The sequence below is a fragment of the Acomys minous genome, assembly GCF_964271855.1.
Source record: "Acomys minous genome assembly, chromosome: 16".
NCBI lineage: Eukaryota > Metazoa > Chordata > Mammalia > Rodentia > Muridae > Acomys > Acomys minous.
The window spans coordinates 88582600-88724652 of NC_140498.1; the positions used below are offsets into that span (position 1 = coordinate 88582600).

The window sequence follows — 142053 nt, forward strand, 5'->3', positions numbered from 1 at the left end:
GGCTGCTTCTTAGTCAAGGTCATTTCTAGTGAGGCCTGCATGGGGGTGGGGTGGGGTGGGGGGGGCATCAGCGTTGGGAGTATTTGCTAACTGCTGCTGTTCCCTGAATGGGCTCCTCTTTCTTTTCATCTTCTTGACACACACCTCTCCTGTGGGGTGGATGTAATTCCCTCATGTCCTATGGACCTCAAGGTCCACTCAAAGCTCCTTCAAGCACAGGTTCCATACCTCTGCCCCTCTGTTCAAAAGCCTTGGGTAAGCTGCCTTGCAGGGTGCCTGCTCACTCCTGCCCTGTGGACCTGGAGTGTGACCACCTGCTGCTCTTGGTAAGGGAGGTGAGAAAGCATCTGGGAGGCAGGTCCGGCTCCCAACTCCACAAGCCTTGTGCTTTATAACTCCAGTCTATAGTATCCTGGTTTGGAGCCATGAGAGAAGTGAGTGTGCAGAGACAGGAGTGAGGCCAAGCATCCTTGCTCTCCTGCATCTTCCTTCTCCATGGACCACCTTGGGCCCTGAGCCTTGTGTGGCGACCCCACTGTGTCCATAGCCATGACTGCTTCTGCGTAGCCTGCTTGGCTTTTGGGGCACAGGGAAGGCAACTCAGATCTATAGAAGCACAGGTCCCAACTCTGAAGGACTCCCCAGGGAAGCCCACGGAGGGGGCCAGAACAGATCTGAATAGCATCTCCCGCTAGGCACAAGAGGGGACCCTCCAGCCCCATGGAGCCTGCAGAGGAAGGCAAGGCCTTCCCTCTCCAGCAATCCCTGTTATCAAAGAGGGAATTTGAATAAGGAGTAGCAGCCCCCCACCCCCACCTCACGGTTTCCAGGCGACATAGTGTCTGTTGTGGTTCGCTGTCATACAAACCCTTTCCCCGTAAGACAGCGGGTCCCACGGGGACAAGGGGCGAGGTGGAATATTTTATCAGCCGTGTACACGTGTAAGAAAAAACAGCCCTGAAAAGCCAAGCCTCGTGTTCCTGAAAAGGGTGAAGGTGGGAGGGGGTGGCGAGGATGGTAGGGATTTATCTCCACACTAGGTACCGGCTCCCACACTGCAAAGTGTCACCAGGGAGGACGGCCACTTGGAGGCTGTGTGGGAATAAGGCTTAAAAGGCATTTGTGTGTGTGTGTGTGTGTGTGTGTGTGTGTGTGTGTGTGTGTGTGTGTGCGAGCGCTCGCGCACCCGCACACACCATATAATACAGGTGAAAAGGGAAAATGAACATTTCAAAGCTGAGGCTGTGTACATTTCTCCAGCCCCAGCTCTTGGTAGGCATTTACAGGAGAATTGCCGTAAGTTGAAGGCTAGCCTGAGCTACATAGAGAGTTCCAGGCTAGTCAGGAATATAAAGTGAGAACTGGGAGAAAGAGAGGGGGTGGATTTAAAAGAAAAGAAAAAGCGGGAGGAAGGGAGGGAGGAGAAAGATTTAAAAGTCACACAGTATTGGGAGAGAGACCTTTCTGAGACTGAGGCCATTGTCTCCCAGGCCGTTTATAGCATTATGTGTGTTTGTCTGGTTTGGATGGACCCTGACCATGTAGCCCAGGCTGTCTTTGAACTGGCAATCCTCTTGCCTCAGCCTCCCAAAGTTGGGGCGAAGAGTGTGTGTGCGCTACTGTACCTCAACTTCACTTGAGGGCCTCCAGGTCTTAGGGCTCCTGGGTGACGAAGTCTAAGTGGGGGCGGCCTGGCTTTCCACTGGGTGGCAGACTTGAGTCCGTCCTGCAACCCAGGTTCTGGCGATACTTGCTGTGAGAAATGTGGCCTTCCTTGGGCTCAGAGGAAACAGGGGTCAAGCCAGGGCCACCGCAGGAGAACAAGTCAGTCGGGAGGCCCAGCTTCTGTTCTGTGCCACCTGCCTGGCTGGGCACAGGAACTAACGGAGGTAGTCACCTTGAGAAACGCTTGCCTTGGCCAGGGTGTCCCGTGAAGGTGACCACCCTGCAGGTCGCCACCTGCCGAGTGGCCACTCACACACTCACACTGTGTGTCCCCAAGGAGCCTGGTTCATCGTCACCCTGCTCATTAGGCTAGCCGGGCTGGGTAAGAGGAGACAGCCGTCCACAGCATGGTTACAGATCAGATCTGGGAAGCAGGAGCGACAGCACACACCCCTCGCTGTTCTGTGCATTCTCGGGGTGAGCCCCCTGCTCATCTAGAAGTTGGTGAGATTTAAAGAAAAATAAGTGAAGCCAAGAGGAAGGGAGGAGGGGAGAGAGGAGGAGGGCGGAACCCATCTGGGCCAGGCTGCACGTTGAAATTGCCCCGCATTAAAAATTCAGCGGCCGGAGAAGTTTCCAGGGATTTGTAGTAATTAGATGACAGAATGCTGGCGAACCTCAGGCTTGCCAAAGATGTTACACAGGGGTCAAAGACTCCACACTTTCGGCGGGGTAATTTGTAAGTGTCAATCACTCGCAGCCATCAGAGAGAAGCCGATCTGAGGGCTGCATTCTAACGAAGCTACTGCCGCCAGACCGAGGCCTGTGACACAAGCTCGGGCGGTGGCCGGGCCCTGCAGTGGCTGGCACTCTGCTGGAACTCAGCCCCCAGGCCTCCAACTTCTGTCTTGAGTTTCCCTCCTTTGTGGACAGATTCCTGTCAAGCTGGTACCACCCGAGAGTGTGACACAGGATCTCTGCCTCTGTAACAGGGCGGACACTTGGTGTCAAGGATGTATGGCTCTGAGCCCGTGAACTGTGTGACAGTAGTCTTCAGGCGCCTGTTCCCATCTTTGAAGTGGTGACAAGTATGAAGAATATGAAGAAGAAATAGCCTCTGCTACGCACACCCCTTCTGCCCCCATCTGTGCACCTGGCCTGGGCACCAAAGTGTTAATAGTGGCCAAGAAAGCAGAGTCTGTCCTTAAGGAATGTGAGAGATGAGGAAGATGGGACAGTAAAGTATTGTATGTGTGTAATTGGTAGCTGCTAGGAGATGGGTGACCCAGCTAGGGTGATGGGACATGGGGACTTTGCTTCCTATTCATGCAGGGTAGACTCCCTTGGAGGCGTATTGGAGTGGAGGGCCTTTGACAGAAGGGAGGTGGGGCTAAGTCCATGCTGAGTGGGGGACATCGACATGACCCAATGGCTAGAGCAGAGTGGAGAATCGGGCTTGGGTGGGGCCTGGTGGCAAAGCATAGGTCTGACAGCCATGAGGTCCCTGGGGGCTCCACCCTCAGCATGACGGCTCTCACGAGGCTGGCGGCTGAGGGGCAGTGGTGGCAGAGACACTGCAGGCTTAGCATCGTTTGAGACCGTGAGACTCCGAAAAGCAGGATCTGGTGAAGTCTAGCTTGGATGCTGGGGCCAAAGCTACGAGCCCTGAGCAGGGTGGAGTAGGGGGTGGGGCAACACCTGAAGAGCCCCCAGTGTCATGTGACTGGTCAGCAGATGTGAGCCAGCGGAAGCACCAATGCTCTCAGACTGCACCAGCCCACAGGGAGCTACAAAGGGGTCTGGGAGAGTCTGAATGGAAGTCCACACGGTCACAGCCTCTCCCTTCCCTTCCTCCCTGCCTCCTCGCATTGGACATAGTTATCTTCAAGAATGGCACTGGGTGTGGAGGAGTCCAGCAGACCCAGGACCCGAAGCCAGACTCTGCCATTGCTAAGCTGTGTGACTCTGGGCAAGACTATATAGCTCTCTGAGCCTATAGCCCCCAACTAATGAGTCACAGGCAGGCATCAAGCCCCCTAGTGTCACAGGGTCACAGGCTTTACAAATAATAGAAGGGTCAGCCTCAGTGGGTTACCTGAGTGTCCCAAACAGTGAAGTTGTCCCCAACAGTGTCCTCCCCCCAAAAAAGAATTTGGAGGCCCAACTTGAGTTTAGGGAAATGATACAAAATACTTTGAAAGATAAAGGGACCAGAGCCCGTCTTTTCAGCCTGTGTCTCACTGTGCAGCGTGGCTGTTTCCCAGCAGGCTCCATGTTCTGCTGTGTTGAGGGGGGGTTTAGTGGCTTCATCCTGTCGCTGGAGATGAGTCAAGGTGAACCTCTGTAAAGTCTTCTCCCAGAACCTTCTCTGGCTGTTCAGCCATTTGTCCTGGGGGAGGAGCAGGGCAGAGAGAGGTGGCTTGATCATCCCCATCCCCAGGCTTGGGTCTCCATCCCAGCCTCTGCTTCGAGTCCAGCCAGGCCGAGAAACCACTCAAGGGGAAAATGAGAAACTCTGGGGTTTCACGGGTGGCAGCGGCTGGGGGCCTGCCGAGCAAGGACTCTGCAGCTGTTAGCCTCCGTAGATGGACAGACGGACACGGCAGTGGGGGAGGGGGGAGGACACCAGAGGCTTCCAAATAGGGGCAGGTGCTTGCTGTCCCCACCATATTCCCAAGCCAGTGAGGACACAGGAACATTGCAGGTTCAGATAAGAGCAAGCTGTGGCAGACAGCTGAGCCCTGTGGTTGCATTTATTGAGCACCTGCTGTATTCCTGTGGACCCCTAATAAACTTCACCTTTGTACTCAGAGCCCACCAGTATTGCCACCATCTCATGGCGGTGAGGCCATCATGCATGGCCCTGTGGGAAGAAGCCCTGCACTGTAATGCCTTTCCCTAGCTCTAGCCTCCAGTGTGACTCCCACCCCGATGCGATAGTTTCAGTTTTAGAAAGTCCATGTCCCCACCCCACCCCCGGAACACGGCAGGGGCCTTGTGCTCTGTTTCCCTTTATACTGCGTCTCAGAGCTGGGTGGCTTTCAGTACCTGTGAGTCACATCAGTAAATCCTCCCACCCCTTTTTGAAGCTTGCTTTGGTTTCCCCATCTTTTGTGAGGGACACAGGTGGAACACATGTGCTGTTTTTGGAGATAGCTCTGATCCCAGCAATGAGGACATAGACCACATCCGATAGATGAAGGATTTGTTCATTCGTTTCTGCCTAGCATCGCCCTGTCTGTGCAGGGAAGTAAAGTTCCAGCGCCCACAGCCTTGCCACCGCTTTCTCAAACAGGCAGGGCAGCATTCCTGTCTGAGGAATGCCAGACAGAGGCTGTCCATCGTGGGTGGGGAAGGGAGTACACGGTGGAAAATACAATCACTCAACCTGCTTCAAACCTGGGCTTATGTGTGAGCTGTGTGGTCTTGGACAAGTCTCCTAGCCTTTCTGTTTGTTTGTTTGCTTGTTTTTCCTGAATTCCTCACTGGAGCTGAGGATAAAGCAATGTGTGGTGCCTGCCTTGTGGGGTTTTGCTTATGAAATGGGTTGACCTGTTTGTAGTCAGTGGTGACGTCACTTAAGAACGTGCAGAAGCCTTGTTTATGGTGGGAGCGGTTGGAGGGAGGTGATGTCATCCAGTGCCTATGATGTGCTGGGTGCTTTCGATGGCTCATCTTAGTAGCTCATAGAGGTTCGGCAACTTGCATGAGACACACAACTTGGTGGTTTTACCTTCTTCAGGCTTATTGCGTGGGTCTCAGGGGAGGTGACCCCCATTTACAGCAGAAGAAACAGAAGCATGAGCAGACCCAGTGACTTCCCTGGTGTCAGAGCTCTGTAAGCGACAGGGCTAAACCCGCGCTGGAGCAGCCTACCCAGGCAACCCACCTCTTTCTCAGGCACACTGTGACCAGGGGCCTTGGAGAAAGTGGTCCTGGCTTTCAGTTAGGGCAGAGGTGACCTGAGGGGGTCTCTCCGAGACTGATGTTAGCTGGGTGCTACGGGTGTATTGGGTCCTATGCATCCTGAAAGACCACACACAGCCCACCCCCCACCCCCACCCCTGCCATTGCACAGACTGAGTTCTTTGCATCTCTAGCTATGAATGCTTTAGGCTGGGGCTCCAAGCCTGCTGCCTGTAAGGGATGCTCCCCCCTCTCCCCCTGCCAATTCCTCAAGCTGCTTGGTGAGCCCCTACCTCACTGCCTACAGCTCTGCTATCTGGCTTTCCAATTCCGGTCACATCATGCCCACACCTGCCCGCTGCTGTAGCTTTGCTTCCCCAGGCCCGGTTCGGGGTGAAAGCATTGCTTATTAGCCAATCTGGACTCCTCTTTCTGTGAATTACCCGGCCTGATTGATATTCATGAGCCTACACATCTGAGGCCTCAGCCAGCTGCCACGTGACTGCTCCCGGCCTCCAGGATGACAGGGGATGTGTACAGCCCTGAAACACTGCCACGGTCCTCAGATGGGGACGGTGGTATCTTGGGAGCAGCCCTTGGCTGAAGGCGTGCTGTCTCTGCAGTGGCAAGGACCTGGTGGCAGCAGCAGGGCTTCCAGCAGAATGACCAAGAGGGTTGGACAGCCACCACCTCCTGTCACTGGCCTCTCTTTCTCTGCTTTAGAGGTGTCTCGTCTCCTTCACCCTATACAGGCCGTCTGCCATTCTTCCTTTACTGGAGATCTGGGCTGGCATTCGAATCACGATCTACCCATTGAGCTGTCCTACCTTGATATTCATGTATGCCACACTGTCCTGGCACATGTCACATAGGTATCATTTGTCACTTAGTCCTTTAGTCTCTAGGGATGAGGGCATGGGGACCTGGACTTCTTCCTTTGGCTTACTGTCCACTGCCTCAATAGTGGGCAGTGAGCAACAAAACTCTGCAGAATGGATGGCTGCCACATTTCCTTTGGATCTGATACTTGGTTCTGGCTTGATGAACATCCTCTGGGTCCTTGGAACCATCTGGAAGGAGTGGCCTTCTCCCAGTTTTCAAGTGAGGAAGCAGAGGCAGATCTGGAGCAGAATCTAGGTTGTGTGGGGTTTCCAGCCTGTGCTTCTGGGTCAAACGGTGTCACTTAAGCCCCTAACCCTGAGGGGATGCGGATTCTTGAGTGTGGTCTCATCCTGGAAGAGAGGATGGTTTTTGCTGCAGAAGCTGAGTTGCTCAGGTCAGAATCAAAGAAAACACTGGACAGAGTGGGGGGAAAATCCATGCCAACTGCCTCTGCCATAGCATCCGCTACCCTGCAAATGTTGCGGGGGGGGGGGGCCAGCAAGTACAGGGCATAGTGTGGCAGATGGCTCACCTAGCAGGACAGGAGACAGCCGAGTTGAGACTGCTTTCCCTGTGTGCTGGGAGCACGAGAGAGATGCTGACTCCTCCAAGGGTCCCTGAGAAACGAGGCCACAGCATCGGGGAGACAGGCTAAGTGGGGCCTATGTCTCTGATTCAGGCTCCAGAGTGAGGGCGGCCAGGCCTGGGGAATTGCAAAGAAACCAGAACGCAGAGAAATGAGGCCACATCCCAGACGAAACTTTCTAAATTCGAAGCTTTCCCTGGGGGGGGGATTCAGGTCTGAAAGGACAAGTCTGGGGGGATAAGATGAACTGGATCTGGCTCATGGGGTCCCAGAGTGCCCTCTCAACCAGGGACAGGGGCCATTTGCAACCTGCAGCTGCCCCAGGGAAGCAAGAGCAAGGGGGCCACCTGCTTTTGCTGGTCACCCTGGCAGGGATGGTGGCTCCCCTGCCCAACTTCTGAGGGAAGACAGGACAAAGGCCCTCTCAGGGGGGAGAATTAGCTGGACAGTCCACCCTAGGGGCTTGAAGAACACCACTGGGCCCCCTAACAGTGCTCCTCCTCCTAAAGTTGAAAGACAAGCCACTTGCCTGGCCAACACCTTCCTGGGGACCAGCAGGATGAAGTGAGGCCCTCCTGACACAGCAGGGGCAAGAAGACACCACCTTTGTCCTAAAAAAAAAAAAAAAAAAAGGGCTCACAGCCAGGTGATGGAATTCCCAGACTAGGGTGCGGTGAGGGGGTCCGGTGGGGTCGTAGGGGCCAAGTCTTAGGTGGCCAATGAAGATTGCTCTGAGGAAGTGGTGTCTAGCTGTGAAAGGCAGACAGGTTGCAGCTGCAGAAGGGGGAGGGGGAGGGAGAATAGGAGAGCCACAGAGTGGGTCTGGCTCTAGGGCAGTGCCCAGAAAGGGACATGGGTGGAAACACATTAAAAATGTGTGGGAGACTGAATGGACTCACGACCCCAGTTTCCACATTTTTCCTCCCCCATATCTACATGTGTAGACACAGCCTTTCCTGCTGACTCTGAACTCTGAGGGTTTCCCCCTTCATCTTTCCTTTTTAAAGTAACACTGGGGATTGAACCCAGGACCTTGTGTATTGGAGGCAAGCACTCCGTCACTGTGTTCCGTCCCAGTCCCCTCCTGCTGACTCTGGGCCTTCTCATGGGATTTATGAGCAACAGTAAACTTAACCCGAGGCTTTAAAGCAAGCTCTTCTGCTCTGCCTTCCCCATGAGGAGATGCCCTGGCTGGCCTGCTGGAGGGACAAGGTCACAAGGAGTCAGCTCAGACAGGCAATGAGCCCTGACACGGGGAAGAAACCAGCCAAGATATGGAGAGCCAGCCAAAACAGAGTTGCAGCTGGAGGCAGAAACACAGAAGACCATGCTGAGATAAGAACAGGCCACCCACAGCACTTGGCTAAATGCAGTGTCTTGAGCCACCGGGCTTGGCGATCTCTATGCAATTTCGTGGCAGTGGATAAGTGGTACAGGAACAGATTTAGAGCCGATGTCAAAGACTCTTCTGGGACTAGAATTCTCTAGACAAAGCCTTTGCTATTCCTCTTCAATGTCAACTTGCAGGACTTGGACTCTCACAGGAGTTGGGTGTGTCTTAGAGGGTGTTTCCACCAATGTTTAACTGAGATGCCCCCTGAACATGGAGGGCACCATCCTATGGGCTGGGGGCCTGGATCGAATAAAAAGGTAAAATGGAGAAGGGAGCTGAGGACCAACGTCCATCTTGCTCTGCTTCCGACTCTGGATGCCGTGTGACCCGCCACTTCTTCCTGCCACCATACCTTCTCCCCTCCAAACTGTGAGCACCAAATGAACGAACAAATAAACAAACAAAAAAAACATGCCCCCAAACAGTAATGAAAAATACCCTTCCCTTCCTTTAGTTGCTTCTGTCTCAGGCATTTTGTTACAGTAACGAGAAAAGCAGCCAATCAGCTAGAGACTTCCTCTCAACCTTGTTAATATACATTCATCAGGTCCAGTTAACATTATAATCAGAATTTAGAGTGATGTCCCCTTGCCAGATTCCCATGGGGATCCTGACAGCTCTTTGAATAACAGCACTCTAAATTCTGTTCCTGCTCGCCTGTGGGCAGAGAAACGGAAACTGACGTCTCCTGTGCCCTCCTGCTAACAGCTTCTGATTCTGGCCAAGCCTTGCTACCCTTCTGAACCTCGGGTTCCTAATCCATCAGGTGAGGGCCACAGCCTCATCTTTTCAGGTTGCTGTGAAGGCCACTTAGTTTGTAAGGGTTGGGCCAGAAATGGCGACTCGAAGGCGATCTTGCCATTAGCTGAACAGCTCCATGCCCACGGGGCACCTACCTTCCTCCCACTGGGACACGGCAATGGTTTGATGGGAAAGGCCTTCCACAGACTCATGCTCTTGAACATCTGGTCCCCGGTAAGTGGTCCTTTTGGGATATGGGAACTAGCTGAAGGAAGTAGGCCTTGCTTGGATGTGACAGCCTGGTCACATCACATGACATGATGGCCAGGCTGGGCTAAAATCCCTTAAATTGTCATAAGGATGAGGAAAGTAATGAGTGCAGGACCGCAGGGGGCTTCCCAGGCCACCAGGGCTACATCAGAGGGCGGCTTTCCAGGCAGGTGGCGGGCACATTCTTTCTGAGAGATGGTTGAGCACTCCACAGGGCATGAAGAGGGAACCAAGAGAAGTGCCTTGTTGTCCCTCCGGGACTCTGTGGCGTGTGAGGCATGTCACTGGGTGTCGGATGTCAGAGCTGGGCTGAGACTGGCTCTGTAGGCAGATGGGCCTTCAGGGGCTCCCTTCTGTCCTTGAGGATCTGATGAGCTCATGTGTTTGAACACTTGCTCGCCAGCAGGTGGCGCTGTTTGGGGGAGGAGGAGGGAAGTAATAGAACTTTTCAGAAATGGAGCCTTGTGGGAGAGAGTGGATCTCTGGGGCTGGGAGGAACTTTTGGTCCATAGCCTGGCCCTATTTCTTGATCTGTCAAGATGTGAGCAAGCGGTATCATGGTCCCACATCTGTTGCCACACCCGCCAGCCATTTCCTAAAATGATGAACCGCACCCTAAACCAGGAACGGAAATGAAACCTTCTGCTAAGTAAGCTAGCTGCTTTTGTCAGGTGTTTGGTCATAGTAACGAGAAAAGTAACTAACTACCATAGACTGGTTCCCAAAATCTCTTGTTACTAGGTTACCAAAGGGATGTCCTGGCCAAAGGAATGTGGCGGGAGCCACATGAGGACTCAAGGCTGTGTGCCTGAGGGGCAGGGCAGGAGTTCTTCCTTCACCATGCTGGTAAAGAGGACATCCTCTGGACTGTATGAGGACCCAGAGTCCCCTATGGGCAGCACCTGTTAGACCAGGCAGGCTCACCTTCCCACAGTCACTCTGGAGACAAGCCTCCATTGTATTGAAAAGCCTCAAGGCCAGGGCTGGTCATGGTAGCCAGAATACACCTTCACCTGTGCACACTCTCTCAGAAACCAGTGCAGCTGGAGGCCCCTGACGCTGCAAGATTCTCTTTCAGTAAGCACCGAATCAGGAAGCTGGTTTGCACATGAGGTACGTCCTTCAAAAGTACCTCACGGTGAGCCATTACCGAAAGATGGCCAATACTGGGAGCAGAAGGGTTTTGGGGGGTGGGTCTGGACCCCATCTCTCTAGATCCATCTCCCAGCACTTCTGGGGAGTGCAGTTTAAGGCTTCATAACAGGAACAGGTGTTTTCTCTCTGCTATCTGTGATAGTCATGCGCTCACTAAGAGTTCTTTCCTCCCACAAGGCAAAAGGGAGAAGCCCCATCGTCTTTAGTCAGCCATGAGGTGGGATCTGAGAGGAGGGGACACCCACCTCCCCCTTGCACCTTGTTGGAATATTCGTCATGAATGGCCTGGCTCGTTTCTCCAGCCTCGGTTTCCTCTTGTGTGATAACCCCCGTTTTTGGTTCCAGTAAGTCACCCTGTGAAGCGCCCATGTCCAGGGTAATGGTGAAGGGAGGACTCTCAGCGGTTCCCGGGAGGAGGCAGGAGCTGCCGCTGGGTAGGTCTGCACAGATGGATGTGTTTGGTGCTGGCTCCTGCCCGGAGCAGGGGCGCCATGGCCCCAGTGGCTCACTGTCAGGAAGGCTGCAATTAAGGGGGAAGTGGGGTCTGTTACGGAAGCTGGAGGTGAAGGCATCCCGGGTGTCTGGCGATGTTAAAATAAACTTGAAGGTCCATTTTTGTTTTGTCACTTAGAGACAACCCCAGCCCAGGGCTTGTGCTGGAATACTCTGGCCTCTAGGGCAGCTGGGAAGTGTGCGTGTGTTTGTGTAGCCTGCCAGATACAAAGGATGAGAATGCTGCCTTTGTGCTGGGGGGGTGGGGGGTGGGATAAGGACAGAGGAGGGTTTACAGTGTGTGTGTTGGGGGCCTTTCCCAGCTCTTGCCATGTCGTGACTCAACCATCTGTGCTGGATAATTTTATGTTGTGGCAAAGCTAGAGTCATCTGAGGGGAGGGAACCTTAATCAAGAAAATACCTCTATAACACAGGGCTGTGCGAAGGCCTGTGAGGCATTTTCTTAATTAGTGATGGGTGGGGGAGGGCCCAGCCCATTATGGGTGGGGCCATCCCTGGGCTAGTGGTCTTGGGTTCCACAAGAAAGCAGGCCGAGCAAGCAGTGTGGAGCAAGCCAGTAAGCAGCATCCTCCATGGTCTCTGCATCAGCTCCTGCCTCCAGGTTCCTGTCTTGTTTTGAGTTCCTGTCCTGACTTCCTTCTGTGATGAACAATGATGTGGAAGTGTAAGCCAAGCAGGCCCTTTCCTCCTCAAGTTGACTTTGGTCCTGGGGTTTAACTGCAGCAATTGCAACCATCACTAAAATGGCTTCCCGCAAATCTGCGTGTCTGTCCTGTCATTGGCTTGAAGGTTGGGGAAGGCTGACAACCAGTGCTGTGCCATACTGTCCCTATGCAACAGAGCTGAGACTCAGTCCCAATTGTCTGTTCTGGTGACCAGGCAAGAGTGGCCATCAAATCCACTGTGATGAGTCAGCTCTGCCACCATAGCAATCCGTGTAGATAAAGCTCAGTGGGCACAATGGTGTTTGGATAAAACTTTATGGGAACACAGTGTCTGGATCTGGCCTTGGTTCTGTTGTTATTTTAATACATGTATTTAAAGATATTCACATTTATTATCATTAGTATATTATTTTGTGTGTGTATGGTCATGTGTGAACGCCACGGCATGTGTGTGAAGGTCAAAGGACGTGTCGGGGTTTTTTTTCTCTCCTTTTGCCATGTGGGTCTCAGGAGTTGCTAGTTTTCTCCGCAAGCTCCTTTAGCCAATGAGCGGTCTCGCTGACCCGCGTGAGTTTTCTGGAGAGCTTGGCAAAACCTGTGGATCTGTTTGTGGCAATCACCTGAGAATGACTTCATGAAGTAAGTGGACTTCTGATGCCTTCTGCTTGCCTTGGGGCCCCGCTTCCTGTTTCTGGGTTCTATCTGGATGGTGGCCCTGAAGCCCACTTGTCCCCACTGCCAGATGGGGTTGGTGCCAACCCTCTGTGCAACAGTGGTTCCTGGGGGGGGGGGGTGCCACCCACTTATCGGAGGCTGAGAGAGAAACTGTGTGTATGTATATATATATGTGTGTATTTGTGTGTGTGCTCTCCTTTTCAAATACTAAGTCCCCAGGGCCTGCCAGGCCAGAAGGACACTGTCCCTGCTGGGGCTCACAGTCAGGATTGGGGCTGACACCAAATAATCTGCTTTGACAGGAGGCTGGGGTCCCTTGAGCCCAGGAGTGCAGGACTAGCCTGGGCAGTGCAGCCAGATCTAGAATAAATGGAAGCCAGGAGGTACACAGTGTCTCAAGAAGCTCTGATGGGGGCTGATGTGTGCCCAGGGGGGTGGGGAGTATGGGGGCAGGTGGTGACGATTGCAGTGGACCCCCCCCCCCCCAGGCAGCAGGGGTAAGCATGTTACCAGGACACAAGAGCAGCCCACCAAGCTTTAAAAAGCGATTTTGCGGGGGTTGGTGGGGGGGAGGGGTGGGGGTGGGGGCGGGGGCGGGGGAGAAAGAGAAAATATGCCTAGCTATTCTTGGTGAGGCAGAGTGAGAGGGAACAGGCAGAGCGAGCCCTGGAGGCTTCCATTCCCAGGACCCTAGCGTGGGGCTCCATTTCCTCCAGGCCTTACCGAAGGGTTAAAGTCATTTTCATTAAAATTTAAATTCCAGCAGGCGCTCTCTCCCTCCTTCCCCCGTCCTTTGAACGTTTTGACTGGCAACCATTTCATATTTCAATCTCAGCAGAACAAATTGAATTAGATGTTGAGGCCGAGCTCGGCTCTGTTCGGCAAAGCCTGAGTGCGCAGCCCCAGCTGATCCTGCCCCAGCCATCCTGAGTGGCGGCTGAGGCTGCAGACTGTGGGGAGGGTAGAGCCCCTGCATCAGGATGGGGGTGGGGTGGGGAGGCGGGAGAGGTGAGGGGACCCGTGGGGGAAGGGGACTGTCTTGCACCCGACATGAATGTCTTTCTAAAATGCATTTTTAATTGATGTGTAGCCATCTCTTTGTGTGCCATGTGAGTGCAACTGCCTGTGGAAGCCAGAAGAGGGCGCCAGATCCTCTGGCGTGGGGATATACGCAATTATGAGTGTGTCTTGCCTCAAGTAGCTGCTGGGAACCAAACTAATGTCCTCTGGAAGAGCAGTACAGTCTTTAACTGCTGAACCATCTCTCCAGCACCCCACGTGCGCATCTCAAGGCCCAGGACAGCCCCGGGAGTCCATCCAGCAAGGAATGCCATTGTCTTAAGGAAGACACACAGAGGCACTTGGGTTCGTCTTCAGGTTGAGCACGGGTTTGATGGATGAATGCATGAATGAGGATAAGGTGTTGCTGACTCTATGCCCAACACCTGGCATTTCCTCCTTCTGCAATAGGATGGCTGTTCTGATGTGCCTCTCCCTGACAGTGTGACAAGATGCTGGAGCCCTTCCAACCAGGGTGCACGGCCTTCTAGGCCTTGCTTCAGGGCAGTGGCCTGTGTAGGACAAGGCATGCCCCATGTTCCATCTCGGACCGCCATGATGGCTCAGACTCCACTCTGCTCCCTGGATTTCCCTTCCTGGCTGGCCCAGGAGTCCTAACTGGACTCTCAGAAAAACTCAAAGCCTGGGGCCTGAGCAGCACGAGGGAACTCACTTCTCAACCACCACAGCCTGCTTGTGCGAGGAATCACAGGTGAGTGACATGTCCAGTCTCCTGCCCCTGGCTGCTGGACAGACATGAGCTCCTCTAGGCCATGTTGGACTTACAGGCTTCTGTCTGGGGAGACTCAGTGAGGCTCCAGGCCTGTTTCACCCACCTCTTCTAGGCTCCTCAGCTGTGCTGGGAACTGGCCACTCACAAGCTCCCATACACCCACCCACCCACCCACCCACCCACCCCCAGAGGCTCATGGTGTCCTCAGTTGCTCACTTTTTTTTAAAACTCAGGTCACTTACGCAACCTGGAGTTCACTGATTGGCTAGGTTGACTGCCCATCAAGTCCTGAGGCCCTGTCTGTCTTTACCCCATAAAATCTTGGAATACAGCAGTGGGCATGGTGGCAAACGCCTTTAATCCCAGCACTCAGGAGGCAGAGGCCGGTGGACCACTGTGAGTTTGAGGCCAGCCTGGCCTACAGAGTCCAGGACATCCAAGGCTAACACAGAGAGACCCTGTCTCAAAAAAAAAAAGCAGGGCGGTGGGGGCATACACCTTTAATCCCAGCAGAGGCAGGAGGATCGCTGTGAGTTCGAGGCCAGCCTGGTCTACAAAGCAAGTCCAGGACAGCCAAGGCTACACAGAGAAACCCTGTCTCAAAAAACAAAATAAAACAAAAACAAATCAACAACAAAAACCTAAAAAAAAAAAAAAAGTCTGGGACTACAGGTACATACGATCTTGCCTGGCTTTTGCATGGGTGCTGAGGACCTGACCTCAGGAGGCTGGAGGACTCAGAAAAAGCCACCTGCTGAGCTCTAGGGCTTAGAGGGTCACTGTCGCAGTGGCCAGGCTGGCTGAGCACAGGTGCCCAGCTCCCATGCAAGAGGATCCCACACAGACAGAGGTGTGGACCCTGCTCCCCAGAGCTTCTAGCTGCTCCTGGTCAACCTGGAGAGTTTACACTGGTGACAGACTGCAGCCTTCTGCCCTGTGCCAGCCTGGCTATGGTGCTGGGACATGTAGGTAGGTGCACCTTGAACGGGTGGGACAGGGAAGATTCCCAACCTCTTTCAGGACTCATAGCAACATGGGCGGTGGTTCCTGATGGTCCAGCCTGGGTGTGGCAAGCATCAATGTGACCCCTCTGTGCTGCACTATGGTGGAGACTGATGTGACATCTGAGACGTGTGTGGTGGAGAGAGGGAGCCATTCTAGGTTTATTGCTTAATTCTTGGCACCCAGTGCCTGCCCCACCTATGGGGTGTGGTGGTACAGCCCACTCTGAAAAGCAGTACCTCACCCCCCCCCCAAAAAAAAAAAAACTGTACAGGCCAAGATAGAGTCAGAGGCCTGGCACTCAGAGTCCGTCCAGTGCGCCTTCAGCTCTCGGCGGCAACAGCTAAGAAGTGGGGGTGGGTGTCTTCTCAGGTCTTCTCGGTTGGATAGTTGAAGTCGGTGTGGCTGGCTGAGGGAGCCAGGCCAGCCGCCTGCATGGTGGTGCTTCTGGGGCTGGACAGTGGCTGAAGGGCCGCTGCTCCCTGCTTGATCCGATGTCTTCCCCAGGCAGTCATGGAGAGGCTGTGCTAGGGTACCCAGCCAAAGATGAGCTTGCCAAGCCTCTGGCTGGGGCGAGGCTTTGGTGGGGCTCCCAGGGTTTCCACGTTGGGCTGCAGGCTCAGTGGTGCTGGCAAAGTTCAGCCTGTGAACCTGGCATCAGGGCTTGGAATGTGGCGCACCAGGAGGACCCGGAAGGGCCTGGGGTGATGAGGTAGAGTCCCCGCTCTGTCCTTTGGGCAGCAGCAGTCCTGTAGAGGGTGAGACAGGGCTGCAGGAGCCTGGCTGGGTGAGGCCTGGGCAGCTGGTGAACAGGGCTGAGCTGAGGGTCCCTGCCCACACAGCGGCTCATTCCTGCCGCGGGCTCTTCACTGGCTGTGCACCCTGCCACCCATCCCGAGTCTGAGCCCCCATAAGGAGCCACCTCACATGCATTATCCATTGCAGGTGCCAGGTCAGCAGCTGCTAGACACATCACTGGTGAGGAGTCTGCAGAAAAGATGTTCTCACATCCGGGTACTTGCCATAAGCACTTGACTCCTTTGACCCTGACCCACAGAGACCTCCTCCTATGACCCGCTAGCCCCAGGGCCCCAGAGCCACACACCTTGGTGGTGCCAGCTCACAGCTGAAGAACTTGTTCACTGTCATCGTTGTCCCCATCTTCCAGCTGCTCCAGGATCTCATCCAATACCACAGACCGCTTTTTCTTCGGGGGCTCTGCAGCAGATGGCGGAGAGGAGACAAGACCCAGAGAGGGTTAAACAGTGAGTAGGGGTTGGCAGAGGTGTGTGGGGCGGGCACAAGGAGAGAGCAAATGGGGGATGAGCCCGGGAGGGATGACAGAAGGACAAGAACATGGCCCTGGTTAGTCCCGCCTCAGCTGGGTGCCTCTCCTGCCTCCCACTGCTGCTGGCCACCCCTGAGCCCTCTCCCGCCTTTGCCACAGAGCAAAGGATCCACTTTAGGGAGCCAGTGGTCCGCCTGAGGGCTGCCTCCTCCCCACTGGCCAGAGGGCTAGCCAACCCAGGCAGACAAGGGCAAGCCAGCTCTGTTTCTGTGCCACTGCGGACTCGATGTGAAGTGCATAGCTGCAGTACTCAAGGAATCCAGAGAGGCATGGGGACCAGAGCAACGAGGGTGTTTTGAAGGAGAGGGGTTATTTGATTTGGGCTTTCATGAGTGCAGAGGAGTTTTCCAGGAGGAAAGGGCAAAGGCAAAGGACTGTTCCAAATGCCACTGACTGAGTACCTACTGCATGCTATGGCACCAGTGTCCTCAACAATCCCAAGGCCAAGGAACCAGGGTTGCTGGCTCTGGGCTGCCTGCCCCTCCAGTCCCTCTGCTAGTCTACCCATCCACTTACCAGCAAAGGCCTAATTTGTAAAGATGCTGCCCACCCAAATCCCTGCCTTTACGACTCTTAACTCCCTCTGGGAAGCCCTCTGGGTGCATAGTCACCCAACCCTTTACCTCACACCTCTATGTGGTAGATGTGGACACAGCACCTGGCTCAGGCATGAATGACCGTGGCTCCTTTCTGGGGTGGGTGTTGGGTAGGGGTGCATCCTCCCATCCTTTTCCTTCCCTCATTCCTCCATGGCTATGAGGATATAAGACATGCTCACCTCCTTCATGATGCTCCCAGACCCAGCCACCCTCAACGCCTACCAACTTTGCCCTTCCCTAGGGGCTCTCCTACACACAAACTGTTGCTGCCCCTTGAGACCCTAGTCCAGGGCAACCCTTTCTCTGTAGCTGCCATGCTACTGAGTCACCCCCAGACCTGCAGAGCCTGTGTCCTGGTCCCCTCTCCCAGCATGCAACAGGCCCTTCTGTTAGGGACACTGTCCCAAGCCAAGTGGGAGATGCATGAACCGAGCTGCAGGGCTGGCATCGAGGCTGTGGTGCCTGAGAGGACAAGGGTGGTTGGGGGGGAGGAGGAGGAGGAGGAGGAGGGGAGCACTGGCTGGGAGCCGAGGTCCGGTAGCTATGGCCATCATGCCCAGCTGTGCAAACGGGAGGAAGTGGCCTGGCTCCCTGCGGCGTCCTCGCCACACTCTGAGCCTCATGCCCGCTGCACAATGGCCTCAGGAAATTGGATCGTGGGCAGGTAATAGGGCTGGAAATAGACAACAACAAAGCGGGCTCCGGCCTGTGTCTGACGCTCCTCCCACTGCTACTTCTGTGGGATCTGGGCCGGGCTGGCTGGGGAGAAGCTGCAAGGGGCAGGTTTCCCGTGGGTATTCTTGCTGTTTCAGAGCAGACCCCACCCTCCAGCACAGCCCCACTTCTGCCACCACGATGGTCCTCTCAGCATCTCTACCTTGGAGGCAACCAGAGGGACCCCGTCAAACCAGTGCTAGAGCCCAGCTACCCCTCTGCCATCCCTGTCCCTGGGGGAAGCAGAGGCTGTCAAGACTGTTGGCCACTAGTCCACAGGAGCTGGCCATTTTCCGATCCTGGTAGCCGTTCCTCTCACCCCAGGGCCTTTGCACTGCGGTGGCCTGCCTGGAATGCTCTGCTGGGCCACTCGGGGCCTCGTGTCCGTCCGTGGTGAGGCTTCCCTGCTCTCCCCTACCCTAGCACTTCCATGACCTTTTGGCTTCACTGCTGTTTGTCTCTTTCACTGGAAGGCAGGTATGTCTGTCACGCCCACTGCCTCTGTCCCAATGCCGGGCACTGTCTTGGTACCTGGCACCTTGAGCAAATGGCCAGGGAATAACAGATGGGGTAGAGCGAAGAATGAGGGAGGCCATGAATGGTTTCCATGAATCTCTCTCCCACCAGAGACCTGAGCAATACTTGTTTGGAGTCCCAATCAGAGCCTCAATGACCGGGACCTCTGAATACTGCCCTGCTAACAGTCCTCAGGCAGGAGGCCTTGGGGACAGCTTCATGGTGTCCGTTGTCCTTAGCCTGGGCTCATGGCACCAGATGGGCTGAGTCTCTACTCAGAGCAGGATGCTCCTGAGCCCGAGCCCTTGTCCACTTTTCCAACAGCTGCCCTCTGGAGCACCCAGATACAGGGAACACCTTGCCTGTGGCATTCTCTTAGCCCAGCAGTGGATGTTTCACAATCTGCCTCTAGGGGGCGCGGTGCCGTCTTTTGTGACATGTGACACCTACTCCCACACCCTGGAGTCCATGGGTGTGGACTGTGCTCTAAGTGGGTGCTCCTCTCGCTCGCTGGCACTAAGCACACTTGGGGAACCCTTGTATATGTGCCACTCAGCTCACTCTTGGGTTATGGCTAGGTCCCATCTAGAGGCCCCTGAGGCCCCACAAGAAGGAACCATCCCCACGAAGGCCTGGGCTCCCCGAGGCTGTGACTGTGACTTCCACACTTCTGCTGACTCTCTTGCTTGGCCCAGTGTGAGTGACGGACCATCTGCCACCTGCAGAGCCAATAAGAGCAGCCCAGGGCTTGGAGACCAACCAGACACTCCTTCAATTGCAGGTTAGAAAACAAGAGGTTTTGTTCAGTGAGGTGCTGGGGGCCTGGGCCATAGGGTGCAACACCAGCTATAGCCTCTCCTACACTCTATCACTGTGAGGGACGGGGGAGTCAAAGGAGGGGGTGGGTGCACCTTGCTGGTGGGTCTGGCTCAAGTCCACGGCCAGGGATCGGCATCGGAACCCCCATTTCGCCGTCTTCACTGCTGCCACCCCGCCCCCCTCCCCATCCCCAGCTGGCCTGCCTCCACATGGAGTGCCGGCTCGCCTGGCAGGAACAGCTGTGGAAAGCCCGCTTCCCCATGTCGGAGGCCTCCGTGGGCCTTCACCAAACAAACACAAAGCAGAACCCGGGGAAGGTGTGAAATAAATAAACGGAACAAGCCGTGCATTTTCTTTCCACGGCGCAGCTGCTCCTGAAGATAAACAACAAGTGACTGTCACCAAACATCAATACCGAGAAATGAACTTGACAAAAAGCTCGGCCGGCCCCCAACAGCCCCCCAGTCCTGCCCCCTCCCCCCAACCTCCAAACACCACTTCTGCATTTCTCCAGTTCCCACCTAATGGTTTTATTTTTCAATTAATTCCTTGACAGAATGCCAGCCCGCATCTCTCCCCTTCCCTGGCTGGCAATGTCGCCTGCGTGGAAGGCGCGGGCGGGAGCCAGTGGGAGGACAAGAGAGAGCGCTTCATGGGAGGAGAGACAGGCTGGGGATGAGAGCATGGCTGACAGAGAAAAGATGCTGGAAGAGGCCTGTGAAGAGGCAGGCGAGACAGAGGAAGCCCAGGAGAGGAAGCCAGCAGGCTAGGATCAGACTGTCGCTCTGGCTGGAGCGGATGAAGCTGCCTGGGACCCCAGCACCAGAGAGGCTGGCACAGGAAGATGGCCCATGGCCCAAGACGATGGCCTGAGCCTGGTGGTGAGAGGTCAGCCTGGACAACAGAGAGATTCCATTTCAGACCACAAGAAGTGACTAGCTACCAGGCCTTTAAGACTTTGGCCAGCAAGGGTGAACCCTCAGTTGCCTGAAGGCATGGGCCAAGATGGACAAGAAGTGTTCAATGTACCATCAAGTGTCTATGACGGCCACCACCTGGCAATCGGGGGACTGTGCTGGTAAAGGTGGGACACAGGCGGGAATGGGTGTGTAGGCACCTGTGGGCTTGGCGCAGTAGGCACGGTGGATTTTTCTTCTAGGAATCCCACAAGCTGGGTCCATGGTCCCCAGGCTCTGGGGAAGTCATCTGGGGACAGACAGGCTCTCCAAATGGGGCCGAACTCACGCTGGGGTCCTTTCCCCATACCACAGCCAAGCTCAAGGTCCCATGGACCCCTGCCCTGCTGTGGAAAGTGCCAGCACCACCCTCTGAGGGTCTTGGGGGGAGAAGTGGGAGCAGAATGAGCCACAGGGCAGTATTCACACAGATACTGACCCAAAGACCCGTCTCGAGGGGCAGGACTGTGGGTCCATGTGGGCAAGGGGGCTCATGTCTCACAGCCACCCGCCCCACTGTTATTAGCCCACAGGGAGAGGCTGGGGTGCTGGGAGGTTGCTGTTTGGCCAGAAGCTAACTCCTCTGCAAAGTGCCCGCCGTGAGCTTCTTCCTGGGGATAGGTCCAGATAACTGGACTGGCCCTGTGTACAGGGAGCCCCGACCTGGACCAGGCTGGGCTTATCCCAAGGTAGGGAAGGGGTACCGGCTGGCCTAGGGTCTGTGTGAGTGTGGGCTACAGCGGCTGGGAAGGGCAGCAGGTGTTGAGGCAAAGGAGATGTGCTGCACAGAGAAAGCAAGCACAGGAGGAGGGGAGGCTGGCAGGAGGCTGGGTTTCCATTATCTTCCTCTCTTCTTCCTAGGCCCAAGCAGAGATGACATGGAGGAATGTGCCAGGGTAAGGGCCAGGTGGAGTCATCAAGAGTCACAGCGTAGGGGTGGGGGGACCATGTGCCGTGGACTGGGAAACAGGGAGCGCACGTGTCACAAATGCACAATGGCTCTGCAGGCCTCGCTGTGGGATGTGGGGCCAGGGTGGCCAGACCTGATTTCCTAAGAGTGGCTCGAAACTGATTTCCAGGTCAGGTCTATCCAGTGGCCAAACAATGATGAATCCAATAGTATTTTGTGTTCACATGTCACAAGCAAGGCACCGATGGCTCAGCTGGTGGCCTCTGGTCTACGTGCTTCTTGCTGCCTACCACTGGCACTCGAGGCAGCCTCTGAAGCTGTTTCCCTGGCTTCCTCTGGTTGGGCCAGGCTGTGTCAGGTACACTGGCCAGCCTGTACCCTCTGGTCTTGGGGCCTTTGGCCCCGCCCAGGATGGTGGCCAGGCCCTGCCCCTCCCACAGCGCCCTGCGGTACTCCTGTCAGCTTAATTCTGTGATCGATGGGAAGGAGCAGGCGAGATGGCCCGGCACAGCTGGCTTCCCCGTTAGCCCTAGCAGGGATTCGTGGGCTTGCCGGCGACGGCTGAGTGAAATGTTTGCAGAACGCACAGAACACAAGTCAATAACAATTTAGTGGGATTGGGAGCAGGTCCCTTCCTCGCACGGACAGCCGCTCCCAGGGGAGGGCGGCAGAGTGTGCAGGATATTGTCAAATCGCCTGGAGGAGGCGGCTCCGGGGTGTGGGGTGGGGTAAGAGGGAGGCTCAGGGTGTGGCTGGGCCACACCTGCCCCAGCTGGTCTCGAGGACTTGCAGGCTGGCTCCCAGTACACCTTCACTGGGAGACCCCCCCCCCACCTCCACCTGCACCCTGGCCAGGAGCTGCCTGGATCCACGTGGTTTCCCTTTGTGAGTCTTGGTCTTGATTCCCTTCACCAGCTATGGCAACCAGAGGTGGCTTCTACCTTCACCTGGCATGAGCCATCCATGCAACCAGGATGAAAGCCCTCTTGTACACCGCCCCCCTCCCCCTCCTGGAACCCAAAGAGACTGACTGCATTGTAGAGAGGAAAGCCTGACACAATCAGGTTTTGGGGAGAGTGAGGGGGGGCCCAGGTGAAGGGCTGAAATGTGAAGCTTACACAAAACCCCCATCTCCAGAGAGCTGGAAGGAAAAATGACCAGGGGATATTTTGAATAATAAATTCTGTGACTTCACATACTTGCTTGAACTTTCCGCCTATGATTTTGAAAGCCTGATGATTATGTCTTCATGGCTAAGATCAAGGAGGCCCATTTGCAGGGGCTGATGGGGGGATAACGGGCTCTCGTGGTCCCTGGTCTTTTGAAAGCGTGCCATCCTGCAGATGATGGAGGTGTGGAGTGGGGGTGTGTGGGAACGCTGGCAGGCTTTAAATATCATCTGTATGCTGATAACTTCAAATTTATATCACGGCTCAGCCTTCGCCCGTGAGCTCGGGACTCATCCATCTATCTACCGATATTCCCTTGGGGCATCTTGGCTGGTGTCTCAAACCCAGCTTGGTCAGACAAACCCCCTCCCGACTCTGCACCTGTTCTTAGTTTCCCAGGTTGGCTCAAGACCCGGGTGCCACCCTTGACTCCTTCCTTTTCCTTGCGAACCTGGCCAGCTCTCCCATCTCCACAACCAACCAGTCTCCCAGCTGATTTCCACCCTGCAGCCTCTGGCTGTGGCCCTGGCCCCCATCTTTGGATGCCCACAGTGTGATTCCCAGCCCTGGCTCTAGTGCTGCCCACTGACGCCCCCCCCCCACAGCGGCAGCGATGCCCACTGATGAGGGTCGTCTGACACTGCCCTTCCCCTCTAGTCTTCTGGGGCTTCCCATGGCAACGTGAGTGGATGCTGGGCTTCCTGCCACAGCTGTCCAGGTTCCAGCTGCCTTTCCCCATCTGTTTTCCACTCGAACACTTCTGCCCCAGGGCCTTTGCACCTGTGGGTCCCTGAGCTTGGAATGTCTCTCGCATAGATCTTTGGCTGGCTGGTCCCTTGCGATCACACAGAAACTGCCAACTCTGAAGGAAGGCTTTCTCTAGCTGCCACGTTAGACGCAACCCCTTCCTTTGAGGTATGTTGCAGTATCAATTCTAATTTTCTTCAGTAAACCTGTTAGAACTTCGATCCTCATATTTTCTGGTAATCAGCCCCCTCTCCTACACAAGTACCACCTCTGTAAGGGAATAAAGGAGTGGGAGACAAAGCCACGTGCCAACTCCCAGGAATGCTTATGCTCAGGCTGCTACTGGGATGTGTGTGCATGCCACCTGGAACTCAGGAACTGTGGGGAACACAAGGTGGGAGGAAACGGGGGTATCTGTTCTACAAGGGGCCAGAGCTGTGTGCTCTTAGGAAAGTCAACAGCCCTCTCTGGGCCTTTCTGGAACATGGGAACCGTCTCTCAGTGTGCTAGGCTAAGGTGCCACCACGGTTTTAAACTCTATGTAAAACTGCTGCTGCACAAAGGCCCTTGACAAAGCTCCCTCTGGCTTCCCTGAGGCCGATCTTGGCTTTATTAAGACTTCATCGGGCTGCGGAGGAACAGGGTGAGGCTATCAGGCTCCAAACAGAGCCTGTCTGCATGTTTCAAGTCTAAACAATTCTGGGCTGGGCTCACCCGGCTGGCTGTGCTGAGCCTTTGTGCCTATACCTAATGTGAAGGTGGCTGCAAGCAGCACCAGGCAGGGCCCAGGACAGGCCAGATGCTCAGCTGACATCGGCCACGGCCATGACTGGTTCTCATCTACTCATTCATCGACTCTGTGGCCAGTCACGAAGACAGCTTGACGCTTGATGCAAGGTAAGTTAGGGCACTGGGAGAGGGCTATGTCCCCTGGAGGCCTGAGCTATTAGGGAAAAGGGACTTTGGGTGTGTGTGTGCGCGCACATACACACATACACACACATGCGTGCATGTGGTCAAGGCACTGGGAGAAAAAGTAGCGTGGAGAGGAATGCTGCATGTCTGGGCTGAGGTCTTGAGGGGAGGTGGTAGGCTGATGGGGCAGGGGTCCGCTGGGGCTCTGTCCCTGCCCTGTGAGGCTAGGAGGGTGGCTCAGAGTGCTAGGCCAATGGCCAGCTGACCAGGACTACCCCCATGTGTCAGAGGGCTCTGACTACGGGTGCTTGCTAACTACACTCTGCTCTGGCCAGCGTCACCAGGCCCAGTGGGCAGGGGACAAGGGGGGGGCGGATGGAGGGACTGCGCCACGGCAGCCACTTGCCATGCAGCTCATGCCTGCACTCCTTCTCTGGAGGTGAAAGTTGCAGCCGCTAACCACAGCCCATCAGGCCTCCCCAGCTGGAATAAGACAACAGAAGGAAGCAGAGCCACGCTCCCCGGCTAAATAAAAGCCTGTGTGCAGGGCCTCCCTGGCTGTGAGCTCTTAAGATGGGGCTGGGCAGCGGCTTGCTTCCAGGCCATTTTATTCTGTCGCCTGTGCTTGTGGTGACTGTGGCCTGCCAGGCCCTGAAAGCTTTGCGATGCTGCGACCCTGCTGGTTTGTAACACGCTCAGGAAGAAAGGGACACAGCTAGAGACAGACTTTCTTCTTTCTTCCCCTCCTGCGCTCTCTTTTCACATCCCACACGCCAGGCGGAGAAGAATACCACTTCACCCACTACAGGGCCACGGGCTGGAGACCAAATATCTGATTCCTGACCACGGAGGGGGCGGGAGGCAGAGAGCAAAGGGAGGGCGGGAGTTGGAGGGATGGAAGTCAGGAGAGGCCAGACTGGGATAGTCCAGGAGTGTGTGTGGATTGGGGTTGCGGGGGGGGGGGGGGGGGGGGGGAAGAGGACAGAAACGGGGAGAAAGGAAGTAGGGAGTCTAAAGGGGGAAAATAGCAGCCTCTCTCCTTTCCTAGGGCACCGGCCTGGCATTGAGGTGTCTGCTGACTCAGGGTGACTTTTCCCAGAGGCCTGGCCTGTACTGTGAGCCAGCCAGGTGCCTCCCACGCACCAGCTAGCAAAGGACACTGTGGTGCCCTGCCATCACCCAGGGACTTCGGACAACATGAGGGATGGGCCACGGGACAGACAAGGGAGTGGGGCTTAAAGCAAAGCTCCTTTGGATACTATTAAGTGGAAAGCCTGCAGTGGGCTGAGCCTGGGGCCCTGTACCCTGGCTGGAGACTCAGGAACACCAGGCTCTCCCTCTTCTCTGGTCAATTACACCCGCCTCAGTCCACTAGCCTGAGCCTGGGAGGATGGCCAGGTGTTATCTCCTTGGAGCCCCAGGCACCCTAGGGCCACTGCACAGAGGGCAAAGCTGAGGCTGAGACTCACCAGGGCCACAGAGTGGATAGTAGGACAGACACACAGACATACACATACTGAATGAGACATAGGGTGCTGACCAGATCAGCCGATGCAAAGGCTTGCTCCAGAGAACGACTAAAGCTTAGGTCTGAGTTCCAGCTATGTCACAGGTGGCTGGGCACTCCCTCAATAAGTTACTTGCCCTCTCTGAGATCAGTTTTCTGATCTGCTAAATGGGCCAATGACAGTATGTATCTACCTCCCTAAATCCTGTAGGCTTAAGGACACAAAGGTCCGTGGCTCTGTCTAGGTCCTGGCACAGTGATGACAAGGTAAGCAAGCCGTGTCCGTTAGCCTGAGCTGCGGTTCAGCTGTCTACCTTGACCCAGGAATCGCGTGTCTCCACCATCCCTCCCATGTCAGCAGCAGGGCTGTGAGAGAGGCAGAACCCAGGCAGGGGCAGAGAGGTTCCCACTTGCTGCACTGACCATAGCAAGTGCTTGGCCAGTGCTAAACCTCTAGCAAGCTCGTGGCTAGGCCCTGCCGCCCTCAGGGAGCCTTTGTGCTTCCACCTGAGCTCTGAGTACCTTCCTGGCAGAATTCAGGGCCCAGGCTGGAGCTGGGCATGAGTCCCACTTGCCCCTGGGCTTTGCCAGGGCCCTGGAGGCTCAGAACAATGCACACTCCCGACACAAATGAGCCAGTGCTTTTCACGGCAGGGAAAAGGGCAGAGGAAAAAGGAGGCCTGGGCAGGCAGCGGGGGCCCATAGCCCTGTTCTGAGGAGTTCAGCTGCTGTGCACATGTGCAGGACAGGGTGGAGGGTGGGGCGCACACTGCTCCTGGGGCATCTGCACACCTGGAAACCTTGCACCTGGCCTGCGGCCTGCAGGGCAATGCCCGGCACACGTCACAGTCATGCCTGGCAGACACTGGCTATCTTTATCAGCTTTATCACTACACCTGCCTACAGGGCCCTGTGGCTGTGAGCGGCCATGGAGCTGGCCCATACACACCAGGGCCTGGCTCCTGCTGCATCCTTTCGTCTGGGAGGAGATGATGCAGCCCTTGGAGCTCAATTTATTGAAGGGGCCTCTGTCCACACACAGAAGAAGTGCTGAGCCCGTAGTCTTGCAGGCCTGGGCTGGGTGGCGGGGTGACCACAGGGGAGGCGGGCCTGACTCAGTCCCGGGAGAGCGCCTTCCACAAACATTTGCCGATGGGTGCATTTGGGCCTGTCGATGCCTGTCGATGCAGACAGGTTCTGCCTGCCCATCAGGACTTGGGATCTTATTGAGTTGTGAGTCCGCCACCGAGTGTGTGGAGTGTGCGCAATCCGCCTCCCCTCCCCCCCTCGCTTCTCCAGCTTTTCGCATTTGCTTGGGCTGGAAAGCTCCCAGCCTAGGATGAAAAGCCTGACGCTACTCAGAGTCTGAGCTACACAGGGGCACCAGATAGGAGTTGATCACGCCAGATATAAGCGCACAGCACAGCACAGCACAGCACAGTTGCCACGAGTGGGGGTGGGGCAGCTCGGCCTGGCAAGAATAACAAGCTATAAGAAGGCTAAAACCAAAAACCAAAAACCAACCAACCAACCACCACCAACAAAGCAAACAAAAAACCCAAACACCAACCAAACCACTAACCAAGAAAGTCCAGGGATAGCCGCACAGAGAAGACAAGTGATCCTAACGCCTGGAGGGCACGGCAGGGTGGGAATGGATGCACGGATGCAGCATCGGTCCTTTGAACGGCACACCCAAGGCACTCACAGCACAGGCAAACACAGAAGAGAAGGCGCCATATGGTTATGGAACATCATGTGCCGGGGCACAGGGCCCTGCCTTAGGCTCGGGTGGGGCATGAACTGTAGGAAGCAGGGTAGACAGGTGACGTGGCTCTGGGAAGACCAATGGAGGGCCAGGGTCTGTGTTCCAAAGCTTTGCTGCCTCTCTGTGAGGGACAGTCTTGCTGGACGGTTTATATCCCCCTTGGTTGTCCTACTCCTGATCGCAGCTCTGTACACAGAGCTCATAGCAAACACCTTCGAGGACAACAGCAATCCCTCCAAGCCCAGAGCTGGGAGGATATCCGACGGCTCCCATGCAAAGATGACCAGTTAGGAACAAACTGCCTGCCTCCTGAGATCACGGCATCAATGACTGCAGACGAGGCTGTCCCAGCCCAACCCAGAACCTGTTTGCCAGCAAATGGGAGGAGGTAACCTATTCCCAGCTCTTGACTCATGCAACCAGCGGACCTAAAGCCAACAGACAATGGTAGCTCCCGTACTCCACTTCCTGGGGACCACCATGAAGGTACTTAAAGGAAGGTGGGCTCCAAGATCAAGTCCTAGTGAGGGGTGCACACCCCATTAGAGATGATGCCCACTGACTCCAACCCCACAGACCTCTACAGCTCTCCCTAACCCTCAGTATCAGGCATAAGGCCCATAAACATGGGCCTCCTATTTCTCAAGTTTTGGGGACCCTTAGCCTGGGCTACTCACAAAGAGAAGAGGCTACCTTCTTCATCTGTGCCCACAGCCCTACTTTATCACTATAGTATCCCAAATATGAAGCCAGCAGGACTCAGGAGGAACTCAACAGTCTTTAAGGTCATATGTGTCACCTTGATGAGTCAGCTCTGTGAGCACAGAGCTCGGGCAGGAAACGGACAGCCCTCAAGAAGGGCATATTGGAACTTGGTGACCCTATGGTTCCTAAGGCCAGCCTCCAGGACCCATTGCCAGCGCCCCTGGGCTTGATGTAGCATTTTTTGGAACCTGAGTTGAAGACTACAATATAGACAGAGAAGACAACAGCCTTGCCCTTCTTGTTTGCCAGGCCCTGTTGCCCTACCTGCCTGCAAACTGACAAGGCTGAGACGCTGTGCCTGTCCTGATACAAGGTGCCTTAAGGTAAAGTAGCAAGAGGCTTGGGGGCTGTACCCGAGTGAGGGCAGCTATCCAGGCGGTCCCCATCCCGGCTCCCAGTCAGCCAGGCAAGTGCCAGGCTACTCCTACCTTGGAAGTGTCTGGCTGTCTTCCTCCGTAGGGCCTGCACCGTCACCTCCGAGTCCGCCCATTCCAGAACCAGCCTCCGGCCATACAAGTGGGTGCTATGACACAGCGCATTGAACGCTTTCTGGAAAAGAGAGCAAGAAAGGGCAGAGCATGAGCTGTGGGTGCTCCATGCTGCCTCCCTCGGCCCTGTGACTTTGGGTGTTTGGAGAGGCTTCGGGGTGCTGTTGGCATACCTACTTCATTAGTGAGTTATGCTTCAAGTGAAGGAGCAGCAAGCAACTGAGCCATTGATACATTGCCTGGGCCAGGCTGATCACCTGTTTCCCATGTGGCATCTTACGTTATCTGTGGAGGGCAACCCCACCGGCAGGCTTTCCTCTAACCCAGCTGCCTAGTCACCAGAGGACGCACGCGCAGTCCCTCATGGTTACTTGGTGCCACTCTCCGTTGCTAGCCCTGTGCCTGTGTCCCACCTGTCCCATTTCTGCTGCCTCCTTCCTGGTCTCTTTCTACTACGAGTTCCGGTGCCCAGTTCAGCAGCCCGGACCTGCAACACACTCTTCTTCCTCCTTGTTCTGCCTAGCTTCCTGCCTTCTGCCTTTTCAACACTAAACTGAGATATAATTTATACACAGTCAGTGCATAAATACGCAATCATCAACAGACAGACTCTAGAACATTCTATCACTACCTCAAAAGACAGACACACTTTGGCTGTCACCCCTCAAGTCCCCCCAATTCTTCCTCCAGCTTATAAAGACCATAAACCCACTTCCTGCTTTTATGGATGTGCCAGCCCTGGGCATTCATGTGATCATCAGACAACATGGACCAAAGCCCTCTGTAAACATGGCTGGCTTCGAGTCTGGTGGCCTTGTGCAGGGACAGCCTCCTCTAACTCTTCTGGAAACACCCCATATCACTAACACAGGGCTTCAGAGGCCAAGAAGTCTCTCAATTCTAAAGTCACTGTATCTGGGGCAAGGCAGACTCTGTGCTTCCGTTTTTCAAGGTCTTAGGAGGTGGGGTAGAGGGTGGGGGGTTAAGTGAATGTTCTGGGCCCAGTGTCTTGAAGTGGAAGGGTGAACACACCTATATCTGGGACCCTGAAGAGGATCCGAGGTGACACAGTGTGGGGTACATAGCATATCCACCTCCTGTGTTCTCAGACAAATTCCCTTTGCTGCTGTCCTTTCTCTGCAGACCCTATGGAAAAGGAGGATGCTCTGGGGGGGGGGGGGGGGCTCCTGAGCACCCAGGCTGACAGCTGGAGGACAGTGGTGACACAGGACCAGGAGAGGAGCTGGGAGCCTGTCCCCCTCATTGTGTTGACACCTGACCTTGGGCACTTTGGGAGGTGACTGTACTTGAAAGCAGTGGCTCAAAGTAACCAGGTCATACAGGAGGAGGTGGCCCTATGTCCAAAGGACTAGTGTCAGACATGGCAGCATTGGTGGAGATGAAGGCAGAGCCCTGGGGATGTGAGTCTGCCAACTGTGTACAACACCAAGCGTCACTGGCTGTGGCCGGCTTCTGCGAGGGAGGCACCGCTCACACTTTATCCCACACCCCATGCTAGCCTCATTTTGGGCCCTGGAACTGCCTGGTAGGGCACTTTTGTTGTGTGAGCTGCAGGACGAGTGTGGGGGATAAGGCCATGACCTTGGGCTAGTCACTGTCCCGGCTGGGCCGTGTCCCATTTCGGAAAGGCTTCAGGACTTAGGAGTTAAGCAATGAAGACGGCACCTAGTGTTGGTTGAAGACAACAGAATCTGGAGGGGCTTGGGGATGGAGGGGTGGGGTGGGAGGGCTTGGGGATGGAGGGGTGGGGTGGGAGGGGAAGCATTAAATGGCCTATGCAGGGTAAGTTTCCATGCTTTGTTCTCCTCTGTACTGCCTGAGAAGGGCCAGGTGCAGCTCCCCCCAACCCCCAATTTTTTTTTTTTAAAGTTTAATTTAAAAGCCTCTCCTGACTGCCGGCAGAGCCCCTACCATTTTTTTTTTTCCAGGCAGATATAAAAATGCATCTGGCCCCGGAGCCGAAATGGCTCATTCTGAGCTCCGTAGCGCAAGTGTTCAGCTGTCGAGGCAGGGAGACGGCGGCGGGACTCGGGGAGCCAGGCGCCTCGAGACTGAGAGGGGAACTGGTGGGGAGGCTGGTGAGGGTCCCGGAGGAGCTGCATCCTGGGGACATGGCAGTCTGGGACAGCCAAGGCTGCATCTGGTGGCTGCTCCACCCACACTTACAGAGCAGAGACAGAGCTTGGCAGGGAGACCCAGGCGAGCTGCCCCAACCCCAGCCTTCATTTCTTTCTCATTTTTTTTGCAATCTACTTTCTGCTGCCTCAGAAGGCCTGGTAGCATTTCTGCTCACTGTAGGAGTTACTAGGGGCCTCTCCCTGGCTCTGTACCCCCTGGCTCTTTATTAGCCCTTCATCAAAAGGGCTTTTTTCCATGCTTAGAGGTGTGGGGGCTGTGGCTCTGCAGCCAGGCTACCCCAGATCACTTCCCTGACCTGTTCTATCACTTCCAAGCTGTGTGACGCTGGCCAAGCTGCTCAACGTCTCTGAACCTAGGCTTCGTCACACACCTAAAAGTAGAAGCAAGGTTGGGGGGTGGGGAGACTCAGGGAGCCCTAAGTTGTAGCTTAGAGCACTGCCCTGTGGCAATGCTGTCTGGTCCATCCGGTGCCACTCCTCAGTCTGCAGGAGCCAGAGGGAAAACAGTGGCGGCGTCTGCACACAAATGCTCTTATTTTTCCTAGGACACAATATGGGATTCTCCAAAAATAGCAGAGCCCTTCCCCAGCTCTGATTGCCAAGGGCCGAGGTCGTGCTCTCTCTGCCTGCTTCCTGAGCCGGAGTGTGGCGTCCTCAAACATTCCCGCCCCCCACCCCCATAGTGCAGTACAGTGTCTGGAGGCTAAAGCCATCTTTGGAGAATGCAGAGCCCACTTCTGAGGGTCTTGGGGCTGGGGCAGGGGCACAGCCGAGATGCATGGAAGATTCTAGGCGCCTCAGTGGGGGGCTGCCTGCAGCTCCCTCTCTATGCCTGGCCCCACAGACAGCATTCTACCACCTTCCCAGAGAGGCTCAGTTCAGGGAACTTAGCTTTGCCAAAATAGCCCAGGGGCTCATCTCCTCTGGGATGGCCTGTTACTGCTCTGTCACCCCTGTGGCTAATAGTCTTTTTGGTGTGGCCCAGAGAGCCCCCAGGTTCTTCAGGTCTCCAACCTCATGACCGACCCTAGCCTGCTTATTCCATGGAAGGGTCGCCAGTGTCCACTCCAACAAGGGACCCGCTCTGTGTGTTCCATCTCCTTATGCACTGAAACTGTGGCCTAGTTCTAGAGGAGAGGCGCCCTATCCCTTCCTTAGCTGCTGCCAGTAACTACTCAGTAAAGTGGAGTCCCCTTTACCCAGGGTCCTGAGACCACGTCTCCACTCTGGGTGGATGGGCAGTGTGACTCTGCCTTAAGTATCCTGTCATAGTTTTTCAAGCTTGTGTTTCAGAACACAAAAACACAGTAAGCACAGCTGGGGCCACTGCACACCCTATGGCGACCTGGACTTGGTACGGCTATGCACTTGGCACCAAGGCTTTGGGTCCCTGCAGAATGGACATAGCAGCCCCACCTGCTGGCACAGGAGGGACAGAACAGGCTTCACCCTGGTCTGCTGAGAAGCCTATGGTCATAGTACAAGAATGCTGAAGAGCCACACCCCACCATCTCCTGGTAGCCATCAGCTCTATCCCCAGCACTGCAGAAGCCTCCTCCCAAGGCCACAACCAGCGCTGTCTCCCTGTCTCTATAGAGGAGTTGAAGACAGGAGGCTTGGTGGGGGATGAAGGGTGCAAGGTGGGAGCTCCCTCCCATCCCAACCTCAACAGTGTGGGCTTCACCTTTCTTCCTAAGACTCTATCCTGAGGGTGCTGACATTCCCCCACCATTTGATCCATCGCTGGTCATGGTGAGCCCCTAAGTTTCTGGGGTATAAATCTCTTTACCTGAAACACTGTGGGTAGACCTGTCCCTCCTGGACCCCAGTTCCCATTGTTGGGGGGTGTGTGTGTGTCTGTCTCAGGTGGCTCCTATCCCGGGGGGATCATCTACCCCAGGTCCAGGCTGCCACCCACTCATGCACCAGGCTCTCAGCTCTCAAGTCCAAGGTCATGGCCTGCAGCCTCTGTGTCCTGATCCCACCTGGAAACCAGACTCCTCAGAGTATGGAATTAATAGAGGGGGTGACGGTGCTGGCCCAAGGACGGTCTGGAGTGCGGTCAGTGCAGCACCGAGTCCAGCCTTCGTGCAGTTTCCCTGAAGACAACATTCCTCCCAGCAACCAAAACCATGTTGTGCCCTTGGCAGGACTCCAGTCCCATGTGGTTACAGGACTGGCAGAGCCACAGCTATGGGCAGAGCCAAGAGTGGACCTGATGTTAGAAGTCAGCAGCCTCCTGGCCCTGCCCTTCTGCTCTTTGAGTATCCCTGGCTGAGCCAGCAGGCTGCAGATAAAACACCGGCACCATCAACCTGCCCTGAACAGCTGTGCCCCAAGCCTGAAGGCGAAGGGGACGAGGAGGAGGCTAAGAATGACCATGTGCATGCAGGTACCCAGCCACTGAGCACAGGGGACAACGGGGCCAAAGTCCTGACAGGCTTGGAAGAAACACTGGGTGGTGAGTGACTCCCAGGGGCAGGTCTGTCAGGTCAGCACACTCTGCCAGTGGCTTCTGGTCTGCCTAGAAGCTGACTTTTAGGCAGGACTGTGTCCTAGCTCTTCATATAACAATGGAGTGACTTCCACAATGAATGGCTGGCATCAGCATCCATTCGGAGAAGTGACACTGTCTTAGTCACTGTCCTATTGTGGTGAAGGGACTGAATTGAGGGCTGGCTTACAGTTTCTGAGGAGCAGTAGCTGAGAGCTTCATATTGATCCACAGACACACATACATACACATGGCCTGGCAAGGCCTTCTAAAACCTCCAAGCCCACCCCCAGTGACACACTTCCTCTAACCAGGCCACACCTCCTAATCCTTCTAATCCTTTCAAACAGGTCCAGGTGACAATTCTTACTCAAATCACCACAGGCACTGAGGAACAGAAGTGACCTTTTGAGGCCAACAGCCACAGGCCTATTTGTAGCCTGCCCCCTGCCCCTCTGAGATGGACAGATGCACTCCAAGTCACTCCATCAGCTCACTCCAGTCAAACTCCAAGGACACTGCCCTGACCTAAACGCCAGGTGCTACATGCTACGGCAGAGCAGGTTGAAGTAGGGAGGGGTTTCACTCCTGCCTCTGCAGGTCTGAAGACCTCAGAGGGCAGGTGTCAGGTGAGCAGGGTAAGAGGTGAGAGGCAGCATGGCCTGAGGCAACTCAGGCTGACTGGGTTGAGAACCAGCACTTTCCAGTGACCCGTCAGAAGTTTCTCCAAGTTTTACTTTCTCAATTTCGTGTGAGGACCTGCCTGTCATCCAATCAAGGCAGTGGCTGCTCCTCGGCCCTGTGCACACCTCATGGCCAGGTTTCTATCTTTCTCTCATTCCCACTGTGTCTGACATAGCTGAAAGCCAAGTCTTTGCTCTGGTCTGCAAGGTGCCCTGGCACGTCTTGGTCCCCACAGTCTGGAGAGCTGCAACTGGCAGAGTGGCACAGTGTGATCCTGCTCGTGCCTTGGCGGTGAACTGGGCAGCACCTGATCCTAGGTTCTTAAGACCACATGTGCTGGCTAAGCCTGAGTCCCTGCCTTGAAATGCATGCTTGGCTACAATTTGTTACCTCTGGGCTGTGGTGACAGAAGCCTGGCAAAGTAGCGCCACTCAAATGCTGGTGTGAGCTTACACATGACATGAATGCACACCCAAACAGAAAAGTGGGGATGGACGCCCAACTCTAGAATGGGCAGCATTCTGGGAGACACACAACTGACCCATGCAGATTTCAATGCTGCAGGGAACCTTCAGGGCCAGGGAGGGTGTGTGTGTGTGTGTGGGGGGGGGACAACTCAGCTGCCTCCCTGTCCCCAGCACATGCACCAGCCATCTATCCTCTCATGCTCTGCCACTCCCCATGGGCAGTGTCACTTGCTGTGGGGCAGGGTCACTTGGGCTCAGGGACACATATGTGGAGAAGAGGGCAGCTCTGATGTCATGGGCCACTCTGATCCCAATTGGCATTGCCTGGTTGGAACAGGGGTATTTCCTTGCGGGGGGGGGGGGGGTCATCCCTTGCACACTCCACTATCCTCACACCTCACGCTTACCTCTTGCACACCACCATACAGATGTGTGTTAATCACACGCTACTACTGATCATCCGACAGATCACGTGCTGCAAGCCACCATTCAGCAATGAGCAGGAGTGCCAGGCACCAGCAAGGGAGGTAGGTGGCCAGAGCAGCTCTGTCCTGCCCCTCATCACCAAGTCCACAAGCCCAGACCTCACTGAAGCGCCCTCCGCGCCACACGGCATCTCTAGTCAGCATGAGCTCAGGCTATGCATCCTGTCGCTCGCTCCCTGCACGTGTCCACCCACCATGGTGGAGAAGTGGGAAAGAGGAAGATGCATACGACCCTACAATTAAAGCTGTGGTTGTTTATCACAGCCGAGCTCTGCCTGCCAACGCCAGCCGCCATCGTATCTCCGGCTGCCGGCTCCCCCCGAGTGTTTATTTAAGCCAACACATTGCTCTGCTAATTGGATAACATTCTATGTGAAAATAGGCCTTTTAAAACAACAGTGTCGGTGGCTAAAACAGCTGCAACCGCAAAGTACAAAGGAGTGTGGCTCGGGAGGGAGAATTAAAGGCGCCTCGTGTTGGGAACAATTAATATTTTGGTTTCCGGGCGTCTGTCTGCTCCTTCCCTCCTTCCCATTCCGGGTGGCCCTTTCCTTCTTCCTCCAGGGCCAGCCTGGGCTAGGTCGGGAGAGGAAGGCAGGGCTTCAATGGAAACCAGTGTCTATTGGTAGCTGTCTAGCCAATGGGGGGCCAGATCCACCTGCCCAGAAGTCCACACCCATGAGCTGGGGTGGGCTGGAGAGAGCTCCCCGAGCAGCTGTTCTTCTGGGGCTCAGGGGCTGTTCCTAAAAGATGTCCTCTTCACCTTTAATCCCAGCACTCGGGAGGCAGAGGCAGGCGGATCGCTGTGAGTTCCAGGCCAGCCTGATCTACAAAGAGTCTAGGACAGCCAAGGCTAACACAGAGAAACCCTGTCTTGAAAACCAAAAACAAACAACAACAACAACAACAACAACAAAAAGCTGTCCAGATGGGCCCTCTAGACCTCTCTGTCTCTACCTAGGGTGCCCTTTTCCAGGGTGAGGTGCTGAAGCTGTGTGGGAAGAGTGAGTGTGAAGGACAGGGTTAGGGTTTGGGAGCCTGGCTTTGTAGCACGTGCCAATTCTGGCCTTTGAGCCTTTCTCCACAACCTACCACCAACACCCATGGACACTCAAAACATGGGGCATCAGTAGTGTTCAGGCTTTATCAATTCAGAGATACCCCAGAAAAGGGTGATAAAACAGGGGGCCGGCACACAGACAGGCCAGCCCGGGGGAGACCTCCCTCCCCAGCTAGGCAGGATGTGTGCTAGCCTGACTTGCTGCCACACTACAGTCTCCAAGGTGACACAGGCTTCCCCCTCTTCCGTCTGGGGCAAGGTTCCCTGAGAACCGTGGGGGTTGAGACCAGGGGTATCTTCAGCAGCACTGGTAGTTACTGCCTAGAACACTAGGGGCTGATCAAATGTCCTACGCAGGGAGAACTCACCTGGGCAGGCAGGGCTCAGGTCACCAGTGCCTGTGACTGGGCAGGTAGCCCAGTCCCTCTTGCCATTTGCCTGAGCAAGCTGAGTGTCAGCCAGAAGTGGGGGGGGGGGGCGGGGGGGGCGGCGGCGGCGGCTTGGGCTGCGCAGATGTGCATGGTCAGGAGGGGCAGGGTTCTGTGCTAATCTCCATGGGCTGTGGTGTGCTGGGCTGGGGGGGGGGGGGGCAGGCGGTAAGCCTGCCACTCATGTGGTGGGCCCTCAGGAGCCCCTGCCTGTCATTGCTGGGTGCCTGGCTCCCCTAGGCTCTGCCATGAGACTTTCATGGAGCCTCTGGCTGGGTTTATCCTCCAGCATTGTTGTGTACTTGATTCAGAAGGGACTCTGATGTGTCAGAGTCCCTGAGACTGTGTGAGGTACGGGGTGAGGCCTGGCGAGAGAAGCAAGCCCCTCATTCCAAGCCGAGGAGCAGGCACTTGTTCAGCTTTCAGTGAGCTCGTGTGGGAGGAGGGTACAACGTGACTCTTCTGCTCAGGGCCAGGGCAAGAGCCCAATACCAGGAGCTGAGATGTGCTGGGGTAGGGTGAAGTTGGGGCTGGCTGCCCGCCCCTCTGGGCAGGCATGAGCCTCTCTGGGCTTCTGGCCTCACAGTCCTCTACTGAGCAATGCAACCCCGGTGGCTGCAGTCCCTCCTCTTCCATCCCCTTTCCATCTCTGCCTGAGGGTGGCTTGGGGAGGCCTCCCAGCATACAAGGCTGCTAGCTGCTGCTTTGCATGGAGAGGGAACAAGGTAAGGAGAAGGCATTCAAGAGAGCCAGAGACCAATGGGGGATGCGGGTGTTTCTAAAGGGGCCTCTGTTCTCTAAGACATTAGGTATGAAAAAAAAAAAAAGGCTCAGGAGAAGGTGTTGCAAGAGGCAGGGGTCTGAGGGCCCTGTGCAGCTTGGGTGGGTTCCACTCTTTGTTCACAGAGTAACCCCAGCCCCAAGCCACATCTAGTGAATGACTCCATGTTCAGAGTGTGTCCACACTGAGTGCAGGGTGCCTGGCTCTATGGCAGGCGAAAAGTTACCTATACTACTCAGCAGACAACCCGGTTCTGCAGACAGACCAAGGGGTTTGGAGGAGAGAGGTGCAGCTGCCCCCAAGAAACAAGAAGAGCAAGGGGCCATTGTGGGAGGCAGGTACACCTTGCTCTCACTTCCATTAAGATGAGCTTACTGGCACAGTAGGCAAAAGGGTTGTGAGTGTTGGCATGGAGGGCAGGGCAGGGCAGGGCAGGGCAGGGGGACCACTGCAGGAATGGAGAGGCCCGAAATAGCACCTGGTGAGAGGAGGGCACAGCCAGTCTCCAGGGCTGAGGGCTGAGACCTTGCTGTCCCCAGTTGCCCTTTCTCTTCCAGGAGCCAAGAATGGAAAGGGATGGAGGGGAGAAGCTGCCACCTCCATACATCACTACTGAAGGGACCGATGGCGATTAAGGGTAACATCGCATCTGGCTCCAGCAGCCCTGTCAGACCTGAGAGGTCCAGGGAGGGTAAGAAGCCACACTGGCTTCCCAGACAGTGAGCGCAAAGGGGGGGCTGGCTTTGCTGAAAAGACCTTTTCCGGAGGCGGAGAGTTAGGCCCTGCTCTACTCCTCCCCAGGACAGCCTTGTCTGGGAGTGCGGTTGGAAACTGTTAACGGTGGCTCAACCACTGCCACCCCACTGTCCTGTGTCAGGCAATCCCAGAGCTCAGGGGGCAGCACACACAGCCTCACATTGGTGCTTTGCTGACAGGATGTCACAGGCGTGCACAGACCTGAGAGCTGATGGCTCAGAGGGTCCCTGGGTTATGGCAATGAAGAGAACCAGGCTGCCATGTGCCAGGGAGCTGGCTGGCCTCATAGGTTCATCTGTCACAAACCTGGAAGGGGTGCACTACTGTCAGTCCATTTCACAGACAGGAAAACTGAGGCACAGGGCAAGGGTAGAGGAGGCCAAGCTGCCTTCAGAGACAGTGTCTCTCTGGTTGCTAAGGCCTAGTGCTTGCAGCGGGCTGCCCCTTTCATCACTAATGGAGGTGACAAGGGAAGGGCTGCCAGCTGAGGAGAGAGGACAAATGAAGCAGGCACTTGAAGTGGGATATAGGTGGCTGCCATGCCCCGGGCGCTGGTACCCTGTGCCTGTGGGATGCCCAGTCTAGGCAGTGGTGTGTCCCTAAGCTGTCCCTTCTGCTCCATGCTGCTCCCCACCCTTGGGGAGGCTTACAATATCACACTTGGCTCTCAGAGCCACTCTGCTTTTTAGTGAGCTGCGAGGAGCCCTAGCTATTTGGGAATCGTCCTGGCTGCTCTGTTTTCCAGGGAGAACATAGAGGCAATGGAGGGCCACAGCTGACTCGGGGAAGCTCTTGGCAGGGGTACGAGATGGCCCAGCAGCCCTGTCCTGTGGAGCTCAGGGCTGTGAGGGTGGTTCCCAGGCCCGGCTGGTGAGGATTCAACACTGGCAGGGGCGCAGCCTGGCCATGTTGTCCTGGGCCCGAAATCAGAACAGTGGCCTTGCTTCAAAACCCAAGGGGAGTGGGAGATGGTGTTATGGATATATGGCAAGATGGCTCAGTGGGTAAGGGTGCTTGCCTGGTGACCTGAGTTTAATCCCCACTACCTACAGGTGGGAGAGAATTTCCACATTTGCATGTTCATGCACACGTACCAAACCCACATCTACAATAAATAAGCAAAAATAACCACACACTCCAACAAAGGCTGCTCTGCCCTGTGCATAGCTTGAGAAATATCTGCATATGTTCGCGTGGGTGCGTGGGTGGTTCTTGGTGTCACTAGCAGAGAATGGAACTGGCCACTAGTGGAGGGATGAGGAGAGAGCCAGATCCCACCCCATGCACTGTTTTCTGGATACTCTTTCCATTCCTGCCCAAGCTGTTTCAAATAGCGCTGCCTACAACACACAGCCTCACAGCCACCTTGACTGAGGTCTTTTCCTTGCTCCAGAGCAGCCTGAGAAATTGGTCGACTTAGTCTCCTATACATGTATGATGGACACGTGCACACACCAACACATACTACTTGGCCCTCCAGACACCATACCCAGTGTTCTTCCTCCAAGGATATTGAGTAAATTAGCAGCGTCAGGGAAAAAGCCAATGACATGAGGGAGCAACACACGCCTCCCCGGCTCAGAGGCCCTGTGCTTCTCTGGGGGAAGCGCTCACCTTTGCATCCTGCTTGGTGACGAAGTCCACAAAGCCAAAGCCCCTGTGTGCTCCTGTCCCCGTCATCTTCTTTGGCAGGCGCACTGTCTTCAGTTCCCCGAAGGTGCTAGAGACAAAAGGCCGACATCAGAGATTAAGGGCTGAGGCCTGCGAGGGGTTGAGACGCTGCAGGGTACCAGAGATTGCTGTTTGCAGGAACACCCACCACCTAGGCTTCCCACTTCCCCACAGCCAGCCCTTGCTCCTCCGCAGGCGTGGCTTCCTTCTCCCTGCTGGCCACCGAGCGGGAGAGGGAGGGCACCATCAGGCTGGAGGTGCTGATGGGAAATTTGTGGTGCCTCTCCTGCCACCTGGGGGACACCTGGACACTTATCCTTTCCCCATGGGATGAATCTTGTACATGCCATGCAGGCCGGGGAGGCTCCAGCCAGGAGAAGGGACTACTGGTGAGAGTCAAGGCTCTGGATGGATGGTTGGTGGGGTCCCCTGATCTTTCCCAGAAAGCCTCCACATCTGGGGCCAGGCACACACCGAGCCTAAGCTGACTTACCCTAACTCATGAAATCCGTTCTGTCAACCTAGGACTTGGGGTCTGGAGGTGCCTGAGAGCTCAGGGCCCTGAAGACAGGCAGCTGCTTCCTCTGAGCCCCACACCCTCCACAAGCTTCCCTTTTGATAGCTGCTAAGCCAGTCAGCGTTCTGTACCAGGACACCTGATCAGGAAACTGTGGCCTAGACCACCCCTGGGGTCACCCCTCTGCTCTCGAGCAAGTTAACCTTTCAAAGACTTGAGGACAAAAGGAATGAGCTTCCTCGGAGTCCCCTAGCCTTATGCTCCAATCCCAATGCCTTTGTAATGTCCATTTATCAAATATGTACGCACACACTGCCACTGATAAATATTTAATGCGCTCAGCATCTGAAGAGAGGTGTTATTTTTATTTGAAAATCTACATTCTCTGGCGGCCGTGGGGTCTACACATCCGCACACTGTGGTCTGGGAAGCTTCGGGCCAAGGACCGATTGGGTAAAGAACACAGCGCAGGCCGTAAGCGCTCGCAAAATGATATAAGTTAAATCTGAGGCGTTAACCCGCAGCCCTGGCAGCATGAGCAGGCATCTGCTGGCCCCATTTTTGAAGGCAGGACAGTGTGTAAATGCAGCATTATGAAGCCTCAAAATGAATCGGCACGTCCAGCTCTCCTCAGCAGCCACCCCCACCCCCATGCCTGCGCAGGCCGCTGGGACTGGAGCTGGCAACAAGGTCTCAGGATGGGAAGGAGGCAGAGGCGAGCCTGGCCAGTTTCTCTGCTGAGAGGGAGCTCTTAGTTGATTTGGAGGGGCGGGCGGTCAGCTGAGAAGCCTGGAGAGCTGACAGTCATGCAGCCTGCAAACCCTGCTGTATTCTGCCACCTAAAGGCCCACACATCCCATGACACAGGGCCTCAGTCCCTCTAAGCAGTCCCCATGCCACGGGTCTGTGGCGCTGCCTGGGTGGGGATGCACAGGCTTGCTCCCAGGATGGTCCACAGAAGTGGCTCATTGGTCATCGGCTCTCTAGTGCTAGTGATGTTGCTAGTGATGACATCTGTGGGGACATTGAGAGCCCAGGTCCGAGGGCTTTACACCTAATGTAAGAAAGCTAGAAGGTGTCAGCAAACAGGCCGGTGGCCTCTGACAGAGTTGAGGCGGCCAATACCTGGCTCTCCAGGCCCACCCACCTCACCTGCAGCATACCTGTCAGCCACCTTCACAATGCCACCACCCACTGTGTCCCAACAGGTCCCTAGGTGTCTTGTGTGTTTCAGCAGTGGAAGGCACCACACTGATCTTGCTTGCACGTGCGCCTGCACCTGCACCTAGAAAGCAGTGCCAGCAGCCTGGGGCCCAGTGCCCACCTTGCACAGGTATTGCTAGAGCCACTTCCGGAATTAACAAGCAACAGGATCTATGGGCCGAAGAGGCAGAGGTGTCTATGAGAAAGGGCTATGGAGTTCATCACTTCAAGTCTTTTCCACCCTATTTTACAAACAAACACGCGTCTAGGGAAAGCAGCCCCGATCTGGGTGGGGAAGCAGCAAGGGGTGAGGTCCCTTGCTCCCGACAGGATAGTTCAAGCCTGTCCTGTCCCACATAGGGCCCTGGCCACTTCCAGAAGTTGGGCTTCTTTCTTCCCCAAACATGGCCAAATCCAGGGTGAAACAGGAGTGTGTGCGCGCTTATGGTGTTAACTGGCCCTAGACAGAATCCAGGGTCCTAGAGATGATCCACATAGGATCATGGGGCCAAAGGAAGGAGGGCCACCTCCTTTCTGCCTGGCTCTGTGTTGGGGTGGGGGGTGGGGAAAGGAGAGAGAGTAGGGCGTGGGGCAGGGGAGGCTGTTGAGGTTAATTCCTCCCCTCCAAAGCACGCTGCGAGCTGTGGATGCTCGGTGCATGGTAAGCAGCTGAGGGGCCGGACGAACCGAGGAAAATAATTAAAAGGTGGAGAAAGAAGCTGGTGAGGAGGCGGAAGAGGACGGCTGCTGTGGTCTGCGGACGTGCGTTTGAGATTGTGGTGAGGGAGCTGTGACAATTTGGAGCCACCACGAAACTGGGGTGGGGATGAGAGCTGGGGGCCTTTTTTTGGGGGGGGGTGTCACAATCCTGGCTTGTAGCTTGTAGACTGAACAGCCAAGGAAAAACATGCCTAAAGACTCCAGGAGCTTCCGGGAAATGGCCCCAGGGGAAAGTGGCTTCTAAGGACAGGGCAAAGGGCCAGGCTGAGGAGGAGCCAAGGGATGAGTGCTAGATCTTAGAAAGGACTTCCCAGGGTCTGAGGACGCTCCCAGAAATGTGGAGGCTTCAGAACACTGTCACCCCAGCTATAAAGAAGGGCCTGTCAGGTCCCCGAGACCTGCCACCCCCAGATGTAACAATGCTGGGGCCAACACTGTTACCACCTTGAGTTGACAGACTCAGGTCTGAGGCAAGCTCCGGCCCTGGGTGCTCAGGGACAAGGCTGGCAGGACACTGGTCCTGGGTGCTTGTGTAATGCGGGGATCATGGGAGGCCAATGGCAAGGATGGCAGAGAGATAGCTGAAGAGAAAGAGGAGAGAGAAGGTTGGAGGAGGCATAAAAAAAAATCAATGAAGTACCTTTCTTTCCAAGGAGATAAGTGACTTATAAACACCAGCCATTATGAAGGTTCTTATCTGCTGGCCTGGTCTGTGAGCCCAGGTTTTAAAAGAGGCCTTTGAAGGGAGTGCCACGTGAACCCTGCCTCCTGGGGGGGCCAAAGCCACGGGTCAGTGGGGAAAGGTTGGGCAGGGCCACCAGGGACCAGGGAGGGAGGGAGGGAGGCTGCAGCACCTAGGGATTCATCCCAGCCCAGCACACTGGGGGACGGAGCTGTGCGCGCTCCCCACTGTGTAGATAATAGAAACCACAAAATAGCAATTACTGTATCAGAAGCTGTGAATAAAGAGGCCAGAGCGGGCTTTTAAACACGGCCCTCCTACCCACCCCCACACGCTCACACTTCCCTAACAAACTCACACCTCACTTTTCCAATTATTTCATTCACCCTGGGTTCACCAATTACTCCTCCCGCACCACGGCCCCACCCCCTCTGCCATGCTGCCACCGCCAGGATTGGCGGCAGGTCTGTGGGTTTTCAGTGACAGCAGGAGTTTGTTGTGGGCGGGTCTGATTTGTTCAGGTGTGTTGGGTGGGAGGAGGCACCTATGGGCCAGTTACATCTGGTGTAAGGTGTGTATACATACATAGGCCAAGGCGTGGGTCCCCTCCCTATACAAGCTGTGTCCTCTCTGCCACCCCAGACTCAAGTTACACAACCCTGCCCAAGAGGGTGGGCTCGGGAAGGAAGAGAGGGGACCCTGTGTAGATGCCGAACTGAGTGACACAGAGGCTGTGGAGCCTGATCCTGAGCAGTGTGGGTAGGCTGGGAGGTGGGCCTCACTGCATGCACGCCACCACCACGGAGGTGGTTGGAGTGTGCCCCAATTCCAACTGTTCCTGGGGTCAAAGGTCTCACGGCTCCTTGGAGCTCAGATTCCCCAGGAGTGTGGAGTCACATGGGAATTCCCCGCCTGCTCAAGGCATTGTTGAGGAGTGTGCTACCACCCAAGGGATCCCAGAGAGCAGCACAGTGATGTGAGCAAGATGAAGGGCAGCTTTGTGACAGGGGCAAACTGAGGGTGTCTTCTTGCTGTGAAAAAGTCCTTACGGCACTGCAAGGAGTGACCAGTACACTCAGTCCTGTGTGCTTTGTGGCATGTGGGGCAGCCTGGGCTATGGACTCACAAGGCCCCTGAGAGCAAGGCACAGCTGTTTCTGCTTTACCGAGGGAGGAGACCCAGGCTGGTCCTCCTAGGTGACAAGGAACAGAGCTGGGTTTGTGATGGGTGTCTGGTCCCCAGGCCTGCAGCTTGGCTAACAGTGTCCATGGCTCAATCTGTCTACTAGGAAGCAGCCGGAAGCTGGTGAAACCATGCCCTGCTGGGAGAAGTGGCTATTCTTTCTCACTCAATAGACCAATGCCCAGCACCCAAGAGTCTGCTCTTTACGACTCCCTCCCTGATGTCACTGTAAGGGAGGGTGCTGAGTGACTCAGGATGTGCACAGCGTTCCCATCATGATGCATGCGAGGCTGGTAGCTGCCCTGTTAGGGTCCCTGTCCTGTCCCTTAGAGTCCTCATGTGGCTGAGAGTCCCACTGGGCAGCCAGAGAGGCAGGTCCACTGTCACCTAGCAGCAAGCCTAGCTTGCGGACCAGGGCGGGCATACCAACAGCCCACTTTTGCTGGGAGGCATGGAAACCCAGCCTCCGGGATGCTGTGTCCAGGCTACCTTGTCTGATCTCTAGCCTTGCCCACCCCACAGTTGATTCGGGGGATGCATCTGCCCTGGATCTCGTGTCTGTGTGCACACCCTCAATGCTGAGGGCCCTTCACCTCCCTTGTTGTGCAGTCAGCTCACACCCTGCCCCAGCTCTCTGTTAAGGACATACAGTGGCTTTCCCTGTATGTCCTGCACCAACCCCAGGGCCTCTGCGCCAGCTAGTCCCCTTACTTAACCCCGCCCCCCCCCCCCACTCCCGGATGTCTCCTCACTCAACTCTCCATCTCTATTATCTTCTCTGTTCAAATTCTGCCCCTGTCTCTAGTGCCCCCTTCTGCCCCGAGCCACCATGCAGACCAATACCATCTGAATAGCTTCCCTTCTTTAGCTAAAAACAGAGAGGACGCCTGTCACGGCAGGTTCATGTCACTCAGCTGAGCCCAGTGAGCTGTGCCCAGCACCGAGGACAATCTCCATCTCTCTCTAGGTGCTGAGTCAACAAGACCTGTCCTCTGAGTGTCGAGCACAAGGCACCCACTGTCCACTTGGGCAGTCACACGTGCGAACAGAAACACCCTGGATGTAAGGTGGCCCATGAGTTATTCCAAGGACCCACCTTTACTCTCTGAATCTGGTGACAAAGTCACAGCAGGAGCGGGGGGTGGGGGGGGGGCTGTCCGTTACTTGTTGGTAGAGCTGTCCCCAGACAATGACCTTCTCAACTATTTCCTCCTGCTTAGTGGGGGGGGGGGGGAGGGGGGCAGGTGGGGGGAGAGAGTCAGACCCTTGGAAGATGACCTGGACTGGGTGTGACACCTCAGTGGGATGTGTCCACTCCCGTATTACTATGGACGAGCAAGTGTGGACAAGCAAGTGTGCACATGAATGGCAGTGCTGGGCCTGCTCTGAAGAAGTGAAGACCCAGGGTTGGTTAATGGAGTCTCTTCCTCTTTGTCCTCACTGGCTCTTTAAAGAGTGCCTTTTACACTGAGCCCTTCCAATTACTCGGCGCTTCGGCCTGGTGAGAGCCGATGTAAAAGGTTACCCAGTCACCATCAGCCAACACTCCCTTTCATTTTTGTCTCTCGAAGGCTGAAAAATGGCTTGGTTTCTGAGCAAGCGAGAGGAGCGAGGGCAGCGTTTAGCGTCTCTCAATAGCCTTTCACGGAGCCCTTGCTGGGCAGGCGTGGCCTCTGTATTTTCTAGATGAGAGATTTAGGGCTGAGTGGTTAAACGGAGTCTCTGAATCTAAGCTGGGGTTGAGTTCCAGGTGAAGCTCGGGGTCTCTCCTGAGGAGCTCCACGGAGGGGAGGCGGCCCCTGGCCTGACTGCACCCCCAGAGGGAACTGTGGGCAAGTCACCGCCTGGCTGTGCTGGTGGGCAGAATTGGCGGGAGGCTGGCCACGCTCAAACTCATGACTCCCAGGCCAGGCAGATGGCAGAGTGGGACAAGTTTACTAGGAGCCCTGAGTGAGAGGCAGCTGGTGGCCAATGCTCCATCTCCACCAGGTCACTGAACAAGTAGCCCCCAAATCCCCTGAGACTGTCAGGGATGTGGGTCCTTCGCCACCTTTCTAACCAGCCACGAGGGGCGGCACACCAAGCTGCTGGCTGAATGGGAGCTTGCACATGTTAAAGGCTGTTCCACCAGACAGAAAGGGTCCACTCAGGCCAGCCTTGGCTCTGGGTGGAATGTGTTTCCCTTGTAGAAAAGGAAGCTGGTGACCCAGAGTCTGAGACTTCTTAAATGATATGTCAATATGCCAAATCCACCAGTAACAGAGCGTCAGTAGGTACCTTAGACGCCAGCGCTGCCTCCGACTTTGAGCACAAGTCTGATTTGGTGCAAATGATCCTTCTAGGCTGGCCCATCTCCTGAAGACAGTGGCTGCCCACTCCTCCCATTACCTGGGCCTCAAAGTAGTTTATGTTCATGCAAGAGGGATTCTTGGAGAACTCCATGTTGACACATGGGCTCTGTCCCAGCTACAGAGCCATCTGTAGACGATCAGTGAGTCACCCTCACCAGCCTTCAGGCTTTAGAGCTACTGGAGATTTCTATGGAGCCCTTGGGTCTCCATTCTGCGGGTCTCACATGCACCTAGCCAACACCTCCCTGCAACCCTCGAGCAGGCCGAGCTCTGCTTTGGTGCCCATCAAGTGCTGGTGATAAGTTTGTGGTTTGCAGTCTCTGCTCTCTTGGTCAAAGAGGACTTGAGGTGGGATCCCGGAACCCAAATAACATTTGGCACGGAGGCACGTGTCTGTGGGGAGGAGACCTGCAGGCCACTGGACTCACTGACAATCCTCCTCTGAGAGCCCTGTGTCAAAGTAAGAGACCATGTCTCAAAAAGTAAGGTGGAGAATGACTGAGGAAGGCTCCAGAGTTAAGCTCTGACCAACACACACATATGCGCATACACACAAACATATATAGAGACAGGACACACACACACACACACACACACACATACACACACACACACACACACACACGACATGTAAAGGGTGCTGTAACACCTAAACAGAAATGGACTCTCCTTCTTTGACTAGAGCAACAGGTATGTTTCGAGCCACAGAAGCCATGAGTGTACCCTGGGTACTGGCCCACACAATCCTTGGAGGCACGGAGAGGCAGGATGTGGGGCCTTCTAAGTGGTTTAGCAGATCTGCCAACACACACAAGGCTATTGGAGGGCAAGGCAGGGCTCACATGGAGGCCCTGCACGGACCCAGTTGCTGTGCACACATCAGAGAAAGAGGAGCAAAAGCGAGGCACGCCCTTTTAGAAGAGCACTGTTCAAAGCTACGCTGCAGGGACTGAGTCAGGATTCTGCATGAAAGCTTAAGTCAGGAGCTCTCTGTCTAAGCACAGTGTAGCCAGTGTCTCTGCTGCAGGCTTTGCTAGAGCCTTTAACACAGGGACATGGAGGGTGTGTCTGGAGGGGGAACAGATGTGGTGCTTCCCAAACTAAGACTACCAAGCCCTCTTTTGTTTTTGCCCCCTTCACCCAAAAGAAAAAAACTCAAGGGACATGGTAGCACAATCCTGTAATCCCAGCTACTCAATAAGCTGAAGCAGGAGGAGAATACCAAGTTTCAGGCTAGCCTGAGCTACAAGCCAGTCTAAGGCTAGCCTGGGCTACTGAGTGAACTTAAGGCCAGTTGGCATAAGGTGGTGGGACCACGTATGAGATGAAGTGGCAAGAAGGCTGGGCACCTGGTGTCTGAGGCACCTGCCTAGCACGTGTGAGGCCTTGGCTTCCAACCCCTGGTACCTCTGAGCAAAACACCGGGAGCATTTCTCAGGACGCAGGTGCCGCAGACACGGGATGCTGTGGGAGATGAGGGGGCCTCTGTGCCATCAGCTCAGGCACAGACGAGACTGGGGAAGGCCTGGTCCTGATACCCAGGTGACAACTCTGAAGCATCAGGGACTACAGAGTGGGTTACTCTGTGGAGCGCCCTGTTCTGATGTGGGAAACACTTACGCCTTTGGGAGAGATCTGGAATCAGGTCCCGGCCCTACACCTGCCCTCACTGTTTCTGAGGCTCAGTGTGTCAGTGGCCCTGGGTACTGAGCAAATGAGGGCTGTGGTTACCTCCGCCCACATCCAATACTGTGCTGGCACCAAGTAAGCGAGGCCTCCTTGGGGACCAGGCGTGCCCAGCAGAGCCGAGACAACAGACAGGGTTTACTCATTGCTGACACTATGACACAGGCAAGCCTCCATCTGGGCACATGTCCTACCAATGACTTACAAGTGTCACCACGATGGCGGTCCAGCACCTCTGCCTCCCATGGGCCATGTGAGCCCGTCTGGACCACAGGCCCCTCTTCTAGTGGGATGGAAAGGAACCCCCTCTTAGCCTGGGGTGCACAGTCGGCCAGTCCCACCCACTACCCGGTGCAGTAATGGCACACACGGGCCCTCTCCCCTCTGGTCTTCAACTGCCTGGAGAATGGCTAATCCCATTACGAGAAAATAAAGTGGATAATTTAGGTTAATGAAATCGTTACAAGCATGCAGCAGCCAGAGGTGGACACCCAGAGCCAGTTCAACACTCTCTGTTGTCATTATCCGCAAGACAGGAAGGGACAGAAAGGGAAGACAGACATTTAAAGGGACAGTGGCGATGGTGGGGGATGGGGGGACCAGGCCTTTCTTATTGCCTGAAACCAGCAGGGGTTTGTTTTTCTTTTCTTTTTTGTTTTTGTTGTTATTTCTACCCCAACTAGAGAAATCGAAGAGATCCAGGTATCCCAGATGTGTTGATAACGGTGGGGAACCTGCTCACACTGACTGCTATCTCCTGTCCTGCTCCTTTACAATGACCCCAGGCCGCACCACTGCTGTGCTTGGACTAAACTGTCCCAGGGTCTTCGTTAGGAAGGGTCTGGGAGCCATGGTGGGGAATGGGAAGAGGGGAAGATGGGATGAACAGGGGCTGGACCCACATGGCGAACCCAGGCCACTGAGCAGGAAGATAATGCAGCTCAGGCCTGCTTCCCCACAGCCTGGGTGTGGCCACCACACCTGCTGGCACCTGGCTATACCCAATCAAGACTGCTCACCTCCATCACCAACACCTGACAGTGGCACTGAGACATGGCAGAAGTGTGTGGCTACTTGGTACTGCCTTCTTTGCAGGGGTTTTAAAAAAAAGTGATGTACCCCACGACTCAGAAATGCCTTTAAGGAAACGGACTCTAGGAGGTGAAACTCTACCCTCATCATGTGATGCTGGAAAGCAGAACCTCTAGAGAACACAATGATTCTGAGGTAGGCCAGGAGACTGCAAAGGGCAGCGTGAAGACATCCCCGTGCTGTCACCGTGGCCTGACTCCCACAGTTGCACAGGGTGGCCAGCCTTCCTTTATCCAAAACCCAGAGACTCCAGGAGGGACAGATGCCCAGTTGGACCCTCCCTTCCCTCCTTCTTTTTCCCAGAGTGGCTGACAAGAGCACAGGCTTAACAGTGGCAGATTCCAAAAGGCTTTAGAAGTGACGGCTGGCAGCCACTGTTACAGTGGGGTGCACACACGTTTGGTATAAAGGTCAGATCGTAACTGGCTTTGGAGATGTGACTACTTGGCTCTCCCTGTACTTGGAAAGCAGCCAGTGGACAGACATGGCTGGCTGCTGATAAAACTTTATTAAAACACTGGAAAAACTGGCAGTGAGGGGCTCTGTGGTACAGAGGTGGGGGTTCCACGGTGCTGTACAACCTGGGTGTTCCAGGGACATGTGGGGAAGGGCAGAGGGTAGAATACAGGACAGTCTCCCCCAAAGGCTCAGATTTTCAGACTCTTCCACCCCATGTCACTGTGATGCTCTAGAATCCCTACCCCACGACACTGGAAGGCTCCCCTGGTTCAGGGTTGTGAGAAAGGCTTGGCAGGAAGTTCCAGGGATGCCGGGCTGGGAGGTAATAGCTGGGAGGTAGCCACTTTTCCAGACCACTGGTGTACAGCTTGTAGTGTGCTCCTTCAGCATCTGAGGAAAGCACCTAGCAAGCGCCAAGGCAGAGGCCAGGGCTGGAGATGCCCCTACAGACAGAGGCAGTGTCTAACGAGCAAGCCAGAGGAAGGCCTTGGAGGCCTCAGATGGCGGGCGGGCGAGGAAGCAACAGTGATTCATGCCAGCACGCCTGCCAGCACAGAGGGGAGGGCGACTCGCCTCGGCTGGGACAACTGTTATTTCTAAAAGTCTGGGAAAGAAAACAATAATAAACAACTGCGTACATGATGGCTAGTAAGTTTTGAGAGAAGGGGAGAGCGGGAGATGAATCTGCTAGCTGCATCATTTATTTGGGGCCAAACAAACCAACACAGAACTCCATTCAATTCCACAGGGGAAGTGCTGGGGCAACTGCGTGGTCCATCAGTGGCTGAGAGCCAAGGGATCTGGGGAGGAGACAGGACCACAGAGGACCAGCCAGGGAGCTAAAGGAGGCAATGAATTAAAAAAAAAAAAATCTAACTATGATCAGGTCGGATTTCAAGTGTGGGATACCCAGGAGAGTCAGCAGAGGGGGACGGCCCTGTGGCCATTAGTGTCACCTCACCAGTGGGTGAGCAGCACTTTTCTCAGAGGTGGCAAGGAGTAGAAGAGGCCATGGCTGTGGAGAAGCACAGAGTGGAGTTGTGCTTTGCTCCTAGCACAGGAGCAGCCTAGGCGAGGGGTGCCCCCTCCTATTTGGAAGAAAGGGAAGTGTGGTCACAGCTGTGGTGACATGCGCCTTGTGGTGGGAGTTGAGGGGTGTTGTTGGAGGGACATAAACAAAGCTTTCCGTACCCTCATGGGGCAAGATAGAAGATAATTAAAACCAGACTTGGTTTCTCGGGCTGGATTGGAGCCCCCGTGAAACAGAAGTTCTGTTTGGACCAGATGTGGTGTCGGTGACTCCTGTGGAGAGTGGGCCACTTCAAGAACAGCTCAGCGGGTCAGGCCAAACTGGGAGGGGGAGGGGCAGGGGACCCAGGTGGAGGGCAGGGCTCCTTGCCTCTACACAAGGGTCCCCACCCCCCAGGCACTCTGTTAACTATTAAATGCAATAATCTGTCTGATGTGTGTGGCGCACAATGAGCAGATGGTGAAGTAGATGTGTGTGAATGAATGAATGAATGGTTGAACCGACAGCACTGACTAGGCTGGGAATGGTGGCCTGTATCTATAATCCCAGTATGTGGGAGGCTGAGGCAATCCTGGGACACTCAGTGAGACCTTCTCAAAAGCCAAACCAAAACAACTCGCAAAAGCTATGTTCTGTGAACCAGGAACAGGCACTGAGGTAATGGGTGGAGACCAAAACCCACTCTGCAGGAGAAGGAAGAGGGAGGCATTTGCCCCACCTATCTACACAACGAAACTGGAACACAGACCACAGTGACAGCCCAGGCTCTCCCTGACCAACTGATGTCAACTCAAGGCATGTGGGCTGGGACTATGGGGCTGGGAAGAGGGTGAAAGGGCTTGCTGTGCAGCCGACAAGCCTATAACCATGGGTTCAAGTCCTAAAACCCATTGTGGAAGGAAAGAATCTACTCCCGAGGGTGGTCCTCTGACATCCACACTGTGGCATGTGTGCAGCTGCACATGCACACACATGTATGAATGTGTATCTGCATACAATGCACACGAATGAATGCATATATGTATGCACACACATACACACATGGATGAATTTGTACGTGCACACACATGAATCAATGCACATGCACACACATGTACACACAAGCACACATACACACGTGCGAGCACACTCACAATGTTCCATGGTACACTAAGGCTCAGACCTGTTCTTCCTGTGCCTCAAGTCCTCCCAACCCAAAGGGTAGAGGTCAAAGAGCCCCGAGACCAGGTCTGACCTATGATGCATGAGCACGAGTCTGACAAGGGACCAGGGTGCTCCTCTCATGCCTGCAGTGACACCCGAGGCTTGGAGTGTCGGTGCGGAGCCTACCAGTGACCTCACTGGACCTGAACACTGTGGCTGGAGCACAGAGGACATTAGGCCACACGGGCTGGCTGGGACAGTGGCACTGACAGCTGAAATCAGGGAGCCGCCATCCCAGGGAGGCGAGTGCCAGCGGTTGAGTTAGGAAGCAGTCACTGGGTGCCAGGCATATGGGCAGGGGCTTTGGGAGGCAGAGGACCGTTTTAAATGATCAGGAAAGAGGAAAAAGCCAGTTGGCTCTTTTATACACGGCTCTTAGGCCAGATCTTACCTTTGGGACATCGCTGTGTCATCTGCAGCTGCTTTGAGCTCCAGAGACTGAGTGCATACGGCAGGGATTATGTGATCCACAACACCAAAATTTGACTTGGGCTCCTCACAGAGATCCTGGCACCCCTGCTCTACCTGGAGGCATGGCTGGGACCCAGTCTCCCTGAAGCCCTGGTGTCCCTGTCTCCTTCCTGGTATCATTTGTTTTCCTTAATCAGGTACTTAGGAGGCCTGATGAGAGGCCAGGGAAGACCCAGTCAACCTGTAATTAGGGAGGTTTGCAGCAAGGCTCATTAGGCCTCCCAACCTTGCTTCGCAGCTTCACCTGTGGGGCCATAATGAGGATGTTTCCCGGTGTGCTGCTGAGAGGCCTGAACTAGCATGTCCTCGGCAGACCCAGCCCAGCTTTACTCTACAGTGACCAGGAAGAAGGGGAGGAGGCGTCCCTTCTCCCCGACATACGCAGAGCACAGGGATGCAAGGCAGGCGTGATGGTAGAGGGCCACTCCCCATGTAGACCATCAATGAATTATACAGCTATATGAAAAACAAACAAACAAAAAAACAAAAACAGCCAAGTGCCAGAGACTTAACCCCCGCCCAAAAACCCCAGAAGATTGAGGGGGAGCTGGAGGCATGGCTTAGAGATAGAGTCCTTGCCTAGAAACCCCAGGGAGGGGCTGGGGGTGTGGCTCAGCGGCAGTGTTTGCCTGGGTCCAGCCCCAGCACCACCGAAACCAAGAGTTATTTGTATTGAAGGAAGCAACATGGACACTGTCATAGCCGAGACTCTTAAGAGAAAGACTGATGGCTCAGTCATATTTAGGGCCATGGGGAACATCTTTCAAGTAGCTCTAGGTTCCCTGGGGTCACAGGATCAGGGACAGAGCCACCGTGCCAGGACACCTGGTCTTTGCAAGTATAAGGCCAAGGGTGCTCTCAGAAAGGCTTCATCTGTCCACTAAGCCCACATCCCACCTTCATGCCAGCTCTGTGACTGTAGGGTCTCACTGTCCCAACCAGCGCTAAGGTCCCCACAGCCTTGCCACAAGCTAGGTAGATCAAGAAACAAAGGCAAAAATCAGTAAAGACTAGGCCCTTCCTTCACCTTGTTCATATAAACATGGTAAATGTGAACATCACAAATGCCATTCAGTCTGTAGGCGCCAGTGAGCGGTTGGTGAATATATATACGCATTCATATACTCTGAAGGCCCCACTCCTTTGCCCAACTTGTTAGACACACACACACACACACACACACACACACACACACACACACACACACACACGTTTGTGGGCTGGGAGCTCTTGTCTTGTGCAGCCCCCAGCCTCCCCCAGATAATGACTTCTCTTCAGCAAGTTTCTTGCGGCTGTGGCCGCAGAGACAAGTGGCAGAAGCTGAGATGGGGACAGTTGCCATGATACGCGCTGTGGTAATTTAGCCTCAGAGCTTTGGCTCCTGTGGAATAATTTAACGATCTGGTGGGGAGGGAGGGAGGGAGGACGACAGGGGTCGTGTGGCTTCGTAGCCCCAGCTCCAAAAAAACAATTGAAGTGCCCACAGCCAGCGGAGGTGCACGGCTCGGGAAAGAAGATGAGACTGGTGCCACCAGGACCCTGAGGTGGGGGTGGGGGTGGGGTGCCCTGCACATCATTCCTGTGGGAGGGACACAACAGGTGAATTAGAGAACACTGTGCCCTGGGTCTGTCCCTTCCCATCGAGAGCCTGGAATGTCTTTTCCTAAAGGGACAGTTTGTGGGAGCCTTGGCCGTCCCCCTTTCCGCCTCTGTGAAGGTCAGCTTCTTTGTCAGATGGACAGGATTTAGGATCTCCTGGGAGACACTTCCATCCCACGGGCTAGGGCCCTGGGCTGAATGACAAGGGAAATGGGAAAGTGAGCTGGACCCTAGAATCTTCCCCAGGCTGTGAGCGCACAACCCTGTCCTCTTATCACCCCACTGACTGCAACTTCTCCTGGGCAAACTCTACAAAGATGACCTTTCCTCAGGTATTATTTGGTCTCAGCTCCAAGGAAAGTTGACTGATGCAATAGCAAAGACAGGCCATCGTCCCAGGAGGATGCTGGCCCCGAGGCCCCATGCTACCAAAGAGACCTCATAGTAGCAGAATGTGGCCAAGATGCAGGTGGAGTTCTGAGCACTATAGACCTAGGGGTAGGGATGAGTGGGATGGGTGTGAGGAAGAGGGAGGGGGGGTCAGGATCAGCCAGCTGAGGTGGATCAGTCCCCACCACCGAAGCAGGGAACAGAACAGTCCTCAGGCTGCCTTCCATCACCACCCTCCAGCCACAGAGCGTGCCACATCAGTGTTGCCTAGAGCCACGCTGGTTCCAGTTCACCATAATGCTCATTCCGAAGGGAAGAAACGAAGCTTGGAGGCGCACACCCACCCAAGGTCAAAGCTGGTGGGTGACAGAGCTAGGATCCACACATCCTGATCCTGTTCTCAGGCCTTCAGCCACACACACACACCTCAGATCTATACAAAATAGCAACTCTGCACTGGCCCAGGCTGCTGGAGGCTGCGGCGGGATTTGAACCCAGATCAAGGGAACATCCACAGAACAAGTGGCTGGTGCCTGTCATAACTGCCTGAGCTGTGGAAAACAAGGGGGAAGGTGGCTGTCTTCTGAATCTAAAGCCACCCCAGGATGAGAAGGAGAGGTGACATGGGTTCCGCTGGGTCAGGATATAACTCTCTCAGCGGGCAGCTTTTACATTAAGGTTAGAGAGAAGGCACAAAGTGGTGTCGGAATGGCCTGATTTTGATGACTGTACAAAATAAGGTCATTAAAAAATATCTTGTTGCTATAAGAGAAATCTGTTAAGTAGCTAGAGAAGCAAGGATGAAATTCACCCTCTTATATCAGAACTTTCTTTGGCCTTGGTCAGAAAAACTAGGATATATATGTACTAAGTAAGAGAGAATAGACCAAACACGAGACACACACACACACACACACACACACACACACACACACACACACACACACACACTCTCTCTCTCTCTCTCTCTCTCTCTCTCTCTCTCTCTCTCTCTCTCTCTCTCTCTGTAGCCTTGGCTGTCCTGGACTCACTTTGTAGACCAGGCTGGCCTTGAACTCACAGCGATCCGCCTTCCCAACTGCTAGGATTACGGGCGTGCACCACTGTGCCTGAAGTGAATTTTTATGACATTCTTTTAACTTTACTATTTCTGAACAACAACAACAACAACAACAACAACAACAACAACAACAACAGCATGCTTCCCCCCTCCTGCCCTGTCCCTGCCAGCCTTTCAAATCCACCTTCAGCTTTATCATTTGATCAAGTGATAGACCCAGGCTCTAAGATCAACTCTCCTTAAAAGATTATTAAAAAAAAAAAAGTAACGGCTCTTTGTGGCTGCAACTGGGTCTTTCTCCTGTGCTAGGCAGACAGGGATGGGCTGTGCATGGCTGTTGCTATTTGTAAATACTCAATAGTTTAAAGACTATGTGTGTCCCGTCTGTTTAATGAAGAAACACAATCCCCAAGAAGCTACAACCCATCAAAGAGTATTTGATTCTGCTTTGTTACATTTTGTATTCTTTCAGCCCAAATCTAGGCTGGCTTTTCAATCCTGACTTTGTGTTTCGGGGTGCCCGGGGTGGACCTGGAGCCTCACAGGAGTGATCTACACTGAACTACACCACAACCTTCTACATTCTGAGACAGTGTCTCCCTAGGCTCTGAAGGCAGGCCTTGAATTTGGGATCCTCCTGCCTCAGCCTTTCAAGGAGCTGGGATAATTGACTTGTGCCATTAGGGCTGGCTTCTTGTTTTTGTCTGAGATGAGATCTTGTGGCTATAGCCTGGTTTTAGGTCACACTGTCCCCATGGATTTAGGCTCCTCCCAGAACAGCTTCTCCCCCCCTCCCCCCATCTTCTGCCTTTCAGCTCTCCTCTCCATTCTCCCCTCCCTCTCTCCCACCCTGAGGACTGACTGACGCCAGGGCATCCGGGCCACCCCCCTACCCCCCCCCCCTCCCGCTTTGGCTATAGGCTTGGGATACCATGTTGTGCTCTTATCTTCCCATCTGTAAAGCTGAGGCAAGCTTGGGACTAGCAACAGAGAGGAAGCAACTGAAAGACAGAGGTTTCAATGGATGGCGTTTTCTCCAGAGGGCCTGTGGGCACCTGTGGGGCTGGTCACAAAGACTAGCAACACTACCAGCAAGTCTTGTGGGGTGGGCACAGGCCAAGTTGTCCCTCCACGTCGATGCCACCTCTATTAGTACAAGTGAGTACTTTCTGAGGCGTGACACCACCAATGGCTCTGGATGCTGCTAACTGTCACATTCTGAGACCATAGCTCTCAACTCTGTGGTATTGACAGACAAGGAGACGGACACCAGCACCAGGCCCAGCTGCAGAAGGTGAACCCCAGAGGAAAAGAGGCTTGGCTCCCATGGGGGAAGTCTGAGAGGAGCCGAGGATTTGGGGGGGAAGGAGAAAGGACGACACATGGTCCTATCGTCTGGCTGGCTGAGATTACATTCTTACAGTGCTCTGCCTGGAGCACGGCCCCCACGGGTCTCAATGCAAGGCGGAGAGCGCCTGCCTCCCCATCACCACACATCTGCCTTCTGGTACTGCTGACTTTTTTTTTTCTCCAAGCCTATAAACAAAACAAACCCAACGACCAAACAAACAGGGAATTTCCAACTGCTCGGGTAAAAGGCAGCAGAAGAGAAGCGTTATTTATTCCCCTGCCTGGGTGCACAGAGCTTGGAAAGAAACATGCACGCTGCAATTCCCTACCATGGAGGGAGAAAAGCCTGTGAGAGATGGGAAAGTGCACACAATTCTACCAAGCTTCAGTTACGCAGAGGGGGAAGATGAGCAGCAGGCTGTCTGGACCAGCAGACCTCCCTCACCATAGGCACCCTCTCACCACAGCACCCTCCCTTGGCACCTTCATCCCAGGCTTCCTGGAGGCTCCCAAACGCAGGGCGCTTCTGGTCACCTCCCCACACCCACCCTAGTTTGAGCGGCTTATAGCCCTGGCAGCTGGAAGCCAGGAGTGGAAACCTTGCTAATTCAATCAATGGGCTCTGACAAGCCTAAATGGTTGTTTGGAAGGAGCCTCTCTCATCCACCTCCCTCGTTGTCCCAAACCTCAAATACAATAAATTAAATAAAACATGAGATACAATCGGGGCCTTTTTGGCCGCTGTTTCTAGTGGGAGTCAGAAACATGTTAATGAAGCCTGCGTTTTCCCTCCTCCTCTGATGTTTGCTCTTCCTCCTCCCTGCCTCTCCTGGTGGTGGTGTGGTGGTGGGGGGAGCGAGGGGGCTGGGGCATTATTCAGCGCACTGCCATAGGTGTCTTCAGCCAATCGCAGGCGATGGCAGCCGCTTGCACCTTGCTGACAGCTGCTGTCAAAATACTCTCTCAACCAGCAGCTCGATAATAACTCGAAAATGAGATACAAATGAGTGATTCCTTGCGTGTGACTGCGCCGAGTCCCGCAGCCCACCAGTCCTTGCTGTGGCCAGGGGATACAACAGGGCAGCTCTGGCCTCTGAAGGGAGGCTGGCAGGGAAAAAAAAAAAAAAGCCAAATGGCCAGCTCCGGATGACCGGCTGGAGAGGATGCTCTGACCCCTAAAAGGGTCTTGAGAACTGGTTCAAGATCCCCAACCATGGGGTGATACTCGTTCGTTCCCCCGACCCAGATATACTTGATATGTGGCCAATATCTTCAATGAAGTACTTTCTGTCTGCATGTCGGGGACTGTCTGAAACCCCAGGAAGAAAGAGGACCCACAGCGGCTACCCAGGATGAGTGTCACCCACCTGCCTCCCATCACCCACAGCCAGGCTGGCTTGTTTCTCCCTCAATGATGCCAGCCCCTCATACCTTGGTAAGGAAGGCACAGATGAGGCCCTGGGAGGAAACAAGCGAGTATGTAGTCTTGGTGCTTTCTCGTGGTTTCCTGGGGTGGGCAGAGCTCCCAGCTATAGGCAGCAGGCCCCTGGGGCAGGACAGACAGCTCTTACCCCACAGCCGGTCCTGGCTGATGCTAGAGTCCCTCTGCTTGTCATGAAAAGGAACGGAGGGAGCTAACGAGGCACCTCTGAAAACGGTCTAGCACCATCTCAGGCCTTAAGAAAGACGCATCGAAGACGCCCCTCTCCTATTTAATACCCTGCTCTGCACTGATGTGGCTGTCTGGCTATGTTAAAAGGAGCTAGGTGCCTGAGAGGCTGGGCTGGGAAGAAAAGGTTGTTAGAGAGGACCTTGTTTAAATCTAAGATAACAGAGCGCCACGGCCGCAGGAGGGACACCTATGAGGCTTGCACTAAAATCTCTTCCCTCAGCTTGCTTTCTCCTCCCTCAACAAGCTTTTATTCCTGGCCTTGCTAGGAAAACATTTCGCTTCTTCCCCACGTGTATGACAGTGTGCGTTCCCCATCAGCTGCCTGTGTCACCCATCTACTTTAAACAGTAAACGCTGGCAAAGGCGGGATCAGCCTGTGTAGCCTGCCGAGCCAGCGGAGCAACTGTAGGCGGCTTTTAAACGTACACTCGGAAGGACAAGAGGCTCTCAGCACATATGAGCAGGGGAGAGGCGGGTTTGGGGGTTACGTCCATCAAACTCGCCTAGGGAGCCAGGGGAGGAGTGTAGACTGGAACCTGGGCCCCAGGGCCTTGGTTCTGCCACTTGACGGCTATGAGACCTCAGGCGAGTCACTTAACCTCTCTGCCTTGCCGTCCCCTCATCTGTGAAGCGAGGATATTAATGCCGACCCCGCCGCAGAGGCACGTGGGAAGAGGATGGGTGGTGCCATGATGCACTGCAGACGGTGGCATAGAGCTGCTTTTGTGGCTTTTGCTCACTTTCCCACGCTCTTTGGAATGAGATTCACTTAAGCGTGGGGAGAAAGCCTTTAAGAGCAAAGCTTCGATTTGTGCAGAGATAATGATCCTGAAGGTGTTTTAAGGCTTTGAAGTGGGGCAGAAACTGCAGTGGCCACTACTGTCCCGGCTACATTTACAACAAGGAAATTCAAACAATGGGCTGGACCAGGAGTTCAAAGGTGAAGATACACAAGGGCAGAGAGGACTGGCCATGGGTTGGACCAGAGCCATCTGTGTGATGCTCTCAAGTCCTCGCCAGCAGCTCCGCCACAGAGGTATGGACCGAGAAGTGCTCGTCCTCCGAACACAGCAGCAGCACAGGAAGGGAGTCCAGGCCGCCTTACATGGACCAGCGCTGGCTGCCAATGGGCGTGCTTTCTCCTGATCTTTACTCTGTGCACATGAGTGAGCACCTCGTGTGCCCTGTGTGCTTGCTTTCTCCCCCTTCAGCACTGGAGAAGCCTCTCCCTGCTCAGAGGACAGAGAGAGGGAAAGCCAGTGAGGCAGCTGTCTCCAGGAGAGGGAGGAAGCCGTGTGCACAGTGCGGCCCTACCCTGGCACCTGAGCACCCTTCTGGAATGTCCCACTCCACAGTCTGGGTAGATAAGCGTTGGGTGGAAGGCCAGTTCTCTGGAGGAGCCACACTCCACTTACATCTGAGGCTGATCCTTGCTGGGAACAGATAGGGAGAAGCATTCTTTCTGGGAGAAGTGCCTGCTGGTCCCTAAAACTAGGCTCAGGAAACAAGTGTTCTGACATTTATCTAAAAGTAAAGAGGTGAGTGGGGGTGGGGTGGGGGGCCACGGGGGTAGGCAGTAGACACCCTGACATGGAGGAAACTTACAAAGGCAGAAACGGGAAGGGATCTAGGAATCTGCATACCTTCTAGCTGCAGCCCAGCATCAGGCATTGCTGTGTACTCCAGGCACAGTTCCCAGACTCCTTTGCTACGCAACACCCCACACACCCTCAGAATGTCTGTAAGTTCTAATGAGATCCTTCAGACCCTAGTCTGCAGCAGCCCCCCCATCACAGCTGACCCAGGCTCACTGTGGCACTTAAGGTTCCTGGGTACAGTTTGAGAACCGTGGCATTAGTACCAGGCTCTGTGTTACTTGGGAGTGCTGGTGAAGACTGGCTGCAGTCCCCACAGGTGTGGACTCTGAGGGGCAGAGACCAACATGACTTCTCTGATGGAGACAGGTGGCAGAGCCAGGACTCAGCAGCCCTGCTCCAGCGCCCTCCATGGTAGGCCTGGATGGTTGTACTGGGTGAACACCACACAGTTCTTGAGATAGCCACTCCCACAGCACTGTGCTCGTGGCCCCACAGTGCCAGCTTTAACGGCTGCTGCCCTCTCTCTGAGCCACCTGTCCTGTGACCCTTGGAGCCCTCTGCCCATATTCCACTATCAGGCACACAGACTGATGATGACATGCCACAGAGCGCCAGAGGCGCCATCGGCCAGTGACCAACGTTAATTGGGAAACTGCACCAAAATTAAAGGCTGCACAACCACCAATGAGGCTTACAGAGAAAAAGATCTGCAGGCTTAAGTGGGCCCAGCAAGTCTGTGGTACTAAACACTGGCACTAAGGTTAAGAGCCAGTCTTCTGCAATGATTCTTTAATCAAAGTCTGCTGCCTGGAGAGACTATGGCTAACCAAAAGGCCAGCCAGGCCAGTCCTCATCCCTTTGGGAGCTGACCACCCTGAGATGGCGAGGTCAGCCCCTTACAGATGCCTGCATAGTCCTGCTCACTTGAAAGCTCTGTGACGTGGGAGGGACCATCTCCCAAGCCGGTTGGCTCTCTCTGCCTTCCATACCCAGGATGCTAGGAGACAGACAGGTGGAGCCCTGTACTGGCTCCGACAACTGAGGTATGGGCAAGACCAAACAGAGCGCGGGGCTGGACTAGCCATTGTGTGCAGTGAGAAAAGCCAGTGGGCCAAGTGTCCCCTATGGAGGGAGGAACCGTGGCCCAGGGTGCCCAACTTCAGTCTGAGTGCTTTGTCTTCTCTCAATATAGCGAAAGGCCATCTGCAGGAGGAAGATGTACACATGCCAGCGCTGGTTTCATAAGGAGGGAAAACAGGCTTCCCCACAAGCAAGGGACCGTGCTCTGTCAGCTAAACAAATGGAAACACCCTTGTAGCAGATGAACACCACATCGCTAGTACAATCTGTGGCTGCTCACGTGTCAATGCTGCTGCTCCTGCAGTCATAGCAGACATTACTAATCAATTGCAATGCCATTCTCTGCAAAGCCCAGGCAGCCTCCTCACCCCCCAGAACTGAATTCTAGGCAGGTACAACCAATGGGTTTTGCTGTCTTAGAGGGCATACAGGCTCTGCCATAGGTGAAACAACTGCATGGAGTCATTCAGCCAACACAGGCCAAGAGAGGTCAAGCAGCAGTTGAGATCAGGTTTCGACGTGGAAAATCACATTGGCTCCTTCCGAGCTCACAGCCAACTTCTGATGTCTGAGAAAGGAGACACCAGATAACCTCAAAACTCTCCTCTTAGCGAGGGGCTGGCCCTGGTGGAGCAGCAGAGGAACCATCATTTGGTGTTGCCCTGAGTTTGAGGCTTGGCAGAGGTGGGGGGTGGAGAGGGGGGTAGCTTACCAGCAGAGGCGCATTTAGAACTTTGGCTATGCACCCACACTGCAGACCCAATTCTGCCTCTGAGGAGGGTCGAGGTCCCCCTCCCCCATTGCAGCGCTTGTTCCTTCACACCACAGACAACAAGGCTTGGCACTGCCAGCTTCCCAGGGTGCCAGGTTTGTATCAACTAGCTTAGATTTCAAGTCCTAAAAGCTATGCAGCTTATGGAAGTCGGGGTGACTTCTCGCGTGCTGATTGTCGATCGAGGAGGCAGATTTACTCCTGATCAAAGACCAGAGTGGCTGTGACTGACCGGGGCCTGGACCTTCTAGGTCACAGATGGCTGCTGCATGACTCAGTAGCTTCCCAAGTCTTCCCAACAGCTGCCACAGGCTTACTCCTGCGATGGGCAGCTCACTACTGCCATCTGTCACGGTTTGGGGTATTGACTTCCTAGCTGAAATCTGAAGTCCTTTACAGATTTACAGGAGACTAGCCTTGGCTATTTTACACAAGGATGTTGCAGACAGTGTAGCCCTGCACCCTGCTCTGTTGTGGAGCCTGAAGGGAGCCCCAGGTACAGACTGCTTCAGGTACAGTAGGAGTTGTGGTCAGGAGATCCTGTCCATTGTGCCCTGTCCCATGGCAGTAAGAATTGGGAACCTAACTAATGTTAACGTCACAGCTAATGCCCACGGACCCACCAGGAGCCCAAACCTATGCCAATGCTGGACAGAAGAATTGAAAAGTACAACTCTGGACTGTGGCTCTGGCCGGGGTTCTCTTTGATGCTTATGGAAGGCAGGGAGTGCACGGAGAGTGAGGGCACTGCTAGCCACTTTGGCTCCACTCCAGGTGTGACAAGCCATCCTACGGCCACACAGAGCCTCAGTTATTGTCCTAGTTTCCCTCTGTCCTGACCCTCACTGAAGCCACATGTATGACCTAACATGGCTGGCAACCCACATCCAGAGCTGCTAGCGGGCTCAACCCACAGGAACCTGAAGTGCAGGGGACACAAAAGCCCCTGCTATACTCTCCCCAAAGGGCAGTAGACAGCCTTAGCCAATAAGATCCAGAGACCAGACGGAAGTGCAGAGAGCCACATAGTCCAGTGTGTGGTAACAGTCATTCAGACTGTTCTGGTAGTGTGGATGGGCCAGGCTGTAGGAGTGGCACCAGGTGGCAGAGCAGCACCTGGCAGGCAGGCTAACTCCACAGTGAGGACAGGGAGGAAGCCTCCACCTCAGCCAGGCACAACAATGGGTCCCAGCCAGGCACAACAATGTGCCTGACACAGAAAGTCTCACAGGAGAAAAGAGGGGAGGAGGCAGAGACCCCGGGGAAGGAGGCGACTGAGTGACAGCCATGCGTGAGTGGCCTCTGAGCTGCCACGGGACCACAGAGCTGTTGTGATCATGTAGCCTGGAACGTGGTTCCAGAGTATACAGAGTGACAGAGCCGATTAGAAAGTTAGTAAGAGAAGTTAGTTTAAAGATCAGACAACCGGGACTGTGGGGATGTTCAGCGGCTAAAAGAGCTTGCTTCTATTCCGGAAGATGGGGGTCAGTTTCCAGCACCCACATGGCAGCTCACAACCATCTGTAACTCCAGCTCCAGGAGATCTAACAGCTTTTCTGTCTTTGTGGGCAAATGCCCTCCCATAGACACATGTGCATGTATGTGTACATGCATATATATTATATACATGTACATGTGCGCATGTATATATACACATGTACATATATGCATGTACACACACACATATAAAATCAGACAACTACAAAAGAAAATCAGCAAGCAACTGAGCAAGAGTCCACAAATGATAGGGTAGAAAAGGTGGGCAAGTCATGGTGCACTGGCTAGATGTGGGGTATGCACGGGGTACAGATGCTTGCACACTGGTGCTGAGCACACACTGGACAAAGCTTCTCTGGAGCTTGCTCAGTGGTGGCACCCAGAGAGATCCAGGATGCATGTGCCCTATGAGCTGTATGCACAACAGCTGAGCCCTGCAGAAGGCTAGACTGGTCTGCAGTGAGACACACCGCAGCACTGCCCCCTGAAAAGCAAGACGCAGCAATAAGCGAGCAAGCCATGGCTCACCTAGCCAGCATGTGGATGTACCTTACAGCGGCCACGGATACACTTCCACAGGCGGGCATGGATGCCCAAGGTGGGGAGTGGTACCTCACTGGATGCACGCAGCATGTTGGCAAAGGCACAAAAGTTGGCAGCAGGCAGGACCGGGAGCTGTGTGGGGATAGCTAGGGATGGCTGTGTCTGGTGTGGGGCACTGGCTAAGGTGTGGTGTGTGAGCACTCAAGTTTTTTTTTTTATTAGTTATTTACTATTATGTATACAATGCTCTGCCTGCATGTACACATGCACCAGAAGAGGGCATCAGATCACATTATAGATGGTTGTGAGCCTCCATGTGGTTGCTGGGAATTGAACTCAGGACCTCTAGAAGAGCAACCAGTGCTCTTAACTACTGAGCCATCTCTCCAGCCCATACTCAAGCTTTGACCCACTTGCACCTCTGCATCTGGTCAACGCCATCAGAAACCTTTGCTGACCTTCCTGAGATGCAAACATGATCACTCAAAGCCCACAATCCTACTCTGATCTGGGATCTCCGCAGATCTAAGACAGAAAGATGGACGCACGGGGCCAGCGTGGGGCCCATGTCACGGGGAGCACATGGACATACACCATGAGGTGCCAATGGGCACGGGAGGGTCTGCCTGTGAGGCAGAGTACACCACTGGTCCAGGGTGTGGCTTCTTTCAGGAGAACCAGAGCAACCCGAGGTCCCCTCCCCTCATCACACCCACTCTGCAGAGTGGCTCAAAGAACTTGAAGCTTCTAGAAAATATGCCCAGGAACCAGGAGCTGATACAGCAGAGCCCTGAGTCCTCGGCAGGGGAGGGAGGCCACTGGCTGCCTCAGCCTTCCCTCTGCTGTCACGGTGACTGTGAGAAGAAATGAGCCGACAGGGACAGACTGAGCTGTCCACAAAGTCAGCACAACAGGTGTGCAGGGCACAGGAGACCCAGGTGTGTAATTAAGGGCTCCGGACACCTGTTGTGAATTGCCCATTCACACCCTAGCAGGTGGCTCACACCTCTGAGGAGGAAATATCAGGGAGAGAGAAAAAAGGAAAAAAACAAAACAAAACAAAAAGCTGTATTCTTGTTCTATCTGGAGCCAGAGCCTGGCCAATCTGAGAGGCAGTGGACATCGCTGCCCTCCAGGGACAGTCCCGGGAAGATCCTGGACTCTAGAGTGAGGGCTAACTACACCACCACAGAGCTGTGTGACCCTAGGCAAACTGCTAATCCTCTCTGTGCCTTCCAAGCTTCGACTTCATCAGCAGTCTAGAGTAAGGCTCTGCACAGTAGGGCTGTACACAGTAGGGCTACACACTCTGTGAGCATTTAATGTGTACCCACTGGGTACCAGGCTCCTGTGCACATTGTGTGACTGCAATGACATCTGGCCTTACAGTCTGGGGAGGGGGGTTGTTCGAGAAAGAGATAACTGCCTGGGCAGAGGTCAAAGGGGAGCTGGCAGACAGGTTGGGAGAAAAGTGGGAGATGCGAATAGACCAGGTGGAAGGGATTCAGCCAAGGGTGAGCTGAAGGCCTCCATCTACACAGCCATAACCACAGAGGCAGTGCCGAGTCCCATCTAGATGAGACTCAAACACATGTTACGTGGGTAACATGGCCCACATCACACAGCTAGGGATGGTGGGGCTGGGCTAGGAGCCCTGGCTGTGCCTCTTATCTTACTATCTCGAAGACTGTGGTTATGTCTGAGGATTCCAAGGTACAGGAACCCCAGTATGATAATCAGAAGCCTTGGCTATGTGTGGGGCCACTCAGAGGGGAAGCTGGGAGGGAGAAACAAAAGGAGGGAAGGGGGAGCCAGAGCGGCTACAGGGTCTCAGATCTGGCAAAGGGTGGGTGTGAAGTGAGAGCAAGGGGCTGGAGAGGGAGCTTCTCTGGTGAGTGCTGTGTAAACTGAGTGGCGGTTGGCAGAGCTGTGTGGGACCCAGGCTGATGGGTTTTCTTATCCTGAGAACTAGGGCTGTAGGCACCTCAGCTCAGGACACAGCCCACCATCCTAATGCCAGTGGCCCTATAGAAACCATATGGGCCATATATGGTCTATAGTTTATCAATGGTACCTCAAGCTGTGGTGAGCCAGGTGACAAGGACATTCTGCAACAGCCAAGTCTTAGGAGGGACCATAGGCCCCGCCTTTGTGGGGTAACTTCTGAATACCAAGGGTTCTGTGTCCTGGGAGGGTAGGCAGCTATAAGAACACTTTACAGAGAAACTGAGGCAGAAGGACTTGTCTGGGGGAGGGAACAGTGGGGGTTTCCTACAGAACAGCCATGCACCTGGGCTCCGCAGTGACTGGCTGGTGACTAGGGAAAGGCCTCAGGGCCCCTAGGCTTGAGCTCCGTTATCTATAGGCTGTCTCAGAAGTCATCCAGTCTGTAGCATCAGTGTGGTGTCTGGTCCTTTCAGGAGGGAGGTCATAGCTTGTAGGCCTGGGGACAGCTCCAGTGAACACGTCTCAGGGCACAAGCTTGGGGAGAAGCTAAGTGTGTCCTCACATAGATGACTGCTTGTGTCCTGAGACTAGGAAGGCTAGGAGTAGAGAGCGGAAGTGGAAGAAGCAAACCCTGAGTGGACAGGAAGAAGGCAGCTTTTTTTCTATACCTTGGAAGAGAGGACGGAAACTCTGAGCAGAAAGTGCCCAGGGGATATTGGAAGTCCAGTAGCCTGACGGAGGCTGCGGCTGCAGCTGCGCGATCTCCCTGCCCACTACCCAGGCTTTCTCTCCCACCTTGGGCTCCTGACACTAGTCTCCCTAAGTTTCAGGCCAAAGAGGGCTTTGTCTGTCTGTCCATCCTTCCCCCAGACTATGCCCTTTGCTGCTAGAGCAGGGAGGTATCGGAAGCCACATTATGGTTTCTCTCCTATGGATGAGGAAACTGAGGCTGGTTGACCATCAAAACTGCCCTGGCTCCAAACAACCTAGTCCCCTCCCGCCACACACCTGCAGGTCTCTGAGCCCTGTAGTTTCACAGTGGACACCAAACCAGGTGCGGAGCCTTGTGTGACTGCAGGCTGTGTGCCCACCAAGGCCAGCCCTGCAAAGCCTCCTTCCTGGAAGGGAGACTCTTGCTTTTCTGAAACCAGAGACTCAAGGCAAAGCCCACTCCAAGGAAGACAATGCGACGCTAGGAACTTGTGCCTATGGTTGCAGTTGTGAGGCCTGAGCGGCAGGTGCGCAGACAGTCCTGAGCATCCCTGCTGGACCTTCTACAGGGTAGAGGGGCCTGAGCAGTGGAGTCCTTTGGGTACCCTTGCAGGCTGATGGGGCAGAGATAATGGCAGTGTGGAAGGCACATAGCCAAGGAAAGGAGATGAGGAGAAAAGCTACAGTGAACCTTCAAGATTCTGCACTGCAGGTAAAGACAGACTGTGGCTTCAAATCTTGCCCCTATTGCTTTGGTGATGCTGCTGAACCACAGTTGCCACCCACTGTAGCCGCTGCCTCTGGGTAATCTCACAGAGCCCGGCAGGCCCTGGGGGATCTGGTTGGAGGAGGGCTGACAAGACCCCAGAGTGAAAGACAGCTGGAGGCACTGGACTAGTGAGGAGTGTGGATCTGGGATGGGGAGCAGTTTCTTCCCAGGAAACAGAAGCTGTTATAACAATTGCAGATGACCCAACAGGGGACCCTGAGAACGTGAGGTGCTCACCCCCAGCACGTATGCCCGACTACAGTAAGCATCATTACATGTCATGACACAGCACACTTATTAGATGCACATGACCGGCCTCAGCATAGTATGTGTCGGGACCCTGAAGCCCACAGCATGTACACCAGAGAGTGGTAGCACTGTCCCCACCTGCTGATGGCTCAGTCTGGAAGGTGATTCTCAAATCACTACTGACAAGGCACCCACAGGTGCAAGGCGCCATGGTGTCTCTTGGCCAGGAACTATGGAAACTCGTGAAAGGGACCAGTATATGATGTCCTGCCCCGGCCTGTGGTGGTAAGCCCTGCTGCACAGGGCCAGTGTTCTCATGTGCCTCTGGCCTGGCCTCTGAGGGCAGTGGCAGGAGACTCCTGACCAGCTGCATTCCCTGGTGTCTAGCACAGTGCCTCCCTCATGCCAACCACTCATTCACCACACAGTGTCCACACCAAGACAACCTGGGAGGACAACAGATTCACGAGACCGAGCTCTGGTCAGAGCCCTGAGAGCCACATGACCCTGAGACGCGCATTCCCATGGCCAGGCTGCAAGCTCCAAGCAGATCCATCTATAGGGCAGGCACCAGGCAGAGCGCCCAGCACAGGTTGGTCCCTGGAACGTGGGTTGTTATTTTGGTCGGATCTACCAGGAAAAGCCCCCCCCCCAATCCTGCCTGACATAGTAGGTCATCCAGTTCTCCCCAAACCCTGAAGCCTTCTCTCAGACAGTGACCTTTGGCTTGCCAGTGGGTGGCTTTGTCTAGAATCAGGCCTGAACCACCAGCCTCACATCCCCAGGAAGGCTCACAGTGACCCCTGCTGTCCACCACTGCAATCGGCCTCAGATCTATGTCCACTGGGAAGCTAACAAAAGGGAGGCAGTGCCTGCCTGCCTGTCGGGGAGGAGGGTTCCAGCTTCAGGGTTTATGACCGCTTAGTCAGAACAATGGCGGAGCGGAAGAGACACCCCGTGTAAGTGCACACAGCAGACACTAATTCCCTGTCTACTAAAAAGACACACAATACACAGATCAAACAAAGCACCTTCTCTTGCCTCGAAGCCTTTTGTTTCCCTGGATAAATGTCATCCCCAGTGCACTGTGGGACCAAGTGACACTGTCATCTCCGAGGGACGTGGTCCCTGATCAACACACACGGTTCTTAGCAACCCCTTTTGATGTGGCAGCTGTGAGATTGGACTCTTTAAAAAAAGCAGAGTCACAGTAGGCAGGCATGGAGGTGACACTCTCACTCTCCTTTTGGCTGATGTGTGCTGGTGGCGGGTGAGTGAAAAAAAAAAATACCCACCACGCCCCCAACTGGGACCCATCTTACCAGGCACCACAGCTCCGACATCAGAGGGGAAGGTGTGCTGGCCTCGGCTGTGCCCGCCCCCACCCCAGGGGATGGGGATGACAACGGGGCTAGAGGAAGCGTTTTGAAGCTGATTCCCCCAAGCAGCATCCCGTCTCTTAACCTCACAGCAAGAGTAAAGACACAAGTGTCACAAAGATAGTTCCCTCTACAACTTAGCACTTGTCATGTAGCCACTGTCTGTCTTGCAAGGCACCATGGGTCATTCTGCCAGAGACATCATCTGAGAAAGTGACAAGCAGGGGCCGTGTGCTGCTGACTTGGCTCTTCCCTGGGCCTCTGTAGGCAGTGGCAGAGGAGAGGAGGGGACACTCAAGGCCCCTAAGTACGCTAATGGAGAGGTGAACGCACCCACCCGATGTTCGGAGAGCACATGTCTTGGGGTGCCTCAGGACCAAGCACCCCCTTCTCATGGGATCACAGAAATGTCTCCTTCAACTGTGGCTTACTGCAGAGCCATCTAAGCAACTCTCCAGACGCTCTACTGTGCAAGTATGGGGTGGCCAGCCTGAGGCCTGCGTGGCTTGTTTTGAAAGAGTCCATCAGTCCTTTTGGGATCTCTCGTAAAGAGTTCAGACTGATGGAGGGCTGGAGAGATGGCGCAGCGGTCAGAGCACTGGCTGCTCTTCCAGAGGACCTGGGTTCATTCCCAGCGCCCACATGGCAGCTCACAACCACCTGTAACTCCACTTCCAGGGGATCTCATGCCCTCCTCTGACCTCTGGGGGCACTGTATGCACATGGCACACAAATGGAAGTAAAACTTGTATACACATAAAATAAAAATGTTGGAGGGAAAAAAAAAATCATCAGATTGATGGATCATCTTTCAAACCAGGAACAGAGTGAGCTGGATCAATCTAGGCTCCTGGCTGCCATCATGGCTGGGGAAGAGCCCTTCAGCTTTTCTACCTCTGACCCAGCCAGCCTGTTTTTGATCATCACCTGGCCCCTAGCCGGGCCTGCCTCCTGTGCTAACATACCACGATCTGTGCGTTGTATGTAGGACATTCACTGTCCTCCCCAAATGGCTTTTCCCAGAGCCAACTGAGATCGTAGTCTTGATCCCCTCAGGACATTAGGGTCCCCTGGGGAGCTGAGGTGAAGTCCCAGTGTCTGGGCCCCACCTTGAAGGAACTGATGGCCCTGGAGCAGAGCCCGCTCGCACAAAGGGACATCAGTAAATCCCACAGGGGGACCACAGGCTGCAGCCATCGGAACTGCTGACTCTCTTGATATCTAATGGCAGCCCTGGGGTGCAGGCACCCACCCGGTGATCCTCCTGCCTCTGAGACGGAGGCTAAGGCACTCCTCCACCACAATCCCTGAGATAAGTGGAGATGGATCAAGGGCAGAGTTTGGAAAGCCCCACTGTGGGCCACAGCACCCACAAGACCCGGGTGACCTCCCAACCTCCAGCGGGCACTGTGCCCACTGCCCAGTACGGAGTGCGGCAGGGACCCACCTGAAAAGCTCCCGGATCTCCCTCTGGTTGGCCTGGAAGGGGATATTCCGCACCAGGATCTTGGAAGTTGTCTGCTTCTTGGGGACCTGTTTCTTCCGAGTGGATGTCAAGGCAGGCCTGGGCGGGGTGGGGGAAACAATAGGTTACTTGGGGTGTCAATTGCTTGTACCTATGCTGATCCTGTCACCTTCCCATTTCAAGTGGCTTGCAGAAGTAGCCACGATGAAAGTAGAGGGTGTCAGCCCGTCTTCCACTGGGGGTGCCAGTGAGTACAGTTATCTTCTCCCCTGAACTGCCATGGCTGCTCCCTCATCAATGCAGCCCATTGCTGCTGTCCCATACCAAGGACCATGAGAAGAACCCCAGGAGGGGTGGCCTTGAGCATTCTGGACCAGCACCTTGCTCCTGAGTTGCACTCCCAGTCCCATCATCTGCTTCTTTTTCACACAAACACACACACACACACACACACACACACACACACACACACACACACACACACACACGTCAAAGCTCTGCAGCCAGGGGACAGACACTGGCCCGGTTGGCAAGTGAAACCTTAATTGGGAAGAACCCCAATGAGGTGAGGAATCAGCATTTAAGAACCAGAAGACCCCAGAACAATCAGCACCAGGCAGACAGAGAGAGCTGGCACCCATCCAAGGACAAAGGAGACACCTGGGGACTCACTTAGTGGCCCGCTCAGAGATCCGCACTTCCAGCTTGTGGTCGTCCACGATGTGACCCTAGAATACAACACAAAATGACCTCAAGTCCCTGAGGTTGGTGGGAACCAAGGACAGAGATGGCTCTGACACAAAAGTAGTTCCCTGAGCTGAGCGGCAGGTGGCCAGAGAGACCCAGTCCCCCATGTACTCCTGACCTCCTGGGCACCCAGGGAGCCATTTCTACTATCAGAGGCATTCTCAGGGAAAGGAGCCTGCAGGTCTAGTTTGCAGACAGCTCGCTCTAGCTCACAGGCTCTTTCTTCATGGACCGTTCGTTCTAAGCCACCCGAGGCACACGTAAGCTTGGCTTAAACTGCAGTCCCCAGCTGCAAAGCTGGTGCATTAGCAAAATGACCCCTGGAAACCCCTCAGCTGTCCCAGGAAGTGCAGCCCGTGGGGCTGGGCATGCATGATCCCTAGCAGTGATGTGTACACACGTTCCCACACAGGACAGCACAGGGTATGCATGCAAATGCCGGGCTGCCCATTCTTGAGAAAGATGAAGAAGAGAAAATAGGGATGACCACGTGCAGAGCTGAATTTGAGTCAAATGAAGACATGGGAGTCCAGGAACGAAGTGGGATTTCTAGGCAACGAAAGACAAAAACCTCACAGGGCACAGGCTGAGCTACATCCTTTGCCCTGCATGGCCTGAGAGGACTGCTGACGCACAGAGCTCTGGCTATCTTTATATTTTTGAGACAAGGTCTACTATATAACTCAGGCAAGCCTATGACCTGCTGGTCTGGACTGAGAGGTCCTCCTGAGAGCTAGGATTAAAGCTGCATGCCTCCACACCTGGCCTTGGGGCTGTCTTCTTAAGCAAGATTCAGATCCCTCTAGGGCAGCCACGGGCCCCAGGCCTGCTGTTGCTGTTGAGAATTGCAGCCTGCCTCTTTGCCTAGACTCTTCTCAGCCCCTCCCCCAACTTTCTCCTTGGTCCAAGCTAGGGTGTCGTCTTGTGAGGGGCACGAGGGTTCCCCCACTTACCTCCTGACTACCCATGCTCCTCACAGCAGCTGGGGAAATGGTGCTAAGACTCAAGTCAGAGTCCCATGCTGGCCCTAAGAAAGTCTTGGCTTCTACACTCCTCTCCTCACCCCCTCCCCCCGCCTTCCCAGAACATTGCCCCAGTGCTGCCCACCATACTGGCCCCTCTCTGCTTCTCAAATGTACAAAGCTCATCCCTGCCTCATCCCTGCCACAGGCCTCTGCACTTGCCATCCCCAGCTCCCAAAGCTCTGAGGAGATGATTTCTCTGTCGTGCCAAGTATTGGCTCACTTGCCATCTCCTGAAGGAGCCCTCTGTGTTTTCTGGAGTGTCCCCCCGGGGGAGGCGTTACTGTCACAGTGCACCTGTCACTGTGCTCCTTGCACGTTTGCTTAGGTCTGAAACCTGTCTCACCCCAGCAGAGAGAGGGACGGGTCTAGTTCACACTCATGGTCCAATAGAGTACCGGGTAGACAGACAGACGGGCCTGCGTGTGTGCACAGTCCCACATGCTGCACTTCCTGGGATAGCTGAGGGATTTCTGGGGGTCATTTTGCTGATGACCAGCTTTACAGCTGGGGACTACAGTTAGAGACTAGTTTACGTGTGGCTCGGGTGGGTCCATGAAGAAAGTCAGCGAGCTAGAGCGAGCATGTTCGGAATCATGATAAAAGAATGAATGAACAAAGCCACCACAGGAGAGAAAGGCCCTTCATCTGTGCTGGGCCAAGGTCTTATCACGATGGCCCAGAACCCCGGCTTACCTGGAGCTGCTTGAGGGCTTTCTGGGCCTGCTCTGGCTTCTTGTATTCCACAAACCCAAATCCCATTGAAAGTAGCACTCCTGAGGGAAAGAGGGAGAGAAGGGGGTGGGGGCGGAGCTCAGACCAGACCGCATGTGAAGACTCCATGGATGGACCCCACTTACTTTCCCTTCCCTTTTCACACCCCTCTTCCTTAAAAAAACAAAAAACAAACAAACAAACAAAAGCCTCAGCTCGGGCTAAGAGATGCAGGACCAGGCACTAAGGTGAACCACCAATGGGGCTTTCAGGACTACTACCTGGGGCCTCCTTGGCTATTAAATAGCAGATAACTGACAGTATAATTGACCCCTTGATCGGGTCCTGCTTTTCAGAGTGAGTGGGAAGTAACAGCGATGACCATGGTACAACAAGCAGCATCCTGGGACCTCTCTAAGAAACACCAAGTAGGCATCACGGCTCTCAGTAACCATTGAGGAGCATGCTGATCCAGTCCATGTGGTATCCTCGCCTACCCTGCCTAACCAGATGGGGATGGCCTGGTCCTGCCCATCCCTTATGAAGCCAGGAGGACAGACAGGACTCAGGAAAGTCCCTGGGCTCAAAGACAGACCTGGGGCATATGTGCCCACTGGCCAGGGAGGCACAAGATTAATGAGTCAGTAGAATGTTCTAGAGCTTGTTCCTCTGGGTATTTCCTTTGGGAAACAGAAGGGAAAACCCAAGGGCAGCCATTTCTTGGCACACCTGGGAAAGTTCCAGAACAGAGAGGTAAGAGGAGGAGCAAAGGTTTCTGCTCCCCACTGTTGCCCCCATGGAACTGTTTCAAAGCTGCTCACTATTAGGGAAAGTTCTAGAGAGAGAAGAGCCCCGTGTGTCACACCTGGGTCTTCCAAAGAGCAGGAGGCCTGAGGCAGGCCAGAGGGCGGTGACATGTGCCTTTGTGGGGTCCTGTCTCCCTCTCTCACACACTCCTGCTGAGTCAGGGGGATAAATACCTGATTTATTCTTTTTCTTGGAGACTGTGCAGCTCTTTACAGCTCCTACTCTGGAAAACACCTGCAAAAGACAAGTTCCTGTCACCGGGCAGTGGCCACTGCTCCCTTATGTGAGGACCTGCCTCTGAGGTGAATGAGGGGGCCCATGCTGTCATCAGGCCGTAGCCTGAGGGTGTCCTTCCCTGTCCCCCATCTCACTCACTTCCTTCAGTGTTTCCTCTGTGGTACTGAAGTTGAGGTTCTTAATAAACAAAGTGCATCCTGGGACACTTTCTTCCTCTTCCTCTTCCTCCTCTTCTTCCTCTTCCACCTTGCCTGTGAAGGCCTCTGCTCCTTCTGTGTCGAGTGCTGTTCCCATCAACAAACAAACCAGTGTGTTACATGGGGTCACTGCCAACACAGACATCTCAGAGCCTAGAGCTCGAAACCTACATTACAGGGCTCCTGTATGAGCTGCAGAGGGAGGTGGGGAGAGGGGGCGAGAGGAGAGGGAGGGAGAGAGGGAGAAAGGGAGAGAAGGAGAAAAGCAGAGAGTGAGGGAGAGATGGGGGAGGGGAAGAGAGAGAAAGAGAGGGAGGAAGGAGGGAGAGACGGGGGTGGGGGGGTGGTATAAGACAGGCAGGCAGACGCACAGATGATTTGCTGGTGGTCCCATTTAAATGGAGCCCAAAGCTGTGAGAGCTAAACAGGCCGAGGCTGCATTGGTCTTAACTTTAAATAAATTACTACATGTACTATGTCTTTGACCATGAACCTAAGCAAAATGTTATTTTTCCTCAAAAACCAACCAACCAACCGAACCTTGATGAACTTTCAAACTAAAGTCTAATTTGAATTTCTCCACATTGTAGAATGGGGCTGAGACAATTCACTGTCAGGAACCCTGGACCCGGAGTATTGAACCCAAAGCCCCCTGATGCACTGCTGTGAGAGCGAGCGAGCGAGGGAGATGCTCACCCTGGAGGTCAGAAACCAGAAAGGTCAGAACAGGCCCAAGTGACAAACTGCTGTTCTAGGCTCCCACTCTAGCTTCTACATGTGGGCGGGACTTCCCGGTGCTCAGCTCTGTCCATCAGAGGCTCCACCCTTCTGAAAGCCTCAAACTAGCTGTAACTGAGTGTCAACCCCACAAACCCACCCCTATAAGCCCAATGGAAATGGCACAGTGACATCAATGGCACGGTCACCTCTCAGACACAGTGGGAAATTCAGCTGTGCCCTCAACTCTCTGTGGGCCTAGCCCAGAGCCCAGACTCAGGCCTTAGCAAACAGGTTTGGTCTTCCTGTGGGGTTTTTAAGAAAAGGAAAATGTACCTGTTTTTAAAAGTCACTCTCAATTCTTACACCTAAAGTTGGTAGCACTTGGTTTTCAGCCTCAGTTGGGGCCAGCAAAGGAATCAGTTTGCTGGCTTCATGCACCACGCCCTGACCTGTGCAACACTGCTGACCCTGTCCGCTCCCATCCTCGGTTTGGACTCAGCTAGCTCTCAGCAGCATCCACTCACGGGGCAGGAGCCAGACAGCCCTGGAGTGTGTACCTGGGGCTCTGCCTGTGCCTCAGAGCGTGTTCAGATGCTCACAGGGAGGCGACTCTCAGCTTTAGCAAGGGACTGAGAAAGGTTGTGGTCAGTATCCAAGATGGGCAGGTCCCTCCCTAGCAGGCCAGCTGCAGCCTAGTCCCAGCCTCAGAAGGTAGGGGGCTTTTTGCTGGTACCTTATCCACGGTATGCAGCTGGCCTGCTCAGAACTGCCTCAATGGCCTGCCAATTTTCAATGAACCAACCACATCAGGAAGAACGCCCCACTGGGAATGCAAGACATGCTTTGGTGCAGCAGGCATTCTTCCCACAGCCCAGGCAGGGCTACCAGCCTCCCTCCACCCGTCCTGGTACTGGAAAAGAGGTGGGGAAACTACAGGTGGCATGGAGCTAGGACACATGGGCAGGCCACACTGGTTCTGCCATGAACTAGCTGTGGCACAGCCAGTGGCTGAATCCCTACCTTAGCACCCCATCTGCAGAATGGGCTATGGGGGATTGAAAGAAAATAGTCCCCATAGGCCACAGGGAGTGGCACCGTTAGGAGGTGTGGCCTTGCTGGGAAAAGTGTGTCACTGTTGGGGTGGGCTTTGAGGTCTCATATGCTCAAGCTAGGCCGTGTGGCAGTCTCCTGCTGCCTGTGGACCAAGATGTAGAACTCTCGGCTCCTTCTCCAGCACCATGCCTGCCTGTGTGCCACCATGTTTCCAGTCATGACGAGAGTGGACTAAACCTCTGAAACTGTAAGCGAGCCCCAATGAAAAGTTTTCCTTTATAAAAGCTGCCTTGGTCATGGTGTTTCTTTACAGCAAAAAACGCTAAGACAATAGCATTTAATGAGGCCAAGACAGTACACACACACGTGCACCCACTCTATCCACCTCTGGAACTCCATCAGGTCACAGTGCACGCATTCTCCCTGAGGGTCCTTCCTGCCTACTGTGTTACAAAGCATTCAACTAGTCCCTATTACTTTCCTCAGATTTCCTCTTTTTCTGAGCTCTGGTGCCATTGTGAAATCACCTTCCTCACTGGCTTAACTAAGAGCGGAGCTCACCAAGCGTGAGGCTGGGCCCGGGACAGTGAGCTGCACTCCAGAAGCACCTGTGGAAATGAGTCCCTCCTACTCAGCCTGTGCCTGGAGCACAGGGCCGGCAACCATGCTCGCTGTGCTCCTGAGTAGCTGGGGGGTCGCAGACACAAGTTCCGACCTTGGGCGGGTTACTCTGAGTCACATGCTGTCCATGCATGTGACCTAACTCGGGTCCCACAACATCTCAGGGGTTCCCTCTTTCTCACCAACTATAAAGGGTGTCAATAAAGGCTCCGCTTACAGAATGCGCTGAGAAAGAGCAAGGAGGGACCAGGGAACCTGCCTGCACAAGCATCCAAGAGGACCGTTTCCCATCCGAAACCTCAGCCCTGTCCTGTGCACACTGCACATTGCCTGGTGGGCCCTCCTGGAGCTGCTGAAGGAAAAACTGTGAGTCCCTGACTCTAGAGGTGAGACAGCTCCAAGCAGGGAGAACTGGCCCTGTCTCTTCTCCTTGGGATTTTCTAATGCTTATACTTCCCTTCCATCCCACTTACCCTAGATAGGAGAGAAAAGAGGTTAATGGGAACAGGAAAAGTAGACCTTTTTGAACTTAGTTCCTGGGAGCAATTTTTCTGGTGTAGTGTCGGCCGGATTTTAGCAGACCAGCAATTAAACCAAAGTTGCTGCTGGAACCTGGAAACAGCAGCTGGAACCCAGAGCCTGGAAGTGATCTCTCTAGGAGCATCTCGAAGTGGAGCAATGAACAGCCAAACAATACCAAGGCCCCAAAAGGTCTGTACTAAGATTTGTTTCTGCTGGCAAAACCCAAGACTCTGCACGAGGTGGTTTATCTTCTAGTGGATAAACACCACCTGATCTCTCACAAGTCTGTTCCCCATCCCATGCTTGGGATCAAAACAGAACATGTTTACATCCACTACACCTGCCTGCACCACACATCTGGGGGACCTCATCCCAGCCACCTTATACCTAACCACCAGCCCTGCTGGGACCTGCATCTGGGCCCAAGGAGGGCTTGAGGTGGCTAAATGCCAGGGTGACAAAGACAAGGTGTTTTGTTTTTTTTTTTAAACGTGTTTCTGCTTTAGCCCCAAGCGGGGAAGACAAAAGAGAGACAAAACAAAACAGAAAAACTGGGTACCATGAAGTCCAGATGGATGACAAGAGAATCAAGGAGAACCAAAGGAGGGGGTGGGGGAAGGAGTTAGAAAGGTGGAGGGTTGGGCAAGGGCCAGGGCTGAGGTGAGCTGGTGGGCTGCAGGGACCGGGAGGGGCAGGGAAAATCCACTTCTGCCTCAGTCAGTACAATGACAGCCAGTCACGGGCGGCCACAGGGGGCGTCATTATAATCAGGCTGTAGGATTCCCCAGCCCCTCCCCACTCCAGGCTCCTGTGAGGCCTACAGCGACAGGCTGTTATCAGCAGCAAGCAGCTTTGTGGGACCTCCCCTGACTCACAGCCCTTTATCTGGAGGTGAGGGTCTTGGTTGTGGGAAGATAAAACACGCTGTTCCTGTCCCTCGGGACTCATGCAGGGACCGGAAGCTCGCTGCAGAAAAGCCTGCCCACCCCTCCCCCTGCTTGCCTGTGAAATCCTCGGCTGGGTCCCTAGCGTTCCAGGTCCTCACCCTGCAGGGATGGGGGAGCTGGCCAGCCGTACCCTAGGAACAATATGCAGTGGGCAGGGGCAGGAGGAAACTCAAGAGGACTGGGGACTGTGTAGTCAGAGGAGTCACGGGGGTGGGGGGTGGGGAAGGGGAAGCGGGGAGGCGCAGACAGAGACAGCTCGGGGAACCAGAGCAGCTCCGGGCAGTTAAGGATGACATGAACGAGGTGTACCTGGGTAGGGGTATAGCCAGGGATGGATTCCTAGTCCAAATTTGGGAGGGTAGCTGGGCCCTCCTCCCAGCTGAGGTTGCCTTGGTGCAGTTAACAGGCTGTGGCCTTGGAAACTAGCCCCTCCCAGGGTCAGGACCTGGTTGGGTGGGGGTGGGGTGGGCGCAGACAAAGGGACAGAGTACCAACCCCAGACCCCAGACCCCGGTGTCAGGAAACCTCTATACCCAAGGCCACCAGTGATACTGCTCAGTCCAGCTCAGCTGCACTACCTGCCCCCCGCCACCCAGCCGGCAGCTCTGGGAAACAGACTCTGTGGGTACAGCCAGTCAGTCTGCACAGTGGCTGTCACGCAGCTCTAGGCAGCTATAAGAGCACTATCATGCCACATGGTTCTCAGCCTGTAGGTGACAACAGTAACCTTGGGTACCCTAATGGCCATCACCCACTCAGAGCTCAGAGAAGGGAGGCACTCCCCCGGCCATGGCAAGGAGCAGGCAGCTGCCCATGCACTGGACAGCAGGTGCATCTCCCCCAAGCGCAGCGCTGCTGCTGTTAGTCTAACTCAGGTTCCACTGACCACACAGGCTCGGGCCACAACCACCTAAAGTCACCCTCATGCGTCACAGTGTGCCAGCGGCTCAGGACACAAACACCACCATAACCAGCCCTCCCTGCACAGGGGTGGAGTGACAAGGCTCCCACTGTCTTCACAGCCTCGACATTTATCTGTGCAGCTGTCCTGCCCTATGTCTAATGGCTGAGTGGGGTGCCGGGCACCTGACCTCAGTGACAGCTTGGCCAAGACAGAGTGAAAAGGGAGAAACAGAGTATAAACTCCAGTGTTTACCGGGATCACTGGAGACCAGGGAGGGATGCATGAGGACAGGTGAGCAGAGCCCTATCGTCGTGGGTGGTCCAGTGCCTCACAACCCGACACTGCTGCCCAGTCAGGAGCCGGGCCTCCCAGGGTATATCATTAGGGACCCTGGCCCTGGCTAATTCTCATGTATTTGCTTTTATGTCAAATATACCTCACAGGCTCAAGTGTAGTAGAGAGCCGAGAAGCAAGGCAGCTGGAGGCCTGGGGTGACGTGGGGTAAGGACAAAGGCAGGTAGAGGCAGGCAGCTCAATGGATAGGCACCTGCTGAGCATCCACAGACTGAGGCTCCAACCCCAACCCCAGTGAAAAATCAAATGGGGAACCACAAGAAGAAATATCGCTTGATAAGATCACGAGGGATTGAGGGGACCTCTGGGGGGATGAGGGGGGAGGACAGACAACCGTGCTGCCTCCTAACAGACGCAGGAAGGGGTTTGCACGTCTCACCAGCTATCTGAATGTGACAAACAGAATGTGTCGGGGTCAAAGGGCAGAGACAGAGAGGTGATTACCCATCTGGAACTATGGCGCAGCCCTCAGTGGACAGTGAGCAGAGACCTCAACCTAGGCGAGGATCCGAACCCTCCATCTGCCAAACCTCGGTACCCCTTTGCTTTCCTTGCTGCAATATATCCTATGTCTACTAATAGGAACTCTAATAGAGAATAGGGTGCGGCCCACACACCTGTCACCCAGCCTCCTAGTACTCCGGGAGCGGAGGCAGGAGGACCTGAAGCTTGGACATCCTTAGCCACATGGGAAGCTTGAGACTGCCCTGGGCTACATGAGAAAGTCAAAACAAAACAAAGCCCAGTAAATTCCACACCACACCTTGACCCCCACAGTCCTCAGCTTGCTGATCCACTGCCCAGGGTGCACCAGGGATGTTACCTGGATGCTTCATGTTCTCAAAGGGACAGGTACTCCTTCCTGAGCATCAGTCTGGATGAGGGAGAGCTGTCCTGCACCTAATGGCAATGATGCATCTGCCCCTTCCCCCACAGTGAAGCACCAGCTAAGAGGACCACTTCCTTTCCTGACCACCAGGGGGCACTGTGACACCCAAGCTGCTTCAGAGGATCCATCTCTTCGACAAGGTTCTCAGAGTCTCTTTCAAATCCCTGTCAGCAGACTCAAATCCCAGGCAGCACACTCAAAGACTCCATCCCTATAACCTTCACCCGAGAAACTAAAAATTGGTTACCTTATGGGACAAGATCCCAACAGTCCCCTTTTAAAAGGGTGTTGGACACTCCTGCGCAATCTATCCACAGGAAGAGTAAGGGACATCTGGCCAATGGCCTAATGACAGCCTCAGCTGCCCCACCTCCCAACACTGCCCACTGCACGGTGACCCCAGACTCTGTGCTCTTACCAGTCTCCTGCTCTGCCTCTTCTTTCTTTGCAGGCCGCTCAGGTTGGGAATCTTTTTTCTGGGAGGCTACGCCGAAGACACCAATTGGAGCCCACTCCAGGTACAGGGGGACATGGTGGAACTGCAGAGACAGGGGTGCCAAGGCTGTGGGTCCACATCAGAGACCCGGCTCTCTCAGTACCACCTGACAGAAGAGCCAGAGACGATAGAGCCCTTCCTGAATCAGCTGGGTCCGGGGCCCCTCTCACAGCCAGGCACGTGGGTACAGCCTGCATGGACTAATGTGATGCTGAGGTCATGAAGTACAAAAGCCCCAGAAAGACAGACAGAAATTCCTTGTGCTGGCTGAATGGTGGCTCCCCAAGAGATGGTCAAGTCATGACCTCAAGCCCAAGCCTGTGACAGTGACCTTCTTGGCAATATGAGGTAGATTCTGGGGTGAGACTGTCGTGTGCCATCTGGGTGGGTTGTAAGCTTAATAAGGAAGTCCAGGGGGACTGGGTGAAACTGCAGTGACAATCACGCCTAGGGCCATTGGGACTATCAGCAGAAGAACGTCTGGGACAGACTCTGCCCTTCTGGCTGCCAGCTTTAGAGACCAGATGCCACTGCCTTATGCCACCAGGCTGGTGGTCACTTGTCACAGCCACCTAAACCAGGTGTGGTGGCGCACGCCTTTAATCCCAGCACTTGGAGGCAGAGGCAGGTGGATCTTTGGAGTTCCAGGACAGCCTGGTCTACAAAGCGTGTCCAGGACAGCCAAGGCTGCACAGAGAAACCCTGTCTCAAAAACAAAACAAAACAAAAACAGCAGCCTAGGAAGTTCACACCTGCTATTTTCTTTTCTTTAAGCAAAAGTCAGGAGGCAGCCCCGGGTACAGTAGTCACGGCCACCATAGGGCAGCAAGCTCCAAGAGAGAAGGTAGGTTTGGGCGGAGCCTGCACATGAGAGGCCCAAGCCAGCTCACGGCAGCTCTAGCTTTTGGTGTCTCTCTGGGGCCCCATCAAGATCAGTGGCCATACCTTGGAATAGGCCAGGTGCCTGAAGGCCTTGCGGGCCTCCTGGGGCTCCAGGAACTCTACAATGGCTGTGATGCCACCTTCAGGCAGAAGCACGCGGCCCAAGCTGCCAAAGCGGCCGAAGATCTCCTGTAGCTCCGCTGCCAGCGTACCTGCCGGGAGGTTCTTAGCCAGGATCACAGTCTTACTTCGCTCTGCTGCGGCCTGAGGGGAAGATGAATGTGTGTGAGGGCAACAGGAGGGTGGCTGAGCATAGCTTCAGACTGACCTTGGTGTGGTCAGGGCTGGAGAGCAGAGCTGGGGGTTTGGGGGGGGGGGTTGGGCGTTTGCTCACAGGGACTTTGCTCACTCCATGCCCCACAGACAGCTCTGCAGAGGGGCTGGGGCCCAGGACTCCAGACCACACCTTCCCCAATTCACCCTAAGCCTCAGAGTCCAGCAGACCCCACCTACAACCCACACTGAAACTCTAGGGTGGCCCCATGGGCTTATAAAAGACAAGAGCCACATCTCGGTGTCCAGGCTCCTTCCTGGCAGTGCAGACCTGCCGCCCAGGTGCAGAAGCAGAAAGAGCTGGGGACTTTTGTCCCTGGGTGCAGCCTTATTCTCTGCAGGGGATCCTCTGAGGGGCCAGTCCTGCTCTGCCCGACCACCACGGACTCACTGTGTACAGTAAGGACTCACCTGGCTGAAAGAGTCCAGGCTGACGCCGTTGTCAATGAGGAAGCTGCGGACCTCCTGGACCAGCTGGGTCTCCCCTAGAGCCACACGCACAGCCACGCTGCCCTTGGTCTCCTGTGGGAGGCAGGGAAGAGGCACAGGTGTCGTCAGGAGGTGGTTCAGACGGAAATGCATGTGGTCCACATGCATCATTCAGCCAGGAGGCTCCAGCCCCCATATGCCTCTGGATTTGCACAGTCCCCTGGGACTCCCTGGGCTCTTTCCAGTTTGTCCCATGGCTGCCACAATGCCCTCCCCTGGCTTTTTTTTCAGGCAGATGGTCCTGCTGTTCTTCCTGCAGCTCACTGCCTGCAGGGGCTTCAGCCTAGCCACCTCAGCCACCTCAGCCTCAGCCAGCTCCTAGCCCAGCCTCTCGTGTCACCTCTGTCACCTTGCTGAGTCGCCTAGTGTAACTGTGACCTCCCATTTGTGTCTCCCTTCACGAGAGGGCACCAGAAAAGCAGGTCCCCTTCAGCCCTGGGCATGGCTGACAGCTGAGCCACAGCAACTGTCTCCTTAGCTTAGATCAAGCTGTGGCTGCTCAAGACAGTGGCCAGTGTCACTAAAAGGTGGCCCGCTCCAGGTGTAAAATACACACCCGCAACAGATGAAGAAGGAAAAACGGCTCCTTTTTCATGTTGGTCACAGGTTCCAATCATGGTATTTTAGATATGCTGTTTAAATGCCGGGAAAATTAGCCCCGCCTGCTTCCCCCTGCCTCTCTGAAATACAATCACTATCTCATATGTGGTGCGCTCAGTGTCCAGGGACGATGCTGAGCCTGTGTCTGGGGGAGGGATAAATGATAAGGCAGGGGTGGAGCTATATGCACAATCAACATGCGTCGTCAGGCTGAGCAGGTAACAAACGTGCTCCTGCTCCAGGTGTGGCCTAAGAGAACTCAGCAGCTGACCCTTGGGAAAGAGTGGATATGAAATCAACCACAAGGCAGAGGCTCTCCACTCACATGGTCAAACACTTGGCTCTTGGTGGCATCATACTTCTGTGCGATGGCGTCAGCCACGGCGTTCGGCCCCATGAACAGTGTGTTCCAGTTGTGAGAGCTGACGGGTAGGGGGGTAAAACAGAGAGGGTCACACGGTGGCCGAGCAGGTCCAGTCCTTCTCAGAAGCCAGCCTGAGCCCCTCCCTCCAACTCCCTGCCTTGTGTGCTCGGCCCATGACCGCAGACCAGCGGACTGAGGAACCGTGTCTCAGCCCTAGCTCTGGCCAGGGACCCTGCGCTCTGCACACATGCTCTCCTATAACCCGCACGGCGCTGTAGGCAGTGGGGAGAGGCTGTTTCTGGTCTCCCCATACCACAAATGGGGAAACTGAGGCCCTGAAAAGTCATGGACTAGGCGCACCAGGAAGAGTGAAAGGTGGGGCCGAGGGCAGCAGACTGGGGCTTAGTGGCCATGGTGGGTTGACAAGAACCTGGAGCTGTTGGCTTTGTCCAGGGCCTCCTTCTTCTTCTTGTAAGAGGACCCCGGGGCGTCGGCTTCCTGGCTGGCTTCTTTCTTGATGGTGGATGGTAGCACGTGGAGCATCCTGCCCTGGAGGGGATGGAAGGAGGATGTAACACAGGCGGGCTCCACCCTCAAGTGTGCCACCTCAGGTCACAAGAGCTCTAGATCTATATCTGACTGCAAGGGGACAGCAGAAGGACCATGTAGTTTGTGGGTGTTTGAATGAGAGTGACCCCCTATAGGCTCATGTTTGAATGTTTGGTCCCCAGTTTGGGAACTACTTGGGAAGGATTAGGGGGTGTGGCTATGTGGGAGGGGGTAAGTCACTGGAGGTGGGCTTTGAGGTTTTGAAGCTGCATTCCATTTCCAGGTAGCTCTCTGCCTCATGTTTATGGATGGAGATGCAAGTTCTCAGCTACTGGTCTAACGCCATGCCCTGTTTGCCTGCTGTCATGCTCCTATCCTGATGGCCATGGACTCACCTTCTGAAACTGTAAGCCCACAAGGAATCTTTAAATTTTAAGACATGGTGACTTTCATCCGTGTGACATAGGGACCTGTCATTGTGGTGAGGCCAGCTGACACCACTACATGTTTTTAAAGATTTAATTTTACATACATGTGTATATGCCTGAGCCCAGGTGTGTGTGTGTGTGTGTGTGTGCGTCCAACGTGGCTTCTGGGAACTCAACTTTGGTCCTCTGGAAGAGCAATAAATGTTGAATTTTCTTTCTTTTCCTTTTTTTTTTTTTTTGTCCTTTGAGACAAGGTCTCACTATATAACCCTGGCTGTCCTGGAACTCCATACGTAGACCCAGCTGTCCTTGAACACACAGAGATCCCCCTGCTTCTGCCTCCTGAGTGCTGTGGGCCCAGGAAATACTCCTAACTGCTGAGCCATTATCGGTTGGCTCTGGAAACTTCTCTTTACAAAGCACAGCTGTGGCACTCACGGCCCCACAAGCTGCATCCCTACAGTGAGGGAACGTGAGGTCTACGCAGCGGGGCACAGGTCTGCCTGGTAACAATGACATCCACAAACCATGGACTAATAAACAGGCCAAACAGGCAGCTCCAGGCTCAGGCAGGTATGCTGTACACCTACCTACCTGCTGCCGCAAGCAAGCGGCCTGAGGTGCTTGGGGACACCATGGCTACCACGCTTTCCGCTGCCTGACAGCAAATGGCAGGGCCAGACTCCTGCCTTTAGAAATCACACCCTCTAAAAACTCATGTGAGGTGACAGCATTGCAGGCCACTATGGGCTCTCAGGCCTGAAACCTGTGTGCTCAATGCAGACGCGTATGCATGCCACGCATGCGCACCTGCTTCCTCCAGCCCAGCAGCCAGCCTGACCAGTCCCGAGCTAACTCACCTGGAATACCTGCCCATCCACCTCCGCATAGGCCTTCACTGCGTGCTCAGGGAACATGAAGGTGACGAAAGCAAAGCCCTTGGGCTTCTTGGTCAGGCTGTCGATAGGGTAGTGGAGTTCTGACAGGGGACCTGGAGATGGGACAAGCGTCAGTATTCTGCAGGCCAGAGCACTGGGTAACAAGAGTGTGGGCCCTAGCCAGGTGATGGGTCGAATTGGGGAAGGTCAACAAATGGCTGTTCTGGACCAGCCCAGGCTGCTGGGTCCCACAGGAGAGCATGGCAAGTGTCAGGCAGCTTATCAGCCCAGGGTTAAAGGTACACTGTATGTCAGTCCTCAGGAAAGGTGTGGGCTGTACACAACCGCTCTGCTGCCTGCTCTCATGAAGTATCATATGCACAGGCCTGTTTCCTCACCTATAAAATGCCAAAAGATCCCTGGCTCACAGGACAGATGTGGGGTGAGCTGTGCTAACACATGAGGCGTAGAGAGAAGAGTGCCCCCTACAGGTGGTGTCCAGTAAGTGCTGAGACATCGCCGCACAAGCTGGGCAACGCTTCCTGCTCTGAACACGGGGCATCACTATGCCCCCACCATGAGTCTCTCTGGCTTCCTAAATGGACATCCACAGTCTACACAAACCCCCTCCTTCCATTCTGGCCGAGTCAGGCAGGAGGCAGGGGGAGAGGCTGGCAGGACACTGTGGGCACACGGGGAGATTTCACCACCTTGCCTACTCTCAGGTCCCCCTGGAGCCTCCACACGCAAGCTGTCCTTAGAAGAGACACAGGAGTTACTGCAGGCATCTTACAAGTGTCAGGACCTACCCCCATTTACAGCCCTGCTGCCCTCTGTGTAATAATGCTGACCCCATGGGCAAATGCAGCCCCGTGTCCAGGGAACTACAGGCCTGAGAGTTTTCAGCCCAAGAGCTTGCCTGGCTCATGTGAGGCCCTGGGTCCATGCCTAACGCTGCTAAGAAGAAAGTTAGCATATTAAAAAGACCAGCCTCAGGCTCGGCATGGTGGTGCACCCCTTTAATCCCAGAACTTGGGAGGCAGAGGCAGGTGGAATTCTGAGTTCCAGGGTAACCTGGTCTACAGAGTGTTCCAGGACAGTTAAAGCTACATAGAGAAACTCTTTCTCAGGGGGTGGGGGGGAAGGAAAAAGAAAAAGACCAGCCTCATAGCCAGCTGATTGGCTGTCTAGCCTGGACAGAGGACTTTGGACAAAAGCTGGGAGTGGTAATACATGCACACAGGAGGGTGAGGACTGCTGCAAGTTCAAGACCAGCCCGGGCTATAAAAGCAACATCTTGTTTCTAAAACACAAACCAAAAGACTTTTGACAGCCAAGTGCATCAGTGTCTAGTAAGGATGGGACAGCAGTGTGGACAGTGTGAGGCGGGCACAACCCTCTTTCCTCTGCTCCACATTCTGAGGGTGAAGAGAGGCCCACCCACACGGCTGAGGAGCTGTGGGGGGCATCTAGCTGTTGGACACAGATGGTACCCAGGACCAGCGGAGTAGCACCCACCGTAGGCAGAGAAGAGTTTCTCCAGGTCTTCCTCGGAGCTGGTGTAGGACAGGTTCCGCACGAAGAGCCTCCCGGAATCGGCCAGGTCCTCCTCCTCCTCATGTTCCCCGAGCGTGCGGCCCTGCCAGGGGGTGGTGCTGCTCTTGGAAGGACCGTGGGGTGTGGGGGCCTGCTTCTCTCGGAACACCTCGATATAGCGTCCACCTGCATGAAGACAGGGGTCAGGGCTGTGGGGTGCCTGAGGTTGCCAGAGGCCCCCCGAGGTCCCTTCAACCTCGACTCTGCTGCCATCCAGAGCCCGCTGTCTGCACACATGGTCATGTTTGCAGCAGACTGTTCCCCAGGCTGCAGTCACATTCACTGGCACCTCGTTCACCTCTCGGTGGTGCAGCCAAAGACCTGAGGAGCTTGCAGGGCCATCCTAGACGGGGTCTGGCCCTCCCTCGTCACTTTAGCTGGCCTTTGCTACTTTATGGGTTCTTGTTTTATTCCCATTAATTTATTTACTTACTTTACATGGGTTCCTCTTTCTCTTGCCCTTTAGCCCCAGCCCCTGGTTTCACCCCCTATCACTAGATAGGAGAAAAAGCATAGATAGGAGAAAGAGAGAGACAGAAATTCTTGACTATAATTTCTTTCTTGCTTTTTCTTTGAGCACAACTACCAACAAACCATAACCAACCACCGTGCAGCCTATCAGCATTTATATATCCTCTGAAAAGTTCCCAGAATTCCAAAGGTCTCATAATCACAGAAACTATCTGCAGCTGGTGAAACCACGCCTCTGCTACAGCACGAGGCAAATCACAGTTAGCTGCTGCAAAGCCCCCACACCTGAGGTTAAAACAAAAAGTATTCTTATAATATTTCTGTTGGGGAGGCCTGATGGCACTCAAAGAAAGAATAAGCAGGCTACCAAGATGAGACTTGATTGCCTAGGGCCATATAGTGGGGGAGGGGGTCCCCTCAGTCTTAGACCTAGGGGAGGGGAATAGGGTGAAAGTGGGAGGGAGGGAGGAACAGGAGGATACAAGTGATGGGATAATAATTGAGTTGTAATCTGAATAAATTAATAAAATTAAAATTAAAAAAAATAATGTTTCTGTGTTTTTTTAAACACAGAAATTCTGAAAACCAAAATTGTGGAGTTCTCACTACACTCCCGCCTGGCTGGTCTGCCTTGGGAAGGCCTCACATGACAACCTGACCTGGGACGCTGAGGGAGGGAACTACGGGGTGCACCTCTCACCCCAGGTGCCCGCCTCACTTCAGCCAGCACCCATCCTCTTCATGCACTCTGTGCTCCATCAGGACCTGTCCTGCTCACAGGACCCCCCTCCTCCCACAGGAGGCTCTGTCAACAGCCCCCACCTACATCTGAGGTAAGGATGTGGCCTCGCCAGTCAGCCAGTGTCGCAGGCTGCTGCGAGACCCAGCAAGCTGCTCCAGGGAGCCAGGGCCCAGGTCAGCACGGCCTGCCCGCTCTCTCTACATGCCACTCAGATGAATGGCATTCCCCGTTTAGGGCTTTCCTGTGTTTACTCTGTGGCCGCTCCAGGGGGTGGGGCTGTAGACTCCCTGCTCCCTGCTGGATCCCCAGGCCGATCATGTGATGTCATCATAGGGGCGACCCTGACTGATGTCCGACGTGCCCTTACCCATGTATTCTCGGTTGCACTTCAGAGCTTTCTTCACTTCTTCTTCGCTGCTGAGATCCACGAAGACATACCCTGAGAGGACAGTGACAGGGAGAGTCACAGGCAGCCCCGACACCCCAACAACTGTGTGAATGGGCAGGTGGATCAAGGAGCGAGCAGCAGGGCCTTCCTGACCATGCTTGCCCCACCCTGTTCCCAAACATTCTCTAGAGAAGAGTTGGTGGAGGCTATCCAGCGACTCAGTTCAGGATGCTAACAGCCTGACATCACTATGACAACCACCTCTGGAGCTCAGATCCAGACCAGGAATCCTTCTTGAGGGGGAGCCTGACCTTGTGAGGCAGCAGAGCAAGGCCAACTCTTCCTTAGAATAGTTAGTCACCATGTGCCAGGTCACAGGGCTATCTGATGCTAATGCCACAACTTGGCCCAAAGCCCAAGGGTTTTCCACACACAACACAAAGCTGTTCTTTCTGCCTGGCCCTCTCTTCTGTTCTCTGCGGTGACATCACCTACCCACAAATGTACTTCACCCCCTTCTTCCTCCATGAATCTCCCAGGGGGCACTGGTCCAGGCCATGCCTCTTTTTGGGGGGGGGGGTCTTTGTTTTTTTTTTTCAAGACAGGGTTTCTCTGTGTAGCCTTAGCCGTCCTGGACTTGCTTTGTAGGGCCAGGTTGGCCTTGAACTCAGAGGTCCGCCTGCCTCTGCCTCCCTGAGTGCTAGGATTATAGGCGTGCACCGCCACGCCCTGCGGCCTTGTTATTCTTAATCTGATACAGCTTCCCCAGCCCCAGTCCCCACAGACCTGCACCTAGGCTGGAGCACACTGACTGAAGCCCCTGAGTGACTGAGCTCCAGTTCCCGGGCTCCTTCATAGCCCTGCTTGCTGCCCTTAAGAGTGCCACGTGTGTTCCAGCTGCAGGCCCAGCTGGAGCTCTCTGCTGTGACAAACCAGACATCCTTCCCTGCTCCCTGCCCAGTCTCTAAAGTATCGTAAAGCAGGGGCACCACCTCTGCAGCAGACTAATGTGCTATAGATCTCATGGAGTGGGCAGCCCTCAGGGTCAGCTCCTTGGCTCCTCATTCCTGGGTGACAGGCCCACTCCACTGCGTATAGTGACTGAGGCTGACCCTGGCTGTGCCTGACTGAGGTCACAGGGCTTAGCTAAGCAGCTGAGCTGGGGTGGAGCCCCTCTGCCCCACAGCGCCCTCTTCAGGTCACAAGGCTCCTAAGCAGCTGAGCTGGGGTGGAGCCCCTCTGCCCCACAGCGCCCTCTTCAGGTCACAAGGCTCCTAAGCAGCTGAGCTGGGGTAGAGCCCTTCTGCCCCATAGCGCCCTCTTCAGGTCACAAGGCTCCTAAGCAGCTGAGCTGGGGTAGAGCCCTTCTGCCCCATAGCGCCCTCTTCAGGTCACAGGGCTCCTAAGCAGCTGAGCTGGAATGGAGCCCCTCTGCCCTACAGCACCCTTTTCAGGATTAAAAGTGAAAACTGGGTTGGTACAAGATGTGGTAAAGCCAGGAGGGGTGCTGGGAAGAACCAAGAAAGGGGATGGTGATTGGACTGTCCTAAATGGGCGCTTTCTTTCCCAGGTGCTCTACACAGGCATCTTCTGCCTGCCAAAGACCCATCACAGCCTGCAGACTGTGGACTCCCTGTAGCCACAGCACCTTGGTGTGGTTCTGTGAAGTATAGCCACATGCCTGCTGCATCTCCCAAGGGCTCCTGGCCTGGCGGGTGTCCATTTCCCCCAGCTCCAATTCTGGCCGAGTCCCAGACTCTCCGCTTTATGACAGCTAAATCTAGTGCTCTGAGGCCAGGAGACCAGGGTGGAATCCTGGGGCCACGCCACACACTCCACGAGGTAGAGTGGTCCTCTGTCAGCAGACACACCCAAGGGCACTGCAGCAAGCTCAGGACCCCGCATCTACCAACAGAGCGTGTGAGCCCATGGGTGCAGTGGAGGCTGGGAAGGAGGGAGACACAGCTGGCAAGGAGTCACTGGACCAGACCACCAGAGGCAAGGCTAGCAGGCTCTTGTCTTTGCAGATGGACTATGCTGAACAGAGGGCAACAGACGGCAAGAAAGAAATAGGTGTCCTTAAGGAGGCCTGTGGTCGGCAGCCTCAGTACTGAGGTGCAGGGCGGCCTCTCTGCCTCACCTGTTTTGTTCCCGTGCGCATTTCTCACTATTCGAATGGCTACTGGCTTCAGAGGCGCCAGGAATTCCATGACGTTTTTCTGGAAGGAAAAAGAAATGTGTTTCCTCTTCTATTTTTTTTTAAAACAAGTTTAATATTTCATTGGTCCTGTTAACAATTTAAAAATTTTTTTAGAATCTAAAGCACCTGACAACCGAACAAGGGACGTGGCTCAATGGTTGAGTTCTTGCCCCACCCCCACCCCTAGTTCCTCAGAAAAGAGAAAGAGGTGCCTGCCAACTGGTCTCATGCTGTATGTTAACTTAGCATTAGCATCACGCACCCTGGGAATTGAACTCGGGTCCTCAGGCTTGCACAGCAAGTACTCTTCCCCCTGAGCTATCTCTCCAGTCTTGTGTCTCCTCCCGTTTTAACAGCGAGCCTGTCCACTCTGGCACCAATGTGAGGGAATGGAACCAGTCTTCACACTGCCACCCCTCTCCTTCCCATGGCAGAAGCCCCCTTGGCCCACTCCTTCCATCTCATGACGTCACCTGATCCTGGCACCCCCACCCCCGCCCGTCCTCCTCTCTGCATCCTGTCTTTGGTGAAGGCGTACCTCAGTGACATTGAACGGGGCTCCCCGGAGCTTCACGGTGTAGGGGGTGGTGGGTTCCTTCTGGCTGGCTGGCTTCTCTACCTGAGTGATCACGAAAAGGAAACGGCTGTGGTGAGTACCTGACACCCACATGACAGGTGGTGGCTGGGACACCCTGGAGCTGAGAGGGGCACCAGCTGCTGGGGGAGCTGGAGAATTCCATGAGAATCCTGCTTGCTGTGAGCTAAGCCTGGACCGAAGTGGAGCTGGCAGCTGTAGCACCTTTACCACACCTGAGATGAGGGCTACATGCCGAGCCTGGCAAGCCCCTGGCATACCTACAGAGGCCCTGGCCCCAGGAAGGAACCAGAGGTACCACTGAGGCAGGGCTTGCCCAGTGTCCAGCTGGCAGTACAATTCCACAAGGATGCTGAGGTCAAGACCCACAATTCCGGAGTTCCGATAACTCCCAAGAGCCTCTGCTGTTTCTCCCTTGAAGCCCAAACCTGCCCTGCCTGAAACACTGTCCCTAGCAAAGTCTGTCCTGGGCTGCTGTGTACCCCCGACTTCTTTCATCACATGAACCTCAAGGGCTGCCCTGGCTTCAGCTGCATGACCTATGCACAGTGACTGTATCATGGTCACCCTCATGAATCCAAATGACCAGATCCTGGCACTGCAGAATCACATAGCATGAGGTGAGGTAGAGACTAGAGGCCTGTGGGGTGGGATGCCTCACACTCAGGGGTGACAGGTACTGAGGGTCAGTGCTGGCATGTGAGCTCCACACTGCCACACAGCCTGGACAGGGCACACTGCTTTGAATGGACGGCAAATACAATGCGGAAGGGAGGCCTCTCTCCCTTCCTCATTGCAAAGCACAGAGCAGGGCAGAAGACAGGATGCTCCCAGGGAGCGGATGCAGTCCCACCTGAGTATCTAAGTGTCCTGACTCTGCAGCAGAGAGGACCTCCTGGTGGGAGGACTACTGACCACCCTCAAGGTCTCAGCCATCTTTGTAATCTAAGCTTTCAGGCTCCAAGGCCCTGCCCTGCCCAACACCTGCTTCCTCATCAGTGCAGAGGACTGTGCTGAGAATCAGTGGCTTGCCAAGAATGTGACCCAGCATGCAGTGGGCCCTCACATGTCACTGAGAAGCTTCCTCACAGCTGTTTATCTCGCTGCTGTATAAGGCAGGACCCGCCCAGCTCACTGACACCCTACAATTCCAGCAGCAGACAGCTTCCCAGGCCAGCACAGGCACATACGCTGTGAGGTCACCCTGTGAGCAAGTGACCTTCCCTCCCAGTCAATTCTCTAGAGAAGAGGCTACAAAGAACCCCAGGTGACTCAGTTTCTCACTTAGCCCTCACAGACACACAGAGAGAGAGAGACAGACAGACACACCTTGCCAGCAGCTTCCTGAGGCCTCCGGCTCCCAGGCATGGCTCCCTGGCTCCCATTCTCCTGCTGGGCTGGGGAGGCAGGCGAGCCCTCATCTTCCTCAGCCTCACTGCCTTCTTCACAGTTCACTGCCTCGTCTTCACTGTCCTCTTCATCAGAGGACATCTCTGCCCGCACCATCTTGGATTTCAGGTAGTCCATGTCGGACAGCCCCTTCTGCACTGCCGCCTTCGGTTGCCGGCCTTGTTCCTCTGGGGACACAGAGGTCAGCAACCTTCATGAACAGAGACAACATGCCCGCCACAGCCAAGGCTCTCTCACACATATGCAGCTCCGGCCAGTTCTCTGACGAGTGACACTTGGTGACCTGGGACACACTTTGCATGTCTCTCCACCCGGCCCACGGCACACGGAGACCTGTCATTCCCTCTCACCATCCTGGCCCCTTCCCGCCTTCCACCCCCACTCCGTAAGATTTAATTATGTGTTTGTCTGTGTGTAGGTATGTGCACATGAGTGCAGTGCCCATAGAGGCCAGATGAGGGCACTGGGTCCCCTGGGACTGGAGTTACAAGCAATTGTGAGCCCCTGTGTGGGTGCTGGCCCTTTCCAATAGCCCTCATCACCAGTGAGTGTCACAAAGTGTCCTTTGTATGTCTGTGCCAAGTACATCACACTGGTGTCCATCAGGCCAAGGCCTCTACACTCCCTGGAGTGCAAGCCTCACCTTCATGTTCCTCTGGGGCTAGCTCCTCCTCACTCTCCTGTCCTGAGTCAGAGTCGAAGTTCAGATAGTCCCCGGCTGGCTTGGGTTTCGATTTTGGGAGCTCGGAGCCCAAAGCATCGTTTGCCCACGTGGCCACTTGGGTCCTCTTCTGATGGATGGACAGGAACTCCTGGAACTCGGCATCTTCCTTCAGCTGTAGCAGGGCGGCCAGGTGGGAGGGTCAGGAAGGAGGGAGATGAGGCAAAGCTTTGGGAGGCTCCGTTCTCCAGCCCTACCCCTGCACCCACAAAACATTCACCTTCTCCAGGTCACTGGGCACCTTTTTCTTCTTCTTGTCCTGAAAGTAGAAGGCAGACAGGGTCACATTGATGATGCGGGAAGGAAAAAGGAAGTGCACTGCCCTGGGCACCCACCTTCCAGAACCATCCAGAAGTTACTCTCAACTGCTTCCCAGCCAGAGACCACCCTGCCATCCTTGGGCATAGGGATGGGGCACCACCTGCGTACTTTTTTAGTGTCTGACACAATGGAGTCTTGCGATGGCTGCTTGGGCTGGCTTGGCTTCTGGGCGTGTTTGCTCCAAGCTCGGGGCTTTGTTGGGTCTCCAAAGGACTTGCAGAATTCTACCTGCGTGGGGAAAAGAGCTGGTTTCCACAGCTGCTGAGGTACCTTGGCACGTATGTGTCCCCTCAGCACCAGGAGCATAAGTTTCCCAGAGTACAGTGGTCACTGACTTGCTAAGTGTTTTAAAGTGAATCACTTTCATCCCTAACCTAGACAATGTCCTCCAAAAAGTCATTTTGGCCACTGCCATTTACAGCCTCCCACGCTCGCCAGTAGACAGGAAATGTCACTGCCCTCTCTGCTCAGATGAAAAAGTTAAAGTGAGATTGAGGGGCCCTGGAAGCAGGTGATGGACAGACAGGACTCGGGGCACATGAGGACTGGGAGCCCACATTCACTTCCGAGGCCAACAAAGGATGCCTGAGAAGTGGCACCTGCCTGGCGCAGAGCGACAGGGAGTGGTGGCTATTGGTCAGGTGACTGTTTACCACCAAAGCAAGATCAGCCAGTCACTGCAGAAAACAAGCGCAGGGTAACTGGGACAGCGGGGGTGACCATAGGGTGTGGAAGAATACCAGGGACCATGCAGGAACGGATGTGTCCCTCAGCCCTGGCACCTCCGATACACTCTCAGAGGCAGCATCTGGGCGGACATTCCAGGCTGTTATTGGTCAGCAAACCACTGTATCCCAGAGAGGCCCCTTTAGAAGAAGTAACTGCATCTATCCGTTCTGTCAGAAGTATACTAAGCGTTCAGGGTACAAAGGTCAAACTACAGAAAAGGGTACAATGAGAGTTAAACACACTTTAATTCATCAGAAACTCTGGAGAGGGCAGATTCCTAGGCACTGATGCTTAGGCACTTGAAAACTGTGTAGCCTTGAGGTACGGCACACTCTATGGCAGACAGGATGAGAGACTCCCTCAGACTCACTGTGATCCGGGACGTGTCGATAAAGCTCCGGTGGAAATGGCTCAGCGCTGCCTGGGCCTCCTCCTCCGACTTGAAACCTATGAAACCGAACTTGCGGAACTTGCCATCCTTGGTGAACTTGAGGCTGCAGTCGGTCAGTGTGCCAAAGGCGGCAAAGAGCTGCCGGAATCGCTCCTCCTTCATCTGGAACAGAAGAGGGCACAATGAGAGAGGAGCTGGGCATCTCCAGAGCAAAGGGCCAGACAAGCTGGGACGCCTAGAGGTCCTGGAGGGTGTCCTGAGACATTCAGGTGGCAATGTGTACTTTTGTTTTAGGGTGGACAGATCCCGGTTAAGAGCCTGACACCAGCTGAGCATCCCTAAGAAGGCTACTGTTTCTTTGATGAGGAAATGAGACTCCAGGGCACTTCACATGGTCTCTTTTCTTATCCTGCCTCCTAGGAGGACATTAGCAATTATAGCAGCCGCCACAGTAAGCAAATGGACAAGGGAGGCTGTGCAAATGTTTGCTAACCATGGGAGAAAATAATGGAGCCCTGATCCCCAGCACCTGGGACTGCACTACAGTCCACTGCAAAGGGGACCATGCAAGCCTGGCTGGCCTCAAACTAGAGACCTGCCTGTGTCCCTTCCTGGGGGTTGCTCCACCACACCCAGCCACGGCAAAAGGGATTTTTCAGCTATGTTTAAAAACCTGGTGACAAAGCCAGGCGTGGTGATGCACCCCTTTAACCCTAGCACTCTGGAGGCCGAGGCGCGCAGGTTTCTTTAACATCTGTCAGCTTGGTCTACATGGCAAAGGCACAGGCCAGCCAGGGCTACTCATGAGACCTTGTCTAGAAGAAGAAAAGAAAGCCTGAGATGAAGCTGGGTATGGAGGCAGATGTAGGATGATGGCAAGTTCAAGGTCAGCCTGGGTCTTCTGGAGACTTCAGTGCCCTCAGTGAGGTAGGAGGCTCAGAGTCTGAGGAAGAGGATAGGGGAGAACCAGGAAGCCAGGTGTTCTTGATTTTGAAGGCTGGGGGGTGACAGAAGTGGCCATGAGTCAGAGAAGGCACTAGCCAGCAGATCCTCTAGAAGCCTAGGACGAAGTGCTGGCAGCCATGTGTGACCTGCAGCACGAAACCATGACGCTGTCACGTCAAACACTCCCCGCCGGCAGCCCGTGTCTGATCAGACCTTGACATTAGGCTTGCTGGCCTCCAAAATGGCAAAAAAATAAAAACAAATGAACAAACAAAATACTGGTACTGTTTCAATCACTTTACCAAGGAAGTAGAGAGAAACTAACACGCTATTACTATAACGTGGTTAAAAAGGCCCTCGGTGCAGACAGCTGGCTCCTACCATCCTTACACCAGCCAGATTTTTTGTTTGGCTTTTGGGGAGTGGTTCTCAACGTGTGGGTCCCGACCCCCTTGGGGGGGGCACATATTGATTCTCTGAATATCAGATATTCACATTACACTCATAACAGTAGAAATATTACAGTTATGCAGTAGCAACAAAGTAATTTTATGGTGTGTGTGGGGGAATCACCACAACATGAGGAACTTTATTAAAGTGTTGCAGCCTTAGAAAGCTTGAGAACCATTGCTCTAGGGGCATGTGGCCCCACCAACAGCCAAAATAAATTTGATTTCTTTTTTTCCCACATCATCTTCCTATGTAACCCAGGCTGGCCTCAAATTTGCCATCCTCTGTCTCAGCCTACTGAAAGCTGACAACACGTGTGCACCACCACACCTGGCTTTGAAGTCCATGGCTGAGCTTGCTCTGTAGTGAAAAAACAAAAACAAAAACAAAAACAAAAAAACAGTAAGCGTTCTAGTCTGCTTCCTGTTGTGATACACAGCAGGACCAAAAGCAACGCAGGGGAGGAAAGGTGCTAATGTGGCTCACCCGTATCCATCACTGCCAATCTTGCAGGGGAGCCAAGGCAGGGACTGAAGTAGAGACCATGGAGGAATTCCGAATACTTACCTGCTCAGCTAGCATTTTTTTAAAAAATACAGCTCAGAAGCACTTGCCCCGGGGCTGACACCACCCACAGTGAGCTGGACCCTCCCACCTCAATCACAGACTGGTCCACAGGCCAATCATACGGATGCAATTCATCAATTGACGGCCCCTCTTGCTAAGTGACCCTGGTTTGTGTCAAGCTGACAAAATTATCCAGCACAAGGAGGGGTCCTCGGAGTGCCCTGCATCCAGCCGCCTATCACCACAGACGCCCGTTGGTTTCTTCCTTTACCCGCAGTTACCAAAAGCCTTGCCGGGTGTCAGGTTCTGTGACCATGGCTGAGTTGCCTCCACTCCACTTAAGAGAAAAAAAGAAACCACTAAATGCCATTTCCATCACTCAGGTCCTCGGGGTCCCCTCCCCACCTATTTCCCTCAATAGTCTCGTAAGTGAAAGAGTGAACAACGTGGAGCCATCAGGGTACGCAACTACATCGAGAGCACCGGAGTCCGAGGCACAAGGCGGCTGGCATCTGCCTGTAGCAGGGCTATCCGTTCGGAGTCAGGCACTCATGAGGGGGCAATAATCAGTGATGATAATTATAACAATCGTGGCCACTTGTCCCGCTTCTTCAGCCGTCAGAACAGAGTCCAGCCCCATTGGGTTCCAGACCTAATATCGCCATCCTTCAGCCTCCTTTTCTGGACCCTCGCTCCCACTTCCGGGCCCCCATCCCCGGCTCCTGCTCACCCCGTTTGGGAGGTTCTTCACGATCAGTCGCGACATGGTTCCGAGGTCTCCCTCGCTTCTGATTCACGCACCCCAAAACAGCGACTTCCAACAACTTTCACGCCGCTTCACTGGGCGCCGCCATCTTTAGTAGGTCACGTGGGCCCATCCAGGAAGTGGGTGTGGTCTCACTCAAGCCTCTCTATGGAAGTCAAACCCTTAAGAGGGAGGGCAGAGCAGCCTGTGCAGGCGCAGTTTTTCCACCAAATGCCCACAAGGCCGGCAGGGGGCGCTGATGCCCAAGCCCTGCAGGATGACCGACAGCTGGGAAAATACAGATTTTTTGCTTCCTTAACTTTTTTTTTTTTTAAGGTAGAGGCAGGAGAATCTCCGAGTTCTAGGACAGCCTGATCTTCAGAGTGATTTCCAAGACAGCCAAGGGCTACACAGAGAAATCCTGTTTCAAAGAACATTCTTTAAAAAGATTTATTTAGGGCAGGGAGTGGTGGTACACACCTTTAATCCCAGCAGTCGGAAGGGGAAGGCAAAGGTAGGCAGATCGCTGTGAAATTGAGGTCAGCCTAGCATACAAAGCGAGTTTACGACAGCCACGACTCTGTTACAAAAAGAAACCCTGTCCTGAAAAACCAAACTATTTATTTATTGTGTTTATGTACATATATATATATACACATATAAACGTATATATACATACAAGCATCCATATATACTCATTCATGCATCTACAGACACAAACACCACACACACACACACACACACACACACACACACACGTGCATGTGAAGGGCAGAGAACAACATTTGGGAGTTAGTCCCTTCCTTTCACCTGGTGGGGTAGGGATAAAACTTAGATAGTTCTATGTATGAGAATGTATAAGAAGAAATGAGGCAATAAGATAATAAGATAAGATACCAGGCAGCAGACATTATGTTATAGAGGAGTTTATTAAGTGAGCATGGGGGGAGAAGCAAAGGGGGTAGGGGTACCCCAGAGAGGGAGACAGAGAGAGAGGCAGTAAGAGGAAGAAGAAGAAAAGAAGAAGAAGGAGGAGGAGGAGGAGGAGGAGGAGGAAGAAGAGGAAGAAATAGACCAGAGGAAGGTTTGTCCTTTTATATAGCCCTGGCCAGGGCCACACCCCCATGGCAGGTAAGCAATGACATCACAGGTGGGCAGACTGGAGCAGAATCCTAACAGTTAGGCCTGACTGCAAGCTCCCGACTCAGTGACTGAGCGTGTTACCTAGATAGCACTCTAGGCTGTGAGTACTGCAGTTAGCAGCCCTGTTTTGCAGGAAGGTGAACCGAGGACCCGATGACTGCAGCTACTTCATTCAAGTCATGGAGGCTCTGTGTAGAAAGCCTGAGATTAGAACCCAGAGCTTCACAGTGAGTACTGACTGCTTCAACTGAGAGCAACCTTACAGGCATCCCGTGGGGCCCTGGGGAGCTTTTGTCCCCTCACCTGTCAGCCTGGTGGCTGAGTTCTTGGCCAGATGGAGGTTTGTGTCTGCTCCAGAAAGCTGAGCTAAGTTAGACTGGGGCTCAAGGGCATAAGGATGTTCAGTTCTTAAAATATTGTTCCAAAGTGTTTGGGAGCATCCTCTGGATCTGCTCTTAGGTGGCGGGAGAGGGGGGCTTTAAATGGAGACCCCCCATTTTCTTTCCAGAACGGTTTTCAGCAATACCTCAGCTGCACCATGTGTCTCCCCCCAAAGCTTTTGACATTTTCCTCTTCTAAAAGACATTTTACTCCATCTCCCCATACCCTTTCCTATTACTGTTGGCAGCTTTATTGAGCCAGAGTTCATATGCCACACAGTTCGCCCCCTCAAAGTGTGTATGATGATGATTCTGGTTGGCAAGAGGGCTCGTCAGGTAAAGGCAATTGTGGCCAAGGCTGACAACCTGAATTTTTACCCCATGGTCCCTCGTACTGGGAGGAGAGAACCAACTCTAGAACATCTTTTTATTAATTTTTTTTTCAGCCAGGCGGTGGTGGCGCACGCCTTTAGTCCCAGCACTCAAGAGGCAGAGGGAGGTGGATCTCTGTGAGTTCGAGGTCAGCTTGGTCTACAGAGTAAGTTGCAGGACAGCCAACGCTACACAAGAAAACCATGTCTCAAAAATAAATAAAAAAATAAAAACAAAAAAATTTCAGATGCTATATTTTGGTCATGGTTTCCTCTCCTTCCACCCCTCCCAAATCCTTCCCACTAACCCAACTCCAAGACCCTTCCTTCTCTGTCTCTTTAGAAAATAAACAGACAGGCAAACAAAACAAAAACCCCAAACAAAATTTGAAAAGGAGAGAAAACACACATGCGCAAAGCCCACATAAACACAAAATTAGAAAACATTACATCCAAGCAAAAGACCGCCCATCATTTCCTCCTGCAGGGAACCCAGACTCTGCCTGGCGTCTCTATGGACACGTTCCCTTCCTGGATGACTTTCCTTCGGCATCTTGTCACCTTGGCTCATCCAGGTCCCCACATGAGTGGTTCTTCATTCCATTTTCCCCACTAGTGTTAAGCGTCTGACCTAGCACATCCGCCCGTGTATCTGCCTGAGGGATCTGGCGGGTCCACTCTGTGGCTCTTGTGAATAACGTTGCTGAGAACATCTGTGTGCTCATCTTTATGTGGCCACGTGTCTTTCTTTCTCGTGGGCACACTCCTAGGGGTAGGATTCCCAGGCCGCATGTGACTCTCTCTAGGAACTCCTCATCAAACAGTGTTTCCAAACTATATGTTTCTGAGGGTAGTGTGTGAAAAAAAAAAAAGTTATTTCCTGTTCTACCATTTTCATTGATCTTTTTGAAATGACACCCGTCCTACTGGCTATTACTACAGTTTGGGTTTGGGTTTCCCTGAACCCACCCCAACCCCTGTGCTCTAAAACCAGTTCCAGCACAATGCCCCTGAGCCAGCACCTTCCTCGCTGAGCCTCAGATGCACGGGGCTCGTGTGTCCATGGGAACACAAGCCTGCAGAACTCACTGCCGGAGCCAGGGAGAAGGCTCAGCCGGCAAAGTGTTTGCCTCACAAGGATGAGGACCAGGGTTAACACACGAGACCCATGTACAAATACCAGCTGTGGTAGCTCATGCTTGGAAGCCCAGTGCTGCGGGGCACTTGTACAAACACACGCTTTTGTATGCACACACACACACTTGTACACACACACACTTGAGATTTAAAAAAATTGCTGTCAGGAACATATTCAGCTGATTTCCAAGCTATAGACAAGCAGCCTGCTCGTTTCACATTTTACTTCCAAAGAGGCCTCCTCAGACCCATCTTCCCAAAGCTTCCCACCGGGAGCCAGGTGGAGCCAGCAACAGCTGTTTATTGAATGCCGATTGCGGCAGAGCGCTGTATATTTCAGGCATCTCCGTGGTTCTTGAACAGAGCCAGGTGGCCATCTATGGTCTCCGAGGGAATGAAGTGAGCAGGAAGCAGATGTGGCACTCCGAGGGATTCGACTGAAGAGGATCTGAAGAGGCACTCCCCAGAGTGGGTGGTGGGATGAGTAAGGATGACCCCCTCCCACCTCCTGAAGGATGCGCCTGTCCTGGCCCCCTGGACCCTGGGAAAAGGTGCCCTTGCCATGTCACGAAAAGTGAGGTCAGTTTGGATGATCTAGGTGGCCCTAGATCTACTTACTGACAAGTGTCCTTCGGCGGGAAGATGGAGGGCAGCGATGGGAGTTGATGTCACCTTAAACAGACATGGTAGCCCCAGACGATGGACCACGTGTGTAGAGAGGGGGTGTGGCCCCCGAGGACAACTGAATCTCAGGCTGTTTTTCTCTGGAGACCTGGGAGAGAACGTCTCTCTTGGGGGATCAGTTGTTATGCTAGCACAGAAAGAGATATAGGTGGGGTCTGGCATGGTGGCCACGTCTTTAATCCCAACACTTGGGAGGCAGCTGTAGGAGGATGTCTGTGAACTGGGAGGCCAGCCTGGTCTACGTAGTTAGTTCAAGGCCAGCCAGGGGTAAATAGTGAAATCCTATTTTAAAAAGACACACACACACACACACACACACACACACACACACACACACACAGAGAGAGAGAGAGAGAGAGAGAGAGAGAGAGAGAGAGAGAGACAGACAGACAGAGAGAGAGACAGAGACAGAGAGAGAGACAGAGACAGAGACAGAGAGAGATAGAGACAGAGAGACAGAGACAGAGAAACAGAAAGACACAATCAGACAGACAGACAGACAGGATAAGGGACACCTCAAAGCAAGTGGACAAAGGCTGAAGAGATGGTTCAGTGGCTAGAGCACTCTTACAAAGGACACAGATTTGCTTCTCAGCACCCATAGTGGTTCACAAGAGACTGTAATTACAGCTCCCAGGGGATCCACCAGTCTCTTCTGGCCCCCACCGGCACTGTACTCACATGTACAAACCTACACACAGACACACATCACTTAAAATAAGAGTAAAATGCTTTTTTAAAAAGCAGGCGAAAAAGCACAGCCCACTGAATAGGGACCAGCAGTCCCTTCTCCTACAAGCCAGGCTCTGAAGGGCAGTGGACAGGGCAGGGGCCATGGAAGCTGGGGCAGGTTCCCAGGAGCTGTGACACAGAAGGTTTGTGGCTGGTTTAAATGCCATGTCCGGCCTGTCTGCACTCCTCCATTTCTCACTGTGGCCTCACACTGGGTAAGCCAACCAGGATTTGGGGGCTTGGTGACTGTTGTACTGCTGTGAGGAGACGCTGTGACCAAGGCAACTCTGATCAGAGAAAACACTTAATAGGTGCCTTGCTTACAGCTTCTGGGGCTCAGCCATGACCTTCATGGCAGGGAGCATGGTGGTACACAGGCAAACAGGGTGATGGAGCAGCAGCTGAGAGCTACATCCTGACCCACAGGCAGAGAGGGAGAGGGAGAGGGAGAGAGAGAGACAGAGAGAGAGAGAGAGAGAGACAGAGAGAGAGAGAGAGACAGAGAGAGAGAGAGACAGAGAGAGACAGAGAGAGGGGGAGGGAGGGGAGAGGGAGACAGAGAGAGAGGGGGGAGAGGGAGGGAAGGAGAGGAGGAGAGGGAGAGGGAGGGAGAGACAGAGGGAGAAGGAGACACACACACACACACAGAAAGAGAGAGAGAGAGAGAGAGAGAGAGAGAGAGAGAGAGAGAGAGACAGAGACAGAGACAGAGACAGAGAGACAGAGAGAGACAGAGGCAGGAGGGGGAGGGACAGAGGGAGAAAGGGAGGAGGGGGAGGAGAGCAGAGCAGAGCAGAGCAGAGGAGAGTGGTAGGGGGAGACAGGGCCTGCCCGGGGCCTTTTGATACCTCAAAGCCTGATCCCAGAGACACACCTTCTCCAACAAGACCACACCTTATCTTTCCAAACAGTTCACCAACTGGGGACTAAGCATGGGAAATATATGAGCCTGTGGGGACCACTCTCATTCAAACCACCACACTGACCAAGAACAGGGGTGTGCAGATGGGGTACAGGGCCGGGTGGATGGGGTACAGGGATGGTTGGTTGACTAGGGACCCGCGACTGGAGAATGGTCACGAGGGACCGCCAAGTCACAGGAGAAGACAGAAGCAAACCAAGTACTGTCCCATACACTGTCCCCCAAGTGTTGGGGTGATGGTGTAGAAACAGGGCATGCACTCTTTGTCATGGAAACCATGCACTTAAGACACCTACTATGTCCTAGATCCCCGCCTCCTCCACACAGGGCCTGCCCAGCCCATTATCGGGTGTTCCTTTGTTCTCACCTCTCTCCTCATGTCCTCTCTGTGTTCTCCTTGTTCCCACTGCAAGACCCCTCCCCCCAGCTTTGCCCTTTAGCCAAGGGAACTAATGACTTCATTTTAACTCGATCTCTTCTGCAATCCTGTCTCCAAATAGGTTCCTCCATGTAGCACTCAATGTTAGAGTTAGTCGGACCTCAATTTCTAAGTGTGTTGCAACCTTTTTTTCCCCACCCCATTGTTTTTGAGGCAGGTTCTCTCTACATAGCCATGGCTATCCTAGAACTCACCTTGTAGACCAGGCTGGCCTCGATTTCACAGAGATCTCTGCCTGTCTCTGCCTCCGGAGTGCTGGGATTAAAGGCGGGCGCCACCATGCCTTGCTTATATTCAACTTTTAACAATCACATTAGCCACCTGGCATCATGGTGCACACCTTTGATCCCAGAACTTGGGAGGCAGTGGCAGAGGCAGGAGGGTCTCTGAGAATTGGAGGCCAGACTTGTCTACAAACTGAGTTTCAGGACAGCCAGGAGCTACGCAAAGAAACTTTGCCTCAACAAAAGGAAAACAAAACAAGCAAAAACAAACAGCAAAAAGCCCATTTACATTAGCCAAGATGACCTCACAGGCCCATGAGGAGGTAACAGTAACTGCTGTTTCTGAGAAGGGGACAGAGAAAGCGGTGTCCAGGTGGAAGACATCTTTTTAAAATTATTTACGTATATTTGTCATTTGTGTGTGCACTAGCATGGCACTGCAGTGTCCTGAGAGGCCAGAAGAGGGCAGCAGATGCCCTGAAGTGACTGACAGTGTGGGGGCTGGGAACTAAACTTGGTCCTCTGCAAGCTCAGCAAATGCTCTAAAAACACCGAGTCGTTGCTCCAGCTGCAAGAAGACATCATTTATACTGAGTAGTGATTTATCATTTTGAGTTTTTTTTAAAATACCAAAACAATTACCAGCTGTCTTTAATTAACAACAGTGTTAACCACATGTGGACATTATCTATACTGAAATTAACTCAGAATCAAAGTCAGCACTGATGATCACAGAGGCCGTCGCCAAGGTGTGAGAGGGACAAAAGGCAAGGCTTGTCAACTCTGCTGGATATAGAACCACCTGGGGGTGTATCTATGATGTAACTGACAAAAATATTTAATTGAGGATGGAAGGCCCAACCTGAATGTGGGGGGCATCACCCCTAGGAGGCTGAGGTCCCAGCATCCATCTCTCTCTGCTTCCTGACTGTGGATGCAATGAGACCAGAGGCCTCTCCCTCCTGCCGCTGTGCCCTCCCACCATGATGGACTGTGTGCCCTCAGACTGTGTGTCAACCCTTCCTGCTTGCCCGCCTTAAGTTGTGTCCGTCAGGTCTTTTAGGTCTTCTTGGTCACATGACAAGGAAAATGAACTAATGCACAGATTGATTGACTTTTCCTTAAAGAGCAGAGGGTAACTATTTCAGGTTTGGTGAGCGACACAGTCCCTGAGAAGGGTGTTCAATTCTGCTCAGAGGCAGCCAGACATGTGAATTTACTGTGATGTGATTAGAACACGCTGGATTTGTGTCTTTTTTTTTTTTTTTTTTTTTTTTTTTTTTGGTGTTTCAAGACAAACTTTCTCCGTATAGCCTTGTCTGTCCTGAACTCCCTTTGTAGACCAGGCTGGCCTCGAACTCACAGTGATCTACCTGCCTCTGCCTCCCGAGTGCTGGAGTTAAAGGCGAGCACCACCACTGCCTGGCCGCATTAGTGTCTTGATTGAGTCTTACCCGCTAGACCGCCAGAAAGTGTCGCTTCTACATACATCTATTAAAATGTTACATTTTATAAATAAATACAACTATGGGGCTGGGGGGGGGGGTCTTAGTGGGCAGAACACTTGCTGTGGAAGCTTGATGATCTGGGTTCAAATCCTCTGGTCCCATCTATAACCAGGAACAGTAACACAGGCCAATAATCCCCAGGAGGCAGAATTCCTGGAAGGAAAGCAACAAACAACAGAGGGACCTTGTCTCACGATGGAGGGTGATGACAAACAGTGAGCTTGTCCTCTGAACTCACAATTACACGTGGCAATTATTACATGTGAACCATTACTATTTTGAAAATTTAAAACATATTTTCAATTCTGGGGATGACTCAGGGTCACTGTGTTTCAAAGTCGTTCACTGATTGCCCCATCTTTTAATGTACTGAAATATTCTTCTTAATAAATGACATTGAGGGATGCGACCACACCCCAAGACCCTCTCAGAATAGGCTGGCTCAGTGTTCTTGGGGGTGACTCTGAGGGCTTAGCCTTTAAGCAAAGGGTAGGAAAGGCACCTCCCCAGGTCCCCAGATTCATAGACTTTGATTTTATGATTTTTTTTCATGAACTGCTGTTATTAAAACACACAACTAAATATAGCCTCCCCCTCCCCAGAGACGGCTGCAACTCAAAAAGGTGTTTTAAAGGCATTAAAAGAAAATGGAATGTTCTTTACGAATCCCATGTCCCCACGCTGGTCTGGGAAATATGGTCGCCACATGTGTGGAAGGCTGCCCTGTTCATGGCCTTCTGTCCCCATGCATTCATAAGTGTATTCACCTCAACTTTATTGTCCCCCTTCTTGCTCTCCTGCTTTCCTGTCTTGCCCCCTACCTCTTGCCCTTCTTTTTCCTCTCCCCCCCCAGCATTTGAATTTTGGGGGCAACTGGCAATTGGTTTCCATCTCAGGTTGGTTTCCCCCTACAAAACCTCTGGGATTAAAAAAAAAACAAACAAACAACAAAACAAGACAAAACAAAAAACAACTCAGGGTGGTCCCAGCAGCTCCAGGCACAGAACTAGCCTCAAGGGGCTTGGCTTTCCATCCAAAGAAAGACAAACAGTAAGGAGAGATTCTAGAAGGGTCTAGGTCAAGCGTCTCACAGTAAACAACCTTTTCACAGAGCTAGCCAAAGACCACCGGAAAGCACAGGTGTTTACAATTCATAACAGTAGCAAAGTTACAGCTATGAAGTAGCAACAATATAATCTTCCGGTTGGGGGGGGGTCGGCACAACGTGAGGAACTGTGTCAAAGGGTCGCAGCGGGTTAGGAAGGAGGAGGACCACAGGTCTGGAAGCTGGAGAGGCGAATCTCAAATGAGCTCTTGGTTTCCTGGCATTAGCTGCTGTCTGTCCCAATGCACGTGGCCACCAGGAACTCTGGTAGTGTCGCCGAGACCCGACGTGATGGCTGATGCTATTTTTAATAGTTATTTATTGTGCGGCTCTCCCTCAACGTGTGTGAGCACACACAAGGGCATACACATATTGAGGCCAGACGTTGATGTCCGTGTTTCCCCGAATCTCTCTCCGTCTTGTTTCGGAGACAGCGTCTCTCACTAAACCCAGAGTCAGTGACTCAGCTGGCCAGCCAGCTCCAGAGATCCTGGTCTCTAGCTCCTGAGACCCCCGGTTCTGCCTCCTAATGCTGGGGATTTAGGGTCTCGCTCACCTAGATTTTCCCATGGGTTCTCGGGACTGAACTCCTGGGGGGTCGTCCTGTTAGCGTAATCATCACTTTACCATCCAAGCAACCTCTTTTCTCTGTTGCAGGTTCCATCTCTCCCTGTCAAGATACAGGTGTCCTTCAAATATCCAATGAGCATCTCTTTTGTAACAACCACGTCTCACCTCCTCCACAGCTGGCACTGCTTGGTGGGGTAGGGGTGGGGGTGGGGGGAATCAAATTCCATCTCTGATACTCCCTGCTGTGTGACCTTGGGTAAAGTTGTCATCCTTTTTGAAAACCTCAAGCCTCGTTTGTAAAAACAGGACTAATAACACCCACGTTCAGGGTAGGGTGTGTACACATGAGGACTCGAGAGGATCTATTCACATCGTTATCACAATGCCAACAGCTGCAACAACAAAACTGTTTTAATGCGGTGGCTGTGGAGACCAGCTCTCCGCATCCTCACAATAACCCAGGGATATTAGTGCAGTTACGGAGAACAAAACAGGAATACAGAGAGGTGAAACGGCTTGCCTCGGCTGCAGCACCCAAGCCCCAGCCGCCATGCTCACGATTCGTCCCCAGCAGCTCCCTGTCTCACCGGCTGGATTTGGATTTCAGGTCTCCTCTGCTAACTACCACCCCACAACACCCCATGGCTTTTCCTGACTCCTCGCCCGGCGGTTAGGAAAGCTGCCTGCAATTCCACATCACTGCCAGCAGAGGGAGCGAGTGGACCATGGATCAGCGCTAACAACTCCGCTTTCTTGGGCCCCTTAGAACCATTCAGACCAACACAGGGCACGCTTGGTTACAGTTGGGCTGGTAAATATTTCTGCAAACACGAATAGATTTGAATACCGAGTAGCAGAAGGAAGCCAGAGAGCCACCTGGCTAGGGATGGCAAGATTTGTCAGGGGCCCGGGCTGGGAAGTCCCCAGAGGTGTAAGAGGACCATGAGGAGAGGCTTGGGAACCTGGAACTGCCTCTTCAGTTGCCCTGGGTGGGGGTGGGGGTGGGGGTGGGGGTGGGGGTGGAGGAAACACCCTTGCAGATGCAGTGAAGCTATGGGGCTTAAGATGGGAAAAATTTCGGGAATGACCCAGTGGGCTCTTGTGCATCGCTTGTATCCTAAGAGGGAGACTTTGAAATGGCAAGGGGCGGGTCCACAAGCTGGGGGAGGCTGGTAACATCCCAAAGGTTGAAGACCCAGGACCAACTTCTTCCCTCTCAGCCATCTAGGGCAGTGGGTTGGCACCCTTTCTTTTGGGGGGGGGGCAAACGATCTTTTCTCAGGGATCGCCTAAGATCATTGGAGATATTTACATTCCAACTTATAACCGCAGCAAAATTATAGTTATGAAGTAGCCGCGAAAATCATTTTATGGTTGGGGCGGGGGGGGGGGAGGGTCACAAGCTGAGGAGGGCACAGCAGCGTTAGGAAGGCTGAGGACCGCTTCACTAGGTGTAGTCTGGCTCTACTGACCCCAATCTTCACCCAGGGAAACTGATTTGGGGCTTCTGTGTTTTCAGAGCTGAGAATGAGTGTATATTTGCATTGTTTTAAGCTATTTGTAGGCTGGTCAGAGGCACAAGATGGAGGGTCGTTCCAAGGTCCACTTGGCAGAGGGATCAGTGGACAGAGACCCTGAGGGAGGGAGGGGCCTGCCTGTCTGGGATCCCGTTGGGAGTGCTTGCCAGCTGATTTTATCAGGAAGGGAAGACAAGGGTGGGAGAGCGGTCATCACCGGGCGTTCTCTGGGCACAGAGCTGGGGCTGGAGTTGTAGGGAACAGGAGCGCGTCCAGCCTGCATATGCAGCTAACTGGGGATCCTCAAGTTCGAGGACACCCCCAGTGTTCAGGGAAATGTCTACCCTTCGACATCACACCCTGGATGCATCACTGTGGGCTTAACTTTGGGGGCTTTAAGGACGGGTGGGTTCCTAAAAGTGCCTCTTCTGACACAGGTGTGTGTGCACGTGCATGCACGCACGTGTGTGTGTGTGTGTGTATGTGAGCGCATGCGCATGTGTTTGTGTGACTCTGATTGAAAGCTTCAATTCCGAGCGTGGGAAAGCTGGGCCGCCATGTCCCTGAGTCAAGACTCTCACCCTCAAGGAACCTCCCTGCCATCTTCATCCTGTTCACGTGCCTCACAAGCAAGAACAATTGATTACTATGTATTGGGGCTCCAGGCTGCCAGGATAGCCAGTAGCAGCAGTAGCAGGAGAATCCGATGATGCCATGGACTTGTTTTCCACCTGTGCTGGCAGCTCCACCTCTGCCCTCCCATGCTGTGTCACCTTGGGAAAGATGCTTAATCTCTCTGTGCAGGTTAAGCCTCCTGACCTTGGGCTAGGCAAGGCAGCACCTGAGGTCTTGTGGCTTCACTACTCTTCATTTTTAAAAAATAAACCCAGATGTATTCCGTGTCCTCAGGTAGGAGTCAGCTCAAGGATGGAATGGCGAAGACTCGCTGTGATTTCTGGGCCTCTGAAGGTTCCCCCTGGCTCTAAGAACTTGGTCAGTCCCAGTGGAGCGTACAGATAAGGAGCTGGTTCAGAATACAAGGCCTGCATCCTCTGGGCAGAAACAGCGAGAAGGTAGTTGGAGATGCGGTCTCCTAGCAGCAGAAAGTGGTGGCCTGTTCCCAATGAGGGATGAAGGAGAAGGAAGCACAGCAGGCAGGTGACCACCCATGAGCAGGGAAAGCCTGACCAGGACAGCTTGGGATAAGACTGCTGGTCCCAGAGGAAAGGACCGTTCAAGGTCTTGTCTGGCAGGATCTGGGATGGCTCTCGACGCACCAGCTCTCACTTCCTGCCCTGTCAGGGTCCTGTGGAGCCTCAGGGGGATGCTAGCGGGAGCCGAGAGGAAGCTGAGTAGGCGGTGACGTCCGGCCCACACACATCATCTGCTCTCTGGGGGCTCAGATCGGCCCCAAGGGCTCGGAGCTATCTCTAGGGTCAAGCCCCAGACTATTAGGTCAAGGAGGGACAAGGCTCTCATGCCTTTGGGTGGGAAGAGTCTGGCTCTGAGCTCCCAGAAGAGGAGAATTGAGTGAGGTGGGGGCTCAAGCACTCACTGTCTCCCAGGGAGCTCAGCCCTGCAGGAAAGCCTGACTTCTCCACCCCAGCCTGACTGATCCAGGTGATTTGTGTTCATGGAGGCTTTTGGAGTTCAAAATCCATTGAACTGTGCGACCTTGGGGGACTCAGTCTCTCCATCTTTCCCAGCCACAGTTCACTCATCTCATTTGGAAAGTGGACCGCCTGCCCTGGCTACTTGTTGAACTGTGTTCTCCCGCAAAGAAGCAATGGAGGCCTAACTTTCCCGACATCTATAATGTGACCTTATTTGGAAATAGTCATTGTAGAAGGGGTCAAGTGAAAAATGGGGTCAGACAGGATGTGGCTGGGGTGTATGATGACATGGTATTTTTCTAAGACAGAATCACAGAGGAGAACACAAGAGTTAACAGAGCAAGGACTCACCTGTAAGGCACACGGGGCTCAGAGGCCAGGTAGCCAGAGACCCCACACCAGGAAAGCGGGTTCCTCCCTGCAGACGGCAGTTCCTCCATGTAGCCGCCAGACGGCGCACTACCCAGCGCCAGGCTGTTCCTATCTGCAGCCACCAGGGGGCGCATAGCTCTGAATTTGCCTTTACCTTGGACTCCAGCTCCTAGGCCTAATAGCTCTGTCATTTTAAGCCACGTGGACTTTGGTTGCGTGTGACGGAAGCCAAAGCAAGACAGACAACCTTAAACTAGAGCTCATTGCTCCTGTGTATGCATGGGTGAAAATTCATACAGCACGGGGTGCCTGGGTGTGTTCCCTACTTAGCGCAGATGTCCTTTTTTGTACAAACTGACGTGGACTGCATTCATCTGCCACCAGGCTCCTAGGGGAGACCCCCCACCCCCAGAATAAAAACTGATCTACCTGAGGCGGGACACACCCGGAGACACTGAGCAACTTGTCTCCAAGCAGCAGAGCCACGACTTAAATCCAGGACTCTTCATATCCAAACTTGGCCTTTTGTGCTCCGCTGTGGCTCCAAGTGCAGCATGCTGGGGTGAGCCTGAGGCCTGGGCTGGGGTGCCAAGCCCAAGCCCAGAGGGCATGAGAGAGACCAGTCGGGTTCAGCTCCTTCCCATGCTGTCTCTGCCCCGCGGACTCTGGCTCCTCACACGTACACAGCTGCCAGGGATCAAAGCCCTCTCCAAGATGTATTTGCTGTGACTTCTAAACAGACGGGTGTTAGCATGTAGCTAAGAGAAACATCGGGAGGACACAGCGTACAAAAGCCGAAGGGCCTTTAAAGTCCTGGTGATTGATGGGCCCCCGCTTTGCTCTCAGGCTATCTGGGGGCCGGGGTTGGGGTGGGGGGAGTCAGGAGCCTGAAGCTCTCAGAGTGCAGGGCAGAGCCGCTGGCCACTGGAGGGACAACTTCCCAAGGCTGATTCCTCTCTCCTGCCTCCACCTTGAGAGTGAACCATCCAGGCTGTGCAGACAAACAGCTGCACAGAAAACACGACCCACTCTTGTCTATCGCCAGGCCGTGCCCGTGCCTGGAAGTCACTCCCCTAGTGACAACTGAGCTTGAGGACCCAGAACTGGGTATCAGGGATGCCGGCCGGGCTTGCTCCGTACTCCTGGAATACGGACAGACCTACAGTCGAAAAGCCAACTGTGGCAGTACACACTTTTAATCCTAGCACTGGGGAGGCTAAGGCAGGAGGATTGCCAGTTTGGGCAAGCCTGGGCTACAAAGTGAGATCCTGCACCAGAACTTGACCTTGTTTTTGAGTCCATTCCCCAAACAGTTTTGCATTCCCAAAGCAGGACTGGGGTGGGGGTGGGGGCCATTGAGCACGGGCCTTGTGAACTCCTGCTCCGCTTCATTCTCCAGTTTCAGCTTCAAGTTTCCAACTTCGTGTAGCCCAGGCTGGCTTCAAACCTGTTATGTTAGCCAAGGATGCCCTTGAACTTCTTGATCCTCCTGTTGCCACCACTGAATGCTGGGATTGATTCCAGGCATGCGTACCCAACTTATGTGGCTCTAGGGGCCGAATTTGGCTTTGTGGGTGCCAGACAAGAGCCATAGCAACTGAGCTGTACCCCAGCACTTCTTCCTTTCTCTTTCCTTCCTTCCTCCTCCTCTGCCCCGCCTCCTTCTGTGCAGGTGTGTGCCGCGTGCCCCAACACACACATGGAAACCAGAAGACAGCTCGTGTGAGTCGGCTTGCTGCTTAAAAAAAAACAAAAGATTTATTTTAAAGTGTGTGTGTGTGTGTGTGTGTGTGTGTGTGTGTGTGTGTGTGTGTGTGCACATGGTGGCTTTGGGTGCCTTCCTCCACGGCTGTCTATTCCTTTGAGACAGCATCTCTCTCTGAACCTGGAGTTGCAGTTTTTCCGCTAGACTGTAGATCAGCAAGCCCCAGCTATCTTCCTGTCTCTATCCCACTTGGGGCTGGGGTTCCGGGCATGCATAGGACAGCTGCCTGGTTATGTGGGTGCTGGAGTCCAAATCCTGGTCCTCAGGGCTGTGGAGCAAGTGCTCCTAACTCCTGCGCAAGAGCTCCAGAAGTCAGGCCTCCCCTGACATGACCCTGTGTTCCCAGGACTGCATTTACCTGCAGTCCGCTGGCTTCCCTGCCTTCTTCTGGTCTGTGTGGGTGCCCCTCCCAAATAAAACTAAATGTATTTAAAAACATTCCCAGTGTGTAACAATACTTCTGGGTACAGGCAATAGGGTCCCCTGTACCTCAGGATGGCCTTGAACTCACCGTGTAGCTGAGGCTGACCTTCATTCAATTCCTGATTCTCCTGCCTCCACCTGCCAAGTGCCAGGATGGCAAACGTGTGCCTCCGTGCCCGGCTTTTCATTTAATTTTTAATAATGCCCACGTTCAATAAATGGGAACTGAAATTCCTGGGTGCTTGGCACTATGCTTGTGAGCAGAGCACCGTGGCAGTGGGAGCGTGTGGAGGAAGGAGAGAGAGAGAGTATGTGTGTGTGTGTGTGTGTGTGTGTGTGTGTGTGTGTGTGTGTGTGTGTGTATGTATGCCCAGGGTGGTGCTTTTATATATGTGTGTTTGTGTGGCATGTGTATGTTGTGTGTGGGTGTATTGTGTATGTGTGAATGTGACAAGATTTCCCCAAAGACCCACCTGTTGGAGGTTGGTCTGATGTATTTTGATGCCAATTCCTGCTTGCTAGTCTTTGTGGCCTAAATATTGCTGTGGACCTAAAAGCTTATTCCTGCTGGGCGTGGTGGTGCACGCCTTTAATCCCAGCACTTGGGAGGTAGAGGCAGGTGGATCGCTGTGAGTTCGAGGCCAGCCTGGTCTATAAAACAAGTCCAGGACAGCCAAGGCTACACAGAGAAAGACCTTATCTCGAAAACTCCCCACCCCCTGCCAAAAACAAAACCCCAAAAAGCCACAACTTATTCCTATTTGACCAATAAAAAGCAGACACACCTGGGCAGGCAAATGAGATAGGCACGGTTAGGCTTTGGGAGACAGAGAGGATCTTGGGAGAGGAAGTGAGGGAGAAGAGAGAGGAAGAAGAGGGAAGAAAATTGCCGTGGGATAGGACAGGGCTTGAGTCCCGTGGGGCCAGGGGAGCAACTCTGAAGTTCCTCATGGAAAGAGATGGAGAACATTAGCAAGTGTTTTGGGGTTACGGACGGGAGGTAGCCTGGATAGAAACTACTAGAACAGGATGGAGACTGGGGGTTATCGGAGGATAGCTTAGGAGGTAACATCTGCCTTGGCTGTGTTTCCACTGGCTGCTAGAGGATTAGAAAAATCCCACCATAATAGTAATTAGCCTAATAAGAAACATTTATTAGGCCACGCTTCTAAATTAACCACAACACGCATCTCCAGTGATTCGTAGACTCACCTCCTAAGGTCTCCCCAAACCTTTCAAGATACTGCCATCAGCTGGCGAGGGGGGGGGGGGAACCAATCCCCTAACACATGAGCTCTGGTGGGGGGCACTTCATAACCAGGCTGTAAAGTCAGCACCCCCTCTCTCTAAGTAGTTTGTCTTTGAGGAAGTTATAATCTGCCTAGGCACACTAATATTTGGCTCAGCCTTCACAAAAACAACACGCTACGGCTAGAGAAGATGGCCCAGTGGTTAAGCTCACTGGCTGCTCTTGCAAAGCACCCACGTGGAGGCTCAGAGCCACCTGTAACACTAGTTCCAGGGGGGGGGGGGCATAGTGTTCTCAGGCACACACGCGCTGTCCATATATGAGCACACATATGGTCACGACACTCAGGCACATAAAAATAAATAAATAAAAAGAATTTACAAAGCAGTGCTAATTTGTCCCAGATTAAAAACCCTTTAAAACTAATTAACTAATAATTAATTAATTAACCGCTGTGTATGTGTGAGCATTTGTGCACCATTCATGCACAGAAGTTGGAGGACGAATGATGATGCTCGCCGCTCCCTTGGGCGTGGCTCTGGTAGAGGACATGTCCATAAGTGCTGAGTCAGCAAAGGGGTAGGGAAGTGTTTTTTTTTTTTTCCCCTGCTCAGTCCCAGTCACCCCCTCCCTGTGCTGAGGACCAACCCCGGGGCCTTGCACATAGGTAGCCGGAGTTCTGTGCCCTGCAGTGGAGACTATTAGAGACTCCATCTTACCATGTAGCCAAAGCTGGCCTTGAACTCACAACCCTCTTGCCTTAGCTTCCCTAGTGCACAGTGATCACTCTGCGCTAAATTATTGGTAGAAATCGCCGCTCTTGAAGACCTACAAAGAGAGACTGTTGGCGCCAAGGTCCAGAGGCAGGCTCATGAGGGAGCCATGGCCGCCAGCAAGTGCCTGGAACTTGGCTGCCTCTACGTTCTTGCTTCAGGACGCCTCCTGAGTCAGGCCCCTAGCGCCAACCATCCTTACATTTCTTAGACCAGTGTCCTTCCTCCTTCTAGGTACCAGTGATGGATGGAGAAGGCCCCACCGGGCCCCGCCCAGCCAGGTTCCACGTCTGTCACGTGTCTGTCCCACCCGCTCTGGGGAGGGTCTAGGCAACAGCTGCCTTTGATCAGCTCAACATCTGGGCTGACTGGTGATCAAAGATGGGAACGCTGTGACAGCCGAGACTTGGCAAGGACCCAGCCTGGCTGAATGTGTGGTGGGGGAGGGGAAGGAGAGGGCAGGAGTGGAAAGTGGGGACGAAAAGTGGGGGTGGGGTGGAGTAAACCGCCCAACTGCTACCCGGTGGAAAGTGGAACAGTTAGGAGCATAGACTGCTTCCGTGACCTTGAAGCTCCGTGCCTCAGTTTCCTTTTCTGTAAAATGGGCATAGATAATCTGGTAAAATGGGCTAAGACATGCATAAGGTACCCAGAGCAGCGCCACCTGTTGATGCTATGAGGAATTGCTATTCTCCTTGTTTATGTACCTAGGGGGCAAGTAGCAGATCCTAGGGTGGACCGTGCATTTTGGGCCTCAGTTTCCCCAGCTGTAAAGTGAAGACCCAGAGCAGGACTTTGTATATAGGAAATGATCACTTCTTTCCCTTAGACAGGTGGAGAAACTGAGGTCTGCAGATGAAGGTCACATAAAGGGGAAGCTAACCAGTATTTTCTGTGGCCCCAAATGAAGAGTGTGGCCAGGAGACAGGGGCCCCAAATAAAGCCCGGTGTTTTGGTATCAGCCAAGAACCCTGCCCTGGTTCCTTACACCTTGGGATCTATCTACAGGAAGATTTATTTTATCTGTGTGTGTGAGTGTGTGTGTATGTGTGCACAGGTGTGTACGTACATACAGGTGTGTGTCTGTGATATGTGTGTGTGTGTAGGTGTGATGTGTGCAGGTATGTGTGTACAGATGTGTGTGTGCAGGTATGTGTACAGGTGTGTATTTATAGGAATGTGTGTGTATAGGTGGGTGTACAGATGTGTGTGTGCAGGTGTGTATTTATAGGAATGTGTGTGTATAGGTGGGTGTACAGATGTGTGTGTATGCAGGTGAATGTACGTGTGTGTATATGTAGGGATGTGTGTATATAGGTGTGTGCACAGGTGTGTGTACAGATATATGTGTACAGGCGTATTTAGGTATGTGCCTACATGTATATGTGTACGTGTGTGTGTGTACAGGTGTGTGTGTGTGTGTGTGTGTGTCGGGGGCAGAGGATATTCTCAGGAGCTGTTCATCTTTTTTTCATCCTCTCTTTTAAATAAAAAAGTGTATTATGTATATATGTGTGTGTCCATGTGTATAAGTACATCATGTGAGTGCGAGTGCCCAAGGAGGCCAGAAGAGGGTGTCAGATCTCCTGGCATGTGAACCACCTGTCATGTGTGCTAGGAGTTCAGTGCTGCTCCTTTGCAAGAGCAGCAAGCGCTCTTAGCTGGCTTTCTTGCCTCATCTTGTTTTCTGTAGCAGCGTTTCTAGGTGTTGTAGGCCGTAGTAATTAGAGTAGACTGGCTGGCCAGTGAGCTCCGGGGAACCTGTCTGTCCCTCTCGAGTGCTGAGAGGACAGACACGTGTCACCACTCCACGCTTTATGTGTGTGCTGGGGGTGGCACACATGTCCTTGTGCCTGTGAGGCGTGCTACCAACTGAGCCATCCCCCAGTCTCAGATTTATTAAAGTGTGAGGCTTGTTGGTGAGCGTGACCATGTCAGCCCAGATGGAGAACATTTTATTCCCTTAGATTCCTCCCTATCTTCCCTCAAGTCACCACTCCGCTGTCAATCATGTTCTTCCTGGGGATGCTGTGAGGCAGGTGCTTGCCTTGCAGGCTCTGTCCTTATAGAAACCTTGCAACGACTCTGTGGTGGCCAGGACTATCCAAGTGCCCACTGTGCAGAGGCCACGCTCCTTGGGACTCTGGAGTGGCTTGGTGGTCCACTCATGTCCTTGAGCTCCTGATGTGACGTTAACTCCTCCCACTCTGGAAACCCCCAAAGCATTGCATGCGTCCCTTATGTCTATAGCAAAATGTGACAGGAACCTGGCATGGTGGCACACGCTTTTAGTCCCAGCACTTGGGAGGCAGAGGCAGGAGGATCGCTGTGAGTTCGAGGCCAGCCTGGTCTACAAAGTGAGTCCAGGACAGCCAAGGCTACACAGAGAGACTCTGTCTCGAAAAACAGCGGGGAAGAAGGACTTTTGGCCACCGGTTAAGGGATATCCAGGCACCAGCAGGGAACACGTGGATGCTAAAGCAAGCGCGGTAGCTGGCGTGGATCTGCTCTGGGTGGCAGAAACATGTCCACATCTTGGTGGGTCAGCAAGCACATATATGGAAGCAATGCTCTGTCTGGAAGCAGGGCAAGGCTAGATTCCTCAAAGGTGAGCCCAGTGAGCGAGCTTCCCAAGGCGGCTTCAATCATAAAGGTGTGTCAACCTCCGAAACAGCGCCACCTGCTGGGGTACCAAGTGTTCAGACACAGGAGCCTATTATGGACGATTAGCAATCCAACTGGGACCTCAAGTTTGGGCTCCCACATACTGGAACCACAGGGCAATCATTTAGGTCATTTAAGCCGCCTAATCCTCCCTCCCTCCCTCCCCCCCTGTCTCTGTCTCTGTCTCTCCGTCTGTCTCTCTCTCTCTCTCTCTCTCTCTCTCTCTCTCTCTCTCTCTCTCTCTCTCTCTCTGTTTAGAGTAGTCCTATCTAGCTGACAACACCTTAAGCAAATGTAGCAATGCCACAAAGAGGGAACTCTAGCCTTTAAATGTTTTCTTTTAATTAAAAAAAATTTATATTTATGTGTGTGGGTGTTTTGCCTGAATGTATATCTATGTACCACCTGTGTGCCTGGTGCCCTCGGAAGCCAGAAGAGGGCGCTAGATACCCTGGAGCTGGAGTTACAGACAACTGTGAGCTGCCACGAGGGTTCTGGGACTCGAACCCAGCTCTCCTGGAATTGGTAATACTAATAATGAACATCAATCAAGCTCTAGAACTCTATTCTTTGGGCTTGCTTTTGATCCCATATAGCCCAGGCTGGCCCTGAACTCACTATGTAGCTGAGGAAGACTCTGAATGTCGGATCCTTCCATCTCCGAAGTTACAGGCCTGCGCTACCACCCCTGGTTTATGCATTGCTGGAGATGGGGTCCAGGGCATCCTGCATGCTAAGCAAGCACTGTACCTCCTGGGCCTCAGCTCCAGCCTCTCTCAATAATACCTGGAAAGCTCCTACACAGCCTCAAACGCATCCATGGCTTAAGGGTGCTGTGGAGCTAGTGAACTTCCTGGGGGGGCGGGGGGTGGGGTGGGCAGTGTGCGGAGAGCAAAGACGAATCTCTGAGATCACACGGCTTGGGAGCTTTGCTATTATGTCATAAAGACACACAAGTCATAAGTGGGAGGGCATGTCCATGACCTTTCATGGTGGAAGGGGCCGAGCAAGCATGAATGTCAGCCAGGATCTGGCGTGAATGGCCAGGCCACCAGAGTCTCACTTTGGCAGATTCTCTAGGTTTGAGGCCCCACCCCAGCTCTCTTCCCTTCTTTACTCTTTTGCAGAGCCTCACTTTGGAAAAGCCTCCTCTTCTCGGGGCTGCACCTGTGGACATCTTCAAGGGGCGGCTCCTCTGTCAGCCCAGCACTGATGACGTCAGAACCAGCCCCCCCCCCTACTCTGGTTAACTCTCAGCCACTAGCTGACTGGGAGTATAAAAGGCCAACCCCTAGGCCTCAGGAGAGCTGGGCTCAGCTCATAGCTGCAACGATCCTGCAGGGTGCTATGCAGTACCAAGTTAAAGTAGGGGTGCTGCCCCTGCCCCCCAAGATACTCACTTGGGAGAGTCATCCTACCGTTTCCCTTGCCACCTGTTGCTCCCACTCGGCATCCAATAGTCATTCACCAAAATGCCTTGAGATGGTTCCTGATTCTGTAATCTTATGTAAGGCAGGTGGCTAGTGCCCTCTCCGGGCACCCCAGATGTCCTCTCTGATATTCTGGGCTCAGGGTTTCTTCTGTGGCCCTGGTTCTAGCTATTTCCATTGTCCCAGGAGGAAGAGATATTAGGGGATATATAGGATTAGTCTCGCCCACCAGTGGCCATAGAGGCTGGGAAAGACAATGTTATTGAGGTAGGATGATCCTTTCTGGCTCCTTTGGCCTCTGGTACTGTCCTGGCATCGAGGAACTTCGGTTCTTCCATGTCTGCTCACTAGAGGTCAGCACGGCTCCTTCAGTGTGTAAACAAAAGTGTCTCTAGAGATCATGGGATGCCCACCTCCTTTGTCAAGGAGCTGCTGTGTCAAGCCAGGGTCCGAGAGCCCTCTGAGAGGGTGTGTGGCTTGGTTGAGCCAATGCCGGCTCTCCATGGAAGCTCATGAGGTGAGTGTAGCACAGCTCTCAGGTAAGGGGTGGGTGTGACCAGAATACGGGGATTGCGGGGACAGGGATGTCAGCCACAGCAATGTTTGTGGACTACATACATGGGGCTATAGAAGGTTAGTGTGTGACGTGCCTGGCCTGCGATGAAGGACTGTCTGACGCAGGCTCTGGAACATAACGGTTTTCTTCCTAATGGCATCAGATGGTGGCGACCGGGTGGCGGTTTCTCTGAGGCTTAAAGAAGAGGACGCAACGACACCGGGTGGGTGCTGGGCTCTCTAGACCTGTGAGTTACCACACACCAGCCACCCTGCCTCTGTCAGTTCCTTTATGGAAATACAAGGTCTTGGCTTTAATTCTTCCCCATTTCCCCTCTTCTCCTAATCTCTTTCTAAACAGAGGCCTCTATCCTGAAGTCTCCACATTTCCACCAGGGGCCTCGCCCCCCCCCCTGGAACCGACCCTGGTTTTCTTCCCCATCAGGACCGGAGCTCAAACATCCTTTTATGTCAGGACTCTCCCCAGACCCTCCCCGCTGACTCAGCCAACACACACAACCTCCACCTTTCCTCCCCAGCCCAGGGCCTGGCTGTCTGGGGGGGGGGGAACAACAATGAGCCACTTGTGACATCTGGAGGACAGCCTGGTCCAGGGTGGTCCCTTGGCACCTTGGCAAGATGGCCTTAGGCCCTGTCCTGGCTGGGCTAGCCCCATCCAGAGATGACCAGCTTGCCTGGGCTTCTGTTGGCGCCCACTCGGGGGAAAGGCAAACTCCACATCCTCTCTGCTCAGGGGTTTGAGTTTTCTTGGAAGCATTTGACGACGGTTTGTCAAAAAGCCTTTTCTATTCCTTTCCCAAATAAACACTCTATAAAACGATCTGATGGTCAAAGGCCATACGCCCAAGGCTGAGGACTGCTCAAACACGGGCAAGCTGGTAAGGACTGACTTTTCTTTTTGCTGCAGGCTTAAAGATAGTCAGCAGCAATGCAGTGCTGCGTTCTTAACTTAAAAAAATTTTTTTTGAAACTTTATAAGTGTGTGTGTGTGTGTGTGTGTGTGTGTGTGTGTGTGTGTGTGTGTGTAGGTGCCTTCTGAGGCCAGAAGGGGGCGTCAGAAACCCTGGTACAGAGACCACAGTTGGAAGCCACCTGATATGGGTGCTGGGGATTGAATTCCAGTCCTCGGCAAGAGCAGCAAGTGCTCTGAACCCCAGGGCTAGCTCTACTGCGCTCTGTTCTTAGGGATTTTTGTTTTAGTTGTTTTCGTTTTTGGTTACGTTAGTTAGTTTTAAAACGTCCCGCTTAGGCTTCTTTGGAGTGTGTGGGGGAATTTTGCAGTTTATCTCCTTCCATCCTGGGTCCCCAAATCTGTTACACGCACACCCTTTCAGATCGGGTCCGCCACACAAGACCCAGGTTCAGTGAGGAGAAACCAAAAGTACACAGGCTCGGGGCTCACACACCGGGGCACCCAGGCGGCTTGCAACGTATAGAGAACGGCCAGCTCTTTGCTTATTTACAAAGGAACAAGAGCCAAGGAGGCCACATGTGCTCTAGCTGAGAAACGCAAGACAGTTTGCAGACAACCTTAGGAGCAATTTCCTCCTCTCACTAGTGACCCTAGCAGAGTCCTGTTGAGCCCATCGCCTCGTTAGGAGACAGCATAAGTCCCATTCAGGCGTGGATCAAAGATTCACACCCACCTGGGCCCAATCATGCACATCTGCCCCCGGGAGGCCAAGGCAGTAGTAGAATCACAGTTCAAGTCTAGCCTGGGCTATCAAGCATATTCCAGGCTAGCTTGGGCTGCATAGTGAGACTCTGTCTCGAAGAATAACGACTGGACCTGAGGTTTGGGGGGCATCTGGAGCTAGTCTTCCTGAAAGCAGTTTTTTTTTTGAGGCAATGGGTGGAGTTGGGAGGTAGTTCCAGGATGTGCAGTGTGTCTATAAGGGTGGCGCAGAGAAGAACCCTGAGACGGGCCGGACACACCTTCAGCCATCTTGGGGACACAGTGCATGCGTGATGGGGTCATGTGCATGAGTGATGAGTGAAGTCCGAGGCTAAAAAGACAGATGCACAGGACTTGAGGGTCAGGGTGGAGGTGAGAGCAATTCCGGGGTGTTAGGAAGGGAGGGGGGCTTCTTGGAGGTGGTGTCCCTGGAGCTGAAGCTGGTAGGAAAAGCAGAAGATGCGGAGGCTGGGACACGGGCAGTGACAATCCCTGGGTAGGCAAAGGGGACAGAACGCTAGGGACCCCTGGGGACGACAAAGAGCCACCGCGTCACTGTGAAGCATGCTGGGGAGGATTCAGGCAGAGAACCCTGTACATGCTGAGGACTCGGGAGAGACTGTAGGACCAGAATCCTCCTGCAGACGGCGGGTAGTTTGGCTTCCCTAGGCATGTGGGGAATATAGAGGCTTGTTTGTCCACCGGAGTTTTTATATGTACATCCAAGGAAGGGCTTTATAAACACATATAGTTCACGGTTCTGCCTTAAACCAAGGATCCAGGATAAAGATGCTGGAAGATTTGGTGATGGCTGAGGGGCCTCCTTGGTACAGAGATGGCCTCCTGGCTCAGGGGATTCCAGTTCAGAGGGCATCTCATGGACCACCACCTCCCCAAAAGGCCCTACCACGCGAGACTATCACCTCAGGCTTAGTGTCTCCCCACGAACTTGGAAGGAGACGTGTTAAAACTCTTCGCATCTTGACATCCTTGGTTCTCAGTACATCTAAGCCATCCTGGATCTGGCTTTTGCTAAAGAACATTCATACTAAAGTGTTTGTGTTTATGGCTAATATGATTTCTCTGCCCCCCCCAACCTTCTTTGTCTTGGTCTTAAGTGAGAATTTGTGTCCCATATTTTTAAGAAACCTTCTTTCACTTATTTATGTCAGAAATCTCCAATGGTCACAGAGACAGGGTGTTTTTTCCCCCCAGGGCCTCCGAAGCCAGGTTGGCCTGCCTGGTGGCCTGGTGGCTCCCAACCTAACCATTGCAAGCATTGCAAGAACCTTTCTGCCCACATCTCTTTTACATCTTCGGTCTAAATTGCCACCAAGTGATGCGACATATTGCCACAAGGGGGCGCCCGCGCTCTTCAAGCTGAAGGAAGCGGCTTGGGCACAGGATCTGATTAAGAGGAAGAGAAAGATAGGTTTGCATCCCTGGCGAGCTCTCTCTTTGCTCTCTCTGACATCTTTGATAAGGGAAGAGGCTTCTCTACGCATACGTTTTCCCATATAAGAACGGGGTCGGAATGGTTGCTTATCCGACAGACAACCGCAGGAAAGATGCTGAGCGTGGTGCCTGACGCATGGCAGGCCCTCTGTGGGACCACTAGGTCCCTTGCTTCTGAGCCTTACTGAGCTGTGGGCATGGTGCCCCTCCTTGGATGACAGGGGTTGAGATCGCCCATGTAAAGGACCCAGAATTTTACCTCTTAAACTTTTAACAACGCGCGCGCATTTATCAACATGACAGACACTCTATGACACTTGGTGGTGCTCCCATTTTACAGAAAAAGGCAGGAGATAAACTAGGCTACCATTAACAGGTGAGAAGAGACAATGGCTTTCTTTTCGACCCAGCACAAACAGCAGGACCACGTCCCAATTCCTTATGCGTGCTCCCTGAGTCCCCACGGGCAAACCCCAACTTCTCACAGCCCAGCCCAGCTCAGGCCCCTTCTGCCCTCAGTGAGAGAATCCATCTTAGCACTTTCCAAGGGATACCAACTCTGCGGGGGCGGGCAGGCTCCTCACCTCTGTCAAGTGGCCATGGCGGGGCGGGGTGGGGAGGGAAGCTTCCTTGTTATTTTCCGAGTAGATTAAGCCAGGTTCCCTGCAAGTTCATCTGCGGGGCTTTCTCCTATCAATCTAAAGATGAATTACCAACAAGGCCAAGTGCTTCATAAACACTGGCTGTGTTCCCTGCGTGGATCCGAGAATATAGAACATATACAGGTTATGTAAGAGATGATTACCCCGCCCCCCCCACCCCTGCCCCCAGTTCTCTCTGACCCCAGGTAGAAGGGATCATGATCACTTTCATTTCTCAGATGAGCCAGGCAAGGGCCAGAGCGGGTCTCTCCCTTCAGAGCTCCTCCTGCGGGCAAGGCAGGGCAGGGCGTGGTCACACGGTCACACAGGGACAGGGCTGAGCACAGAGCCCTGTCCTATAGACCATTCAGCACACGGCTGACTCCTGCTACCACGAAGACCCTTAACTAGGCAGCCCAGGGGGTCCCCCAGCTCTGATTTCCTGTGGGAGAGCCGGGGCTGGGTTATCTCATAGTGCCCTTTCAACCCTCTCAGAGGAGCGGGGTCAGGGCTGGGGCAGCAGGCCTGCTGGGAACTGGAGGGCTGGCAGCGTGGTGTGTGTGTGTGTCAGTGTGAGATACACCAGGGAGATGGCCAGGGAGCAGGGCAGGGAGAGGAAGAGGAGACAATTAACAATGCCCACTGGGGGTGGAGGTCGGGGTTGGGAGAGAGGGGGGAAGGGTCCTGGGGCCAATGATGCCCCCTTTACATTCAGGCTCCGTCTGGCAGCTCGTGAAGGTCTTTATTTGGAAAATGTTTATTTTGTGTGTGCATGTGCATACACGTATGTGTGCATGCATGCGGAGGGCAGAAGCCAGTCATGGGTCCTCAGGAACCCCACAGGGGATTTGTTTGTTTGGGACAGGACCTCACTATTGAGCCCTGGCTGTTACAGTTGTTCGAGATCTGCTCTTCCTAAAGTATTTGTGACTAATATACTAGAGAGCCCCATCTTCTTTTGCCCTAATTTTAAGTGCGAAATTAAATTAAATTCTCTCTATTATCTCTAGATATGCACATATATGTATATATGTTAGAAAAACCATTCTTTACTTAGCTTTACATAGACCAGGCTGGCCAGCCTCGAACTCACAGAGATCCTCCTGACTCTGTATTCCAAGTGTTGGGATTAAAGGCATGCACCACCAATGCTTGCCTCCGTGTGAGCCTTTTGAGACAAGGTCTCTTACTGGAGCCTGGGGGCTCGCTGGCTGACTCAGCTAGACAGCTGGCCAGTGAGCCCCAGGGACTGGCTTGTCTCCTCCTCCTCAGCGCTGCCATTGCCTAAAACCTCATACTTGGGGGCTTAGGGATCTGAACCCGGCCTCTCATGCTTGCATGACAAGCGTCTTCCTGACCCAGCCATCTTCCCCAGGTCAGTATTTTAGCTTTGATACTTGATTTTTAAAGTACATTTATTTTGTACATCGTGTGTGTTTTGTAACAGTGTCCGTGTCAAGGTCAGAGGACAATATGTGGGGTTTGTTATCTCCTACCATGTGGATCCCAGGGATTGAACTCAAGCTGTCAGGCTTGGTGGCAAGCTCCTTTACCCATTTAGCCCTCTTGCCAGTGGGTGATAGCTGCGTGTCAGCCTCTTGCCTTCTCCTACGCTTTCACAAACTCCCACAGCCTGACTTCCTTCTGCAAAAATCCAATTTGCATTATCGCTAGTTCTCCAACGTACTTTCGTTATTCATGTCTTGGCCATGCCTTTAAGTTAAGACTCTGTGGGCTAACCTTGTCCTTTTTAATAGCTGCATACTATTCCTCTCTCTGGCCATATGCTTATTGCCCTGAAGGTGGGGGGGGGGGAGGGGTCATGCCCAGCTTATTGCAACAACGGTGCTGCCAACAATATCCTCATGTGTGCTCTTTGAGCCCTGGCTGTAACTCTTCTAGGGGGCGGAGCTCCAGAATTGGGTCAAAGGTCACTTGACCTTGAGAATTTTAGATATACTGCATGGCTTTCCAAAGGGACTCTGGGCTGTTCAGTGAAAGGGCCATTTCTTCTCTTCTGTTTTTACCCTTAAGGTTCCTGTGAGCCCTGAGACCACAAGAAAAGGTTCATTGCTCCTTTGGAAACAAGACAATGGGTTTCTAGTCAATTCCTTACCTCGGTTCACAAAGAGGGAGGCTAGGGGGACATGGGGCCAAATGCAGGATGGTGCCTGGGGGCAATGGTGTTGTGGGGACAGGGCGCATTGCTGTGAGGGCTCAGGGTAGGCTGAGGAAGCAGGAAGAAGGTCAGGCCCTTGCTACCCTGTCAGTGTCCAGACCCATGGCATCTCTGCTCCTGGCTCCCAGTGGCCTAAATCAAGATCCTTGGGAAACCGTGTATGTAGAAGGAGGGTATGTGGAGCTTGACGCTGTCCTGGAGGTGGTGTCCAAGGGGCGAGGACTGCAGGAGCCTGGATGGTCCAGTGATTCTACAGCAGGGTGGGTCACTGCATTTCATCCTTGCCCTGGTACCTTGTGCCCTCCCTCATCTGTGTCTTGGGCACAGTCCATTAACACACTAGGCTCATTGTAGGCTTTGTGCTTTGGTGGGGGGGTGCAAACTCTAAAGCGGTAGCAAAGCCAGGATGTGTTTGCAGCCAGCTAGCAGCAGTGGAGGAAACTACCAGAGTGGGAGGGTTCCCAGCATGCACCAGAAGCCTTGATACTCCTTGCAATGGCCCTTAAGAATTGTCAACCACACCAGGCAGGGCAGTGGTGCTGCATCCCTTTCATCCCAGCACTCGCACTGCGAGGCAGAGGCAGGCGGATCTCTGGATCTCTGTAAATTCGAGGCCCATCTGGTCTACAAAGCAAGTTCAGGACAGCCAAGGCTACAGAAAAACCCTGTCTCAAACCTACCCCACTCCCAAAGCATTAGTGATCCCAGGAAAGGTGGTTTGGTGCACAGGCTGGGCCCATCCATAGTTACCCACACGGCCCTTCCTTGTGTGGTCCCTTTGAGGACATCTTACATAGAGACATGAGCATGCGCTGTGGTGGTTCTCTGTCTCTATGGGGAACAGTTTCTGGGCCTCCTGGGAGATGTGTGTCCTGTGTGTAAAGTGACACATGATATTCACATGTAATGTTTACATCCTGGGGATTGAACCTGGGGCTTTGTACATGCTAGGCAAGTGCTCTGCCACTAAGCTACGTCCCCAGCCTTTTTTTTTTTTTTCCTTTTCTAACTTTGAAGCCAGGGCTCATTCAGCGGTCCAGGCTGCCTTCTAACTCCACCATCTAGAGATCCAGGAGCCAGAACCACTTATTCCCATCATGCCCTGCATCTCAGCCTCAGAGGTGGGACCCCATTGGCCCCTGTGCTTTCCCATCAGCCCCTCTTCCTTTTTTTTTTTTCCTCTACCCAGGCTCTCTCCTTTTCAGTCCACCAATGGACAGGGAAAAGATTGAAGGCAGATAGACCAGGGTTTTCCGCAGAAGACCAAGATGTCCTCCTGATTTCTCAACTACTGGTACCCTGGGTGGGAGGTGCTGGGTGAACCATGTCCAAATTACCTCCTCATAGTGGGACAGCATAGGGAGGGACAGCAGCTAGCAGGTAAGAGCTCTGGAGGTGAGTGGCGATGGCTGTACAACCATGTTAACGAGGACACTGAACTTGTTTTCCTAGGAGAGGGAAGGGGGGGAGGGCACACGCGAGCCCCCTCCTTACACGTGGCTGCCCAGCTTCCCTGCCACCCACAGCGCGGTGTCTTGGGTCCTAAGCCCTTTGCTCCTTGCAGCTGTCCAGCAACCCTCAGTGCTCTCAGCCCATCCATCACTCCGTCTCCACTCTCATCCATCTTCCCCGAGGCCTGCCAGCCCATCCGTCAGCCATGGCGACATGGGCCACCACTGGCCCACCTCTCCCAGCCCACCCACTCATCGTCCGCCACTTTGCTGCCACCTCTGTTTCCCTCCTTGTCTTTTAAGACCCTCACTTCCTAACCCACATCCTCCAAATGTGGGAGACACTGGAGAGTCAGGCAGGTGCCTTAAGGCCAAGGTGGCATCACCCTACTATCCCCCCGTCCCCCCACCTCCATCTGTACCTGGGCCCATGGGGGCCCTAAGACAGTGTAGATATAGTTACAAGTCTTGTCCAACCATGGAGAGTGACTCAGGAGGTCTGAGTGGGGGCCTGGGAGTCTGCATTTCTAACCAGCTGCTGTTCCATTGACTACAATTTGGAAAGTCACGTTTGAGACACTGTCTAGCTGCTGCTCTAATTCCCAGACCCAAGGACTCTGGAGGCCTCTGAAGAGTCTGTGCCACCACCGAGGAGCTTGTACGAGAACTTACTGAGCTACCACAGGGCAGGCTGAGTGACTACTCTGGGGTCTTTCAGGTGCCCATCTTGGAGAAAGATGGGAAATCTTAGTGGATGTTGAGAAATTCTTTTTTTTTTTTTGAAGTCATTTATAATGGCTGTGTCATAAATAACAACAACAAAACTTCCCATTCCTGGGATGAGCTCAGTGGGCAGAGCACTTGGTCAGACGCATTTCAAATCCCAGCACTAGGAAGGTTCGGAGGCAGGAGGACCAAGAAGTTCAAGGGTAACTTTGGCTACCTAGCAAGTTTAGGGTCAGCCTGGGCTACATGAGACCCTGTCCTCGAGGAGGAAGGAGAGAGGGAGAAACCTGTAAGTGGGGAATCTATTGAAGGGTACTTGACCCCTTCTCCCCTTGCACCTTACATTTCTAGAAATGGGAGACAAAGGGGGAAATGTTACTGCCGTAGTGAAGGGAAACGTCCCTTTGACCTAGCGATCCATGCCTGAATGTGAGAAAGGAGCCTCACTACCACCCCCTAACTCCCCAGCTTCCCCATCCTATCCCTTTGTCTCCCCATCCCTTTCCCTTCACCACCCCATTCTTTCATTCCCCATCTCCTCATGCCCTCCTCATCCTCCATCCTTGCATGCCCTCCATCACTCACATGACCCACATTTACCTCATCGCCCATATCTTCATCTCCCCAGACCCCCATTCCTCCATATCCAGTCTTACATCCCCTATATCCCTAGTCCCCATCCCTTCATGCTTTTATCACCATCCCTTCATGCTTTTATCCAATCCCTTTATCCTTTTATTACTCATCCCTTTATCCTTTTATCCCCAATCCCTTCATCCTTTTATCCACATCCCTCCACCATTTTGTCCCCATCCCTTCATCCTCCCATCTCCCCATCCCTTCTATTCTTTATTCCCATCCCCCATCCCTTCATCTTACTACCCCACCATCCCCCATCCACCACCTGTGGTAAAAGACGATCAAATGTCTGAATGAATAAAGCCCACTATTTTCTTCTCTTCTCTTCTCTTCTCTTCTCTTCTCTTCTCTTCTCTTCTCTTCTCTTTTCTTTTCTTTTCTTCTCTTTTCTTTTCAAGGCAGCATTTCAGGTAGCCCAGGCTGTCCCTGAACTAGCTATGTTGCTCAAGATGGCCTTGAACTTCTGATCCCCCTTTGCCTTCACTACAGGATTACAGGACTGTGTGGCCATGCTCGACTTCTGCAATGCTGGGGACGGAACCCAGGGCTTTCCTGCATGCTAGGAAGGCACTCTATTAACTGGGTCCCACCCCCAGCCCTTACTTGACTATATCCTAATTTCAGGTATTGATAAGAAGGGGGGCGGTCCTCACAAGGATGCCTTGAATTTGCAATTTAGTGGCTTCTGTCAAAACAGAACAATCCAAAACCTGACAGCAAATTCAGAAGGTGCACGGGGCCTCGCTGTAGCTCTGTTTTCGCCACTCTGAGGAGTGTGCACACAGTAGGTAAGAGACATTTCAGATGCCCTGACTATGAGGTGAACTTATTTAGATCTCTGCTAGAAGACAGTGTCGTGTGGGGGCTTTTTTATGATGTCCCTTGCTTAACTGAACAGGTATACCTTGTTTTCCTGATGGGCTCTGAAAGCTGGGAGGATTAAACAGACCATGCAACAGGCTCTGCATGAAGTACTTCACCTGCTAAGTACTCCCCTACCCCAAAAGTACCCCTGTTAAGTACTCTCCTCTGCTAAGTACCTCTCCTGTATTAGGATCCTTCATTGCAGGCAGGATTTGAATAAATGTGGGTAGCCTCTAGGATGATCCCTGATGGCCCCTCCCCCCCACTTCTTATACCCTCATGAACTGACCCCTCCATCTTTGACTGAGAAGATCACCTATGATTTGCTTCTGGCCATATCTATCTATCTATCTATCTATCTATCTATCTATCTATCTATCTATATATATATCTCTGTGTGTGTGTGTATAATATTATATTATATATATTATATAATATATATATCCTACCCACCTGCCAGCCTGCCTTCCATCTTGCTGGCATCGATGGGCTCAGTTGCTATGCAGTAGCAGCCTACCTGACCTAGACGCAAGAGGCTGCTTCCACACAACAAAGCTGCCAGAGAGTGGGGGGTGGGGGTGCACTGTGTGCACGGGAGCAGACCCCCTACCATTGGTCAAGCCTTTAGTGGTCTCAACCCAGACCCTGTGGATACCTCTGGACACCTCAAGTGCAGACCCACGTGACGCTGCTCCTTAAAACAGGGGACTCCTTAAACAGCACGCTGACCTGACCTACACAGTGCTCAGCTCGAATGGTGACTGCTCAGCTGGGTAACAGAAGATAATGGCTTCTATTTTGTAGGTGAGAAAGATGTAGTTCAGAGAGATTGTCTGCCTGGCCTGAGGGGCACTGCCAGGGACTGACACCATAGTCAGACTCCGTGGTCCACTGCTTTCTCCCATGTGCAGATGTCACCCATTGCTGTCCTTGGGAAATGGCCTCTGAGGGCCCTCCTGCTCTGCCTATCACCCCCCTCCCCCGACGAGCAGCAGTGTGTGTGTGGGGAGGGGGGCAGGGTTTGTAAAACAGTGTCCGGCTGTCAGCACTGGCATTTGTCAAAGGAAGTGACTGCTCTTGGGTCCCACCACCCTTCCCAAAGTGGACACTGCTTTGGAAGAGTGCGAATGAACGAGTTTGTCAGGCCTAGGCAGGGGGAGGGGTGGGAGCTGTGCTCTGAGCCTGGGGGACAGATAAGGGAATAGCAGACCAGGGCAGAAGTGTCTTCTCCAAAGCAGTTATGCGGAGGGGTGGACAGTGGGTAGAGGGGGTGGGCAGTGGGTGGAGGGGGTGGGCAAGACAGAGATGACTTCCTTCAGGTCTGGAGACACAGCTCGAGGACCAGTGGCAACAAGCAGGTGACGCACAGCCCGTCTCTATGGGAACCAGTGATGCAGGGACAGAGGGAGGATGTCTTTTCACGGAACTCAGTGGAAACCAAAGGATTTTTCTCCAGGGCAGGATGGGGAGGATGGGGTACAGTCCCCCAGCTGTAAGAGTCAGGACCAGAGATTTGTGAGATGGTGCCCCTGGGCTGTAAACAGCTGGTAGCTTGGTTGGTGAAGGGGGCAGTTCTGGAAGCTAGGACTTGGTGACAAGGTGACCTGTCACTGCTTTCTGAATAATGGTTCACTGAGACAGGTAACTGGGTATACCATGAGGGAGGCAGAGGTAGGTGGATCGCTGTGAGTTGGAGGCCAACCTGGTCTACAAGGACAGCCAGGACTACACAGAGAAACCCTGTTTTGAAAAACCAAAAAAAAAAAAGTGTTTAAAAGTCGAAGGGGGAATACTGGGGTGGGTTTAAAAGGGGTGGGGAAAATGGAGATGGGGAGGAGGGGATGGAGGGAGGGGGAGGGAAGAAGGAGGGAGGGGAAGGGAGGGGGAGGGAGGGAGGGGGAGGGGGAGAAAGGGGGAGAGGCACCCAACTAAGTATGTATGAAAGTCCCAAACTAGTTAAAGATTATACAAAAGAAAGAACAATTGCAATGGCGACCAAGGCCCCATTCTTGCTTGAATGGATGGCTTTAACAATCTTCTAAGATTCTTAAGCATTTTCCTAAGTGTCAGGTTCCAGGCAAAGTTTGGGACACAGTGGAATCAAGATGAACAAAATCATCACATGACCAGGCGTCCCTCCCGGTGAGAGGGAATCTAACAAATGGCCGTGGGACAACCAGTCCCGGCTTTAGCTGTCAAGGGCAGCATGTCCGCTGTCCCACCATGAGTCCAGCATTCAGGCAGATCTCAGCTGGGTTGTTGTTGTTGTTTAAACCTTGTATGGTGTGAGCTAAGGTCCTTCATGTGCTTGCATTTAGATCTTGAAACACTAGGATGGTCTCTCCTCAGGGGTCTCTAGACATGTGGCTTTTGTCCCTGAGAGTCTAGCCTTGACTTCAAGAAGGGAAAGTAACCACCCTTAAGGGGCTTGCAAGTCCTCCAGAGACCGTGTCTATTACAGCCTAAGGGTTAAAGGAAGGGCCAGGGCCAGGGCCAGGGCCAGGGGAGATTCAAGAGCAGAGAAGGATTTGTCCTCTTGCTATGAGCAGCAGGGGTGTGTGTGTGTGTGGGGGGGGCCCGAAGCAAGGTAGGGGAAGGGAGGGTTGGGGGGCAGCTTCTGAGTTGAGGCAGGGGTGTGTTTCATACTTTGATAAAATTGATACTGTGAAACCATTCATGCTTGAACATCTATGATTCTTCCCCCCCAAACATTAAATGAGAAAGTGTCACCCCCATTTTACTCGTGGTGAAAGTTACAGGGTAGTAACACGGCTTCTGATGACCTGGCTAGTTAGTTGTGAGGATGTGAATTGGAGCCAGTCTATGGCTTCCTAGCTCTTTTTTGCTGTAATATCTCAGATATAATAAGTCACGGGGCTTGGTCAAAGGTCTTGTTAGATTCTTGGATTAATTCACAGACAGACCTGTCCTCATCTCCTTCTGATTTCTTGCCACTAATTTCTACTTTTTAAATTTATGCCTTTATTTACTTATGTGTGTGTGTGTGTGTGTGTGTGTGTGTGTGTGTGTGTGTGTTCAATATGTGTGGAATTAAGAGGACAACTTGCAGTTCTCTCAAGTCGTCAGGTTTGGCCTCAAGCACCTTTACCCACGGAGCCATCTCTCTGGTCCTCAGCCCCCAGGTTCTCATCAACAGTGTGATTCCTTGCTGGGCACAGTGGCACATGCCTTGAATCCCAGCACTTATGAGGCAGAGGCAGGAGGTTCGAGGCCAGCCTGGTTTACAGAGGGAGTTCTAGGACAGCCAGGACTATTACACAGAGAAACCCTGTTACCAAAAACAAAACAAAACAAAACAAAACAAAACAAAACAAAACAGGGAGGGGCAGGGCTGGAGAGATGGCTCAGAGGTTAAAAATCACTGACTGCTCTTCCGGAGGTCCTGAGTTCAATTCCCAGCAACCACATGGTGGCTCACAACCATCTATAATGAGATCTGATGCCCTCGTCTGGCCTGCAGATGTACATAATAAATAAATAAATAAATAAACAAATAAATAAATACATCTTGTTTTTAAAAGGCGCAGTTCCTTTGAGGGAGCAGAATGATTGATAATATCTAGTTCAGAATAGCTTTAGTTGTTAGAGGGGGAAAAAAATCTATTAACCATCCACTGAACTTTACTTGTCTACACCTCAAGCTCAGCATTACCCTGTATTTTCTTTATCTGTGACGTAGCTGAATGACAGGAATGGCCGTTCCAAAATAGGAAACACACTTTGCACTTGAACTTACTCAAAAGGCCGAGAAGTGACAGCCAGCATGCTTTGACCCGGATGTCTCACAAGCCATGACACCTCTTGACAACTGTCAGAGACAAAGGACTGTTTTCGCTCAAGCAAGTAGCATGATCATGCGGCGAAGGGTCTCCTCTCTTGAAAATTCCATCAAGGATCACTTGGGACAGCCCAGATGGCCACCATCTATACCCGCATCCCAGCTGGGAGGCGCTGGGGTTTGGAAACTGACCACTGGGAGCTACAAGTCCACCTACCTGACCTTTGCAGGAAAAGCAAGTTTGTTTTTATTACACTGGACCCCAAATAAATCCACCTGGTGCCTTTTGGCGAGATACCAGGTCTGTCTTTCAAGGCCAATTGCTATCCAGGCCTTCAAGAAGACATGAAGCCCTGCCTCACGCACGCACGCATGCACGCACGCACGCACGCACATGCACCAGAGATACGCTGGAATTGTCAGAGACCCACTATGTGTCAGGCACGGAGCTCTGAACTCAAGTGCTCAACTCATGCAGCCCTTGAGGCAGGTCCTATGAGGTAAGCATGTTAAACAAACTGACCTTGGGTAGGTCATTTGAGCTGTGTCCTCCAGGGCTAATGACTGGTACCGTAGGCTCATCCTTGGTCCATCTGGTTCTCTTCGTCCTAGAGCCGTGAGATAGGTGCTAGTATGTGGTTTCTATAGTTAACTCTTATTTTCGAAAGGAATACTTCTCTCTCCCTCTCCTTGTCCCTGTCCCTCCCTCCCCCTCCCTTCTTACCCTCCTCCGCCCATAGAGGCTGGAAGAGTATATGGGATGCCCTGGAGCTGGAGTTATAGGCAGTTGTGAGTCCTGTAACATGGGTTTTGGGATCTGAATCCTCCTTTGGGAGAGCAAGCAAGTGCTCTTGACCTCTGCCCCATTGCTGCAGCCCTGCAGCCTGATCTTAGATGCCTCCCAAAGGCACATGTGTTGGAGGCTCCATCTCTATGGGTTTGCTACTGTGAGGTGAGGAGACCTTTAGGAGGCTGTCTTAGTTGGGTTTTCTATTGCTGTGAAGAGACACCTTGACCATGGCAACTCTTGTAAAGGACAAAATTTGATTGGGGGCTGGCTTACAGTTTCAGAGATTTGGTCCATTATCATCATGGTGGGAACCCATGGCCTTGCACAGGCAGACATGGTGCTGATGCTGAGAGTTCCACATCTTGATCCGTAGGCAGCAGCAGAAGACCTTGTGCTACCTTAGGCATAGCTTGCACATATGAGGCCTCAAAGCCTGCCCCTACAGTGACACACTTCCTCCAACAAGGCCCCACCCAGTTGTGCCACTCCCTATGGCCAAGCATTCAAACACTCAAGTCTATGGTGGCCATACCTATTCAAACCACCATGGATGGAGGCAGAGACCAATGTGAGGTGTTCATGACACTAGGGTGGTGCCCTTGATAGAATGTGGGTCCATGGCTCTCTGCCCCATACTCTTGTTGGAAGTACTGTCTCACTGTAGGTCTTAAGCAATGGGCACAGTTGGTCATGGATAGACCCCAGGTTCAACTACACTCTTAGGTGCTTACCTGAGTGAGTCATCTCCAAACGTCACGACTTCCTGCCAGATGGCTGTGGTCATTGAGCTCCTTCTCAGACAAGCGCCTCGTCTGATGTCACACAGTGGCTGACTCGGGATTCCAACCTGGGGCTGACTCAGGATCCGGCCCCTCCCGCGAAGAGATGCTCTGTTCTCATTCGCCCTGTGAGTCTGCTGAAACAGCACCCACCAGCAGCTGTTGCACATCGCTATCCTATTAAGCTCAGGTGGTCAAACTCGGTGGCAGGTGCTGAGCCTTCTGTCTTGTGAAGGATGCACCGGGAAACTCTATTACTATTGGTGGAGTGAGCTGGCACTGGGCCTTGAGGTTTCTCACATTTTTTTTTTGCCTTTTCTCCCAGGTCACAGGGGTGGGCAGGGATGGAGAAGGAGAAGTGAGGACCCCTCTCCATGGAGCACAGTGGAGAGGGTTGAGTGATAGGGGAAGCAGGGAACTTGGCGCGATTAAGAACGCAGGCGGAGGTTACAGAGCACCAAGTTCCACAGCTGTGGAGTTGCTGCCTTTGTTTTCTCATATGTCAATCGAAATGATGAAAGGCACCTGGGGATGCTTAGAGGACCAGGTGAAGTAAGTTCTGTGTGCCACTTGGTGCTCTGGTCACGTAACCGGCTATGTGGCATCTTCAATAGGGCTTCCTTCTCTCAGCTTTGTTCTCTGCTTTATCTCCTAGGCACAACAGGGTCCACAGAATGCCCCCCCCCACTCTAGGATGATGGTAGAAAACACCCCAAGGCTGCACTGCCTTGTTCATAGCGGAAGATTATGGTTCCGTCTACAAGTGACGGGATGGCTGGTTTCTCATGGATTCCCCCTGTGAACACGTCAGAGACCCAGAGGGGCCCCTCTTCCTCTGTGTTGTCCAGAGAGGTGAGCAGCTGCCTCCAGGGACCAAATTCTTGTCCGCCCCTCGGCAGACAGGAAGTTCTTGCTCTGCACAGGCAGTGGCATCTTCCTTAGGGAACATATAGTCCTTCTAGTTTGGCACTTGGAGATTGAGTGTTCCCACAGACACTTGTGAACTACAAGTTTCACGAGAGGCTCCTTCGTAGGTTCAGGGAGTCCATACCTGATGGAGCGACACCTGGAGCCTTCCTGTCCTCAGCTGCCCTCCTTTTCATTCTCATCTGCCCCTGATGTCCCCTCCTTCTGGCTCACCCTGCCGCCTGTCACTGACGGCACGGCCAGCCTCAGAGCTGGGTGACCTTTGAAAGACACCAGGTTTTGTTTAATTTTCAGAATCCACCTCTCTCTGGGCCCTGCTTATCAGAAGCTGCGAGGCCCCAGCTGGGGATGGATACTGTTTGGCGCTTCTCCCCAAGTCTCTGAAACAGATGGGCCAGCACTTTTCCAAGTAGAGACTTTTCCCTCTCAACCATGAGACCTGGAAAGGGAGGAAGGCTGTCAGGAAGGAGGGTGGAAGCAGACAAGAGTTACCTCAAGGAAGGATGGCAAGCCCACCAAGCTTGCGGTGCTATCAGGTTCCCTTTCCTGAAAATGTTGGTTGTTGTGTGTCCTCTGCAAGGTCCTTCATGCATGTAACTGCACCTTGTGTTTACAGAGTCTGGACGTGACATGTGTGTAGATCTAGTAACATAGAAGCACGTGGACAGCCTGCTGTCCCCTCCGTTTCATGTGTGGGGAAACTGAGGCTTGCAGAGGCGAGTCACTGACCAAAGCCATACACTATCTGGAGGCAATTGGAGAGCTGTATGAAACCTAGCTGGCCATCATGGAAACCATGGTGTGTGTGTGTGTGTGTGTGTGTGTGTGTGTGTGTGTGTGTGTGTATGTGTTCCTTTCCCTTCAAGTCAACACAGGGCCAGAAAGGACACCGTGATTAGATAAGTCTAGTGGCTAATACTAACCAATGCCTGGCATGTGGTACCCAGCCTTTTTTTTTTTTCTTTCTGTGTGATATTATTTAATCTCATCAACCAATGAAATAGATACTCTTATAGGACAAGAGAAGAGCAATCAGGCTCAGGACAGCATGCATGTCTGGGATCCAGTTGTGGGAAGAACCAGCCTTCAACGCTGTGGCTCATGTGCGCTGTCTTTGGTTGTTGTTATTATTACAAATAGAGAGTCTCATTTAGTCATGGCTTGCTTCAAACTCATCATAAAGCTCAGGCTGGTCTTGAACACCTGATACCTCTGCCTCCAACTCCCAAATGTTGGGATTACAGGAGTGTATCCCCATACCTGGCTTTTTCTTTTCTCTGCTTCCCCTTTCTCTCCTTCTTGCTCTTGACAATCTCTTACTATGTAGCTCTGGGCTTTCCTGGAACTCTGTAGGCTAGGTTGGCTTTAACCTCACAGAGGTACCCCTGCCTCTGTCTCCTTAGTGCTGCGACTAAAGGTGTGTGGCACTATGCTTAGCCTATTTTGGTAGAGATCATTGCATGACCTGTTTCTGGGGGAAATGTGGAAAATGGCTAGGTATCCCACATGGGGTCCCAGTGATAGACCAAAGTAAGATTCCACTGGAGTTTAACTTGGTCAAGCAATGGGTTTATTGGGTTTACTTGGGGAGTGTCGCGGGCCCCTAAATAGCCACACTATGAAAGAGACATATGGCAGCATGAATAAAAACTTTGCCATAGCTGCATAAATTAAATCCCTTTCAGCTCACCCCCCCCCCTTTATACAGCAGCCCCTCTCGAGGCCAGGAGACAGCTTGTAACTCGAGCAGAGTCACACACACAACCAGAAAGCAGGTCTAAGCAGAAATGGTTGGACTCTCAGGTTAAAGTTTAGGGACCCTCCTTCCCACCCACCCCCCCTTTTTTTTTTAATGAGGGAAGGTCATTAGGCCTGATCTGCAGAGTGGCTGGTAAGTCACAGCTGCCCTGATGGTGGCGGTGGCGTATGTGCTTAGAGGATGGTATCATTCTAGAGGGGACAGAGACTTCTGGAAACACCTGAGCCTTGGTACAGAGGCTTGTTCCTGAGCCATGACCAGAGGGAGGCGCAGGTCCTCCTGTATTGGAGGAGAAAGGCAGTTGGATGGCTTCTCACCAAGAAATCCCATCTTGGGTGGATGGAGGAGCAAAGTCCCTTCCTTCTGGATGCTGACCACCTGAGGCACCTGCTCCCTAAGCTTTTCAAATATGGAGAATGAGACCAAGATGGGTGCAGTCCAGCTGGATAAATTATTACTTTCCCAGCTTGACTCCACCAAGGCTTGGCCCCTGCTCTCTGGATTTCATCCAGCACCATCTCTCACTGTCCTGTCTGCTTTCCTAGGTGTATACACTCCCCTCCCCCAATCTTTGCAAGATGCTTGGGTTTTGGGGGGGGCAGGTCACCTAGAATCTGACAGCAAGTAGAAGGATGTGCTCCCTTGGCCTGAGCTGTGTGCTGATCAATGTGTCTCAGGCAGGTGGCACTGGGGTAGGCAGACCCTGTCTTTGCCCTTTGCTCCAACACAGACTGGAAGGGTGACCAGGTTGGTGCCATGTGCACCAGCAACAGCAGGTGTGGGCAGAGGTGGGCAGAGGTGGGCAGATGTGGGCAGATGTGGGCAGAGGTGGGCAGGGGTGGGCAGATGTGGGCAGAGGTGGGCAGGGGTGGGCAGGGGTGGGCAGGAAAGGACAAGGAGAGCAGGGGAGGGCAGGAGCTTAACCTCACTGAGGAACTTGCTTCACGCCAATGCAAAGTTATTTTTAACTATTTCTACTTTCTGTGTCTCTTTGATTTTTTTTCTTCTCTTAGTATATTATCCATATTCAATTTTATCCTTGCTAGATAGACTAGCAGGCAGAGAGTATGGATACCAAGGAGGGTGTGGTGGGGACAGTTTATGCTGGCTTCCATTAGCTTGTGGCTGTCCCTTCCAACAGCCCTGAGCAACACCCACCCTGAGCATGCATGCATATATATGAATATACACTCAAATAATCTCATATGCACACATGTGAACACTCACACCAACACCTCACATGTACACACAAGGACAAACATAAACTATACTCTCATATGCACACATGTGAATGCTTTCACAAGCATGCATACTTTTCTGTCAAAATTCTAGCTCTGAGCTGGGCGTGGTGGCGCACACCTTTAATCCCAGCACTTGGGAGGCAGAGGGAGGCAGATCACTGTGAGTCGAGGCCAGCCTGGTCTACAAAGCGAGTCCAGAACAGCCAAAGCTATACAGAGAGACCCTGTTTCAAAAACCCAAACCCAAAAGCAAGCAAGCAGACAAACAAACAAAACCCCAAAAACCAAAACTTCCAGCTGTGGGTAGAATTCCAAGGCATAAAAAAGTGAAAATGCCTCAATCCTTAACACCTTGCCTACTGGAAGTAGATTTTTTTAAAGCTTTCCTTTTTCATGAATGGGAGTGTGTAAAGCCCTAATGGGTGTGACAGTTGAGTATCCCGCTAGTGTCATGAACTAATCTAACTGTCCCCATGGCTCCAGCAGTTCAGTTTTACCATGTCCATGTTCAGAGGAGGGGAAGCTAAGGCACATTCAGATTACTAACCCAGCTCTTAACAAAAGGCAAAACTGGGCTATGCATATCATTCCTAAATGTAAGCTCTTCCCAGTTTGCCCCGCCCCCGTATTCTTTAATTAGGAGGTATGGCTTGGAACGGTCTAGGACAGTGGATTTCAACCTGTGGGTCACAATCCCTTTAAGGATGGAGGGGTCAAATGACCCTTTCACAGGGGTTGCCTAAGACCATCAGAAAGCATAGATACATATATTACAACTTATACCAGTAGAAAAATTACAGTTATAAAGTAGCAATGAAAATATTTTTTATGGTGGGGGGGGGGTCACCACAACATGAGGAACTGTACTAAGGGGTTGCAGCAGTAGGAAGGTTGGGAACCACTGCTCTAGAATTATAGATTGCAAAAAGCCAAGCCACTAGAAGGGTTTAGAATTGGGGAGTCAGGAAAATGACTCCTTAGGTAGGTAAAGTACTTGCAACTATGAGAGAGTTCAGAGTTCCCAGAACCCATAGAACAAGTTGGGTGGGTGTGTCGGCCCTCCTATAATTCTAGCATGCAAGGGGGGAGATTCCCCAGAGCAGCTGGCTAGCCAGGCTAGCTGATTGGTGAGCTCCTAGTGGAACAGGCCACAGCCACATAGACAAGTTGTCAAGGCATGGATCTTGAGGAATCCTCACACACTGTCATCGGGAGCATTCAGATCACATTTAAAGCAAAATTATTATCATTCACAGAAATCAGCAGCAAACCTCTCTAACCTATAGTCCTGTGATTTTGCTCCCTGTACAGAGAGGTGAATCCAAGGATGTCCCCAGCAGCCTTGCTCACCACGGCAGGCTGCAGGCCAGCAAGGCCAAGGGGAGGGATACATTGTGACCTAAAAATGAAACATTGTAAAAACCCCATAAGAATTAAACTAGGGAAATAACACAAAGTAACCAGTTAGATCTTAGCCCAGCAAGAGTTGGAAACAAGGCCCTGGGAACCTGGACCCACCGGAGATGGAACCTAGTCAGGAACGGTCAAGACGACACTTAAGTAAAATGGTGCACATTGCTTACTGAATGCAACCACTTACCATGTGGTTCTGGCCACCAATGTGAGGGCCCAGGAGTGACAAGAGAAATAGCTGAGCACCATCCTGTGGCAAAGGCCTCTGGGTACCTCTTACCTCTGTCTACCCTTTGCTCTTCACTCCTGGAACCACATGGGCTTTAGAAGATGGAAGCTTTGAGTCCATGCTGAGCTTTGCTCCCGCTGTCTCCTTTAACCCAGGAACTCAGGCAGCACAGCGTAATAGTTGAGTCTGGGGTCTGAGGGCTCCAAACACCAAACACCGATCCACACATTACCGGCTACATTTGAGACATGTAATTTAACCGATTAGGTTCCTCCTTGTAGAGGCAAGAAGCACATTCCCAAGGCCATGCTGGAGGTGGAATTGGGGTAGATAGTCCATCTGGCTAAAGCCAGGCATATACATGCATTTGAAATACATTTATTCCCACGTTTTGTTGAATATTTAACAAAATATTGGGGAGCTTTGAAAAACAAAGCAAAATAAAACAAGTGCACACTCCATAAGAATTACATGTCTCTCTGTGGAAGTCAAGCACACATACTTTAAAAATTACTAATGTGAGCTGGGAGATGGCTCAGTGGGGAAATTGCTGGCTGTCCAAGTATGAGGACACGAGTTCAAGCCCCACTGTCTACGTAAGAGGTCAGCGTGGTGGTTGGACACCTGTAATTGAAGGGCTGAGGAGGAGGCAGGGACAGGATGAGGACTGACAGGGACTGAGAAAGACAGCCAGTACTGGCCTCAGGTCTCCACATGAACACACACACACACACACACACACACACACACACACACACACACACATTCATAATATGCAACAAGGATGTGTCCGTGAATTCCATGGTCGGTTCATGAGATAGATTCAGATCTCTCTCATAGTACCCACAGTTCAGGATGCCCACTTAGACTCCCTCCTTCTGCCAGCTCTGGCTTCAGTGCTGAGATTACAGGCCTGATATCACCACGCCTGATTTTTCAGTGTTGGGGGAAGAACCTAGGGTTTCATGAATGCTAAGCAAGCCTTCCACCAACCGTTCTATACCCCGGGCCTCATACTGATGGTCTAAACATCTTTATCTACTCTGACATTAAGTCCTCAGCAGCTTCCATGCCATTGAGACAAAGACCAAACCATGTCCTGGCCTCCAGGCTTTGACAGCAGTTCCTGCCTGATCCTGATCCCTGGAATTAGGGTGGGGGTGGGGGTGAGTGTGAATGCTTCTGCCCCAGGACTGCACAGTTGTCCAGGCCCATTTTACCCAGTGTTCTCTGAAATCTCCAGCTAGTTCATACAGGTGTGTTAGCTACTTCTGTTTCTTTCTTTCTTTCTTTCTTTCTTTCTTTCTTTCTTCTTTTCTTCCTTTCTTCTTTCCTCTCTTCCTTCTCTTTTTCTTCTTCTTCTTTTGCCTTATTGGCTGGTACACTTGGCACCCCATGGTGGCTGTTAATTGCTTTCAACAACACCTCATTTGATCATCTTTCTGATCCAGACTCTCTTGCCTTGGTTCATATATGAGGAAACTGAGTCATGGGGGAGTTAAGCTGCTTCAGCTGAAGTCACAGGGCTGGTGAGTTCCAGAGCTGAACTTGAACTCAGGAAGTCTGGCTGTGACTGAGGGAGAACGGGCTACAGTCTTCCGCCTTTTGATTATGACTGCGGTCACCCTGGAGTTTTGAGCGTGGTAGACATGTGGTGGTTATCAACAAGGAGGAAGGAAGAACAGAAATCATTTCTCCTCTTTATTCTTGAACTGGCTCAAAACCAAAAAAAAAAAAAAAAAAAAAAAAAAAAGAAAGAAAGAAATAAAAAGCCAAGTAGCCAGGCTAGAGGTGACTCATGGGTACATGCATCTACATATATGTGAGTGCTAGTCAATACAGAGAGCCCCTCACTAGAGCTAGACTTTCCCTCTGTGGAGGGAATTGCCAGCCCTGCCTTCCCCTGCCCCATTCCCGCCTGCTCAGGGTCTCTGAACAGAAATGCTTGCTCCACCAATTCATCAGGGGACGTCAGCCTCTTGGAGCTGTTTAGGGCATAAATCAAATGGCGGCCAGGGGGAGAAGGCTTAAAAAAAGGTAGTGGGGAGAGAAAAATCGGGGAAGGGGGTGAGGGGAGAAAGAGCGATGGAAGAGAGGGTGGGGAGGAATGAGATCAAAGGCAAAAATTCATCAGAGATAACGGAATTATTTATTTTTCCTGCTCTCAGTCTCTGGGCCTTTGAGGAGGTCACACTGATGTATTTGTGCGTCTTGGGGCCGTCTGTTGCTGGAGGCCCCCCCCAGCCCCCCAAGGCACACTGCTTCTATCAGCAGCAGCTGCCCCTCTATGTTGCCCTTGGAGCCTTTTGAAGTGGGTCCTGCCTGTGTTTATTCGTCCTCGTGTAAGAAACGTGTGCAGGGTGCTGGCAGTGCAGCTGGGGGGAAGGAGAGACGGGGTTCCCCTCATCCGTCACCAGCTTGTTTATTTGGGTACCACAGCGAGCCTTTCTCCACTTATTACTCAATGTCCCCCACAGACGATGGCACCCCCCTATTCCAGAGCATGGGGCAGGAATAACAAACACGGGGCCACCCCTGCCCCAGGCGCCCATAGTGCTCCAGCGTCACGCTGCACTTGGCTTTCCAAACAAAGATGGAGACGGAGGAGCTTCCTCTCCAGCGGAATTCATCAAAACACTCAATTGCTCTCACCCATGCTGCAGATGGGGAAACTGAGGCCCAGGGAGCTCCAAAATGAGGCCTCTATGGAGTGCACAGCAAGGCTAATATAACAGG

At 53.3% G+C, this 142053-nt stretch overlaps 1 protein-coding gene and 2 long non-coding RNA genes across 3 annotated transcripts; 1 reads left to right on the forward strand and 2 right to left on the reverse strand.

Annotated features, from left to right (window-relative positions):
- Positions 1-15380: 15380 nt before the first annotated feature.
- Positions 15381-97292, reverse strand: RBM19 (RNA binding motif protein 19). The gene is made up of 25 exons (XM_084763459.1): positions 97139-97292; positions 94426-94608; positions 93435-93554; positions 93226-93264; positions 92928-93120; positions 92204-92451; positions 90818-90898; positions 90220-90298; positions 88059-88130; positions 86401-86604; positions 84865-84995; positions 83458-83576; positions 82989-83085; positions 81986-82096; positions 81305-81505; positions 80282-80402; positions 73795-73940; positions 73593-73653; positions 72595-72674; positions 70802-70857; positions 70112-70228; positions 39396-39501; positions 28408-28528; positions 16352-16464; positions 15381-15995 (listed from the first exon to the last, which is right to left on the reverse strand). The coding sequence occupies exons 1-24, from the start codon at positions 97172-97174 to the stop codon at positions 16367-16369; spliced, it is 2820 nt and encodes a 939-aa protein (XP_084619585.1). The 5' UTR covers positions 97175-97292; the 3' UTR covers positions 15381-15995; positions 16352-16366.
- On the forward strand, positions 22935-30190 carry LOC311587045. The gene is made up of 3 exons (XR_014775741.1): positions 22935-23921; positions 28229-28302; positions 29611-30190. It is a non-coding gene; the product is annotated as an uncharacterized lncRNA (long non-coding RNA).
- A 7438-nt stretch (positions 97293-104730) lies between the features above and the next one.
- Positions 104731-107347, reverse strand: LOC311586279. Its single transcript, XR_014775511.1, has 3 exons — positions 107216-107347; positions 106355-106468; positions 104731-104846 (listed from the first exon to the last, which is right to left on the reverse strand). It is a non-coding gene; the product is annotated as an uncharacterized lncRNA (long non-coding RNA).
- Positions 107348-142053: the final 34706 nt, after the last annotated feature.

Excerpts from the sequence above, each read along its gene's own strand:
- RBM19 (XM_084763459.1), bottom strand. The coding sequence starts at position 97,174 with ATGTCGCGACTGATCGTGAAGAACCTCCCAAACGGG. Across the intron at positions 90,299-90,817 it reads CCCCGTTCAATGTCACTGAG|AAAAACGTCATGGAATTCCT; the intron begins GTACGCCTTCAC and ends TTTTCCTTCCAG. Across the intron at positions 86,605-88,058 it reads GTGCAACCGAGAATACATGG|GTGGACGCTATATCGAGGTG; the intron begins GTAAGGGCACGT and ends GTCTTCATGCAG.